At 40.6% G+C, this 122,416-nt stretch overlaps 4 protein-coding genes across 7 annotated transcripts; 1 reads left to right on the forward strand and 3 right to left on the reverse strand.

Moving 5' to 3' along the window:
* Nucleotides 1-666: 666 nt before the first annotated feature.
* tmx2b (thioredoxin-related transmembrane protein 2b) lies at nucleotides 667-15,702 on the reverse strand. Of its 3 annotated transcripts, none has more exons than XM_062995336.1 (9): nucleotides 15,460-15,544; nucleotides 15,232-15,338; nucleotides 8,130-8,190; nucleotides 7,767-7,880; nucleotides 4,606-4,682; nucleotides 4,323-4,429; nucleotides 3,505-3,570; nucleotides 2,526-2,655; nucleotides 667-862 (listed from the first exon to the last, which is right to left on the reverse strand). In XM_062995336.1, the coding sequence occupies exons 3-9, from the start codon at nucleotides 8,170-8,172 to the stop codon at nucleotides 686-688; spliced, it is 714 nt and encodes a 237-aa protein (XP_062851406.1). In that variant the 5' UTR covers nucleotides 8,173-8,190; nucleotides 15,232-15,338; nucleotides 15,460-15,544; the 3' UTR covers nucleotides 667-685. The 3 variants fall into 3 exon arrangements, with proteins under 3 accessions (XP_062851406.1, XP_062851407.1, XP_062851404.1); XM_062995337.1 differs by having other exon boundaries at nucleotides 15,232-15,365; nucleotides 15,460-15,531; XM_062995334.1 differs by lacking the exon at nucleotides 15,232-15,338 and having other exon boundaries at nucleotides 15,460-15,702.
* Nucleotides 15,703-22,354: 6,652 nt separating this feature from the next.
* Nucleotides 22,355-28,198, forward strand: med19b (mediator complex subunit 19b). Of its 2 annotated transcripts, none has more exons than XM_062995339.1 (6): nucleotides 22,355-22,642; nucleotides 25,166-25,288; nucleotides 26,500-26,633; nucleotides 26,753-26,831; nucleotides 26,936-27,030; nucleotides 27,860-28,198. In XM_062995339.1, the coding sequence occupies exons 1-6, from the start codon at nucleotides 22,420-22,422 to the stop codon at nucleotides 27,923-27,925; spliced, it is 720 nt and encodes a 239-aa protein (XP_062851409.1). In that variant the 5' UTR covers nucleotides 22,355-22,419; the 3' UTR covers nucleotides 27,926-28,198. The 2 variants fall into 2 exon arrangements, with proteins under 2 accessions (XP_062851409.1, XP_062851408.1); XM_062995338.1 differs by having other exon boundaries at nucleotides 26,741-26,831; nucleotides 27,860-28,197.
* Nucleotides 28,199-33,586: 5,388 nt separating this feature from the next.
* Nucleotides 33,587-56,217, reverse strand: slc43a1b (solute carrier family 43 member 1b). Its single transcript, XM_062996284.1, has 15 exons — nucleotides 56,091-56,217; nucleotides 52,590-52,746; nucleotides 51,614-51,800; nucleotides 49,760-49,815; nucleotides 48,583-48,659; nucleotides 44,026-44,118; nucleotides 43,689-43,822; nucleotides 41,560-41,708; nucleotides 41,034-41,180; nucleotides 39,559-39,594; nucleotides 38,768-38,894; nucleotides 38,560-38,680; nucleotides 36,590-36,663; nucleotides 35,792-35,915; nucleotides 33,587-34,330 (listed from the first exon to the last, which is right to left on the reverse strand). The coding sequence occupies exons 2-15, from the start codon at nucleotides 52,741-52,743 to the stop codon at nucleotides 34,124-34,126; spliced, it is 1,686 nt and encodes a 561-aa protein (XP_062852354.1). The 5' UTR covers nucleotides 52,744-52,746; nucleotides 56,091-56,217; the 3' UTR covers nucleotides 33,587-34,123.
* A 19,060-nt stretch (nucleotides 56,218-75,277) lies between these two features.
* On the reverse strand, nucleotides 75,278-117,880 carry si:dkey-28b4.8 (sarcoplasmic/endoplasmic reticulum calcium ATPase 2). The gene is made up of 23 exons (XM_062996285.1): nucleotides 117,792-117,880; nucleotides 113,207-113,326; nucleotides 112,045-112,062; nucleotides 110,760-110,842; nucleotides 109,519-109,623; nucleotides 107,869-108,007; nucleotides 103,018-103,184; nucleotides 100,402-100,557; nucleotides 98,503-98,644; nucleotides 95,256-95,422; nucleotides 93,788-93,876; nucleotides 93,529-93,631; nucleotides 92,160-92,291; nucleotides 91,945-92,070; nucleotides 88,978-89,199; nucleotides 88,088-88,199; nucleotides 86,107-86,348; nucleotides 85,791-86,011; nucleotides 85,204-85,406; nucleotides 84,498-84,583; nucleotides 83,386-83,519; nucleotides 80,640-80,757; nucleotides 75,278-75,996 (listed from the first exon to the last, which is right to left on the reverse strand). The coding sequence occupies exons 2-23, from the start codon at nucleotides 113,322-113,324 to the stop codon at nucleotides 75,688-75,690; spliced, it is 3,192 nt and encodes a 1,063-aa protein (XP_062852355.1). The 5' UTR covers nucleotides 113,325-113,326; nucleotides 117,792-117,880; the 3' UTR covers nucleotides 75,278-75,687.
* Nucleotides 117,881-122,416: the final 4,536 nt, after the last annotated feature.

Here is a 122,416-nt window from a genome sequence, read left to right on the forward strand (position 1 = left end):
TAGAAGACGACCGACTCAAACAGCAGCAATAGATGAGCGATCGTCTCTGACTTTACATCTACAAGGTGGACCGACTAGGTAGGAGCGTCTAAAAGAGTGGACGGTGAGTGGACACGGTGTTTAAAAACTCCAGCAGCGCTGCTGTATCTGATCCACTCGTACCAGCACAACACACACTAACACACCACCACCATGTCAGTGTCACTGCAGTGCTGAGAATCATCCACCACCTAAATAATACCTGCTCTGTGGCGGTCCTGACCATTGAAGAACAAAGTGAAACAGATGGACTACAGTCAGTAATTGTAGAACTACAAAGTGCTTCTATATGGTAAGTGGAGCTGATAAAATGGACAGTGAGTGTAGAAACAAGCAGGTGGTTTTAATGTTATGGCTGAAAAAACAAACACTGTCAACAGCAGTCGTGTCAGAACACCTCCATCACTGAGACTCTGAATGATGTGGGCAGCTATCAGCTTTTAAACAGCGGTCATCATTAAACAAGATCGTATACGATATTAAATTAGTAATAGTACCGGGAATAAACAACAATATGACGCATTTAATTCTGTTCTCAGACGACTCTGCTGTGCCCGGTCCATCGCCGAAGTGGTTTATATATAAATATTAATATATATATATATATAAACCCCTCCGATTCCACAGTGATGCTCCAGTCCTCTCTTTATTTGTCCTTCTTGCTCTCCGTGTCCTGCTCCTGCACTTCAGCTTCAGGTTCCTCCTCCTCGGGCACCGGGGGGAACTGAGATTCGGGTTTGTCGCCCCTCTCTCCCTTCGTCTTGTTCAGCTTCTTCGACTTCTGGTACAGCTCGTTCAGGTTAAACTCTCTGATGATGTTCTCCTGAAGATTTGAAGTTACGAACAGGTTATATTTTAATAAACTGGCATCTAGTGTAAACCTAAAGTCCTGCTATAATATTTATTTATTAGGATTTTAACGTCATGTTTTACATTCATGACAGGAACGGTGCTTAGTCATCACACAAGATTCATCAGCTCACAAGTTTAATATCGAACACAGTCATGGACAATTCAGTGTCTCCAGTTCACCTCACTTGCACGTCTTTGGACCGTTGGAGGAAACCCACGCAGACACGGGGAGAACATGCAAACTCCTCACAGAAAGGACCCTTACCACTCCACCTGGGAATCGTCCACCCAGGACCTTCTTGCTGTTTGGTGACTGTTCTACCCACTTAGCCATCAAGCCACCCCAAATTCTTCAATAAAGCTTCCCGATAGACTTTAGTATGAAGCTCCGCCGCCACTTGTGGCTATAACAGGATCCACTCTTCAAGTAAAGCACTGATGCTGGGTGAGAAGACCTGGATTAAACCTGAGGTTCCTCTGACCCTACTGTATATTTAAGGTCTGACCAGTTTGTCCGTAAAGAGTTAAAAGCACATGATTTAATTTAAAAACTGGTTTTATTTAACTTTTAGCAGAACTAAGTAATTAGGAGGGATGTAAACATCTTTATTCTAGTCACACTAGTTCTAGGTACATTTATTACCAAACATGACGTCCCATTTGCGACAAATACACATTATAGAACAGTTCCCACCAGAAAAATGATCTTAAATGGCATTAAAAGCATTAAGTTTTAGTTTTTTTATACAGTACACCTCAGTACAGTGTACCTATGGTACTGTGCATGCTCTTTTATATACCTCGAACCAATATTTATCCTCAATGCAGGAGTTTAAAGGGACAGATAAGTAAAATGTCCCAAGTATCTCTGCTTCAACTCTTAATCATGTTGCTTTGCGCCAAAAAGCAAAAACAAACATGCAGGGAGAGCCAGAAAATGTATAAATAAAAACGTTATGTCATTATTGAACCCAATTATAAAGCCTCAAGGATGCCAGAACAGCCCCAGTCTCCATCAAATCAGCTTATTATTTATACTTCACATTACTGTAACGAGCGGTAAAATATGCCAGGCCACTACCACTGATATCGAGGGGTTCGAATCCGAGTGGTTCTATCGGCCAGTCGGGTCCGAACATATCGTAGCCCAGCACATGCACCGTGGCCTCCGAGCAAGAAGGTCCTGGGGGGGGTTCGACTCTCCGGCCTAGTGGCCAGTGTTCCAGGTGCTCCGGTTTCCTCCCACAGCCCAAAGACGTGCAATCAGGCCAACTGGAGGCACTAAAGTGTGTGTGTGTGTGTGTGTGTGTGTGTGTGTGTGTCTGGGGTGTTTCCTGCCTTACACCCAATGAAACAGACCCACTTTGACCCTGACCAGGATAAATCAGTGGTAAAAACAGACAATAAAAGCATTTCACATTGCTGATCTTCTTAGAAGGACTTCAAATGGGTCAAAATGAATTATAAAAGTACAGAGGAACCTTGATTTAACGGATTTCAGATTTAACAGACAACATCTGGAAAACCGAACGACGCCTGCTTACATAATGAAACTCTGCTGGTTGTAATTTGTGGGGTTTCTTTTCGAGCATCATATTATAATAAAATAAAAGAGCTGTGTGTGGAATCCTCACCTCAGTGAAGCTCCAGGAGACTGCTCTTCCTTTCTTGTCCACTTGAGGGCGCCTCATGACCTCTTCGCCTCCCTGAAAGAGAACCAGCGTGGGCAGCTGCTTGGACAGAGGAGACGTGCTCACCTTGTACCTGAGAACACGAATGGATTAACGCCTTTAGTGTCATTGGCACTGTCGCCTCACAGCACGAAGGTCCTGGGTCCCACAGTCTAAAAACATGCGGCCGGGTTAACTGGAGACACTGGATCGACCTGTAGGTACCCGGCCGCTAGGATGCGCCGTAGTGCCGGTCCCAAGCCCGGATAAACAGGGAGGGTCGTGTCAGGAAGGGCGTCCGGGGTAACGTAAAAACTGCCAAATCGAGTATCTCTAATTAGTCCGATTGTTTGTCTTTTTTTGAGTTGTGGGAGGAAACCCACATGGACACAGGGAGAACATGCAAATTCCACACAGAAAACACCTGGACTGCTCCACCTGAGGGGCAAAAGTTTTGTCTTCACATACAGCAAGAAAATATGATTTGCTTGTTAGGATTTTAACGTCATGTTTTACTTTGGTTACATTCATGGCTTCTTCTGTACTGTGGGAGGAAACCGGAGCGCCCGGAGGAAACCCCCCCCCCAAGCAATTGAGATTTAAGGGCCGATGTCAGGGGCCCAACAAGGGCAACCCCTTAACCGCTGAGCTACCCACTGCCCCAATATACACATTTGTACCAAACTGTGAATAAAACATTCAGTCTGTTTTACCAGCGCATTAACCTGGTCAGGGTCACAGTGGGTCTAATTCACTGGACACACACACACACACACACACACACACACGGCAACTTTAGTATCTCCAATTGTTTGTATTCATTGCCAGATTGTTTGTCTTTGTACCGTCAGAGGAGATCCACACAGACACGGGGAGAACATGCAAACTCCACACAGAAAAGGACCCCCCCCCATCCCATAAGAGCATAAATACAGACACTTACCTCTTGGACACCTCGCTGTAGCGCCCGACGTCCACTTTTCCGAACTTGAGTCCGGCACAGTTGTACCTTTGTGGTAAGTGGACAGTAATGAGGACACAAAACTGTGAGATGCATTATACAGTATTAGTGCGTTATATACACCGATCAGCCATAACATTAGAACCACCTCCTTGTTCCTACACTCGCTGTCCCGTTTTATCAGCTCCACTTACCATATAGGAGCACTTTGTAGTTCTACAATCACTGACTGTAGTCCGTCTGTTTCTCTGCATGCTTTTTAACCCTCTTTCATGCTGTTCTTCAATGGTCAGGACCCCCACAGAGCAGGTATTATTTAGGTGGTGGATCATTCTCAGCGCTGCAGTGACACTGACATGGTGGTGGTGTGTTAGTGTGTGTTGTGCTGGTATGAGTGGATCAGACACAGCAGCGCTGCTGGACTGAGAATCGTCCACCAACCAAACTCAAACAGCGGCGATAGATGAGCGATCGTCTCCGACTTCACATCTACGAGGTGGACCGACTAGGTAGGAGCGTCTGATAGAGTGGACAGTGAGTGGACACGGTGTTTAAAAACTCGTACCAGCACAACACACACTAACACACCACCACCATGTCAGTGTCACTGCAGTGCTGAGAATCATCCACCACCTAAATAATACCTGCTCTGTGGTGGTCCCGAAAGCAGGTTAAAAAAAGCATGTAGAGAAACAGATGGACTACAGTCAGTAATTGTAGAACTACAAAGGTGTTTCTATATGGTGAGTGGGTAAGTGGAGTGTAGAAACAAGGAGGTGGTTGTAATGGCTGGTTCTTACTTCAGGGACAGATCAGCGTAGACGGATGCAAACGACTGGCACTCGGTAGACCAGTTAGCGAAGAACTCGACGATCCAGGTCACCCGACCGTCTCTCTCCAGCTCTTCCTACAACAAAATGTAAGTATGACGCATCAACTGGGTGTATTATTAAGCACTGTACATGATCCTACACTCCCGAGAAGAGGGCGTGTCTAAAATCGTTCTTATCAGAATCCTCTCTGCTGAGGCAGTAGGCAGCTCACTGGGTTTCCAGACAGGTAGGTGATAAGATAAGTGCTTACGTCTATGGTCTTGTCACTGAAGTACTTGATGTACTCTGGGCCCATGTAGAGCGGAGGCTTGCAGGTCATGAGCAACACTAGAGTACAAGAATAAGGACTTAGTATACAGTACTGTTAGTGCGTCAAGTATTGAGCATTCATCACAATTGCATTTAGATGTAAGCAAATAAGTAAACGTGTGGTTCCTTAACAGTAACTAATCCACCTATATGTATATCAACATGAAGAACATACTAGGGATGATCAAGACTAGAGATGGGACGATCGATCGGCTACGAATCGGTATCGGACGATTTTTAATCGAAATATGCTATCGGCGATCGGCCGATATTTCCTAAGAGTAGCCGATCCGATCGTGTGATATATAAAAGATCGTGTTAAGTTAACAGCTCAGTGGATCGATCCAGACGCCAACCATCACATCACCATTCATCAACCATCGTACAGAAACCACAGTGAAAGCTCTTCACGACCTAAAATAACATCATTAACTTTGTGCATCGTACATACGATGTAATTTTGCTGATTGTAATATTTACTTTAAAAAGATAATTCAACCCGGTCACATCTGAGTGGATTCTATCAGCACGTTATATAAACTCCTGGTTCACTTTGGTAAATCGTAAGCGGTTCTTACTTGTGATGTAGATGAGAACAGAAAACGTTACAGAGCCAATCGGAGGCAAAAGTTTATTCATTAGCAAATTCGTTAGTTCAGGATCATCTGCTGAACTTTTAGCTCCAGAGACGGAACGAGTCTGACGGTCGGTTACAGATCTGTGGTAATAACAGTGTAATGAAGCTTTTTAATGTAAGAGAGTCACACAGAATGTTCTGTAGTAGCTGGTGTTTATTTAAAACCACGACATTTAATTAATAACAGTAAACACGGAGAGATAACCGAGAAGAGAAACTTACGCTTCACATAAAACGAATCAACTCATGAATCAATGACTCACTTATAGCGATACTGTGAACAAAGCGTATCTTCTAAAGACACAAACACACACACACACGCTGCTCCGGTTTATCTTCACTGTGAGGCTCTTTTTAAGTTTATTTATTTTATTTACTGCTAAACCTCCCACCCCGACCCCGATCGGAATCGGCTATCGGCCGATGTCCCTGAAAGGAGATCGGAGATCGGTGCCAAAAACCCCGATCGGTACATCTCTAATCAAGACACTTTTTAACTGATCGGTATGGGCTTGACTGAGCCCGATCCTAAGACCGATCCTTCGTTTTACGTCAGCGGTCAAGCAGGTGTCGTGAACGGAGAGTCCAACAGCGAAGTGTGACGTCTTCACGAGGCGGTGGGAGCAGAGCTGCGTTCATTACTGTAGAATTTTACTGTCTATACGGTGTGTGAGTCCAGGATCACTCCGGCTTACAAAACAATCACTTTTAATCCCAGTATGAAAACTTCAGGGAGCATAACATACAGCACGAGTTACAAGACTGAACGACCTCTCAGTATCGAGCACTCCGATTGGCTTAGTTACAACATGCCTACAAGTACGGTGGCTCATAAACAAACCAGATATCATTTAACCAAACGATCTACCAATCTGATACGGCACCTAAAAAATAAACACTCGGCCGAATACAGCGAGTTTATTATTATAGGATGAGAAGAGGAACCGGCTGTTCACTAACACGGCAGAGATGCTGATTTTCCTCAGAAAGAACCTTCACTTCATTTTGAGTGTTCTAGTGTTACTGCTACAATGCTGCACTACGTTTGTTTACTTTTATTTTGTAATAATAAAAGAACATTAAGCAATAGTTTGGATGCAGCATTTTTCCCTACAGCACTGCAGAGCTATTCAGGTGTTAAACATGTACACTGGATTAATGTGAATAACTGTAATGTAGTTGAAGTGTGCACTGTGTGAACAGTATTATCCAGTTCTTATCTAGACAATATCTAGAAAATACAAGTATCGGTTTGAGACTCGGTATCGGATCGGGATCAAAATTAATGATCGGGATCGGGATCAAAATTAATGATCGGGATTGGGAACAAAAAAACGTGATCGGGACATCACTAGAACATACCAAACTCCTTACAGGTGTGACCTTTGAAAACAGGCTCTCTCTTTTTCACTGAATTAAGACCCACCCTCGGTGCGCATGTGCTACTTTTAGGTACAAACGTACTAAAGATGCTTCAAAGCTTTTTTTTTTTTATAATGAACGATGGAACTTCTACACAATAAAAACACAAACTGAAGCTGTTTAGTATCAAACTCGGCTTGAGCAGAGCGCTAAACGTCATCGGAGTGTGAATCTGAGCCGAATCTGCATCTGTGTGGAATAAGCGTCAGATCCAGGGTTACAGCTCCACGTGTATCTGTGTTTATCTGGATTCTCCTCCCTGTTTCACTTTTAAACTCGTGTTACAGCTCCAGCTTCTGAGAAATTGTGAGACTAAAACACTTATCGATAAAAATAAAGCTTAACGTGGTTTAATGTAGTAAAAGAAGGAGACAGGAGCACTAAACTTCTCTTCATTATTACTGCTCATAAGTTCCTCCACTAATCACATTCCTCACTCGCTGTTTTACTACAATAAGTCACGCTAAGTCTTGTTCGTACGACCCGAGTCGCTTTTACAGCCTCATATCAAACAGTTCGTCTCATTGGAGGAGCTTTGAAAAGACCAGAATGAGGTAAGACTCCACTCCTCATGTGCACTGGTTACTCTTCCTTGGACTAATCCTTGCATCCACTTGACCCTTTTTGGAGATGCTCCTTAGAGCCCTTATGCTAGACCATCACATTAACTACAAGAACTGACTTTTCAAATGACATTTAAACAAGATAATCATCATTATTCAGAGGTTTTAATGTATTATTATAAGTAACCGCGCCCTCAATTGAGTAAGAGTGCATCAAACAAGTGTGGCCAATGCCCACCACTGGTCCAGTAAAATACTTACAATATTAGTGATGATTACCAGATTAAAGAGGGAGCTGAGAGGTAAAGAGCTTCACTACAGGTTTTCACACTAAGAAATCAGATCAGGGGTTTAAGTGCATGTAAACACACTCCATAAATCCAGCCACGCACTGTGATCAATCCCATGTTGTCTCCTAAAAGAAAGAAAACTGTGAGATTATGGACATGCTGTGGTTTAAACCCGTATGTGTTTACTGACCGATGCACAGAGTCAGGTAGAGCAGTCCCATCCGAATATCCAGTCTGAAGAACAGGATCACGTTGGCCACCTTAGAGAAGAGGATGATGTTCCCCACGTGCTGTTCGACCGTTACTGAGCGGGAATAAAACAAAGAGGTGAAGGGGGTTAGGTGGGTACGATAAACACTACAACCAGCCCAACAAGCTCAAGGGTCCTTAAAGCACAACTGCTCGTGGGGACTCCAGTGTTTACAGTAAACAGGTCTGTTATTTGGGGCCACAAAGCAAAAACTGATACTGGACTAAAAGCTGATGAATTCTGTGTTGTCATTATAATAAACCATGTTTATATGTAAATAAATAAGGTTAAATAGAGACTTACTCGCTCTCCTGTTCTTCATCATGACTATAGCGCTTAGAAACATCAATATCTCCACCTCTCTCTGTAACACAAAATACAAACATGAAACCCAAATAAACTGTGTTTAAAGGTAGCACATTCAAGTAATATAGATCACATTAATACTAATACAGACCATATTAATACTAATATAGACCATATTAAACTAATATAGATCATATTAATACTAATACAGCCCATGTTAGTACAATATAGACCATATTAAACTAATATAGACCATATTAATACTAATACAGACCATATTAATACTAATATAGACCATATTAAACTAATATAGATCATATTAATACTAATACAGCCCATGTTAGTACAATATAGACCATATTAAACTAATATAGACCATATTAAACTAATATAGACCATATTAAACTAATATAGACCATATTAATACTAATACAGACCATATTAAACTAATATAGACCATATTAATACTAATATAGACCATATTAAACTAATATAGACCATATTAAACTAATATAGACCATATTAAACTAATATAGACCATATTAAACTAATATAGACCATATTAATACTAATACAGACCATATTAAACTAATATAGACCATATTAAACTAATATAGACCATATTAAACTAATATAGACCATATTAAACTAATAAAGACCATATTAAACTAATATAGACCATATTAATACTAATACAGCCCATGTTTGTACTAATAAAGACCATATTAAACTAATAAAGACCATATTAAACTAATATAGACCATATTAAACTAATATAGACCATATTAATACTAATATAGACCATATTAATACTAATATAGACCATATTAAACTAATAAAGACCATATTAAACTAATAAAGACCATATTAAACTAATATAGACCATATTAATACTAATATAGACCATATTAATACTAATATAGACCATATTAAACTAATAAAGACCATATTAAACTAATATAGATCATATTAATACTAATAAAGACCATATTAAACTAATAAAGACCATATTAAACTAATATAGACCATATTAAACTAATAAAGACCATATTAAACTAATATAGACCATATTAATACTAATATAGACCATATTAATACTAATATAGACCATATTAAACTAATAAAGACCATATTAAACTAATATAGACCATATTAAACTAATATAGACCATATTAATACTAATAAAGACCATATTAAACTAATAAAGACCATATTAAACTAATATAGACCATATTAATACTAATATAGACCATATTAAACTAATATAGACCATATTAATACTAATATAGACCATATTAAACTAATAAAGACCATATTAAACTAATATAGATCATATTAATACTAATAAAGACCATATTAAACTAATAAAGACCATATTAAACTAATATAGACCATATTAAACTAATAAAGACCATATTAAACTAATATAGACCATATTAATACTAATATAGACCATATTAATACTAATATAGACCATATTAAACTAATAAAGACCATATTAAACTAATATAGACCATATTAAACTAATATAGACCATATTAATACTAATAAAGACCATATTAAACTAATAAAGACCATATTAAACTAATATAGACCATATTAAACTAATAAAGACCATATTAAACTAATATAGACCATATTAATACTAATATAGACCATATTAATACTAATATAGACCATATTAAACTAATAAAGACCATATTAAACTAATATAGATCATATTAATACTAATAAAGACCATATTAAACTAATAAAGACCATATTAAACTAATATAGACCATATTAAACTAATAAAGACCATATTAAACTAATATAGACCATATTAATACTAATATAGACCATATTAATACTAATATAGACCATATTAAACTAATAAAGACCATATTAAACTAATAAAGACCATATTAAACTAATATAGACCATATTAATACTAATATAGACCATATTAATACTAATATAGACCATATTAAACTAATAAAGACCATATTAAACTAATATAGATCATATTAATACTAATAAAGACCATATTAAACTAATATAGACCATATTAAACTAATATAGACCATATTAAACTAATATAGACCATATTAAACTAATAAAGACCATATTAAACTAATAAAGACCATATTAAACTAATATAGACCATATTAATACTAATACAGCCCATGTTTGTACTAATAAAGACCATATTAAACTAATAAAGACCATATTAAACTAATATAGACCATATTAATACTAATACAGCCCATGTTTGTACTAATAAAGACCATATTAAACTAATAAAGACCATATTAAACTAATATAGACCATATTAATACTAATACAGCCCATGTTTGTACTAATAAAGACCATATTAAACTAATAAAGACCATATTAAACTAATAAAGACCATATTAAACTAATATAGACCATATTAATACTAATATAGACCATATTAATACTAATACAGCACGTTAGTACAAATATAGCCCATGTTAGTACTAATATAGACCATATTAATATCAATAGACTATATTAGTATTAATATGATCTATATTAGTATTAATATAGTCTATTGATATTAATATGGTCTATATTAGTACTAACATGGGCTATATTTGTACTGTACAGCCCATGTTTGTACTAATAAAGACCATATTAAACTAATAAAGACCATATTAAACTAATAAAGACCATATTAATACTAATACAGCCCATGTTTGTACTAATAAAGACCATATTAAACTAATATAGACCATATTAAACTAATATAGACCATATTAAACTAATAAAGCCCATGTTTGTACTAATAAAGACCATATTAATACTAATACAGCCCATGTTTGTACAATATAGACCATATTAAACTAATAAAGACCATATTAAACTAATAATATTAAACTAATATAGACCATATTAAACTAATAAAGACCATATTAAACTAATAAAGACCATATTAAACTAATAAAGACCATATTAAACTAATAAAGACCATATTAAACTAATAAAGACCATATTAAACTAATAAAGACCATATTAAACTAATATAGACCATATTAAACTAATAAAGCCCATGTTTGTACTAATAAAGACCATATTAAACTAATATAGACCATATTAAACTAATAAAGACCATATTAATACTAATACAGCCCATGTTTGTACTAATAAAGACCATATTAAACTAATATAGACCATATTAAACTAATAAAGCCCATGTTTGTACTAATAAAGACCATATTAATACTAATACAGCCCATGTTTGTACAATATAGACCATATTAAACTAATAAAGACCATATTAAACTAATAAAGACCCTATTAAACTAATAAAGACCATATTAAACTAATAATATTAAACTAATATAGACCATATTAAACTAATAAAGACCATATTAAACTAATAAAGACCATATTAAACTAATAAAGACCATATTAAACTAATAAAGACCATATTAAACTAATATAGACCATATTAAACTAATAAAGACCATATTAAACTAATAAAGACCATATTAAACTAATAAAGACCATATTAAACTAATACAGACCATATTAAACTAATAAAGACCATATTAAACTAATAAAGACCATATTAAACTAATATAGACCATATTAAACTAATAAAGACCATATTAAACTAATAAAGACCATATTAAACTAATACAGACCATATTAAACTAATAAAGACCATATTAAACTAATAAAGACCATATTAAACTAATAAAGACCATATTAAACTAATAAAGACCATATTAAACTAATATAGACCATATTAATACTAATACAGCCCATGTTAGTACAATATAGACCATATTAAACTAATAAAGACCATATTAAACTAATAAAGACCATATTAAACTAATAAAGACCCTATTAAACTAATAAAGACCATATTAAACTAATAAAGACCATATTAAACTAATATAGACCATATTAAACTAATATAGACCATATTAATACTAATAAAGACCATATTAAACTAATAAAGACCATATTAAACTAATATAGACCATATTAAACTAATAAAGACCATATTAAACTAATAAAGACCATATTAAACTAATAAAGACCATATTAAACTAATAAAGACCCTATTAAACTAATAAAGACCATATTAAACTAATAAAGACCATATTAAACTAATATAGACCATATTAAACTAATATAGACCATATTAAACTAATATAGACCATATTAATACTAATACAGCACGTTAGTACAAATATAGCCCATGTTAGTACTAATATATCATATTTCTATATAAAGAATGTTTAAAGTGAACCCTAAAATATAACTACAGCTAGAGCAATTGTAACATATAGTACTTAAGAAACCTTCTTTGTTCAGTGTCTTTTCTGTGTTTAGTTCTAGATGTGCATTATCAGTCTCCGAGTCTCTGTTTTGGTTTTGTTTTTGTCATTCTATGTTATATTTTGTTCACTTCGTCAATAAATGTTCAACGGTTATTTGTGTATTACAGTGGTCACATATCGGTGGGGGGGGCGGCACGGTGGCTCACAGCACGAAGGTCCTGCTTCTTCAAAACAACCAAGCCATAAATTATTATTCTGCTACTGAAAAGGAAGTCATTGTATAGTGGATAATAATTATTATTATTATTATAATTGCAGACTCACTGGTGTAAACGTGTATTATAATACAGCTGAGCATCAGAACTACAGAAGAAATTACTTCAAGAAACCATGAATGCGCTCTACTGACTTTTTCATCATGTTAAAGATTATTTTTAATAGTAATTTCATCTTTAGACTCAAAGTGATCTCCATGATCCCTGTCTGAACCTGAAAAGTAGAACCTGGTTGTAGGCCTGAAACGATTCCTCGAGAAACTCGAGTTATTCGATTACTAAAAATCATCTATTCAAATCGTTTCATCCACACGACCATATACAGCTCACGGTGTTTCGCACGGACGACTCTCACTTTTGCACAGGTGGACAGGTGACGTGAAGAAGCCGAGGGCTGCGTCCCAAATCTCACACTTAAACTGTACCTAACGGGACTTAAACCGGGTACTTCTCGCGTACAGTTTAACGAATACTACGTATCTGTACACGCTCGCCGCTCCTGCGTACTGTTCAGTATGAAAGTGGCGATTTGAAACACAGCCGAGATTTGATAACGCGGACTGTGTACATTTCAAAAGTGATATGATTTATTTTTGTCTTTGCATTTTAGTAATGTTCTCTTTAAACTGTCCTGTATGCGAGGAATAAAAATCTGCAGTTTAAGAGACGTCTTATTTAACCTTATATGTATTTATTTTAAGCAAAAGTATTTCTTATCCGATTAATCGACTAACAGAGGTGCAACCAGGTAGGACTGCAGCTATCGATTATTTTGTAATCAAGTATTCTATCTATTATTCCAGCAATTAATCGGGTGTTCTATCGATTATTTCAGCGATTAATCGAGTATTCTATCGTTTGTTCCGGTGATTAATCGGGTATTCTATCAATTATTCCAGCGATTAATCGAGTATTCTGGAATAGAAATGTAGTTTAAGAGACGTCTTATTTAACCTTATATGTATTTATTTTAAGCAAAAGTATTTCTTATCCGATTAATCGACTAACAGAGGTGCAACCAGGTAGGACTGCAGCTATCGATTATTTTGTAATCAAGTATTCTATCTATTATTCCAGCAATTAATCGGGTGTTCTATCGATTATTTCAGCGATTAATCGAGTATTCTATCGTTTGTTCCGGTGATTAATCGGGTATTCTATCAATTATTCCAGCGATTAATCGAGTATTCTGGAATAGAAATGTAGTTTAAGAGACGTCTTATTTAACCTTATATGTATTTATTTTAAGCAAAAGTATTTCTTATCCGATTAATCGACTAACAGAGGTGCAAACCAGGTAGGACTGCAGCTATCGATTATTTTGTAATCAAGTATTCTATCGATTATTCCAGCGATTAATCGGGTGTTATATCGTTTATTCCAGAGATTAATAGAGTATTCTGGAATAGAAATGTAGTTTAAGAGACGTCTTATTTAACCTTATATGTATTTATTTTAAGCAAAAGTATTTCATATCCGATTAATCGACTAACAGAGGTGCAAACCAGGTAGGACTGCAGCTATCGATTATTTTGTAATCAAGTATTCTATCGATTATTCCAGCGATTAATCGAGTATTCTGGAATAGAACTGTAGTTTAAGAGACGTCTTATTTAACCTAATATGTATTTATTTTGAGCAAAAGTATGTATTATCCGATTAATCGACCAACAGAGGTGCAACCGGGTAGGACTGCAGCTATCGATTATTTTGTAATCAAGTATTCTATCGATTATTCCAGCGATTAATTGGGTATTCTATCGATTATTTCAGCGATTAATCGAGTATTCTATCGTTTGTTCCGGTGATTAATCGAGTATTCTGGAATAGAAATGTAGTTTAAGAGACGTCTTATTTAACCTAATATGTATTTATTTTAAGCAAACGTATGTCTTATCCGATTAATCGACCAACAGAGGTGCAACCGGGTAGGACTGCAGCTATCGATTATTTTGTAATCAAGTATTCTATCGATTATTCCAGCTATTAATCGGGTATTCTATCGATTATTCCAGCAAGTAATTGGGTATTCTGGAATAGAAATGTAGTTTAAGAGACGTCTTATTTAACCTTATATGTATTTATTTTAAGCAAAGGTAAGCAAAAGATTAATCGACTAACAGAGGTGCAACCGGGTAGGGCTGCAGCTATCGAATATTTTTGTAATCGAGTATTCTATCGATTATTCCAGCGATTAATCGAGTATTCTGGAATAGAAATGTAGTTTAAGAGACGTCTTATTTAACCTTATATGTATTTATTTTAAGCAAAAGTATTTCTTCTCCAATTAATCGATTAATCGACTAACAGAGGTGCAAACAGGTAGGGCTGCAGCTATCGAATATTTTTGTAATCGAGTATTCTATCGATTATTCCAGCGATTCATCGTTTATTCCTTTATTCTGTTAGATATAAACATTAAGCTTTTGCAGATTAATCATTCCCTAAACACTCAAACTGGGACCTGAGCTGGAATAAAACACATTTTATGCACTAAAACTGTCATTTATGGCCTGATCCATTCCACACCCAGGGTCATCTTCATCCTCAATCTATCCTCATCTTCATCCTCAATCTATCCTCATCCTCATGGCAGCATTGATGCATTGATGATCAGATTCTATGGTGCATCACAGCTAAAGAAACACACAGGTCGTGTACAGCTAAATGTAAACAATGTAAAATTCATTATTTAATTCACTTATTTACTCGTTTTATTCATGCATATGTACAAAAGAGTAGAAAGGTGTTCCAGACCCAGTCGAAGTCGCAGGGGTTTCCGTCCTCCCTCTGCGTCGAGAGATGTTCACAGATCCCCGGAGTTTTCCGCACCATCAAGAACGCCAGAGACATGAACAAAGACGCGACATAATAAGGCTTCAGCAGCCATTTATAAACCTGCGGTAGATGATAAAGGAAAGCGAACAGAGGCGTTAACAGCGCCATGTTTTCCACAGACTGGGTGAAGGAGCCGCTGTGCTGCTCGGTGACTGAATATATCAATCCACGTAATGTAACGGCAGTTAAAGGGACAGCGCGCGCAGAGGTCACTGCGGACGAGCACGAGCCTCCCGCCCCTTCCTCTGCTCACCACCAACCGCCACCTGAAGCCCCACTGCTCTTTCAAAATAAAAGCCCTGAACAACACTGTCCATTTTATTTTAGAAGCACTTTGTAGTTCTACAATCACTGACTGTAGTCCGGGTGTTTCTCTACGTGCTTTATTAGCCCCCTTTCATGCTGTTCTTCAATGCTCAGGACCACCACAGAGCAGGTATTATTTAGGTGGTGGATCATTCTCAGCACTGCAGTGTCACTGACATGGTGGACACAGCAGCGCTGTCACTGCTGGACTGAGAATCGTCCACCAACCAAAATATATCCAGCCAACAGCGCCCCGTGGGCAGCGTCCTGTGACCACTGATGAAGGTCTAGAAGATGAGCGACTCAAACGGCAGCAATAGATGAGCGCTCGTCTCTGACTTTACATCTACAAGGTGGACCGACTAGATAGGAGTGTCTAATAGAGTGGACAGTGAGTGGACACGGTGTTTAAATTCACTCATACCAGCACAACACACACTAACACACCACCACCATGTCAGTGTCACTGCAGTGCTGAGAATCATCCACCACCCAAATAATACCTGCTCTGTGGTGGTCCTGTGGCGGTCCTGACTTTTGAAGAACAGGGTGAAAGCAGGTTTAAAAAGCATGTAGAGAAACAGATGGACTACAGTCAGTAATTGTAGGACGACAAAGTGCTTCTATATGGTAAGTGGAGCTGATAAAATGGACAGTGAGTGTAGAAACAAGGAGGTGGTTTTAATGTTATGGCTGATCGGTGTCAATACAAGAAAACAAAATCACAAAACATAAATTACAAGATACAACAACTAGAGTAGTACGAGAGAACCAAAACAAAATGAGACAGGAAAGGAAAGAGATATGTTCATTAGCAGCATTTATAATGTTTTCAGAAAGATGAAAAATCTTGGCTGTCTTTTTATTACATTTACATTTTCTGCATTTAGCAGACGCTCTTATCCAGAGTGACGTACAGAAGAGCTTCCATAGTGATCATTTCATTACTCTAGTTTAATCAAACAACAGTCCAAGAACACAAATCTGCTAAGTGATTCAAAGTGTTTTGGTTTTGTTTGTTTTTTGCAAGAAATGAATTAGTATTAGTGAGTGTTAGTAAGTAAGTCAGCTTAAGTGTTTAGTAAAGTTTTTTAATCGTTTATTAAAGAGAGCAAGAGACTCAGATGTTCGGACGGACAGAGGAAGTTCATTCCACCACTTGGGTGCTAGAACAGAGAAGAGCCTTGATGCCCGTCTTCCTTTAGTGCTGGGTGGAGGATCAAGTCGAGCGAGACTAGTGGCTCGGAGGTTGCGTGGTACAGAGCGGGGTTTGATTAGATCTCGAAGGTAGCTTGGGGTCCATTTTTGGCTTTGTAGGCGAGCATCAGTGTTTTAAACTGAATGTGTGCAGCTACAGGAAGCCAGTGAGGAGAACGAAGCATTGGGGTGATGATGTGGCAGCAGTGGGGTGATGTGGCAGCGTTTAGGTTGGTTAAAAACCAGACGGGCAGCTGCATCTTGAATGAGCTGCAAGGGTTTAGTAGTGGACATAGGAGCTCCTGCCAGGAGGGAGTTGCAGTAGTCCAACCGTGAGATTACAGGTGATTGGACCAGAATCTGAGTGGCTCCCATGGAGAGAAACGGTCGAATCTTCCCGATGTTGTAAAGGAACATCAGACCATCTTGTCATGTTGGCTACATGAGGAGAGAAGGTCAGCTGGTTATCCAGGACGACACCAAGGCTTCTTACATTATCAGATGGTCTGATCCAGAGAGATGACCAGGTCCTGGGTTGGAGATTGATCTCCAGGAATGAGTAACAGCTCCGTCTTGCTGGGATTGAGTTTTAGATGATGAGCCGACATCCACTGTGAGATATCTCACAGACATGCTGAGATGCGAGCTGCGACTTTGTGTGTCTGAAGGAAGAAATGACAGAATGAGCTGAGTATCACCTGCATAGGAGTGGTAAATGAAGCCATTATTATATCGAATTATATCGAATATTAAGCAGGGAATCACTTCGCAACTTTAAGTCAATGATAAATAGTCAAAAGTTATGTTTATTTAAGGTTAATTTGGCTTTGTGTGAATGGAATTTTCCTAGCAGGCTTATAAGCTTTAAGGTATAAACAGTAGAAGAAAGACTATTCTGTATCAACCAAAATTAATAACACCAAAAATTTCAACAATAACACCTCATTCCAAAAGTTTGCTGAATAAGCCCAAGAATAAAACAAATGTGTAATCGTGTCCAGTTCAGAGTCACAGCACTATAGTTTGTTTATTAGGATTTTAACGTCAAGTTTTACACTTTGGTTCCATCCATGACAGAACAGGTTACTGGTTACACAAGATTCATCAGTTTATGTTCGGTGTCAGACGCCGTCGATTTTGTATCTCCAATTCACCTCACTTACACCTCTTTGTACTGTGGGAGGGCGACACATTAGCTCGGTGGGTAGCACTGTCGCCTCACAGCAAGAAGGTCCTGGGTTCGATCCCCAGATGGAGCCGTCCGGGTCCTTTCTGTGTGGAGTTTGCATGTTCTCCCCGTGTCTGTGTGGATTTCCTCCGGGAGCTCCGGTTTCCTCCCACAGTCCAAAGCCGTGCAAGTGAGGTGAACTGGAGACACAAAATTGTCCACGACTGTGTTTGATATTAAACTTGAACTGATGAATCTTGTGTAACCAGTAACTACCTGTTCTGTGATGAATGGAACCAAAGTGTGTAAAACATGACGTTTAAATCCTATAAATAAATAAATAAATATGTTTGGACTGTTGTCTACTTGAACTAAAGTAGGCAAATGTTTACAGTGAAAGCTCTTCTATAAATCGCACTGGGAATCAAACCCAGGACCTTCTCACTGGGAGGTGATACTTAGCCACGGTGCCACCATAGCATGGAGGCATTACAAGAGCTGGACTGAGTGGTTAATATTAGTGTTCAGTCATTTTTATATTATTTTCGATGCTTAGTGACAGAAGGGAACAGCACAGTCAGTCCATGGGTGTTACAGGTTTATCGACAAATTCATGCGACACAGGTACATTAAAACCAGAATCACAGTTGTCATCTTAATAATAAGACTCTGGAAATGCTGACTGTCACCCCAAACTAAATGACCAAATGTTCTAGATGTTCTGTGTTTCAGGCATGTTACAATTACAAAATAAAATAAAGTTGTTGATTAAAACAAGAGTTAACAAATCAGATTCTATTTTTAATGAATTCCAGAAATGCGGTGTATTGTGCATATTGTGTACAGTATTACTTTTTTATGTATTCATGAGCATAAAAATCATTTAAACAAAATGAAATTACGAAACCAAGTGCAAGTAAGATTAGATTAGATTCAACTTTATTGTGATTGTGCAGAGTAAACAAGTACAGAGACAATAAAATGCAGCAGCATCTAACCAGAAGTGCAAGATAGAGATTATTTACATATAATACATTTAAAGTGCAACAGTGACCAGTTAAGTGACATTAAGGAGACATATGTACTGTACATATATACAGTGCAGTATATATTTACAGAGTAAGTGATGAAAAGTAAGTAAGTAAACCTTTATTTATATAGCACTTTTCTTAGACAAGCTACAAAGTGCTTTACAATCAATAAGATATGATATAAACAAATAAAATACATATAAAACCAGAAAAACAACCCAGCTACATCCATGGGTTGAATAAAAACAGACATAAACCATCCAAACAGTGCAGTATATATTTACAGAGTAAGTAATGAAAAGTAAGTAAGTAAGTAAACCTTTATTTATATAGCACTTTTCTTAGACAAGTGCTTCACAATCAATAAGATACGATATAAACAAATAAAATACATATAAAACCAGAAAAACAACCCAGCTACATCCATGGGTGGAATACAAACAGACATAAACCACCCAAACAGTGCAGCTTCATCTAATAAACAATAAAACAGGAAACATCATCTAGAGTCCATTCTCAAAGGCTAAGGTATAAAAATATGTCTTAAGCTTTTTTAAAAAAATCTCACAGTCTCCCTTCCGTTTCCGCTTTGTCCTAGGGACAACTAAAAGCCCCTGACTGGAGGACCTCAGAGCCCTGGCACCGGAATACGGAACTAAGAGGTCAGAAATATATACTGGTCCATCACCATGCACCGCCTGGAATGTTAAAACCAAGATTTTGAACTGAACCCTAAAAGCAACAGGCAACCGGTGCAACGATGCCAGTATAGGGGTGATATGCTTCCGTCTTTTAGTCCTAGTGAGTACTCGGGCGGCTGCATTTTGGACAAAAGCAATAATAATCCTCTAAATCCTAAAAAAGTGACTAAAGTGACTAAGTATGAATATACATTATCGTTTGTGCTGGTGAAAAGTTGCATAAGATCATTTTATGTTCAGTCACACTGAGGGTCAGGGACATTCTGGACCATCAGCACATTTAGGACAGGTACTCATGTACAGTAATAATACTAGTTCTGGGATCACATATGTAAAAACATACCATTTCATAGGGTATCATGTAGTGGAAAAGCACCAATAGATGCACTACTGTATATGGTTATTTATTTCCATTGCCCAGTGACCCTTACTGTACACTCAGCGTTGCCACATGAGATCTTGCCACAAAAATCCCAAGACTGAACTAAACATCCCAAGTAACTGAAAACCACAAAACTGAAGGTCCCAAGTCGATCCCCCAGATCCCAAGGAGTGGCAACACTGTACACCAAGCAGGCTGTGTGGGTCAAGTGAGAAACAAGACAGACCTTGTGACTACTTAAACAAAATCGTCAAAGTAGTGAGACAACACAAGCGCCATATTTAAAACAAAATTGCAACAGAATTTTATTAAAACAGTGTCAAGATTAACAGAAAATTAAGCACCACAACAACTGCTACTGCTGTACAGTTACGTGGTGTATTTGCTCTCATCTCCTACTTTAACAAGTATTTTTGTGCAAATGGAAATGGATGGTAGGACAATTGGTACGGTACAGTACAGAGAATTCTGAATTTAGACTCCATAATTCCATAATCTATGGTAGGTAAAGCGCAAAGGAAAGGTAGTTTGATGCACTGTCAACAGACCTGTTCTATATTCAGTTGTAGAATCTACCACAATACTAAATATTCCACAGTCGACTGTCAGTGGTATTATAACAAAGTGAAAGTGATTGGGAACGACAGCAACCCAGCACCAAGTGTTACCACGTAAAATGACAGAGCGGTCAGCGGATACTGAGGAACATAGTGCGCAGAGGTCACCAACTTTCTGCAGAGTCGATCGCTACAGACCTCCAAACTTCATGTGGCCTTCAGATCAGCTCAAGAACAGTGTGTAGAGCTTCATGGAATGGGTCTCCATGGCCGAGCAGCTGCATCCAAGCCTTACATCACCAAGCGCAATGCAAAGCGCCGGATGCAGTGGTGTAAAGCACGCCGCCACTGGACTCTAGAGCAGTGGAGACGTGTTCTCTGGGGTGACGAATCACGCTTCTCCGTCTGGCGATCCGATGGACGAGTCTGGGTTTGGCGGTTGCCAGGAGAACGGTACCTGTCTGACTGCATTGTGCCGAGTGTAAAGTGTGGTGGAGGGGGGATTATGGTGCGGGGGTGTTTTTCAGGAGTCGGGCTCGGCCCCTTAGTTCCAGTGAAAAGAACTCTTAATGAGATTTTGGACAATTTCATGCTCCCAACTTTGTGGGAACAGTTTGGGGATGGACCCTTCCTGTTCCAACATGACCGCGCACCAGTGCACAAAGCACAAGCTCCATAAAGACGTGGATGAGCGAGTTTGGTGTGGAAGAACTCGACTGGCCTGCACAGAGTCCTGACCTCAACCCGATAGATAGAACACCTTTGGGATGAATTAGAGCGGAGACTGTGAGCCAGGCCTACTCGTCCAACATCAGTGTCTGACCTCACAAATGCGCTTCTGGAGGAATGGTCACAAATTCCCATAAACACACTCCTAAACCTTGTGGAAAGCCTTCCCAGAAGAGTTGAACATCATATTAAACCCTATGGATTACGAATGGGAGTCACTCAAGTTCATATGTGTGTGAAGGCAGACGAGCGAATACTTTTGGCAGTATAGTGTATAAAACCCAAAAATAGAAACAAAGCCAGATAAAGTGTAATATAAAGCACTAAAGAAACCTTAAGCTAAACAGCATAACATAAACAATGACACTTATGACACTTATTATTCTGTATTCGTGTGCAAATGTAAATAAACAGTAGTACAGAGTATAGTACGGTACGGTATTCTGCGTTTGGATGCGTACCGTAATATACTGTATGTAAAGCGCAAAGGAAAAGTAGTTGGACGCACAGTCGACGGATCTGTTCAATATTCAACCGTAGAATGTACTAGAAGTGCAAATTATCTACAACGCAGGAGTGTGAGGAGTACTTTCGTAGTTTAACATTAACTATTATGATGTTTAGGTTGTATTTCTGATATTTTACTACTTCAAGCCAAAGTGATGTTTTGTACACGGTGTTGATCAAGCGCTAATATTAGGTGAGTTACGGTAAGAGGCTGAACTACACTGCATACCACCGGAAATCTGTTAAAATCAAGAAGGATAAAAATATCCCAATAATAAAACAGATTTGATTTCTGTAGAATATGACGGAAATCTTTTCATCTTTGTACTCTCAGACTGAACCTCAGGGACCTGCTGGACCCTCTGCGATGGGGTTTGGCCCCGGAAAACCACTTGCACCTCCAGTACCCCAAAATCCAGTCCACATGGCGGTTCCCATGTCTCACCAGTTAGTGGATGAAGGACCTCCACTCCGAAAATCCACATCCATGAATGAGCCGTTTTACCTTGTGAGAGAACTGCCCAGTGAGTACCTGCCTGAAACTGGCATCACTGATGCTTTCTAACTTTTTTGAGAGCACAGATCCTAAAATTCTCCTTACTGTGGTCCCCCTTTTGCCTGGACTTTTCTAGAAAGGCTTTTGTAACATGACTGCTGGGATTCACTTCTGTTTCCATTTCATCCATACTTATCCATCTTAACACCGTAACCTTACTCTAGTTTAAGTCCAACAGTCCAAGAACACAATCTGCTGAAACCCTGTTAGAACCAAACGTTTTTTATTAATGCAAGAAATAAATAAGAGCGTCAGTAGGTACATGTCAGCTTAAGTGTTTAGAAAAGAGGTGATTAAGGTTTTTAATCATCTTTTGAAGACGACGAGAGACTCAGACGTTCGGACAGACAGATGCTTGTCTGATGCTTGATGCTTGTCTTCCTTGAGTTTTGGAGAATCTGGAGGATCAAGTTGAGTAAGACTAGTGGCTCGGAGGTTGCGTGGTACAGAGAGCGGGGTTTTATTAGACCTGAAAAGTAGTTTTGAGCTGGTCCATTTTTGGCTTTGTAGGCCAGCATCAGTGTTTTAAACTGAATACAAGCAGCTACAGGAAACCGAGCAGCTGCATTTTGAGTTGCAAGGGTTTAATAGTGGACATGAGAGCAACTGCCAGGAGGGAGTTGCAGTCGTCCAACTGTGAGATTACAAGTGAGTGGACAAGAATCTGAGTGGCTTCCATGGAAAGAAATGGCTGAAACATCTTGATGTTGTAGAAGAGGAACCGACACGATCTTGTCATGTTGGCTACATGACAGAGATGTTCACAAGATACGAGTCAGAGTTAAGTCACGAGTCTTTAGGCTAGAGTCCGAGTCGAGTCACGAGTCAATATGATCTACACAAAACATATATTGCAAATGTAGAGTAGAAATAAACAAATAATCTGTAAGTGCAGATAAAAAACAACAACAGATTAGCGAGTGTATTTAGCCGTTTTACTTCGTGCTTTTACTTTCCCAGGTTAAGCTTAAACTGACGTTTTGTTTTTATTGCAAATTACGGCACAGCGGCCAAAATCCCAAACACAGCAAAAACCATCATAACCGCTGCTTACCTTAGCTTCTGTTCTTCCAGATGCTATTACATTTATAAGCGTGCGTCCCATTAGGAACAGAATCCGTTATTTTGTAAATGTGCTTATAATTATAAACCTCCAAACTTTTCCCGGTCGTGAAGTAAAACAGGAAGTCGTTAGAAAGCCGATCGAGCGTTTCATTACCACGTCATCTGTGTGACGCAAACTGAATACATGCAAATAACAGCATTTCTTACTAACAATTACAATCAGAAGCTCTGATTGGTTCAGAAAGCGGTTCTTACAATCATTAGCGCCGATTCTGTAGGAGCGTTCCATTCACCCCAGTTGTTCCTGTGAAGTGCACTACGTAGGGTATTCCACCATTTTAAGTAGGGAGCGACGCTTCATCACTACGCCGGGAGCTGGCTGGAACATTTACACATTGCGTGCGTTGCGGGTTAAGACGGCCGGAGCGTTATTATTATTAGAGAGCGGAAAATGACACGATCAGAATGATGTCAGATCATATATATATATATACAATTGTCACATGTAACTAATGTTGCTGACTTTTGCTGTCCACAAGTTATTTTATGCGAGTCATGAGTCGAGTCAGAGTCATTTGAAACGAGTCTGAGTTGAGTCTGAAGTCGCTGTGTGTGCGACTTACGTACGTGAGGAAAGAAGGTCAGCTGGTTATCCAGGACAACAACAAGGTTTCGTACATTCCATTCATCCGCTTTACTAAGTTTAAGCGGAAATACAGCATGTCCAAGTGAATGGGTCATATTGTTTAGACTTCTGGGAAACATCGTTGTGCATACTAAATGCTCCAGCAGTCGAGGACTGAGCAGTTGTTGCTCTCAGACATTTATTTCACAATAACTGCACTTAATCTATGGCCATGTTACTGTTACTGTATTTAAAAAAAATATATTCAGTACTCATATATGCTACAGTCACCGTCAACCTTCTATTACACCTAAAAGGGTGGTAGTGCTGCAGTAATTGCTGCAATTACGACCTCTGCTGGCTGGTCGATGGCGCCTGCACAATGAAACGGTGAATAATGGAGATCAGTGTGTGACTCTCCATGTGCAATACGGATCTCCATATGAACCCGCCCTGTGCAGGCGATAAAAAGTGGTCGGCTACTGCACACGTGTTGGAGAGGGCGTGTTAGTTAAGGCTCTCCTCTGCCAAAAAGTGCTAATAATATGTACTAATATGTTTGACTACATATTACTGCAATATTATTATTAATAGTTGTTATTTTTAAGACAAGTCTTGGTGACCAGGTTTCCAAACCATGGCTTCACTAGTGTAGAAGTAAATCTGTAAGTAAATCTTCCCATAATAGTCACGTAACCAAACCTGTTAATGCTTTTATTTAAGAGAAAATGGAATTTAAACCCAGTTACAGTCACACAGTTTTACTTAATTCATGTTAAATTTCATCCTTTTTTTTCGAAGTGGAAAATGAGCTGACTGGAAACACCAACCTCATCACACACTACAGCCTGGAACACGCGTACAACAAGTTCTGTGGCAAGAAAGTGAAGGAAAAGCTCAGCAACTTTCTTCCAGAGCTACCAGGTACAATTTTACAAACTAAATTTCATCTAAATTCAGTGTGTAAATCTGGATCTTCATCCACAGCATCTTTACAGTCCGTCCACTGTTCTTTCAACCAAGAGTGTATGTACAGTGAGGGTACATTACTTTTGTTTTTGTTTATTCTAATTCATGTGCACATATTTACTACAAATTTAGACAAATGCTTTGTGATTCGGTCCTTGTTCAGACCGCTTGGTTTTTTTTTGCATTGTGGATTTGATTTTAATCCAGAGCACAACAAATCCAACAATCTGCAATAATTGGATACCACTTAATAATCCATTATGACAAAGTTAAGGCACCTTTTAATTCTTTTTTTTTCTAAAATTACTTTACTGTATTGCTTTATTTAGTACTTATTGGAGGCCATCTGGCAGCAGTAACAGCTGGAAATGTTCGTAGTTATGTCTCTACACTTTGCAGACCTGGATTTGGCCTGTTTATCCCATTTGTCGTGGCAAGCATTTGTTAATTGCCATCTTCAGGTCTTTCTACAGATGTCTAGTGCCATTTCATTCTAGGCAATCAGAAACTTCCCCCTGAAGCCACTACAGTGTTGTTTTGGCTGTATGCTTTGGGCCATTGTCATGTAAAAAGGTCAGTTTACCCCAAAGCATGAGTTTGTGTGCACTTTGGAAGAGGTTTTCTTGAAGGATGCTCCTGTATTTGGCTGCATTTATTAGTTTCTCAGTGTTTTCAAGTCCTTTACATGCCGTGTAGCAAACTGGAAGTGTACTGTGATGCCTTTTACTCATTAGTGGGTTTAGTTTTGCTGCTCTGGCACAAACGCAGAGATGATTGTCTGTCCATCAGATCCTCCCAGCTTTGCATAGAACATTTAGATCTCTTTTAAAGTGACCATTGGGTCATAAGGACCTTCTTGTCTGGATGCGCATTCTGGTCTGGCCAACTCTAGGAAGGTTTATTTTAGAATTATAGAGGCTCTGGGAGGCCTCAAAGTCGTTATAGTAGATATCTAGGCCCTTATAGAACTGGGCGTGTGCTTTTCAAACCTATGTTTATATAGGAACCTATAGGTAGGTAGGAAATATAGGTATCTAAATGTATATGTAAGTATATTAAATAGCAAAACACCCTCAATGTATTCACTGTATGTGTATTGTCTAAGAGGATAAACTGGGCTTACTATAATTATTAGTGTTCAGGAGGACTTTGTCCCTCTTTCGTAGGTATGATCGACATTTCAGGTCATCAGGATGGAAGTTCCTTACATTCCCTTATCGAAAAGCCACCAGTATGCAACAACTCCTTCAGCCCTCTCACTGGTACCATGCTCACGGGGTTCAGACTGCACACGGGCCCCGTAAGTGTCTCTCTGTTCGGTCGGGTTTTGCTTTGTGACATCTGCTGCAGATCATCTGTCTGATTTAATAAGTCGTGTTTTTGTTCTCACCGCTTTTATCCGTCGAGCTTCCTGAGCAGTACAGACTGATGCACATTCAGCCGCCGAAGAAGAAGAGCAAAAACAAACGACACCACAGACCAGACCCCCTACCGCCAGGTACCAACAAACTCCTGATCTTACGCTTTATTTCTAGCTGTAGTATAATGTAAAGTTAACACATCATTTCTTAACGCTTTTTCATTCTTCGGTGCTCGACACAGAAACGCCTTCAGACTCAGATCACAAGAAAAAGAAGAAGAAAAAAGATGACGATCCTGAGCGGAAGAAAAAGAAGAAGGATAAGAAGAAAAAAAAGGTTTGTAGGATTGATTCTCTCCGCCTGGGTTAGAATGCAAATTATTTCGGCAGATTGTTAAAGAATGAAACAATCGACTTTATATTTTTACATGGAGTTTATTTACTGCCGTGTGCTGAAAAGTGTGTAAAAGAAAAAAGAAAGATCAGTGAGGATTAAGTGTTTTCACTTCATCACGGCACCTGTTAGTGGGGGGGATATATTAGGCAGCAAGTGAACATTTTATCCTCAGAGTTGATGTTAGAAGCAGGAAAAATGATCTGAGTGAGTTTGACGCATCTCCAAAACTGCAGCTCTTGTGGGGTGTGTTCCCAGTCTTCAGTGGTCAGTATCTATCAAAAGTGGTCCAAGGAAGGAACGGTGGTAAACCTAAATAACGTGTGCAAACGTGTGAGCTACTGTAGCTCAAACTGCTGAAGAAGTTCATGCTGGTTCTGATAGAAAGGCATCAGAATACACAGCGCAGCACAGTTTGTTGTGTATGGAGCTGCAGACCAGTCAGTTAGGAAGGTGGTCATAACGTTATGTCTGATCGGTGTGTTTAGTCATGCATTTTTTTTTATCTTACTCCACATCAGCATCAAACAAATGCATGTTTCTTAAACAGACAACAAGAGCCTGTCATTGCATTTTTGTTTACTGGCATTTGTTGTGGCATCTGTAAACATTCAATCCCTAACTGACTTTTACATCACTCTGTACATGCTAAAAAGTTAAACAGATAAAGCCTTGTTTTCTTTTTTTTAAGTAACACACAGTTAGTTGCATTTCTAATAAAAAGTGTTTGGGAAATTCTACCTGTTGTGTGAAGTAAATAATTTTTTTATAGAACCGCCACAGCCCTGATCACCCGGGTATGACCAGCTCCCAGCCCAGCGGCAGCAGTCTGAGATAGGAGGACAGAACGGACGCTGATTATTCACCGCACATGGTGTTAAAAACAGATGAGAGATGATATTTTATTGAATAATGTGTGCAAACGTGTGTTTGAAAGAGAGACTGTGAGAGCAGCGACAAGCAAGTCAGTTTTTATTCAAGAGTATCAGCACCAAACCTCTTCTGTTCCATCAGTTCAGATTCCTGTAAATACTCAAGTTTTTTTTATTTATGTTATGATGCATCAATATGATTTATGAATGTATTTTTAAAATCATAAATCATTCCTAATTTGTACCTTGACTCGTTTCTCCTTTGTGTCTTAAAGCACAGAGGCAGCGATACATGAGCGTTACAATACCTGTAATGTTTTATCTTATTCTGAGAAGCTTGTTTTGTTATGAACATTCATATTTATATACACTGTATCGCCAAAAGTATTCACTCACCCATCCAAATGATTGAGTTCAGGTGTTCCAATCACTTCCATGGCCACAGGTGTATAAAACCGAGCACCTCGGCATGCAGACTGCTTCTACACACATTAGTGAAAGAACGGGTCGCTCTCAGGAGCTCAGTGAATTCCAGCGTGGTACCGTGATGCCACCTGTGCAACAAGTCCAGGCGTGAAATTTCCTCACTACTAAATATTCCACAGTCGACTGTCAGTGCTATTATAACAAAGTGAAAGTGATTGGGAACGACAGCAACTCAGCCACCAAGTGTAACCACGTAAAATGACAGAGCGGGTCAGTGGATGCTGAGGAACATAGTGTGCAGAGGTCACCAACTTTCTGCAGAGTCGATCACTACAGACCTCCAAACTTCATGTGGCCTTCAGATCAGCTCAGGAACAGTGTGTAGAGCTTCATGGAATGGGTTTCCATGGCCGAGTAGCTGCATCCAAGCCTTACATCACTAGGCGCAATGCAAAGCGTCGGTTGCAGTGGTGTAAAGCAAGCCGCCACTGGACTCTAGAGCAGTGGAGACGTGTTCTCTGGAGTGACGAATCACGCTTCTCCGTCTGGCGATGCGATGGACGAGTCTGGGTTTGGCGGTTGCCAGGAGAACGGTACCTGTCTGACTGTATTGTGCTGAGTGTAAAGTTTGGTGGAGGGGGGATTATGTTGTGGGGTTGTGGAGTTCTGACCTCAGCCAGATAGACAGAACACCTTTGGGATGAATTAGAGCGGAGACTGTGAGCCAGGCCTTCTCGTCCAACATCAGTGTCTGACCTCACAAATACGCTTCTGGAAGAATGGTCAAAAATTCCCATAAACACACTCCTAAACCTTGTGGAAAGCCTTCCCAGAAGAGTTGAAGCTGTTATAGCTGTAAGGGTGGCGACATCATATTAAACCCTATGGATTAAGAATGGGAGTCACTCAAGTTCATATGTGTGTGAAGGCAGACGAGCGAATACTTTTGGCAATATAGTGTATTTAAACATTTATATTCTTATATTTAACCAACATAATTAACAGGCTCAACACACAGTGCATTTATTTATTTAATTTTATTCACTACAATTCACAAACAGCAGAAAACAATCCAGGCACAGAGCAGAGCAGCTAATGGTTTAAATAATAATAATAATAATAATTATTATAATAATTCCCCCCGACCGCGAGTTGTTCCCACAGCGTTCTCCCAATCACACAACCGCTCCTGACCTAGGAGACACTTTAAACAGGCCGCTGCCTCTCCTTAAACTGCCCTTAACACCATCATCCAATCGTTTTTTACTAACCACTTCATCCTGGTAACGATGGGTAACAGTGGGTACAGCTCCGCTTGTAAACGTCTGCATGGCTGTAATGCACCCCGGACAGGCATCATTTCATCGCAGGGCATCACACCCTGTGGCAAATCAGAGCAGCCAATTCACGGGAGAAAGCCAGGGGGCATGGAGGATACTCATGCAGACATGGGAAGAACCTGCCAAACTCATCACAATGACTTGACTTATGCATACAGCACTGCACTGGTCACAGTGAAAAATAAAAATTAATAATAAACTCATTTTAACAGGTACACGAACACAAAATGAACTTGTACACGAACGCCTCCCCTTTGTGGCGGCTTTATGTTACATCTTGTAAACCACATTGGGACCAGATTGCCACCTCTTTTTTAATGAAGTATATTTAATTGTTTGATTTGTTTTGATGCGTTTGTTTGTGTTTCCTGGGTCGCTTGAAAAAAGTTTTAAAACCCTGGACTAGAGCACTAACAGACCTATATATACATGAGTCCACGTGCCCATAGTTAGTTAGATATAGTGGCTCGATTTAATGGATGAGATAGCTGTGCTTACTGTGCTCTTTTGGACTCCTGGTCATGAATATAGCATCTTATAGAGTTTATCTCTTAGAACCTGATGATACAGCGAGTGACATGAGCTCCAATGTGGGTCTGCTAGTCCAAGGATTAAAACTGGACAACCACAATTCCAGTTCCTTGCATATAACTGCTAAGATGTTGCTACTGTACCTTGCTTTAAAACAGTCTGGCATATATTTTTATTTTCATCTAAATACAAGTAAATATTATAAAATATGTTTGTTTACATTTGTTTAAGAATATGTTCCTGACAGCAGGCTAAAATTCTTTACATTATGTCTTGTAAACTACAGTGGGACCAGATCGCCACCGTTTTTTAAATAAAGTACATTTAGTGTTTCGTTTCGATGTTAGTAGGTGATAAGACGCGGCTAGAGGGAGAGTGTGGTGATTTACAACCCGGGGAAAAGTCCAGTGGGGAAAAAAAACAAAATTCATGATATTTTGTCACTAATATAGTAACAGTAAGCGCCGTGGAAGCACCACATTTCAGTACGAGCTCAAACATGAAAATATAAACTACGCAGCAATAAAACACAGTGCACAAAAAGCTGATTTAACGACTGTAAATTCATTCTAAATGTAAAGTCACCCAGAATTTTCTTTTTAAGGGGAAATTAAAAAAAATTGATTAAGAAAAACAGGTTATATGGTTTCTTATTGCTGATGCAAATGCAACTTCTGTTGTCTGGTCAAAACTCACAGAGCACCGTAACGTCTCTTGTTAAGAAATAATAATAATATTAATATAATAACAATAATAAAGTGTTATTGCGTCATAAAATACATGTTTTTTTTTTTGTTTTTTTCATTGTAAAACGTATTATTTATTCTTCTATATATATAAAACGTATATCCTGGGTGACTTAAATGATTAAACGTCCAGGGTGGACCTGGTACAATCCATAAACTTGTTAAATATTGGCTTGATGATTGTAGTTATTTTAAATCACAATTCTGTCTCTAGCTGCACAAATAAAGTACAAATAAATGCATTCAAGCATAAAAGTGCTTTCACAGTTATTCTAAGGTCTACACGTCTTAAAACAGCACTCATTAAAACACAGCTACAAAATACACTATATGGCCAAAAGTATGTGGACACCTGACCATGAGCTTGTCGGACGTCCCATTTCAATAACAAATGGGATTAAAATAGAGTGACTTATGTGACTCTTCTGAGGAGGCTTCATCAGATTTTGAAGTATGTACGATATGTGGGAATTTGTGCCCACTCGGTCAACAGAAAATTTGTATGGCTGAGCACTGATGTTGGTTAAAAAAGCAGTTGATGTTCTAGTTCATTCCAATTATGTCGAGTGGGGCTGAGGTCAGGAGTTTCTTTGTGCACAGGGGCACAGTCATGCTGGTATAAGAACGGGCCTTCCCTAAATTAAATTTCCTTTATATAATTGATTTATTACATCTGTTAGGAATTGTTATGGCTGAAACACATGAATTCAGTCATTAGAAGGGGCGTCCAGACAGCTTTGTCCATATAGTGTAGCTAAATAATACAAAAATAACTGCAAACACAGTAAAACTAAGCAGCAAATGTACATTCATCCATCCATTTAGGATGAGCAACATTTAATAAATCACTAGACTGGATGGATTCGACACCAACTGACAGACTGAACTGGGTGAAGTGTGTACGTAGTGTGTATGTAGCTCATAATGATGTCAGTCAGTCTATTTGTGTAATATTATTATAACTCCAGGTCTTTCCACACCAAACAGACTGATTTTTGGACTTACGCAGGTATTCTGCACAGAGCACTGCTGTTAAAGTGAAATGTGGAGTAGGTGAGGCATCCACGTCTAAAAAAAAGTCCCTGAAACTATCGAGTGGACGCACAAGACCTAGAAAGAAGATCGCAACACTTTAGAAACCACCTGAAATGGCTGCTCAGGTGGCGCAGCGGTAAAAACGCGCGCTGGAACCAGAGCTGGGATCTCGAATACATCGTGTCGGCTAAGGCCGAGCGGCCACATGAACAACGATTGGCCTATTGTTCAGATATGGGCGGGACTAAGCCGGATGGGGACCTCTGCTGGCTGATTGATGGCGCCTGCACAGAGATGAGAAAAGAATGCTGTCAGGGTGTGTCTCTCCGTACACAATGCTGAGCTGCACTGCACTCGTCAAAGTGTAGGTGATAAGATGCATACACATGCTGCCCACGTGTTGGAGGGGGCGTGGGTTAGCTTCGTTCTCCTAGATCAGAGCGGGGATCGGCATTGGTGGAGAGGAAGCACGACGCAATCGGGCAATTTGATGCAAAAAAAAACACCTGAAACTAAAGCAACTTCTTAGCAACACCCTGCCAACCACCACAAAATTGTTGCAACCACCTAAAATAATAAAAAAGTTGGGCTGGGCTGAGCTAAAACATCTCATAATTATTATTATATTATTAATATTATTATATTAATATTCTTGATCCTGTTTGAAACTAAAGCCAGAACTGAAGCCAAGATAACTTACCCTGGGTTATTCAGGATATTGTGACCTGTTAGGACCCGCCACGTTATAAGATGTGGTAAAAACAAACAGAAATTGTGCCGGCCTTACAAATCTCTCTGAATAAATCTATTTGTATTCACGCCGCTGCATAATAATTTTATCTGCATACAAAATATTCGAACCACGCCCATTATCTACTTACTTAATGATCTTTCACAAACGTTTACGAGCTGCGGTAATGCAACAAGAGAAGAATGATAAAACTGCACCGTGCTGCTCTGTCACTGAAATACAAAACCAGTTCCAGAAAGTTGGGACATTTTATGAAATGCAATAAAAACATTTAACGGACAGAAGTGCGAATTAAAAGCTTCTAATATTTTCACTGACTAAATCAGTGACTTTTTGGGGGTTAAATATGAACAAATGTAGAATTTAATGCAGGCAACACACTCAAGGCGACACGAGTTAGAGGGCACTGGAGAAAGCTCACCTATGTGCAGGCAACCATCACAAAGCATTGACGCCGTATTGACATGACTTGACACACTCTGTCCATACATTTTTAATAGAAAAAAGGGGAAAGGGGTGGTCTTGATGGCAGCTTACGTCTTTCTACAATCCAAATACACTGATCAGCCATAACATTAAAACCACCTCCTTGTTTCTACACTCAGCTCCACTCACCATATAGAAGCACTTTGTAGTTCTACAATTACTGACTGTAGTCCATCTGTTTCTCTACATACCTTTTAGCCTGCTTTCACCCTGTTCTTCAATGGTCATGAAAGGATGAAAGGAGCTAACAAAGCAAGTAGAGAAACAGATGGACTACAGTCAGTAATTGTAGAACTATGAAGTGCTTCTATATGGTAAGTGGAGCTGATAAAATGTACAGTAAGTGTAGAAACAAGGAGGTGGTTTTAATGTTATAAAGCTTTTTTGTTTTTAAATCTCTCAACTTTTCCAGCTAGGAGGTTTTCAGTATGAGCTAATCAACCCCAAAACATCGTTTCCTGTCATTGACATCTAAACCTAAATGTTATTCTTATCTAGAGTAAATGAGCTAAAATGATGAAGCACTGTAACCTATCCTGTCACTAAAGCACCATCAGTCTGTCAGTTTTGGTCCAGCTTAACACTGATTGTGCGTTATTCGTTATTTAAACGCCCGTGCTGTTTATTGTGCAGCTTTTTGCACTCCGACACAGTCGTTATTCACAGGCCGACGTTACTGTCCTACATGGTTAATTTCAGGCCTTTAAAATGCACCAAATTTTAAATACCTCCCATATGGCTTTTCTTTAGGTTTTAAAGCACTATATGCATCTGTTAAATAGTTTCTAAAATGTCCATGTGGTAATGATGCATGTTCATTTAGATTTGCATTTCCTGGGCATTATTTCGTTAAACCTCGTCTGGATCGAACCCGTCGGCGTGGGGTTTCGTCTGGCTGTTCGCTGGACGGTTGAGTGCGACGGCGTCCTGCGGCGACTGGCTCGATGCAGCTCGATCCCGTACCTGTTTCTCTTTAACCAGTTGTCTACGGTGGTAGAACAGGTACCCTGGCAACAGGAAGCCAACCAGCGAGAAGGCCAGCAAGCCCAGGTTGATCTGTTGAGTGGAACAGAAGGAATTCCATGTTAGTTCACATGAGAAGCGACAAAACGGCTTTCCAAAGCTCCTCCAATGAGACGAACTGTTTGATATGACACAGTAAAACCGACTCAGCCATACGAACAACGCTTAACGTGACTTATTGTAGTAAAACAGCGAGTGAGGAATGTGATTAGTGGAGGAACTTATGAGCAGTAATAATGAAGAGAAGTTTAGTGCTCCTGTCTCCTTCTTTTACTACATTAAACCACGTTAAGCTTTATTTTCAACCAGAAGCGTTTTAGACTCTGGGAGAAGCTGATTCTGATTCTCACCGTTTCTCAGAAGCTCGAGCTGTAACACAAGTTTAAAAGTGAAACAGGGAGGAGAATCCAGATAAACACAGATATTACATTGATGAACCAAAACATATTGACCACCAACCTACTCTATTTCCTCGGCTGCTCCCATTAGGGGTCGCCGGCGGATCATTATTGATTTGGCACAGTTTTACACCGGATTGCCTTCCTGGCACGACCCTCCCTATTTATCCGGGCTTGGGACCGGCACTACAATGCACTGGTTTATGCATCCTAGCGGCTGGTACCTACAGGACAATTCAGTGTTTCCAGTTAGCCTGGCTGCATGTTTTTTGGACTGTGGGAGGACACTGGAGCACCCGGAGGAAACCCACGCAGACACGGGGAGAACATGCAAACTCCGCACAGAAAGGACCCGGACCGCCCCACCTGGGGATCGAACCCAGGACCTTCTTGCTGTGAGCCACCGTGCCGCCCCAATAACCACCAACCTAATATGCTGTCAAAAATCTATGACCCTCCAAAGAATGGACTCCACTAGGAGTCTATGAAGGTGTCTTGTTGTGTTTGGTACCAGGATGTCCTTCAGCTCCTGGATCTTGTGAGGTGGATCATCCTCAGTTGACCCAGCAGTCCACCTGCCTTAGAAAAATGGGATCCATTGGACAAAGTGACCTCCAACCATTGCTCCAGTTCTCAATTTAGCCACTTTTAATGGTGGACAGGGTTAGCATGGGCCCACCAATCTCTGACTATAAATCCCCATATGCAGAAAGGTTTGCTGCTCTGAGTGTTGTGAAACCTTCCCCTCATCACCAGAATTAAAATAATCTGCAATTTGCACCACTTCCGTTGGCCTGTATCAGATGAATAGACTTCGCTCCTCTGGCATCAATAGGTCTAGGCAGCCCAACATCCTGGGCAACACCCTGTTTGTGGTTCCGTGGCTCCATGGATTGCCTCCAAATGTTTGCTGTATTTTGGCATTTTGGCCTTTATTAGAGTCACTTAGGCTTTTATTCCTGCCAATATCTGCTGCATTCAACACGTACCAACATTTAATTACAAATAAGACACTGCTGTTCATGTTTTTATAGGGTGGTCATAATATTTTGTCTCACTAGTGTATGACAGCTAATACTGTTTGTGCATGTCTCACCCAGTACGGGTCTCCCCTGAGCGGACCCAACATGTAGACGAAAAGTGGTTGTTGGAGGAGGGCGAACAGGGCACTGATCAAAGACTGCAGACCCGTCAGTGTGCCAAAGTGGTTAGATGGGTACCTGACAATCAGAAACACGCTGGTTACCCACATGATCTCTCCTCTCATGACCAGACTATTGACCAGTGATTCAAACACGTAATACCTTTATGTGACCCTGTTTTATCACGGATAATTAAGTCCCTACCTAATTCTTAGCTGTAAAAAAAAATCACATCACTGACCGGGTTTTTAATTGTGTTTAGCAATTAAAAATCTTTAATACATGCAGCGTTCAAGTGCCTCACCTTTACTGGTTAATTTGCACTATGAGGCGTCCTAGCAATCCTACAGCAATTCAGTTAGCAATCTGTCAGTCAAAATGTCCAAGATGTCGAAGTCAAAAGCAGTTAAAATCATGACTCGGGTAACTGAGTTTGGAAAACTAACAACCAATCCTGTGGACGTGGGGGGTGTATTTTTGTATTTGAGACAGAACATGAAGTCTCGCACCGTCGCTGGATGTTCTAGGTTTACATTCAACTATTTAGGTAGCTGTGCTGTGTATCGTAGCTTCCATTTATTCTATAAAATTGTCTCCTGCAAGGACTTAAACCCTATAATAATAAAAGCATTAACTATGTACTGTAAATACATACATGTGTAACTGTAAACTGTATAATGCAGGAAAAGGAAAGGAAATTGAGCCAGTGATTTTGTAAAGAACATGTTAATGATGAGTGTAAGAACACTTACATAGCAGCGTAGAGTCCTCCACAGCACGAGTGAATAAAACCTCTAACAACAGTGTGAAGAACGAAGGTCACCAACTACAACACAGAGAGAGAGAAGGATGTGTGGAGAAGCACAACTGGACATGTAACACACAACAACATAAAGGCTCAAAAGTATCCAGGGTTCATCTTATTTTACACTGACACATTCTGGGTATTCTAATCATTAGAAAACATTTATTATTATGTTTTTTCCCAATAGCAACTCACTCCTGGTCAGGGATTGGTCGGGTCCAATTTACTGAGCAAGATCACAGGGCATCACTAACAACTAAAAAAGGAACACTATCTAATAAAGCAAAAATGCCAAAGCCTACCCAGCCACCGCTACCTAGTTTTGTTCTCAACTGAGCTCCTTTTGCATTTATTACAGACTAAGGTGGGTAGCACTGTCGCCTCACAGCAAGAAGGTCCTGGGTCCGGGTCCTTTCTGTGTGGAGTTTGCATGTTCTCTCCGTGTCTGCGTGGGTTTCCTCCGAGTGCTTCGGTTTCCACGTGAGGTGAACTGGAGACACTAAATTGTCCATGACTGTGCTTGATATTAAACTTGTGAACTGATGAATCTTGTGTAATGAATAACTACCGTCTCCTGTCATGATTGTAACCAAAGTGTAAAACATGACGTTAAAATCCTAATAAACAAACAAACTAAGGTAGGTGTCAACTAATCTGCGAAACATAATGAAGCAGTTTTGGACCAAAACTGTCTCCTACAGCAGGGTTTTTCAAACGACCCAGGAAACACAACGCATCGTACTCTCTCTGTACAAGATGTAACATAAAGCCTCCACAAGGGGGCGTCCGTGTACAAGTTTATTTTATTATTATTATTTTTCTGTGACCCATTTTTTGGCTCTCTTAGAGGTTTTGCATGTTCATCTCATGTCTGTCTGAGTTGTCTACAGTCTGGTTTCTTCCCACATCCTTAGAAGGTGGATTAGCTGCTTCTAATTGTAATCTAAATATATTAGTAATGTGTGTGTGTGTGTGTGTAAAGTGTGTGAATCATTAGTGTTAGCAGACCCACTGCAAACCAAACCCGAATAAATGCTACACTTTACAGTGTGTAAATAATCGTATAGAAATATGAGAATACAATTGATTTCAATGTAACCAGACTCAAAAGGGACTCCACTTGGGTGGGTCACGAACCTAAAAATATGGGTTGCAGAAAAATAAATAATAAGAAATAAACTAGATTTAACAGGTACATAAAAATTAAATAAGCTTGTACACAATCACCCCTTGTGGAAGCTTTACGTTACATCTCGTAAACCACAGTGGGACCAGATTGCCACTATATGAAGGGCAGTTGTAGCCTAGTGGTTATGGTACTGAACTAGTAAAGGAAAGGTCGCCGATTCGAGCCCTACCACTGCCAGGTCGTCACTGTTGGGCCCTTGAGAAAGGCCCTTAACCCTTAATCGCTTACTGTAAGTCGCTTTAGATAAAGCGCCTGCTGAAAATGTAAATATTTTGATTAATTAAGTAGATTTAGTTTTGTGTGTCGTTTTGATGCGCTGTTTGTGTTGCCTGGGTCGAAGTAAAAATCACGGCTCAGTGGGTAGCACTGTCGCCTCACAGCAAGAAGGTCCTGGGTTTGATCCCCAGGCGGGGTGGTCCGGGTCCTTTCTGTGCCGAGTTTGCATGTTCTCTGGGAGCTCTGGTTTCCTCCCACAGTCCAAAAACATGCAGCCAGGAGACACTGAATTGCCCTATAGGTGTGTGTGTGTGTGTGTGTGTGTGTGTGTGTCTGCCCTGCGATGGACTGGCGCCCCGTCCAGGGTGTTACTGTGTGCCTTCCACCCATCGAAAAGCTGGGATAAGCTCCAACCCCTAGATTTAATTATCCTTCAGTTCAGTGTGTCAGGGAATAAAGTTAAAAATGACATTTACACGTGTGTGTGTGTGTGTGTGTGTGTGTTGAATTACCTGAACAGGCAGATTGTCTATCAAGCACGTGATGCCAAAGATGACCAGTAATATATTGGTGAAGATAAAGGCTTTGATTGCGTTGGTGAGTTTTTGAATCTTTCTGTCTCTCTTGGGAGGCCTGTGCAGAATAAAATGCTAATATTAAGTACTACAATGCTAATGCTATTGCTAAAAGCCACAGTGGATGCTGTCTGTCTGCAGCTACCTTCTCTCTTCGTCCACTACACTCTCCTCACACTCCTTCATCTTCCAGTCCATCACGTAACCAATCAAAGGGGAAGTGAGAAGACACAGGAGCTGCAGAGTTCCGAATACAGACGAGTAGAAGCTCACTGAGGAAACACACACACACACACACACACACAGTTAGTTGCTTGGGACCAACAACTTCTTCTTCTTCCTCGGCCTTTGTCCCGTTTGGTTGTGGGGTCGGCTCTCGGCGGATCGTGATCTGCATTATTGATTTGGCACAGTTTTTACGCCGGATGCCCTTCCTGACACGACCCTCCCTATTTATCCGGGCTTGGGACCGGCTCTACAATGCACTGGTTTGTGCATCTAGCGGCCGGGTACCTATAGGACGATTCAGTGTCTCCAGTTAGCCTGACTGCATGTTCTTGGACTGTGGGAGGAAACTGGAGCACCCGGAGGAAACCCACGCGGACACGGGGAGAACATAGAAAGGACCCGGACCGTCCCACCCATATTTGATCAACCTACTTGTGTGAATCAGCTTTTTCCCACATGAGAGTCTAAATATGGGTCCATTCTTACTGATGAACACTTGGAAGCTGCTTGAGAATCAGCATCAGTAGCTCCTGTCCAGATACATGAACCTGACCGACACCATTCAGTACAAATCATCAGAATAAGGTCAGTGTGATTTTTCACTCACTTGCCCTGTAAAGCTGAATATAGGAACTGAAGCGCATTTAAAAAGCTATGAAGCATTTGTGACATTAAGGGGAATGGAAGGTAAACACTGTGTTTGCTCACCCTGTTCTTCAGCCTCTTGTATTAGCGCTTCAGGAGCTGAAAAGGACACAGAGAGGAAGAATTAATGTTTATATAAACACATCATGGATGGATTACTCACTCGCAGGACAGTTTAGTTCTCTGTAACGTTACCAGCGTCTGTAGGAACACGACAACACCGCATACAGACTGCTACACTCATTTACACCGACTTTCTAAGCTCAGTATACTTTCTCTGCTACTATGGCTCCTGCAGGCGCTCTGTACTCCAACTCATTTACTTTAAGATTTACTCCCTGCTGCTACTCTCTGTATATATACCGATATTTACTCTTAATAATTTCACATTGTAACTACATCTTCTGTTTTTTCACCCCGAGGTGGTTCTGACAGAAACCTGTTTACCCTCCCGAGGTTAATGACTGCAAGTCTAGACTGCAGGGCCAACAACGCTGCTCCTACTAGATGTGAAGGGTCCTGCTGTGCTCCTACTAGATGGGACGGGAACCTGGTGTGCTCCTACTAGATGGGACAGGAACCTGGCATGCTCCTACTAGATGGGATGTGAACCTGGCGTGCTACCACTAGATGGGACAAGAACCTGGCATGCTCCTACTAGATGGGACGGGAACCTGGTGTGCTTCTTCTAGATGGGACAGGAACCTGGCGTGCTCATAGAAGTTGGGACAGGAACCTGTCGTGCTACCACTAGATGGGACGGGAACCTGGCGTGCTACCACTAGATGGGACGGGAACCTGGCGTGCTACCACTAGATGGGACGGAAACCTGGCGTGCTCATACAAGTTGGGACGGGAACTGGTGTGCTCCTACTAGATGGGACAGAAACCTGGCGTGCTCCTACTAGATGGGACAGGAACCTGACGTGCTCATACAAGTTGGGACGGGAACTGGTGTGCTCCTACTAGATGGGACAGAAACCTGGCCTGCTACCACTAGATGGGACAAGAACCTGGCGTGCTCCTACTAGATGGGACGGGAACCTGGCATGCTACCACTAGATGGGACAAGAACCTGGCGTGCTCCTACTAGATGGGATGTGAACCTGGCGTGCTACCACTAGATGGGACAAGAACCTGGCGTGCTCCTACTAGATGGGACGGGAACCTGGCGTGCTACTACTAGATGGGACGTGAACCTGGCGTGCCCCCTACAAGATGGGATGTGAACCTGGCGTGCTCCTACTAGATGGGACGGGAACCTGGAGTGCTACTTCTAGATGGGACATGAACCTGGCGTGCCCCCTACAAGATGGGACGTGAACCTGGCGTGCTCCTACTAGATGGGACGGGAACCTAGAGTGTTACCACTAAATGGGACGAGAATCTGGCGTGCTCCTACTAGTTGGGACAAGAACCTGGCGTGCTACTACTAGATGGGACGGGAACCTGGTCTCATACTAGATTTGCACCAAAATGTCCAGAACTTATAACAGTCTTCTTCACAGACGGGACTGAACGATGATCGATGTTCTCACCGTTCGGGTCACCATGTGTAACCAGGAACTCCAGCATCTTGTTCATGGCTCCCATGTAGAAAATGATGCGGAGCTGCATCATTGCCATGGTGATCAGACTCCAGAGGAAGATGGCTGAACATACCGAGCGGCGGAACGGAGGAGAACCTGAACACACATTTACACACTGCAGTTATTAAAATTCATTAAATGAACAGGTTTAAGTCTGGCCTGGGTAATTAACGATCTGGACTTCTCAGACCCGCCCAAAAAGGACATCAGACCCCAAGAAAAACAGGAAGGCATCAGAGCCCAAAAAAGAAGGACATCAAAAAGAGAAACATCAGACCGCAAAAAGAAGGATGTCAAACCCCTAAACAAAAGAACATCAGACCCCAAACAAAAGGACATCAGACCACAAAAAATAGGACGTCAGACCCCAGTAAGGAGAACATCAGACCCCAAACAGGAGGACATCAGACCCCAGAAACAACCGATCCGCCCACCCTAAAACCGGACATATAAAGATCCTGTTTGTACCCCTCACCCCGAATCTGTCCAGTCTCTCCGTTGTGTTCACACTCATCAAAAATCTGTTTCTTGGACATCTCCTGGTCCTCAGTGGTGACGTGGCTGTGGCAGCGATCTCCTGTTACCTTGTCATCCAAAACTACACCGCTGAGCTTCACCCGCTTACTGTCAGAGAAAACAAAGAGACACAAGAAAGCGGTCACTGTGCTGTACGATCTCAAAAATACTAATAAATAAAGAATAATATTTCATTAAGACGTCCAGAACAGTGCAGAGTTCCTAATGATGGGTCACGGACATGGATCACTGGATGTTTGAATCCAAAAATGGATTTAAAATATGATTAAAATCAGATATAAATTGTGCCGATATTTGTTTTATAGCTTTTTAAAACTGTATAAATACATTTTCAGGCTAATTAATTTCACTTTACGGAAAATGACCACAAATTAATAAAAAATTTATAATATTTTTTACCTATTTACCACTCGGGTGGTTTGGTAGCGCAGCTTTGTGCCCAGTTATTTCTGGGTGGTGCTGGAGCCATCGCAAACCTAATCAGAATAAAGCTGTTATTAAAAATGATTTAAAACTGAATACTGACCACTACTGAACTAGTTAAAATTAATCTCTGTGGCATCTACATTCAGCTGTGGACCCTCAATTCAATACATTATAAAGGTCAGTAAGGGGTTCTTCTTTATTTTAGAATTTCTTGACCACTTTCAAAACCAAAATATAAATAAAGGTTTTGTGGATTGTACCAGGAGAGCCAGCTCACCACACACCACAGGGCATCAGACCCCAAAAAAAGAGGGCATTAAACCCCAAAAAAGACATTAGACCCCCCAAAAAAAGAAAAACAGACCCCATAAAAGAGGACATCAGACCCCAAAAAAAGAGGGCATTAAACCTCAAAAAGGAGGACATCAGACCCCAAAAAGGAGGGCATTAAACCCGACCAAGGAGGGCATTAAACCCCAAAAACGAGTGCATTAAACCCCATAAAGGAGGACATCAGACCCCAAAAAGGAGGGCAATAAACCCCAAAAAGGAGAACATCAGACCCCAAAAAGAAAGACTGACCCTAAAAAGGAGGGCATTAAACCCCAAAAGGAAGAAAAACAGACCCCATAAAGGAGGTAATCAGACCCTAAAAAGGAGGGCATTAGGTCCCAAAAAAAGAGCACATCCGACACAAAAAAGATGGACATCAGACCCCAAAAAGACACGTGGCCGCTTCTTTTCACCTGTCAGTTTTGGGTTCATACTAAGACTAGCATCGCGAATGGAGAGCGATTCCAAGCTCCATGTGACTTCTTCCCCCATTAAATCCCAAAAAGAAGGACATCAGACCCCAAAAAGGAGGACATCAGACCCCAAAAAGAAGGACATCAGACCCCAAAAAGAAGGACATCAGACCCCAAAAAGGAGGACATCAGACCCCAAAAAGGACATCAGACCCCAAAAAGGAGAACATCAGACCCCAAAAAGGACATCAGATCCCAAAAAGGAGAACATCAGACCCCAAAAAGGAGAACATCAGACCCCAAAAAGGAGAACATCAGACCCCAAAAAGAGACGTGGACGCTTCTTTTCACCTGTCAGTTTTGGGTTCCTACAAAGAGCAGTATCGCGTATGGAGAGCGACGCTATATTCCATGTGACTTTCTCCCCCACTTGCAAAGGCAAGGCGAGACCCGCGTATGACCCTCCCTCCCTCAAACTCAGCCAATCGTGTCTGTGTGGTCACCCGGCCAGGTCGATGCGAGTTTAAACGCTCGGCAGTGTTGTGCTAGCGAGTTTCAAATTTTACGATAAGCTTTTTAGTGGTACGTTTACTTTCACTGCTGTATGTTTATGACTAAATTAGCTTATTTGATTCCTTTTAATCATTGACTTTATCTGTATGTACTGTCTAATTATTTGTTGTTTTTACTGTTACGTCTGCTTTTAAATACAAAATAGCTAAAAATTTATTGTCATGTATTAATACTGGTTAATATTGTGTCATGTATTTATACATTTTTAAATAAAAATAATAGAACCGTATACAGAAACGCGCCTCTTGTCATTGACCCATGTACTGCATATCCGTATATATTTACATTACAGATAATTTATCAGATGAAATATAATACTGACGTGTAGCTGATGTCTTCAGGAGCAGGAAACGGCTCCGCAGGCCAGTTAACGAAGCAGTTCAGAAAGACCAGACAGGCTAAACCTGCCCACACCCAAAAGATCCCTTGAAATGGCGCTCCCATATCATAGATTAGCTAAAGATGAAAGAGAACAGAACAAAAGAACGGTTTATAAACAGTCCGAGTGGGTCAGTCATAATTAAATAGATTAAAACAGGTCGTGGTTTTCTTATACACTTCAAAACAATGACTGAATGATTGACTTCAGGAACCTTGATGGCACATCTATATATTTTTACTCAGTGTGTGGTCTGCTGGGTTGTTGCTTTGCGTCCTACCTTGACTCCTGGGAAGGTGACTGCAGAGGAAGCGTAGGATCCGATCATGAGTGCCAGGATGGTGGAACGCACGTTTCCAAACATATTGGGGAGCTGAGGAAACACAATCATTACGATCACGATGATCTGAATCTGCAGCACAATACTCACATCTTTATCAGTACAGGAGGACATTTTTATTCTGAAAGTCTCTAGATAGACAGATAGACATATAGACATATAGATAGATAGATAGATAGATAGATAGATAGATAGATAGATAGATAGATAGACAGACAGACAGACAGACAGACAGACAGACAGACAGACAGACATACAGATAGATAGACAGACATACATACAGATAGATAGATAGATAGATAGATAGATAGATAGATAGATAGATAGACAGACAGACATATAGATAGACAGACATACATATAGATAGATAGATAGACAGATAGATAGATAGATAGATAGATAGATAGATAGATAGATAGATAGATAGATAGATAGATAGATAGATAGATAGATTAATAAGTACTTAATATGTGCTCTTGTACAAACAGAAAGGGAACCTCTTTTGGGAGACTCTAGTACAGCTGTTTTTAGAATCTATGCTGAGCAGTACAGGAGCTGGTAAATGTTAGGAATGTTGATTATTCCTTCAATTTGTGACCCTCATCTGCCCATCTATTCATTCAGCTATTCCTCTAACCTTCCTTCCTTCATTCATTTTTGTCTGTCCTTCAGTGTTTTATTCTTCCTTCTTTCCTTTCCTTTTGCCTCCCTCCTTCCTTCCTTTCATTCTTCCTAACTTCCTTTATTTTTTCTCATTCCTTCCTTCTTTTCTCTCCTTCCGTCCCTTTCTTACTTCTGTCCATCCTCTCTTTTGTTCTTTTTCTTTCTTTTCCTTCTTTCCTTCCGTCCCTCCTTCCTTTATCGTCCCTTTTTCTTATTTCCTTCCTTCCTTCCTAATTTCCCTCACTGCCTGCCCTTCATTCATCTCTGTGCTCCCAGAAATCTCAACATCACTGACCAAGCACTGACAGGTGAAGTGAATAACACTGATTATCTCTTCATCACGGCACCTGTTAGTGGGGGGGGGGTATATTAGGCAGCAAGTGAACATTTTATCCTCAAAGTTGATGTTAGAAGCAGGAAAAATGGGCGAGCGTGAGGATCTGAGTGAGTTTGACGAGGGCCAAATTGTGATGGCAAGACGACTGGGTCAGAGCGTCTCCAAAACTGCAGCTCTTGTGGGGTGTGTCCCGGTCTGCAGTGGTCAGTATCTATCAAAAGTGGTCCAAGGAAGGAACAGTGGTAAACCGGCGTCAGGGTCATGGGCGGCCAAGGCTCAATGATGCACGTGGGGTCCGATCCAACAGACGAGCTACTGTAGCTCAAACTGCTGAAGAAGTTCATGCTGGTTCTGATAGAAAGGTGTCAGAATACACAGTTGCAGGGCGGTTTGGGCAGCAAACGTTTACATACTTGAGAGGTTTGTAATTCTTTGAACTTACACAAGTCTGTTTTTTAAGTTTAGCTTGGAACACAGGGGCAAGCCAGCGTACACAGGTGACGACCGGTAGTATAAGTTACTTTGTCTGCTGTCAGTCTGTGGGATAAGTCTTAGTATTTAGTACTGTAATTTCCCCGTTAATATGTATAATTAATCCCTTATAATAACGTGTATCTCTCTTGTTTTAATTTCATATTCCCTAAATTGTAGGGTATATTTTACTATATTTTCTTTTAGTCTTCATGTTCTTAATTGCTTATCTCTCTTGTTTTAATTTCATATTTCCTAAATTGTAGGGTGTATTTTACTATATTTTCTTTTAATTTTTCATGTTCTTAACTTTTTATCTCTCTTGTTTGAATTTCATGTTGTCTTAATTGTAACTAAATGTTTGCAAGAAGTCTTTCTGAGGTTCTAGATCTCAGGAATGTTTTAATGCTTTTAATTAATTTTTTTTCCTTATGTAAAGCACTTTGAATTGCCACTGTGTATGAAAGGTGCTATACAAATAAACTTGCCTTGCCTTGCCTTACATCCATAACCCCTGTGTCTCAACTTGGACACCTTTCTATTTTTTTCTATTTTAATTTCTACTTAAATATATATATAGATTTTCTTTAGTACTAATGTGACCGGGCAGTTACAGCCCAGGCTGTCTGTCTGTGTCTCTCTCGCTCTCTCTCTCACTGTTCGGTATGTGTTTATACTCATTTTACCCATGACACTGAACAGCACGTGTCTGGAACCCAAAAAAAGGAACAGGGTAATGAATGATATGTCAGAGGAGGAGAGGAAATGTATGTAGCAGTAAAGTTAAACACTGTACTCTGCGTTTATCTTGATCTATTAATACATGAATCTGAATATTTCCAATCTGATCCGCCGGTTAAAGCCGGAGAGATAAAAAGAACGACATGGAAAAGCGTTAAAGCCAGGAATGAACGACGAAATCATGGGGGGGGGGGGGGCACCAAGATCTGGTGTCCTTGTGGTTTAGGGGAGAGTGGGCATGGCCGGACTGAGGGTGTGAGGACAGTCCAGGGCTTTCATTGGCCCAACCATTCGTGCCAAAATTTAGAGCCTCGGAGTGGCACGACGTGCCTGAGCGCAGGGACGAGCCGAAATGTGCTCGCCCCCGTGCACTCGCACGCAAGCGAACGCCCACACAGGGGATCAATTCCCACCAGATAACAGAAGCGTGGGTGTGCTGAAAGTGACTGCTTCTGATAAAACCCATACACGCTTTACTAAATACAGCCCCTCTTTAGCCTTTCACCTTATCTTTAGTAGAAATGCTTAAAACTGACACGTGGAGGGTTTAGACATGACCAAGTGCACCTCAGCCTTACGTAGGAATAAATATATATATAAAACTATACACAGGAATAACAGTTACGTTACTATTCAGCTCTTTGAACGCTTGTGTTCTTTTGACTTTGACTTTACTGCCTTGTAGTTTGAGGTCTCAGAGACCCCCGTGTTGATGAGGAACAATTAATTTTGTGATTTTTACACAGAAACACTTTTATTGACCTTTAATGTAACGTCCATCCGACACGACACACTTCTGACAACATTCATACAGCTTCTGAAAACTGAGTTGCCGTCACACGGGGCTAAATCTCTTTTATATTTTTGTTTATGCATTTTCTCCCGTTTTTCTCCCGTTTAGCGCGTCCAATTGCCAGATTGCGTCATGTTTCCTCTCCACCAATGCCGATCCCTGCTCTGATCGAGGAGAACGAAGCTAACCCACGCCCCCTCCGACACGTGGGCATCAGCCGTATGCATCTTATCATCTACACTTTGACGAGTGCAGTGCAGCTCAGCGTTGTGTACAGAGGGACACACCCTGAGAGCACTCTTTTCTCATCTCTGTGTAGGTGCCATCAAAAAGCCAGCAGAGGTCGCAATTGCACCAGTCATGGAAGAGACCCCATCTGGCTTAGTCCCGCCCCTATCTGAACAACAGGCCAATCGTTGTTCATGTGGCCGCTCAGCCTTAGCCGGCAGCCATACACACACTTTCGGCTCAAATGGCTGCGACACGGGCGCTCAGGTGGCGAAGCGTGATAAGTCTCTATCACACCAGCACCGAGATTCTAAACTCCCGAACTCCCAGATTTGAGTCTCGGCTCTGTTACCGGTCGGCTGGGCGCCGCCTAGCAGGCATATTTGGCTAATGCCTGCAGCAAAATTGGCCTCCAGTCTGCTAGGGAGGGAAATTACTGGAAATTTTACCAGATTCCACAGCAGTGAAGGAGCACAGAGGTCGGGGCGTGGCTCTCCAGTTTAACCGTTTTCGGTACACAGAGCGAGACGTTAGCTGGCGTGCTAGCAGTCCCCCTTTTGCTGCCCCATACACAACAAACAGCAGTTTGAGCTACAGTTGCTCGTCTGTTGGATCGAACCACACGGACCAGCCTTCACTCCCCACGTGCATCATTGAGCCTTGGCTGCCCATGACCCTGTCGCCAGTTTACCACTGTTCCTTCCTTGGAGCACTTTTGATAGATACTGACCACTGCAGACCGGGACACACCCCACAAGAGCTGCAGGTTTGGAGATGCTCTGACCCAGTCGTCTAGCCATCACAATTTGGCCCTCGTCAGACTCGCTCAGATCCTCACGCTCGCCCATTTTTCCTGCTTCTAACATCAACTTTGAGGATAAAATGTTCACTTGCTGCCTAATATATAACATCCCCCCCCCCCACTAACAGGTGCCGTGATGAAGAGATCATCAGTGTTATTCACTTCACCTGTCAGTGCTCAGAATGTTATCTTGTATTCTAGCTGTGGGGTCTCTGAGACATCAAAATATTAGGGGTGTTTGAACACAATATCAAAACAGAAATATTGTTTACTTGCAGTTTCCATAAAATTAAGAACAGTCATTAAGTATAAATCTGATTGAAAAAGGTTCAGGATATTTTGTGAGCTGTTAAAGAAGCTCTGGGGTCTCAGGGACCCCAAACAGAACATAAGGGTTAAAAGCTGCACTGTAAATGTGTGTGTGTGTGTGTGTGTGTGTGTTTGTGTGCATGTTTGTCCTACCGTTAGTGAAGTAAAGGTCAGACATATTCCTCCAAAGCCATTAAAGGAGACAGCAATAAAGATGAGGACTGACAACACTGGAAGGTTAAAACAGTGTTTAGTGTTTAGCACCTTTCATAGAACATTAAAGTAAATATAAACTCATAGAAATGTATAAAAATGTGCTAACATTATAGCTAACACCCACACTGATTTATATCGTATCAATAAAAGTACTGGGAAACATATTTTAATTATTACAAACAGAACTCCTTGTTTCTACACTCACTGTCCATTTTATTAGCTCCACTTACCATATAGAAGCACTTTGTAGTTCTACAATTACTGACTGTAGTCCATCTGTTTCTCCACATGCTTTGTTACCCCCCTTTCACTCTGTTCTTCAATGGTCAGGACCCCCACAGGACCACCACAGAGCAGGTATTATTTAGGTGGTGGATCATTCTCAGCACTGCAGTGACACTGACATGGTGGTGGTGTGTTAGTGTGTGTTGTGCTGGTATGAGTGGATCAGACACAGCAGAGCTGATGGAGTTTTAAAATACCGTGTCCACTCACTGTCCACTCTATTAGACACTCCTACCCAGTCGGTCCACCTTGTAGATGTAAAGTCAGAGACGATCGCTCATCTATTGCTGCTGTTTGAGTCGGTCATCTTCTAGACCTTCATCAGTGGTCACAGGACGCTGCCCACGGGGCGCTGTTGGCTGGATATTTTTGGTTGGTGGACTATTCTCAGTCCAGCAGTGACAGTGAGGTGTGTCTGATCCACTCATACCAGCACAACACACACTAACACACCACCACCATGTCAGTGTCACTGCAGTACTGAGAATGATCCACCACCTAAATAATACCTGCTCTGTGGTGGTCCTGTGGGGGTCCTGACCATTGAAGAACAGCATGACAGGGGGCTAACAAAGTATGTAGAGAAACAGATGGACTACAGTCAGTAATTGTAGAACTACAAAGTGCTTCTATAAGGTAAGTGGAGCTGATAAAATGTACAGTGAGTGTAGAAACAAGGAGGTGGTTTTAATGTTATGGCTGTATATCATTGATTTATTATGCTTGTTAGCAATTGCTGTGGCTGAAACACGTGATTTTAAAATATTAGGAGAGGTGTCCCAATACTTTTGGCCATATAGTGTATCTGTAGATGACTGATAAATGGTACCTGAAGGATCATATGCAGCCACGGCAATCAGAACCATAGAGAAGGCAAAACATGAGCTGAAATAAACCAAAAATATTTCTATTAACATGTTCTCACATTCAAACTGGCAACTACAAAATTAAATTCTTCTATGATATTAATTTTACTTTGTGACAAGTTGCTTTGGGCCAGCAAGGACTAGAGTTTAGATTCTTTGATTCTTTCGAAAGATATTTTGCTTTAACAGCGGTTTATCTGGAAACAAAGAAATAAGAAACAAACTCTCTTATCCAAGGAAAGAAACAATAAGTAGCTCTTCCAGCTCTGGTTGTTCTCCAGCTTGGGGAGGGAGGGTTCTCATTTTCTTTAGCACAGCTACAAACACGAGGAAGCACTTACATGGGGAACAAAACAGCAGTTTAATGTGGTTTAATCTCGAGTTAAAATCTCAACTGTGCTATCCACCTGGCCTGGTGTCCAAACAAACACAACCGGCTGTGCCTGAGGGAGGGTGCTGCAACTGCACAACGGGTGCATGATCACAAAAACGTCAATCTCTCTTACTAAATAGCTAGCATCTTAAGACAGTATGGTTGTAGTGCACTCGGATTGTGCAGCGGTCTAATACGCTTGCTCACCACTGCCATGAACTGGTTTGGGCCTTGATGGGAGACAGACACATCTAGCTCTGAATGAGGAATGGAGGGCCAAACTGGGAGTCACCGTTTCCCCACTGCAACCAAGACTTCTATTAAGAGTGTTAGAGGAATACAGACGACCTGGCAGGATCATGCATAAACGTTAGGGCCACCGTAACAATCCGCCACTGGTCTATGTAAAGAAGGTGTGTGCTAGAGCCATACAGACAGACAGACAGATAGATAAACAGACACATAGACAAATATATATAGATATATAGACAGACTCAAGGACAGACAGATTGATAGACAGATAGATAGATAGACAGACAGACAGACAGACAGACAGACAGATAGATAGATAGACAGACAGATAGATTCGTTATTAATAATAGACAATTATAAAAGTGTCCTGTGCAGTAAATATTCACAGATGTGCAATGTAGGTTTCATAAACAGAGTGACAGAGGGGTTCTGTTCTGTCAGTTCTGTCTGCTAATTATTTTTTTTTTTTTGCATTTTTCCCCAATTTTCCTTCCAATCGAGTCATGCTGACCTCCACTCCTGACCGAGGAGACACATGCACAGTAGCCGACCACATCTTTTCAACTGCACGAGACGAGTGTATATGTGGCTCAGTCTCACGCCTGGAGAGTCACAGAGGTCGTAATTGCAGCAGCGATGAGGAATCACCTCCTGTATCCAACCCTAGGAACTGTGTAGATGCCCAGTCTGCTGGTAGCAGAGCTGAGATTTAAACTCACGAGTTCAGCTCTGGTGTGTTAGTGTGTTTTAGTGCTGTGCCACTTGAGTACCAGTTTTATTTTAATAACAGCCCTGTTGGTGTTGCAATATTGCTGACTCATAATTATTGGCCTTCAGTAACAGCTACAAAATGCTCAGTTCTTACAGTGTGGATTTACAGAACCCACGTAGGCTGCACAGGGTAAAACAAATACTTTGATGCCATTGTCTTGCCCATTTTGATTCCTTCCTCCACCGGCATTACAGAGAGCTATTTTCTGTACAAATTACTGACCCCCAGTCATCTGATTTAGCACACGTGAACCAACATTAGGTTGGAAAATGTATAAAACAAATACGATGCCATTGTCTTGCCAATTTTGATTTTGCCTTTATTTAACAAACAAAACCATCCCAGCCTGGAACTCTTTTTATATAAATATAATAACACATGAGATTTACACAACAACAAACTGTACGTTGTATGTCATACCTGCCCAGCAGCCGGAGAGGGCGTGGTCCATATTTGTCCATCAGTATTCCCAGCGGCAGCGTGGCCGCGCTGATTATGAAGGAGCCGATGGTGAACCCGAGATTCAGGATCTCCTCCTGCTCAACACAAGTCGGCCACACAGTGCTGCCGTCTGAACTCGTGTTCACATGAGACTCGGTTCCATTTTCTATAAAATCACAAATGTGGTTGGACGATTAGAAATGAGAGGTGTAAAATCCACAGCGTCCAAGCTTAAAGTGTCAAACTTTATAGTGTCGGTTATTGAGGGAGCGTCTTTTATTAGACGTTAGACGTCACCAAAGTGTGAATATGAGACGAATCTGCATTAGTGTGAAATAAGCGTCAGATCCAGTGTTACAGCTCCACGTGTATCTGTATCTCACTTTTAAACTTGTGTTACAGCTCGAGCTTCTGAGAATTTGTGAGAATCAGAATCAGCTTCTCCCAGAGTCTAAAACGCTTCTGGTTCAAAATAAAGCTTAACGTGGTTTAATGTATTAAAAGAAGGAGACAGGAGCACTAAACTTCTCTACATCATTACTGCTCATAAGTTCCTCCACTAATCACATTCCTCACTCGCTGTTTTACTCCAATAAGTCACATAAAGTTTTGGAAAATAACGCCACAGCAGTGCAAAAGCGGTTTTGTCACTTCTCATGTGAATGCGCCGGTTCTGAACGGAATACGATATTCCAAGATCAAGCGTCTCCACCATTAAGAAGCATAACAAAACAATAAAGAAGTACATTTAAAGTGCAGGTTTATCAAAAACAACCTCATTATTTTACATGAGCCTAAAATAAATGCAGTTCTACGGGACCATGGACGCATTAACAGGTTTCCCAAACATCCTGACAGGAAAAAATACCTTGAAACTCGACGTCTTTAAAACTCAACACCACTCACAAGGTACAGCTGTATCTCATGTATCTCATAAGTGCTCGTGACTGCCTACCTGTGCATAGATGGGAGTAGAAACCTTCACTCTTCAGCATGATCAGGAGGGATCCCCACCCCAGCAACACAGCAGAGAAGAGCAAGTTCTCTATTACTGCTGTTACAGCCATCCACCATCGCCTCCGAAACGCCTGTGAGAGAGACGGCGCCATTTTCTGCAAAAAAGAAGCCAAAATGTATTCCATAAACAGGCGAATTACTTTTACCCTTGGCTTTGTGTTCTGGCATGGCCAACATTATGATCTCCTGACTATGGGCTTGTTGGGCATCCCGTTCCAAAACCATGATCACTGATATGGAGTTGAAAGCATTTATTGTGGAAAGTTTTCAGATCCCTTAACATTTTGCACCATTTATTAGGTTGTGAATTTGATTTGGAATAGATATACAACAATCAGCCAAAACATTAGGACCACCCCCTAAAAATATACATAGAAATGCCTGTTTTATAACATTACTGCAGGTCACGGTCCGGGATTTACTAAATGTTGTGCTGACTGAAGATTGTTACGGCATGTATCTCCAAAACAGATGTATTCGAAGCACCTCTAACTGGAAAATTGGTTATGAACAATACATGATAAATAATTTACTATAAATTATGCTTTTAGAACAAAACAATGTCAGATAAAACTATATAAATGCTTCTAGAAGTTGGGTTTGCTGAATAAAATGATGTAGCCTAATACATTTCAAGAAGATATCCAAGTTTAGTGATCTAATCATAAAAATCACAAACATTACAGATCTGGAGGAGACTAAAATACCTTCGAGTAAAGCTTATTTCAGGCATAAAAATGGACAAAATGCAGCACAACTACCTAGGTAAGGCCACTGTGCTAAACGTATCCAACAACGATAAATAAAAATAGCTCTGAGCGGCAACTGTGACGCCGACCATCACTCTGACTCTTACTTGGGTTGCTGATGTATATCGAACTAAATTAAAGTAAAGATGTACTGTTAAATGACCAGTTGTATGTGGCACAGTGGGATGTTCTGCTAGCTGGGCGCCATCTAGCGGGCATAATAGCCAGTGCCTGCTGCAGCAGACACTAATTGCCTACCGTGTCTGCTATGGGGCGGGATGACCGGACTATGTGGGTGTGGTCTTTAAACGCTGTACAAAGACCCTGATTAGCAGATAGAGGCGCCTGTGCAGAGTGCATGGCCAAAAAGAAAGGTTTGCTACAAAGCAGGCTTTCTAAGCAGCACGACACAGACCCAAAGCATAGCTCCACGTCAACAAAAGAAAGGCTTTAGCAGAAGGTGATCAAAGTTTTGGAGTGATCCAGCCAGAGCTCAGACCTGAATTCAACTGAACGCCTTTACAATCTGACAGATTTGGAAGCCACACGCATTTGGAATAAATAAAAGACAACAACCAAAAACATCAGGTAAGAATTAAGAATTAAAACAGGTCAGATTGACAACAATAGTTCAGGGTTTTTGCTTAAGGGTCTAATTAGGGAGTTCTGTTAGTAATATGTCTACTATTAAACCCTTACAACTCATCCAAAATGCAGCATCTTGCCTGTTTTTTAACCAACCTAAATGCTGCCACATCACCCCAATGCTGCCACACCATCACCCCAATGCTGCCACACCACCACCCCACTGCTGCGTCTCTTCACTGGCTTCCTGTAGCTGCACAAATTCAGTTTAAAACACTGATGCTCGACTACAAAGCCAAAAATAAACCAGCCCCAAGTTAGTTTAAAGAAGTCATCACTAGTCTCGCTCGACTTAATCCTCCACCCAGAACTCAAGGAAGACAAGCACCAAGGCTCTTCCCTGTACCTGCACCCAAGTGGTGGACCGAACTGACGTGTTTAATGACAAAGCTTCTCCAACTAAGTTTGGGTTACATTTTAAAGGGTCAAAGATCACTTCCTAAAGTAAACGATGACAGTCGACAGCGTTTATGCACACAGCTGCTTCCTTCACACCAACCGCTTCTGCACGGTCAGCACCAGTGCTAGAGAACTGTCGCTTCATTTCCTGCTTCACAGAGAGTGGATCCTGTTTTTTATCAAATCTTTACTCACCAAAATGTGTGTCTGCTCACAATTTATGTTAAAACACTGGATTTTATTAATGTACTAAACAGCACTGACACTTATTTTTACACTGCATTAAAAAGTTTCTATTTTTATTCCTATAACCGTTTTAGTTTTATATTTAATTACCCTGCCAGGCAAAAAACTAAAAATGTAATAAAGCCAAACCTTGGAGATACTAAAATTGCCCTAAGTGTGTTTGTGTGTGTGTGTGTTTTATGGACCAGTGGTCCTCCCTTTTAGTCCGTTAAATCAAGGTTCCACTGTACTTGTATTCCACACAATGTTGTAGAATCAGTGCCACAAGTAACTGACACAGTTTACAAAACGTCTGTTTATGGCGCGTAAAACGAGATACAATTTCACCACACGACTCTTGGGACAGCGAATCAGCATAATTGATTTGGCACATGAATTGTTTGTAGTTATTATTGTTATACATAATCTATAAACATGTTGGCATTATATATTAGGGCAGTTGTTTGGTGGCAGTTGTATAGGGGCAGTTATACGGGGCAGCGGTCATTTATTACTGGGCCGCACAGAAAGAATAAATAATTTAGACTGGACATAAGGAATCCACTTCGGGTGTTATTGTCTCCTATCACCCCTAGGTGGGAGTGTCTCGTTGCAGCTCCTGCCAGTCCGTGGTGCAAAAAAGGTTGGGGGCCACTGATATGAGGGCAGTTGTAGCCTAGTGGTTAAGGTACTGTACTAGCAATCGAAATGTTGCTGGTTCAAGCCTCAACACTGCCAGGTTGCCAATGTTGGGCCCTTAAGCAAGACCCTTAACCCTCAATTGCTTAAACAATGTAAGTCGCTTTGGAAAAAAGCATCTGCTAATGCAGAAAATGTAAATGTAAACCTTTATATACTGTAGATTATTATAATGACAGTTTGACTGTTTGCCAAATGCATACGCACAATTCTCCAACAGTTCTGAAATACCAAACAAACATCATGAAAGAGATCAAGTGTGGCAAGGTTACATGAATGATCCCAACAGTCTGGTGTAAGAGTGCAGTAACACATGCTATTTAGATGTTGCAATAAGCCTGGTACTGCAAGCCAAGTGTCAAGCAGCAATGTCAATGCCACGTTATAGGACTTAATAAATAAATACATTTAAATTTAATTCGAATTGAAACAAGTAGCTGAACAGTAAACCAAACATAGCATACACACCAAAATCAAAGTTAGTATTATGTCACTGTTTTAACTTACCACAGATAGAAATAAGTATGTAATACAGTCCTGAATATCAGTTTAACCAAAGTTATGTGGACTGTATAGCTCGTTTATAAATATAAAACATGATTATAGGAGTTTAGTAATCGTTTCTAGGTTTCTAGTTCCTATAGAACCTAATACAGAACACAAATACAAGTATCCAAAGACGCAATCATGGAATTACAAGCAAAAGTCTTCAATAAACTTACCAAGTGTCAGATTTTGTCTGTCAAATAGAAATAAATATTCAGATTAAAGAGTTTTCCTGATTTTCTTAGAAGCCGCTTCTGTTTCCAACTTCTACTCCATGTGACTGTCCATAAAGCGCATGGTCCTCTTACTCTCCATTTGCGCAGACTATATATGGCGCATAACTGAACCAGCCTCCACACACACACACACACACCACCACACACACACACACACACACCAAAACACACACACGCACACACACACACCACAGACTCTCACACACACATACGCAACCCTTCCAAACTTCGGGCTTCGAGTGTGTTTCAGCTGACGCGCACATTTGCCACGTCGTGTTAATGTAGTTAGAAAGTCGAAATGAAACTGTTCATGTCTTCAATCTGTTTGTTGGTTTTATATTCTGGGTGAATGTTTGCACATTCAGTAATGGTTGTTTCAGTGCTGGTAAAGACTCCTGTGCGCAGGAAGGAAGCAACGGAATTCAGATTCTGCTGACCTAAAGTACAAAACACCGAGTCTCCACAGACATTTGCACGCTTTATACACCGATCAACCATAACATTAAAACCACCTCCTTGTTTCTACACTCACTGTCCATTTTATCAGCTCCACTTACCATATAGAAGCACTTTGTAGTTCTACAATTACTGACTGTAGTCCATCTGTTTCTGTACATGCTTTGTTACCCCCTTTCACCCTGTTCTTCAATGGTCAGGACCCCCACAGGATCATTCTCAGCACTGCAGTGACACTGACATGGTGGTGGTTTGTTAGTGTGTGTTGTGTTGGTATGAGTGGAGTTTTTAAACACCTCACTGTCACTGCTGGACTGAGAATAGTCCACCAACCAAAAACAACCAGCCAACAGCGCCCCATGGGCAGTGTCCTGTGACCACTGATGAAGGTCTAGAAGACGACCGACTCAAACAGCAGCGATAGATGAGCGATCGTCTCTGACTTTACATCTACAAGGTGGACCAACTAGGTAGGAGTGTCTAATAGAGTGGACAGTGAGTGGACACGGTATTTAAAAACTCCAGCAGCGCCAGTGTCACTGCAGTGCTGAGAATCATCCACCACCTAAATAATACCTGCTCTGTGGTGGTCCTGGGAGTACTAACCATTGAAGAACAAGGGACTAACATAAAAGGTGGCTAACAAAGCATGTAGATAAACAGATGGACTACAGTCAGTAATTGAGTGCTTCTATATGGTAAGTGGAGCTAATAAAATGGACAGAGAGTGTAGAAACAAGGAGGTGGTTTTAATGTTATGGCTGATCGGTGTAGATTCATGTGTGTAATGTAATGTTGTAATGCAGCTGTTCTCCTTTTTTTTCTCTTAGACCCTCCTGTGTCTAAAAAAAGAATTCTGGGACCCCCTTGACACGGATTTTTCAAATAGTATTGTGTCCTTGCTTATGTGAAATTCGTTTTCTGATTATGGTGGATGTACTGGGTATACTTCTAGTTAACTGGTGGTAAGAGCTTCTTCACCTGAATCAACAACTGAATCTAAATCCTTTGTAGTCACCATCCACTGACCTTTGCACTTCACAGGTGGGCAAATCAAATTTGTGTCCATTCTCAAAGACCCAACGTAGACTATAAGTGGGTTAAAATAGATCTATATGACATCACAAGATCTCCCATACACCAATAGGATGGGACAGTGGTAACCTAGTGGGTAGAGCTTCAGGGTATCAGCTGAAAGGCTGAGAGTTTAAATCCAAGCTCTGCCATGCAGCCACTGTTGGGCCCTTGAGCAAGGCCCTTAACCCTGTCTGCTCCAGGGGTGCCGTACAATGGCTCACCCTGCACTCTGACCCCAGCTTCCAAACAAGTTGGTATATGCAGAATACAAAAAAATAATTTTGTTGTACTGTACGTCTGTATATGTATATATGACAAATAAAGGCGTTCTATTCTAGTCAAGCTGTTCAATAGACTATTGGCATATGGGAGATCTTGTGAGGTCTTGTTAAGTCATATAGATCCATTTTAAACTGCCTTTAGTCTACGTTTTTGTCCCATCAAGGGTGATTCTTTTTAACTCTTCTCAATTAAATGTAACACGACCCCCCTCTAGGCTCACTGAGGCCCCTGGTTGAGAACCACTGTTGTAATGTATTGTATGATACTATGAAAGACTGAAAGAGCTACAAGATGGGAGAAACTGTTGGATGCACAACAGTCTGCAGCATTACAAAAATCATGGCAGAAATGGGTAAGACGTAAGTTGTGTGAAAATAATAGTGTGGGAAAAAATAGGCACTAAACATCACCTGGCTAATACAGTCAATAATGTGAAGATAGTTGCAGCATGGCTTTGGCGTGTTTCTCTGCACAAGAGACATGGAGACTGGAAAGAACTGAGGAACAGATAAATGCAGCCAAATGCAGTTTATAGTGGGATAAACTGCCCACATCCAGGTGTGCAAAGCATATTAATATACAACTAGTGGTTAAGGCACAGGACTAGTAATCCAAAGGTTGCTGGTTCAAGGCCCACCACTGCTCAATTGCTGCTGTTGGGCCCTTGAGCAAGGCCCTTAACCCTCAGTTGCTCAGACTGTATACTGTAATGTAAGTCGCTTTGGATAAAGGCGTCTGCTAAATGCTGAAAATGTAAAATGTAAATCTAAGAAAACCAAACAGGGCTTTTACAAAGGACTGAATATTGAAGGGTCTGAATGCATTTGTAACATAAGGAATTTCTGTTTTTAAATTTAATAGTTTAACAGCATTATAGGTAAATATGTGTAGATTGATGGGTAACAATTGCAACTGTTTTCATTCAAAATCAAATCCACTAACCATTAAAGTGTACAAAGGTTCTAAATACTTTCTGAATCCATGTGATGCTCCTTATCCATTGCATTTGGTTTTTTTCAGTCGTTCTACTCACTCAAGAAGAGACTGTATGTACTGTACCTCTTGCTATCATGATTGAGGAGCAACCCTAAAGTAGATCCACCGCTTCTCTGGGCCAGAAGAAATAGGTAGGAAGAAATGAATACAAATCTATTTAGATGTCATCACAGATCATTATAATGAAACACTTCCATTGCAATGGGTGAGGAGCGGTCATAAAGTTAGGCACGTGGGTTGCAACTCTCTCTCTCTCAAAGGTTCTAGTGGTTACAAGGTGACATTCATCAGCAGATCATGTTTCCAGCAACCATATACAATGTTAGCTATTGAACAAAGGACAATGTCATGTTTTCATTTGTGAGCAGTAGTAGTGGCGGTTCTAGACGATTTAAAGTCAGGGCCAGGCTGAAACCAGTGGTCGTGTTAGATGGGCCAATTTTTTACCTAAATGTGAACTGTAGAAGAAACAAGTATCACAATTCAAGGCCTTTAGTTTTGCTTAACAATGTGTTTTATTCAGTTTCATATCTATGTTTTTTTTTTCAAGTTTTCTTGCAAACAAATCAACAAACTCATACAAGTTTAATACTTTTGACTCTTTGACTCAATATGTACAACCAAATTGTGCTTTCTCTCCAGCCATGGTGGACCCAAGGAACAACAATGAACATTAACAAAAAAAAAACACACTATACATTAATAAATAATTAATTTAAGTAAATAAATACACAATATGTATAATACACCAAGAAGGTTAAAAATAATGATTAAAAAAAAAATAATAATAAATAAATAAATAAAATGGGATATGCACTGGAACACCTCAACTGTTCTAATTGAGCAACCCTGGTCATCTCAGATAATCTCAGATAGTCAATTTCTGAAACATGGAGCCAGCGAAGATTTCCAGTTTAGAAGAATAATTTTCTTAGCTGCAACAATGCCGGTCATAAGAACCTGCTGTTGTGCTTGTGAAAGAGTGTTCACTGAGTGAAAGTATCCAAAGAGTCCTAGGGCAACATTGGGATCAATGTGAACATTAAATGCATCTGAACAATGAGAAAATATTGGTCCAAAAGCTGTAGAGTACAAGACAAAACCAAAAAAGGTGAGCTAGAGTACCCTCAGTACCCTGCAGTTTTACATTTATCACGCAAGCATATATTTTACTCCATCTGGTTATTGAAAAGTAGAATCTGTGAAGCACTTTGAATTGTATTAATCTATACTTACATTTAAATTTTCGGCATTTAGCAGACGCTTTTATCCAAAGCGACTTGCAGTCCAGTGACAGTATATTGTCTAAGCAATTGAGAATTAAGGGCCTTGCTCAAGGGCCCAACAGTGGCAACCTGGCAGAGATGGGGCTTGAACCAGCGACCTTTGGATTACTAGTCCAGTACCTTAACCACTAGGCTACAACTGCCCACTTCGAGTTAATAGAGCATCGTGGAACTCTAGACAAGCTTTCACTCCAGTCCTGCTCCGTTACTGAACTACCAATATCCCTGGCCCATTCCTCCCTGTACTTATTGGTATCTGGGGATGGAGATGAGTGACACAGTGACACAAACTGAGTAATTAAATGACGCCTAAGGGGACTTACGAGAAAAAAATCAGAAATTGGGTGAGCATCAGGTTTGGAAATGTAATTTGGGATATGATTTTGAACATAACATCTAACCTACAGGTAGTGGAAAAAGTGGACCCAAGCTTTAATGCAGAAAGGCTCACTACTCTGCACAGTTTCATATACAATTTGCATTACATCGGCTGAGTTCTATATTTTTATGTGCTCTTGCACAAATTCATCCTTGACTCGATACTACACTGCAACTGCTCATTCTCTCATCTGCCACAGTGGACCTAGGATAGGTTTTCACAGCTGACAGAAAAAATCTTTATAAGGCTCAATAAACGATGCCAGCTCAAGGGTCTTGGCACATCGTTCTGGACAGCTCATTTTAAATCGTATCCCAGTACTAAAGATATCTGTTCTTTTTCTTGAACATCTTGAACATCTTTGGTCTCATTGTGGTGCTAAAGACCTAATTGTCTTAACACTTCCACAATTTTTGTTCTAACCATGTCTGTCAAACATCTCAGAACTTTAATTACTTGTTTATTAATTGCTTGTTTTGCATTATGAATATTTATTTATTCATTAGGATTTTAACATCAAGTTTTACTCTTTGGTTACTATCATGACAGAAACGGTAGTTACTCATTACACAAGATTCATCAGTTCACAAGTTCAACGTCAAACACAGTGATGGACATCAGAGCTGTGTAAAACCTAATAAGCATAACATTATGACCACCCCCTTGTTTATTAGCTCCACTTACCATATAGAAGCACTTTGTAGTTTTACAATTACTGACTGTAGTCCATCTGTGTCTTTACACACTTTTTTGCCTGCTTTCACCCTGTTCAGCTCCTGTGGGGGCCCCTGACCATTGAGGAACAGGGTTAAAGCAGGCTAAAAAGGTATGTAGAGAAACAGATGGACTACAGTCAGTAATTGTAGAACTACAAAGTGCTTCTATATGGTAAGTGGAGCTGATAAAATGGACAGTGAGCGTAGAAACAAGGAGGTGGTTTTAATGTTATGGCTGATCGGTGTACATGTATTAGACTAGGCAATAGCGCCCTCATCTGTATACAGGTAACACAACAGCTCATTGCTGTACACGTGTGTGTCGGCTGTGCACTCGCTTAGTCTTAACAGATCACAGACCACAGATCTTTTCGAAACTATTAAACTATTAAAGTTTTTTTTAACCCTTTGATGCACAAGCTAAGCAAACCCCTTCTAATGCATAACATGGGTCAAAAATGACCCATATTCATCCATTCAAGAATATTTTCATATGCACATTTGTCAGTTATTCATGTATTTGCTGTCTTAGCTAATAACAGCTATCTATACTAGAATATGTAAACAGCTAGCAAGCAAATAGTATTTGACATATTCAAGATTCAAGAGCCTAATCTTTGGTTGTCTTGCAAAAGATCAGTAAATATGTTTTTGACTACAAACACTTACAAATGTCAGTAGTTTCTGTCAAATTCCATAGTAAATAAAAGAGCTGTTTAAAGAGCCACAGAACTCTTAGCACAACTTCCCCTTAGACCTTATATGACTGATGATGTGCAAGCGATGCGACCTCGGTTACCCCAAAACATAAACATCTGTCTCATAAAACCGAGTCATGATGCAAGCGTTACTGCAGCACACACACACACACACACACACACACACACACACACACATACACACACACACACATACACACACACACACACACACACGCTGATTCACAGTATGCATCCTGTATCATGTTTCGTCATGAAGGAATTACTCAAATTGAAACTATAATAAACGAGATACAGAATTCTAAAAGATGAACGTGTCTGAATGTCTAAAACATAATTATTAAGATAATAGTTCAAAAAATTTAACAACTACAATCATACCACCACTTACACCAATAAAAACGTCTGCACTGTTTATTTGCATGTAAAATGAGGAATTTGCGTATTTTGCAAATAAATCTATAAAATGCATAAGATAAAACATTCAACATTACTTCTTTGAACTGCTTTTTTGTTTTTATTGGAATTGTATCTACTCATAAAGATGATTATTTCGTGTTTGCAGATAAGATCAAACACCATCAAATGTGGAATAAGATTGATCAAGTCAAGTTTATTTACATTTACCTTTACATTTTCAGCATTTAGCAGACGCTCTTATCCAGAGCGACTTACAGAAGTGCTTCTATAGTGAACATTTCATTTCTCAATTTATCCAGCGCTTTTTACAATGGACATTGTTTCAAAGCAACTTAACAGAATCCAGGACCAACAGACCAAAAACCCCTGTTGAGCAAGCCGAGGGCGACAGTGGCAAGGAAAAACTCCCTTAAAAATACAGGAAGAAACCTTGAGAGGAACCAGACTCAGCAGGGACCCCCGTTAGTAAATAGGATTTACACAAATCATCATGCACAGAATTACATTTACATGTACATTTTCAGCATTTAGCAGACGCTTTTATCCAAAGCGACTTACACAATGAGCAACTGAGGGTTAAGGGCCTTGCTCAGGGACCCAACAGTGGCAACTTGGTGGTGGCGGGGCTTGAACCGGCAACCTTCTGTTTACTAGTCCAGTACCTTAACCACTGAGCTATCACTGGCCCACAATTTTAGAATTAAATTAAACTAAAAATTAAACTAGCAAAAATAATAATGTGAATAATTGCATAACTTCATTATTTAGTCCAGTCTGTGATAAAGTCTGTAGTGAGTTCTGGACAGGTTTCCGTCACATCTAGCAGGAGCAGCGTTGTTGGCACAGTAGTCTAGACTCGCAGGCTTCGAGCTAAGGTGGGTAAACAGGTTTCTGTCAGAACATTTAACTACAACAGAAAATGTAGTTAAAATGTAAAATAGTTCAGAGTAAAATATCAGTTCTGCAGAGAGAAGCTTTAGACTCCGGCACCCCGAATTATTGCAGCATAACTAAAAGGGAGAGAGAACAGGTAACAAGGTCATGAAGGTTTTCACAGGACATCACCCTTTTGGACCACAATTATTTGCACATCTTTATGTATTATGCTGCACTTTTGTGCACTTTTTTTACTTTACACCATAAGTTTTGAAGTTCCTATAAGATTTAGGGGGTTTAGAGTTATTTGCGGGGGTCTTGCGTCCGAACTCCCACGAATATCGAGGTATACCTATTATATGTATGCAATAGTAAAAAAAACTGTCAATTTTTGTAGCTTTAGTGTTTATAGGTTCATTTTTGGATTTGGATAATCCCACGCAAATGAAACCATTTAACCCGCACACACACACACACACACACACACACACACACACACACATTTTCACTCAAACACACGTGCTCTCACTGATTCATAATATGTCATCAGAACATCGGTTAAGTCATCAAGGAATTTCTCAAATCAACTTTCTGCAGAATTATGAAAATTAGAGGAAAGGAAAACATCAGTAATGTTAAGATAATATTAACAATAATTATTATTATTACTGTTTATGTAAATATAATGTAAATACATTGGTTGGTGTCATGTGATGTGTTATGTGATGAGATGATGTGCATAAAATACATTTCACTGCATTTAATAGATTCTGATCAGATAATAATAATTAAAAAACCCAGCCCATTATGGTTTTTATACGCGTCAGGAGTAAAAATGATATATAGTACTGTGTTCCACGTCGCGTTACAGCTATAATCACAAAACGACTAAACAAAACATCTCATTTTAACATCTTAAATACCTTTAAACTGCACAAATTAGGGTTCACTTGAGTTTAGTGTGTGCAAGAATTACTGGGTGATGCTACAGATTTTGTGGAAACCGACCTGGGAATCATAACGGGACTGAACACTTTGTCTGTCAGACACTTGACGTTTATAAGTTTAATTTCAGTAGCAAATAAAATGAGCTTAAACGTTTTAAGGACATGGTGATTATATTACAGTACCAGTTAAAAGTTTGGACACACTTTCTCATTCCTGTGTTTTTTCTTGATTTTCTACATTGTAGATTAATACTGAAGACATTCAAACTATGAACACATGGAATTATGTAGTAAACAAAAAGTGTTAAACAAACCAGAATAGGTTTTATATTTTAGATTCTTTAAAGTAGCCATCTTTTGCTCTGATTACAGCTTTGCACACTCTTGGCATTTACTCAATCAGCTTCATGAGGTAGCTACCTGGAATGGTTTTCAATTAACGTGTGTGCCTTGTCAAAAGTTAATTTCTGGAATTTCTTGCTTTTTTATTGTGTTTGAGACGATCAGTAGTGTTGTGCAGAGGTAGGGTTGGTAAAATATTAAACATATTCTGGTTTGTTTATCACTTTTTTGTTCACTACATAATTCCATATGTGTTCCTTCATAGTTTGAATGTCTTCAGTATTAATCTACAATGTAAAAAAAAAAATAATCAAGAAAAACCATTGAAGAGGTGTGTCCAAACTTTTGACTGGTACTGTACATGTTTATAAAGCTAATACAACAACCTTTTATTGTTATCAAAACCAACAAAAAGGGAATCATAACAGGACTGAACACTTTGTTAGACACTTGATGTTAAAATAGGGGATTCTTTTTTCCAGTTTGGGACTTTAAGTTTAATTTCAGTAGCAAATTAAATGGCTTAAACATTTTAAGGACATGGTGCTTATATATACACAATATACAGTGGGGTCAAAAAGTATTTAGTCAGCCACTGATTGTGCAGGTTCTCCTACTTAGAAAGATGAGAGAGGTCTGTAATTTTCATCATAGCTACACTTCAACTATGAGAGACAAAATGAGAAAAAAAAAAATCCAGGAAATCACATTGTAGGATTTTTAAAGAATTTATTTGTAAATTATGGTGGAAAATAAGTATTTGGTCAATAACAAACAAGCAAGATTTCTGGCTCTCACAGAACTGTAACTTCTTCTTTAAGAAGCTCTTCTGTCCTCCACTCGTTACCTGTATTATAGGCACCTGTTTGACCTCGTTATCTGTATAAAAGACACCTGTCCACAGCCTCCAACAGTCAGACTCCAAACTCAACCATGGCCAAGACCAAAGAGCTGTCGAAGGACACCAGGAAGAAAACTGTAGACCTGCACCAGGCTGGGAAGAGTAAATCTACAATAGGCAAGCAGGTTGGTGTGAATAAATCAACTGTGGGAACAATTGTAAGAAAATGGAAGACATACAAGACCATTGATAATCTCCCTTGGGGTCAAGATCTCATCCCGTGGGGTCAAAATTATCATGAGAACGGTGAGCAAAAATCCCAGAACTACACGGAGGGACCTGATGAATGACCTGCAGAGAGCTGGGACCAAAGTAACAAAGGCTACCATCAGTAACACACTACGCCGAGAGGGACTCAAATCCTGCAGTGCCAGGCGTGTCCCCCTGCTTAAGCCAGTACATGTCCAGGCCCGTCTGATATTTGCCAGAGAGCATATGGATGATACAGAAGAGGATTGGGAGAATATCATGTGGTCAGATGAAACCAAAATGGAACTTTTTGGTAAAAACTCAACTCGTCGTGTTTGGAGGAAGAAGAAAAACCCAAGAACACCATACCTACTGTGAAGCATGGGGGTGGAAACATCATGCTTTGGGGCTGTTTTTCTGCAAAGGGGACAGGACGACTGATCCGTGTTAAGGGAAGAATGAACGGGGCCATGTATCGTGAGATTTTAAGCCAAAACCTCCTTCCATCAGTGAGAGCATTGAAGATGGAACGTGGCTGGGTCTTCCAGCATGACAATGATCCCAAACACACCGCTCGGGCAATGAAGGAGTGGCTCCGTAAAAAGCATTTCAAGGTCCTGGAGTGGCCTAGCCAGACCTCAACCCCATAGAAAATTTGTGGAGTCCGTGTTGCCCAGCGACAGCCCCAAAACATCACTGCTCTAGAGGAGATCTGCATGGAGGAATGGGCCAAAATACCAGCTACAGTGTGTGCAAACCTGGTGAAGACTTACAGGAAACGTATGACCTCTGTCATTGCCAACAAAGGTTATGTTACAAAGTATTGAGTTGAACTTTTGTTATTGACCAAATACTTATTTTCCACCATAATTTACAAATAAATTCTTTAAAAATCCTACAATGTGATTTCCTGCATTTTTCTCTCTCATTTTGTCTCTCATAGTTGAAGTGTACCTATGATGAAAATTACAGACCTCTCTCATCTTTCTAAGTAGGAGAACCTGCACAATCAGTGGCTGACTAAATACTTTTTGGCCCCACTGTATACGTTTATAAAGCTAATACAACAACCCTGTTTTATTTTATTTTAACATCTTACATACCTTTAAACTGGACAAATTAGGGTTGACTTGAGACTGTACATACAATAATTAAGAAGTCATGCCACAGGTTTCGTGGAAACCGACCCTGACTTGTTATCAAAACCAACAAAAAGGGAACCATAACAGGACTGAACACTTTGTCAGACACTTGATGTTAAAATCAGGGGAGTTTTTCAAGCTTGGGACTTTAAGTTAAATTTCAGTAACAAATAAAATAAGCTTAAACATTTTAAGGACATGCTGCTTACATATATAATATATGATAATGAAGCTCCTGCAACAATCCTGTCTTATCGTATTTTAACATCTTGAATACCTTTAACCTGCACAAATTAGGGTTGACTTGAGATTTGTGTATGCAAGAATTAATGGGTGATGCTACAGATTTTGAAACCGACCTTTACTTGTTATCAAAACCAACAAAAAAGGATTTTTTGATTGGGAATCATAACGAGACTGAACACTTTGTCAGACACTTGGTGTTAAAATTAGGGGAGTTTTTTTTCCTCTAGTTTGGGACCCTTTAAGTGTAATTTCAGTAGCAAATAAAATAAGGTTAAACATTTTAAGGACAGGGTTTTTACATATACAGTATACTGTATATGATAATGAAGCTCCTGCAACAACAAGCTCCTGTCTTCTCAAGTACAGCATGCAGAAGTTATAACATCTGAATTTTGAAGGATACCACCCATCAAGTGAGTGAGTGGTTAAATTAACTAATTAATTAATAACCATGTGATGTGAGTTCCTAGCTTAATATTTTTATTGATGCTGGTCGATCAAAATTAGGATGTATCTGAAATAACTGTTTGGACATAGCCCGTACCCATGGATGGATGAATATGATTCATATACACTCACTTGTGCGCTCACTATAGTTTAGTATTTCATAATAAGAGCCAACCAACTTGGGCAACTTGGGCAAGAATTATTTGGCAAGAATGACATCATTTAGTTGAAGGTGGTTCACCTGTATATATATAAGCACACACATCAAGGATCAGGAATCAAGGATAAGGACAGAATCAGCAAGTCTCACTGTCTCAACCAGCACTGAGAAAAAAAGTAAGTTTCTGTTTAATTGTCCTTTATCTGTTTAATGTTGAAATTTTGTGATTTTGAAATGTATAAATAATTATTATATATTTTTCCAGTGAATTTTGCAGTGTCTAGCTTTCTTCTGCTGCTCTTCATGTGGCCAGTCTTGTCCCTGCCAGTCATGTTTTGTCAAAACATGGGAAGGCAGATTGAAAACATTCTAAACTTGCTGCAGGATATAAGAAGCTCAGCTAAAGAAACAGTAAGTCAGCAAGATATATTTTAATCATATTATATTATATTATAAGCTATTATATTTGTATTCATTGTGCATTTATTTACAGCCATTGGGGATGAGAAAAACAGCAGAGAGGAACCATTTAACAATTGATGAAGTGGTAGGCACCCATACACACAATACACACATCAATTGTTGTTTAAATGTGATGCATATAAATAAAAATATAGTTTATTGGTGTTAAATCATGTATTACATTATTTTACAATAAATACTTTTCTTCATATTTACTTAGTTATAGTATCCAACATATTTTAATTAGATTGGTGCAATAACCTATGGACAGTGTTTGCATTCAGGTATATTTGGTAAATAAACACTTCACTTGTGTTGAATGTCTATCTGGAGCTTCATCAACCAATAACACAAGTTTATCTTTATCTTTTTTTTATCCGAGGTAGCTGAAACCTATAATTCTTTGCCTTGTAATAAATATTTAATTTATACTCTCTTTCTGTTATGTATTTTTAAAGTGTGGACTTGCACAGTGGCTGATGAACCACCAGGCATGTGATCTGAACCTGTCTCCAGAAATCAGTAAGAAGATGAACCAAGCGAAATCGGAAACAAGAGGCCTGGTGGATAACATACAGGTAAAGCTATATACATATATATTAAACATGCTTAATGTGAGTTAAAGGAGAATTTTGTAGGACCTACTACAAACTAATGAAAATGATTTTTCGTTTTTTTCTTGCAGATGAGCTCCAACACCATCCGATGTGACCTTTCATCTCCCAAGTGTTCCACTCCAGACCTCTTTCTGTGGAATAAGATTGATGTTCTGTTAGAATCTTGGTACCAGGATGTTGTAGCGTGTTCAGATACTATTAGGAATGTGTGTCCTAACATGTCATTTACATCAGTGTAAAATATTACATGTAAAATATTCAATTCACCAATCACAACAATCATGTCTGTTTTAATAATGATTGTCTATATTTGTTTTATTTTAATTTTTACGTTTGTACATCTAATTATGTGTTGTAATGTATTTATCTTCACAACAATGTAAGGATGAATAAATGCTGGTAGTTCAACTCTTGAAACGAGTGATCTGTTCTCATTAATATAGCATATTTCATTAATTAATTAATATAATGAAGAAAAGTCTTACAACACGTTTTAAAGATTACAGAAGCAACTTTAGAATAACTGGAGATGTAGTTGATAATTCCAAATGTGCAAAACAGTTTTTTAAAATGCGATGATTTAATTTGTTGGTCAGTAAACACTGTGGAAAAAACAAGTTCACACACTACAACACACACTACAACACACACTACAACACACTACAACACACACTACAACACACACTACAACACATTACAACACACACTACAACACACATTACAACACACACTACAACACACACTACAACACATTACAACACACACTACAACACACACTACAACACATTACAACACACACTACAACACACATTACAACACACACTACAACACACACTACTACACTACATCAAACTTTTACACGGTTTAGGGTGACTCTGTATTGAGGTTTATTTTTATCCTCTGATCATAATGCGTCTCTTTTCGTGATCTATGAGATACGTTCAGTGTTTGATCATGTTAAATGCCTGGCACTTTATTGGTTTAGATCCTTTCTGAGTGATCACTACCATGCTGTTATTCACACTTTGCATGCTATAAATATCTGGGAGTGCACATTGATAATAAACTGGAATGGGCTAAGAACACTGATGCCCTCTACAGGAAGGGTCAAAGTCGTCTCTATTTTTTGAGGCGCCTGAGGTCCTTCAACATCTGCCGGACTATGCTCAAGATCTTTTATGAGTCTGTGGTAGCGAGTGCTATCCTCTATGCTGTTGCATGCTGGGGAAGCAGGCTGAGGGTGGCAGATGCCAACAGACTCAACAAATTGATCTGCAAGGCCGGTGATGTTGTGGGTGTGGAGCTGGACTCATGGACTCATAGTTCATGGACTATTATGAACAATGGCTCCCAACCACTTTATGACACAGTGATGGGACATAGGAGCACATTCAGTGCAAGACTCATCCTACCAAAATGCACCACAGAGTGCCACAGGAAGTCTTTTCTACCTGTGGCCATCAAACTCTACAATTCCTCCCTTAATGTGTGACACTATGGTTTTATGTGCAATATTCAGTAATTCTTAGTATTCATATGTGCAATATTCAGTCATTTTTAGTATTCATATGTGCAATATTCAGTATTCATTGTGCAACAATAATAACGTAAGCATTTTTAATTATTTAATTGTGTGTATATAACTTTTTAACTTTAACTTAATTTTTTTTCTTCTTCTTTTTTCTTTGTTTTAAGCTAGTAGAGTGTTTATTCTTTTTACATAAATGGGTGCTGCTGTAAAAAACTGCAATTTCCCTTTGGGATCAATAAAGTATTCTGATTCTGATTCTGATGAAATGTATAGTAAAACGTGCTTTACAATACAGTAAATACCAATTAAGCTACAGCACAAGAACTCCATGATTGTCTTCTACTAGCTCAATAATGTGACTTCAATATTACTGCAAGAAAACATCATTACCAGTAATCTCACCAGTCTATACTTGCATTTTTATAAGGCTTTACGTGGAGAAGCACCTGATTATATTCGTGAATTGCTGGTTCTTCACAAAAAGAGCTTCTGGTTTGGTGCCCCATATATACCAAACGGAGGAGGAAAGGGGACTGTGCCTTTGCTGTCCAGGCTCCTAAATTATGGAATAGTCTCTCTGAGACTATGCATTAAAGAACAGCACATTGCATTTGCTGGGGAGAAGTCTACATTGCTTTACATTAGCAACCAAAAATTACGTTTACAATTCTTTTTTCTTTTTAACTTTATTGCCATTATCACACATTGACAGGCAATTAACATTATTGAACAAAATCACCTTGAGATCGGGCTTCACTTTACGTACATGGTACAGAAATAGAACACATACACATCCATCTATACCTTGTATCTATTCATACATACATAAATACATATGTAAACACAAGTATCCCCAAAAAAATTAATAAATAAATAAAAGATAAAAAGGAAGGAAACAGAGAAAGGGCCATCTAACTGAGGTAAATAATCACAGGTGTTCATCTTCTTATAAAAATCGGTAGTTTTAATTGTAGCTGTGCAGTCATGGGTTCCATCATATAAACACCCTTGACTTTTTGTAACCACTGACCAATGGTGGGGGGATCAGGCTTCATCCAGTTAATAGTAATTATTTATCTTGCAACCATCAACAAAACATGCATTATACAGTATAACACTGATCAGTGGGAAACATACAGTATAATCAGGTAATACTTCCAACAAGAACAGTAGTGGGTCCAGGGGAATCTGGAGTTCCAGGATCTCCTGTTATACATTGTTCCAGAATGTCCGAATTTTTGGACAATCCCAAAGATATGGGTATGGTCTCCGACCATACCACACTTTCTCCAGCATTTATTCGTAGCATTATTTTTAAAAACACAAGTAACCAACGGTGTCCTGAAATATCTCATTTTAACCTTCCAATCAAACTCTTTCCATAGCTGGCTCCCAATCCCCCTGTGACATCTGGAAAGTTTACAATTCTGTTTAGAATGGTCTAAGATAAACAGGTCTGGTGGAATCACTAGGGGCAGGTGCTCAAGCCAAAAAAAGGGCACCCATTGCCAAAATTATTAATAAATTTAAAAAAACAGTAGGATAATTAACTTATATATTTATTTTTGTTAACACAATCAATACATCTAATCAAATAACTTAAATGATCAAATTGCATAGATAAATGAAAAACAGGCAAAAACAAGGCCATATTGTGTGCACTTTTTAATAACCAAACAATATATTAAACAGTCATCAAAAAAGATTAAAACTTATCAAAACTGCTGCTCTGAATATCAAAATATTTATCTGCTCTGAATAAATGAAATAAAAATAAAGCATTCAATATACTCTATATAATACAACTATGTACTAAGAAGGCGAGGCTCTCTACTGAGGTGAAGGGAGCAGGATCGTTCAAGTAGCATGTATATCAAGTAGTAGATGCTTCACAGGAGCATCCTCCTTGGTGTCATCTCTTGAAAGATTTTTATGACCTCACTGTGGTTTATTTGTACAGTATGTCTTGCTCAATGGCAAGCAGGATTAGGTCAGAGAGTCTGTCCTCCCCACAGAGACTCCTGAGCCTGTTCTTTATGATCTTCAGTTTTGAAAATGATCTTTCCACTGAAGCTGTTGATGTTAACAATGGGCCTATTATTATGCCAATAAAATCAAATAAACAGCTAAATAACATTTTCCTATTTGTTCATCATTTTTGTATGCTGTTCTATATCATAGAGCATTATGTTTAGCCTTCTACATATATTAGTTTGTAATGTTAATTACCTAGCAAAATTATTCCTCATTTGTAAACCTCAACTGTTGAGGTATAAATGCTTGCATGAAAATAACTCCTTGACTAAAGGGCAATTTTCCTACACAGCGTTTTGGCCAGGATGCTGTAATTATAAAATATTGTATGTTTGTATCTATTTTCAACACTTTACTGTGAGAGCTACTTGACATTCTCCTGCAAAATGTTTGCGCTCATGCTTTTTTTTCTTTAGGTTTTCACATCAAAATAAGTCAGATTTTAAATGAAACAAAACTAGTGAACTTGTCTAATTTGTAAAACAGTAAAACTGTCTTTAAATTCTCTCTGTCTGTCTGTCTGTCTGTCTGTCTGTCTGTCTGTCTGTCTGTCTGTCTGTCTGTCTGTCTGTCTGTCTGTCTGTCTGTCTGTCTGTCTGTCTGTCTGTCTGTCTGTCTGTCTGTCTGTCTGTCTGTCTGTCTGTCTGTCTGTCTGTCTGTCTGTCTGTCTGTCTGCTGCAGTTTGTCCCCCTCCCCCTTCATTAAACATGACAAACGTCATTAAACAGCTGGACAAGGCTTTAAAATCACGTATTTCATGACTCATGAGTACAGAACGTGTAGGCTATGCGTTATGCATGGATGCTCTTTGTAAACACTGTCGTTACCTGTCTGTCTGATGCTGCGGGTCAGAGGAGAAGTGTGTAGCAGCGGTTTGGCCTGGCGCTCAGCACTGCATAAGTGCTAACCGGAGGAGGAGGAGGGAGGGGCAAAGCGGGAGCTTGTGAGCAGATCGGGGCAGAATTCTCACAAGAACTGAAATAAATGCCCCTCAGATATCAAAACACTTTTGAGGGGAATTAATGACATAGAGGGTAATTTTTATTTTTAAATATTGATGAATGTAGAAAAAAATTGGGCTCCAGCAGAAAGGGCACTTTTCTCACCCAGGGCAAAAGGGCAGGTGCTTGAGCACCACTAGGGGTCTATCTGTGCACGTGCCTGCCATGTAGTGTAAACCAAGTCAAGTCAAGTCAACTTTATTTATATAGCGCTTTTTACAATAGACATTGTCTCAAAGCAACTTTACAAAATCCAGGACCAACAGATACAAAAACCATGCAGCATGTGGATTTTCTCTTAATGGTAGTAAAAACAAACACCAAAAATGTTTATATAAAGTTGCATTTATTAACTATTTGACTTATAATTAAAACTTTTTACAAATACATCTTATACCTTTGATGGGAAAAGATTGTCAGTGGTTTTCCCTTGTATTAGATAAATGGGCCACTTTTCTGAAGTGAATTCTGCAGGTTTCTCAGCTTTTTGGCTGCATCCAACACCTAGTAGCTTGAATTATTTTAGTTAGTACTGAATGTTCCTAGTATTAAATTAACTTTCTCTATGTATTGTGGTGCAATGGGTAGAGTTACAGCTTCCCATTGTTGTACATTAATGATTTAATTAATTAACTAAAAAATAAATAAAAACACACGTGTTCTTCAGTTAAGCTGATTTTTTTTGTGTTCTTTTTTAATTTTATTGACATTGTCCCATGTTATTGGTGTGGTAGCTTAGCAGTTAAGGTACTGGACTAGTAATCATACGGTTGCCAGTTCAAGCCCAACCATCACCAAGTTGGTTCCTTGGTTGGTCCCACGGTTGGGTCATTGAGCAAAGTCCTTAATCCTTAATCCTCAATTGCTCAAATTGTATTCAGTGATTATTGTAAGTCGCTTTGGATAAAAACGTCTGCTAAATGCTGCAAACATAAATGAACATTCTTTATAGAAATGAAGCAGAGATCCATAACAAATACTAAAAGTAAGTCTTTAGGTGGTTTTCTTGGCCAAAAGTGTCCCAAAATACATGTCTTCACCCCATGTATTTAAAGAGGTAACAAAAAGTAGGTGAGGCTCATAAAGGTAATCAAAACGTGTGCATGGCAAAAACAGGTGGGAGAACAAAACAGCTAACAGCATTAATATTTAGAACTAGACTTTTTAAATAAATTCTGTTTTTAATTCTTTAATTCACCAAAAATATCCACTTTAATTCACTTTAATTTCCAAAATGGGAAAAATAATAGATTTGTTATGGCATCAATAAATTCCCTGTTTGGATTCTTACATGGTATTATCTGACATCATCTTCCCAATGCTAAAGAAATGTAGAAACGTTGCCTAAAGGCGAGTTTTTGGTGTTTTTCTTGACTGTGTTGGAGAAAAATGAAACTATTATCTACATGTCTAGACACACCCAATATCAGTACACCTGAGGGGATGTAAATGAATCACACAGACACAGAGACAAATTATAAATCAAATGACTGATGACTGAAAGATAAAAATCAAGACAAATTAGCAGTTTTATATAAAGCAGAAGCGTTTTTATTAAGCTCTGGGAGCTGAAACTGAGGGTGGCTGAGAGAAATATACACCTACCTGACGTACCTAGTATTCCCTGACGGTTTAGTGTTTGGATGCTTCACAGCACAACAGAAAAGTGACCCTGTTTTTCATTTTAGTGTGGGACGTATCCTTAGAGTGATAAAAATGTAAGTAACATTTTAAGCCTCTGTAGGGCAAATGATGATTAAATTCTGTTACCTGGAACATGATGAGCAAAAAAAATAGGTTCTATAACCGGTTATTAAATGAATCAATCTGAATTCTTCTTTTAGCTTTAATTACTGACACGACTTTGGCTGCACAATTAAAAACAACAGCTTAAACAAGAGTTTTAAATGAGCAATTTTATTTAAATAATTTAGTTGATTCATACATTTAGAATGTAGTGATTTCAGCAAATGTCCAACAGCAGAGCAGAAGAATGTTTTTAAAATACAGACATTGTTAAACAAACAAAATAAAACTGTGCTAAACACGAGCATAAGCAAAAATTCACAAAAATCTGACTAAAATGAGACTGGACTGAGTGTTAATTGCCCTTGTTCTCCCCCTGTGTTCTTATTCTTCCCTTATCTCTGATTGTCCATGCGTAACTCGTTCTTTCATGCTTCCCTTTTACTTGGATATTCATTTTTTTTTGCCTTTGTGCTTCCCTTTAATCAAACTTTCCACCTGTACCAACAACAACTTAATTTTTCCTATAGAAATCATACAAACCTCTCACACACACACACACACACTATTCCCAGAAAATGTTGGTAATATCAGAGTCCAGGCTGTAGATCCAAATCAAAAGGGGAGCAGCAATGAACACAAAAGGCCATGAAACCCCCCTCAGACCACGCCGGATCCTCCCAATCAAGCCAGCAAACAACCCGCTGGACATCTGACCATGTCCCTCCTCGTCCTCCTGCTCCAGGTCACTGCCAGGCTCAATATAGTTCCTGGCCAGAAACTTCAGTGCTTCGTCCATCAGGATGACCGGCAGGGACATCTTCAACACGGTCACCCACTGCTGCCAGGACAGGGGCCGGATTTGAAAAATCACCTGCAATAGGAATAAAAATGAATCAACAGCGGCTGTTTCCCAAACGCACACTTAAAGAACAGTCTTAAAAAAGTCTTCAAAGAACAGCTTTTATAAAGTCTTAAAGGGACAGTCTTTATTAAAAGTCTTAAAAGAACAGTCTTTATAAAAGGTCTTACAGGAACAGTCTTTATAAAGTCTTTAAAGAACAGTCTTTATAAAGAGTCTTTAAAGAACAGTCTTTATAAAGAGTCTTTAAAGAACAGTCTTTATAAAGAGTCTTAAAAGAACAGTCTTTATATAAAGAACAGTCTGTACAAAAGAACAATCTTTACAAAAAGAACAGTCTTTATAAAAAGCACAGTCTATATAAAAAGAACAGTATATATAAATTAACAGTCTTTATAAAAAAAAATATAACAATATAACAAAAAAAAAAGTCTTTATAACAAGAACAGTCTATAAAAAAAGAACATTCTTTAAAAAAGGTCTTAAAGGAAAAATTAAATTAATAAAAATTAGTCTTTATTAAAAGTCTTCAAAGAACAGTGTTTATAAAAAGAACAGCCTTTATCAAAGGAACATTTATTAAAGGAACAGTCTTCATAAAAAGTCTTAAAAGAACAGTCTTTATAAAGAGTCTTAAAAGAACAGTCTATAAAAAGTTTTAAAAGAACAGTCTTGATAAAGTTTTAAAAGAACAGTCTTTATAAAAAGTCTTAAAAGAATAGGCTATAAAAAGTTGTAAAAGAAGTCTTTATAAAGAGTCTTAAAAAACAGTCTTTATATAAAGTCTATAAAAAGAGCAGTCTATAAAAATAAGTCTTCATGAAAAGAACAGTCTATATAGTCTTAAAAGAAGTCTTTATAAAAACAGTATTATAAAGTCTTTATAAAAAGAACAGTAATTATAAAAGGAACAGTATTTATAAAATGAACACTAATAAAAAGAACAATCTTGTAAATAGATTTTAAATAAATGAGGTATTTTAAAGTAGGAGAGTTTGATAATACTTTAAGCCTGAAACCCAAAATTTCCTCCAGAGGTTTTAGCAAATTTATCAGGACAACAAACAGAAACTCTGCCGTGTTACTACAGAAGATCTACAGGATGAACGGATACATTTTGGGACAAAAGTGTCAGTGGGAACCACAAGAGGATCACTTAACAACCCAGGATTTCATGGCTGGACTCCAGAAAGCACAGGAAGGGTGTATGGAACATCCCAGACGGAATTTGGATTGGCCTACAAAGCTCTGGGACACAATTATATGAAGTGATAAAGCTTAACTGGAACTGGCCGTAAGGAACAGTGGTTGTTCTGGCACAAGAAAGGAACGTTTTCTGACCAGGAGGACACTATACCCAAGGTCAAGCATGTAGGCGGGGTCGGTGGTGATGTGGGCATGTTATTTCTGCTGCAGGAACTGAAATCTTCAGCATGTGACTGGCGTCATAGATTCTTAGAAATTCAAGCTATTTTTGAGGAATGTTCTGCCTTCTGCGGTAAAATGAAACCTGGGTGACACAATGATCTCAAACACACTTTTTCAAACACACATCCAAGTCCTGGATTATCCTGGAGTGGATCTTCTCAGTAGCCAGATTTAAACCTGATCAAGATTCTTTGGTGGGGTTTAAAGTGAAACTCAAAGAGCTGGAAGCTTTTGCACAAGAAAAAATGGGCCAAAATTCTAGAAAAGGGGCACCAGAAGCTTGTTAGCACTTAATGAAATCACTTACTGGAAATTATCAAGGCAAAATGATGTTTCAAGTATTGAGGGTGTGTGGTGAATAATAGTGCACATGGATATTTATCATTTAAACTTAAATTATGTCAAATAACATTATCAAGACGGCTTGATAGTATTAATAAATATTCTTTCTGTGTTTACTGAGTCATTTGTTGTATATTTCATTCAGTTCTATACACATCACCATAATACAGCACCCTTAAACTCGACGTGTGTGCGACCGCCGCTTTGTTCAGCGCTCGGATTAAGCGGTAAAATGTCATCAAAGTGTGAATATGTGACGAATCTGCATCAGTGTGGAATAAGCGTCAGATCCAGTGTTACAGCTCCACGTGTATCTGTGTTTATCTGGATTCTCCTCCCTGTTTCACTTTTAAACTTGTGTTACAGCTCAAGCTTCTGAGAAATGGTGAGAATCAGAATCAGCTTCTCCCAGAGTCTAAAACGCTTCTGGTTGAAAATAAAGCTTAACGTGGTTTAATGTAGTAAAAGAAGGAGACAGGAGCACTAAACTTCTCTTCATTATTACTGCTCATAAGTTCCTCCACTAATCGTCACGTTAAGTTTTGTGCACCGTTGTCACACTTCACAGGAAATAACGGCACAGCAACACTAAAGCGGTTTTGTCACTTCTCATGTGAATGCGCCGGTGCTGAACGGAATACGGTATTCCGAGATCAAGCATCTCCACCATTAAGAAGCATAATGAAACAATAAAGAAGTAAAGCTAAAGTGCAGCTTTTACTGTATGTCAGTGTTTTTATATTATATTTGTGTTATTTAAGTGTCAAAAACAACCTCATTATTTTACGAGCCTAAAATATCCGAAGCTCCACAGGACCATGGGCGCATTAACAGGTTAAAATAGCTTGAAACTCAACGTCTTTAAAACTCGACGCCACTCCCTGAACCAACTGACGTTGAATTTCAAGGTACCCTTGTATCTTTTAAGGTGAAGGGGATTGAACATTAACATTACACTAAAAATAACACCACACCCTCTTTTTACATATTTACACCGTACAAATGGAGTTGGGAACCTATTTCTGAGTACAGGGGTACCTTTAGCACCCACACTCCACAATCCAGCGTTCATCTGTTTAAATCAAACATTTTTACAGAGTTTCTTTGTGCCACACCGACTTAAAAATCCACTTTCCACAGATGCGAGTGCAGACAGAATGGAGGGTATCGAGTCAGCGCTGGAAAACATGACTTTCATTTTCTCGTGCCTGAGGTGGTTCTTTTTATACACACCTGAGCTTCTGAAATGTGTTACGTCATCATATATGTTTTTTCTGGCAGATCAAGGTTACAGTTAAACACTTTTCCAGGGAAACACACACAGCCGTGAGTCAAACGAAGGATGATGACACACTTCACCACAACCACCTTTTCTTTCCTTATTCACACTTAATAAGCTTGACCTACATGCCATTATAATAGGTGAGTAAAGTTTATTGATGAACTCTTCCCGGACCCGTACGCTTGTATTTACTGATTCTGATTAGTCATGAGTTTATGAATTTGTGGTTTACAAATCGACAACCTGACATTTAACTTTTGTCTGTGACTAATGGAGATCCTGAAAGGATTGCACACTCGTCTTGCATCATAAGTGTGGCACACGCTAACCCGACACCTTAAGGGGGACGACTGGCGATACGCTCGTCTAGACTGACCTGGCCAAAACCACCTCCTTGTTTCTACACTCACTGTCCATTTTATCAGCTCCACTTACCATATAGAAGCACTTTGTAGTTCTACAATTACTGACTGTAGTCCATCTGTTTCTCTACATGCTTTGTTACCCCCCTTTCATGCTGTTCTTCAATGCTCAGGACCACCACAGAGCAGGTATTATTTAGGTGGTGGATGATTCTCAGCACTGCAGTGACACTGACATGGTGGTGGTGTGTTAGTGTGTGTTGTGCTGGTATGAGTGGATCAGACACAGCAGCGCTGCTGGAGTTTTTAAACACCGTGTCCACTCACTGTCCACTCTATTAGACACTCCTACCTAGTCGGCCCACCTTGTAGATGTAAAGTCAGAGACGATCGCTCATCTATTGCTGCTGTTTGAGTCGGTCATCTTCTAAACCTTCATCAGTGGTCACAGGACGCTGCCCACGGGGCGCTGTCGGCTGGATGTTTATGGTTGGTGGACTATTCTCAGTCCAGCAGTGACGGTGAGGTGTTTAAAAACTGCAGCAGCGCTGCTGTGTCTGATCCACTCATACCAGCACAACACACACTAACACACCACCACCATGTCAGTGTCACTGCAGTGCTGAGAATCATCCACCACCTAAATAATACCTGCTCTGTGGTGGTCCTGTGGGGGTCCTGACCATCAAACACTAAACCCTATTAGATTAATTTTGTTTCTAAATGTATTATTATGTTTATTATTATTATGTATTATAAGTTTAAATGAGGACAAAACTGAATTAGTTTTATTAAACCTGATTGTATGAACATGAACAGGGATTCTCTCAGTGCTGACTTTGCTCCGGGTGTAATCTTTACAGGACATTTAACCTGAACGGAATGTACCACACAGGTCTTCTATAATACATGAGTAGCTCTTTGTATTATAATATTTATACTAAACCAGTCATTATTCTACCTGGATTATTTGTAATAGGTTAAGTTACCTTGTTAGGCGCCTGTTTACAGACCTGATATATGCAAATTAGTGTTCCAAAATCCCACAGAAGCAGCTGTTGCATTTAAAAACTGCACAAATCTCAGCAGCTGGATCATCCTGATGTTTAACAATAAAAGAACACCATGCTGGCATGTGCATGTTCAGCTGTGCCAGGTTTCCAGTGGTTAGGAATGTTTGGTTCAGGCATGTTAAGCATTTGGAGAGTCTAATAAAGGCACACACACACACACACACTTACAGGCAGTGGATCCACATAGAGAATTAGGAAATGCAGGGCCATGGAGAGACAGATAGCGCCCACCAGCCAGGGGTTCGACCAGGGAGGCATCTTCAGAAGAGATTGGTTCTCAGACAGGCTAAAAAATAAAGCACACACACACACACACACACACACACACACAACATTTCAAATAAAAAAACTGACCCATACTAGTTTTAATGTATCATCAAAATGTATAAACAAGTACAATTTTCATTAATTCATCATTTTATTCATTTATTTTTACTAAACACTTCAAAATGGGATCAAAGTGGGTATAAAGGCCAAAGGGATCATTTCAGATTCCATCTTACATTTACTTTTCCCTGCCAGAAGGGGGCAGCATGTAAGCGTGGATTCATTCATTTAGAAATTCATGTACAGCAGTACCTTGTAACTCGACGTCCCTGAAACTCGAAATCTTTGAAACTCGACGCCCTCAGTGGAGAAATGTGTACCCTTAAACTTGATGTGTATGCAACTGTTGCTTTGTTTGGCGCTCGGCTTGAGCGCTAAAACGTCATCAAAGTGTGAATCTGAGCTGAATCTGCATCAGTGTGGAATAAGCGTCAGATCCAGGGTTACAGCTCCACATGTATCTGTGTTTATCTGGATTCTCCTCCCTGTTTCACTTTTAAACTTGTGTTACAGCTCCAGCTTCTGAGAAATGGTGAGAATCAGAATCAGCTTCTCCCAGAGTCTAAAACGCTTCTGGTTGAAAATAAAGCTTAACGTGGTTTAATGTAGTAAAAGAAGGAGACAGGAGCACTAAACTCCTCTTCATTATTACTGCTCATAAGTTCCTCCACTAATCACATTCCTCACTCGCCGTTTTACTACAATAAGTCACGGTAAGCTTTAATAGAAAATAACGGCACAGCAGCGCAAAAGCGGTTTTGTCACTTCTCATGTGAATGCGCTGGTACTGAACGGAACACGGTATTCCAAGATCAAGCATCTCCACCATTAAGAAGCATCAGGAAACAATAAAGAAGCAAAGCTAAAGTGCAGGTTTATTGTATTTCAGTGTGTTTATATTATATTTGTGTTATTTTCAGTGTACAAGTGTCAAAAACAACCTCATTATTTTATATGAGCCTAAAATATCTGCAGCTCCACGGGACCATGGACGCATTAACAGGTTTCCTTAAAACTCAACGCCTTTAAACTTGACACCATTCCCAGAACCAACTGATGTTAAGTAACGTGGTACCACTGTACTTATTTTTGGTAGCTGCGGGGTTACAAAGGGTCTGACATGTACCCAGCACACACACACAGAGTACACACACTGATTCATTCGGTCATTCATACATTGATATCTAGTGGCAGTATTCATTTCACCCATTGAAACATGGTAAACTAGCTGTAGTGCATCACCCACAACACAGGGTCTCACAAAGGTATTTTGGGGATGGGGTTAAATCCCCCATTATAACTCAATTACAGGCCAAATACAGAATATCGGATCTCGCTAAGGTATTTCTGTGTATGGGGTTTAATTCCCTATAAAGACACAAATACAGGAAACAGAACACTTGTTCATCGTTTATTTGATTTGGCTCCTTTCTTATCCCTTTATTCCGTTTTTTTTATTGAATCTGTGACATCTTTTGTCCTGTAAGACACTTTGAACTGCTGTTGTGTGAAATGCTTTTTGTATTGTTTCATCTCATTAAGAGTTTAGTCATATTTTTTTATCAGTGGGGGTTCGTTTAAATGGCAGTGCAGTGCACACACGTCATAAACAGTAAAATAAATACTACATTTCTACCAAACTCTATTTTTTTCATTCGCCACAGACATGGTAGTGTTTTTAAGCCGGATACCCTTCCAGGACTGAAATGTCATTGCAATCTTCTGACCCATAGGGGGCGCTCAATACATATTTATCCATGAGCCATTGCTGCTAGTTGTGGGTCAAAAAACATGCAATGACAGGCCAAGGAATGCACTCACTCACTCACTCACTCACTCACTCACTCACTCACTCACTCACTCACTCACTCACTCACTCACTCACTCACTCACTCACTCACTCACTCACTCACTCACTCACTCACTCACTCACTCACTCACTCACTCACTCACTCACTCACTCACTCACTGTCTCAACTGCTTATCCAGTTAGGGAGCCTATCCCAGCTTTTCGATGGGCGCCAGGCACACAGTAACACCCTGGACGGGGCGCCAGTCCATCGCAGGGCACACACACACACACACACACACCCCCATTCACCTATAGGACAATTCAGTGTCTCCAATTAACCTGACTGCATGTTTTTGGACTGGAAGGAAACCCACGCAGACATGGGGAGAACATGCAAACTCCGCACAGAACGGACCCGGACCATCCCGCCTGGGGATCGAACCAATTAATATGCATACTCGATGACTACTAACGACATGTAATTTTGATTTTAATTAGATTATTACACAACTGTATTAAGCAACTGTATCCTGACAAATTAGACATACACACTTCCCACTAAAATCGGAAGTGGCTGTGGAGCAGAAGCGACAGGCAAAACCAAACCGCTGAAAGTACGCCAGCTGTCCTCCCTTTAGCTATTGACAGACTCCCTTTCGATAATTAATTGGGATTTCTGTGGGCAGGTGTAAATATTTCAATTGGATAGTAATTCCTCAGTGTTAGACCGGGTTTACAATGACTTTTTTGGGATGGCAGGATTTATAAAGGATGTGCTGTGATTTGATCACCTACCTGTTGAGGGCGTTGCACATCTCTATAGTCACCAGCACTGACAGGGCCATGGTCATCGGATAGGGCGACTCAAATACAGAGCACTGAACTCCTGCGAAGTCATCACTTCCCTCACTGCACTGCAGAAAATGAGACTAAGAGGAACACAAAACGTAAATATAAAAGCAAATAATAAAAACACAGAGTTTCTTACATTTATTTTGACTTTTATTTGATGTCAGACAGGATGAGCCTGAGATATTTCATCTTTTATCTGCTCAACTTCATTTCATTTATTAAAAAACATCCATTCCTGCATTTCAGGCCTGCAACACATTCCAAAAAAGTTGGGACGGGGGCAAATTAGGGCTAGTAATGAGGTGAAAAAACTAAATAATGATGTGATTATAAACAGGTGATTGTAATCATGGTTTGGTACAAAAGCAGCAACCAGGAAAGGCTGAGAGTCTCTGATGAGTAAAGATGATCAGAGGATCCAGTTTGTCCACAAATGTGTGAGAAAATGATTGAAATGTTTAAAAACAATGAACCTCAAAGAAAGATTGGAAGGGATTTGTATGTTCTCCCTCTACAGTGCAGAATATCATTAAACCATTCAAGGAATCAGGAGGAACTTCAGTGTGTAAAGGTCGAGGGTGCGAGCTTAATCTGAACGCTCGTGATCTTCCATCCCTCAGACGGCGCCGCATCAAGAACCTCCACTCAACACTAGCTGATATAACCACATGGGTGAGGGATTAGTTTATCAAACCTTTATCAAGCTCTACAATACAGAGTTACTGCACAAATCATACTTAACACTTTACTGTGCAAAAAAGAAGCCTTATGTTAACCATGACTTCTCTGGGCTCGGAGGCATCTAGGATGGACCATCACACAGTGGAAACAGTAGGAAATTGGTAAATGCTTATGTTTATTATTAAATGAAATTAAGTTGAGCAGATAAAAGATGAAATATCTCAGGTTCATCCTGTCTGACATCAAATAAAAGTCAAAGTCAATGTAAGAAACTCTGCAGATTTTTAAATGAGCAGTTGGGGTTGTGCTATTAATGGTTTATTCAGTAATGAAGTGGTTGAGTAAGTGTCAGATGTAACATTTATTTGTCTAACCAGTTGATAATAGGAGAGTTTCGGTCCATCATGTGCTGCCATGAACCACCAGGCAGCGGCCCCCACCGTAGCCACGCCCACATAACCTGCAGAAAGAGAAATCAAGACTAAATAATTGTTTTACTATTTTAATAATTTTCTCCCAATTTTATCATAACCAATTGCTTTTCCACTGCCGGGGCATCTGAGGAGGGTATATTTGCCTGACACATGCTCCTTTGGGGTGTGTAAAGTCCACAGACCCCTTCATATTCACCTCTACGTTGGTGGTCAGTCTCCACGTTCCTTCATTGTTTGGTGCCTCAGGCTACTAACCAGGTTCCTCACACAGTGTCGAAGACCCCACACTCTTTTAAGTCCTGTCTTTTACCACACAGCAGACTTTAGTGGCCAATTGTGCCTGCTAGGGGGCGCCCAGCCGACCGGTAGCAGAGCTGAGATCCGAACTCGGAGAGCCCAGAATCCCTGTGCTGGTGCGCTAGCAGATTATCCCGCTACACCAAAGACTAAATCAATTAAACTGATCAGCAGAATTTACGTTACATGGCCAAACGTTTGACCATTCGATAAAATCAAGTACTTAAGCTCAGCCATTTTTTTGAAATGTAGAAATGCAGCTTATTAACATGGATGTAATGTTTGGGTTTCCACATACAAAAAAAAAAATCATACTTCAGTTAAATATTGTGTACCGTCGTTTACTCACAGCCGATGATGAGGTATCTGCAGAACAGCCAGCCGGAGATGAGGGGCTCTTTGGGAGATCGTGGGGGCCGTGACATAATGTCCAAGTCCGGGGGGTTGAAGCCCAGCGCAGTGGCTGGGAACCCGTCCGTCACCAGATTGACCCACAGCAGCTGGACGGGGATGAGAGCCTCGGGCATGCCCAGAGCAGCGGTCAGGAAAATACTACAGGAGCAACAGCAAGATAAATGATTCGTGGAGGATTATATTTTTGTACAAAGATATAAACGTTTTAATCAAACTTCAGGAGAAGTTTATTACACTTGTGTTACAGCTCGAGCTTCTGAAAAATGGTGAGAATCAGAATCAGCTTCTCCCGGAGTCCCAAATAAAGCTTAACGTGGTTTAATGTAGTAAAAGAAGGAGACAGAAGCACTAAACTTCTCTTCATTATTACTGCTCATAAGTTCCTCCACTAATCACATTCCTCACTCGCTGTTTTACTACAATAAGTCACGTTAAGTTTTGTTCATACGGCCTGAGACGCATCATATCAAACAGTTTGTCTCATTGGAGGAGTTTTGAAGGTCCTCCTCTGTTAGTACTCACCACACAACCTCTCCGATGTTGGAGGAAATGAGGTAGCGGATGAACTGCTTCATGTTGTTGTAGATGGCGCGTCCCTCCTCCACCGCGGCCACTATGGTGGAGAAGTTATCATCGGCCAGGATCATCTCGGAGGCGGATTTAGCCACGGCTGTCCCTGAACCCATGGCTATACCGATCTCGGCCTTCTTCAGAGCGGGCGCGTCATTAACTCCATCACCGGTCTGAGAGACGAGAGGGATTGGAGAGAAATAGTGTCAGGATATTAAAACAAGGTCAGGTGTTTCATCTGAACCACCCACTTACTCCAGACACCCACCATGGCTGTGATATCGCTGAGGCTTTGAAGATACTCCACGATGCGGCTCTTGTGAGTGGGTTCGACGCGGGCAAAGCAACGGGCGGTGCGGCAGGCTTGGCGCTGAAGGTGGGGCGGGAGCTCATCAAACTCTCGGCCGGTCAGGCCTCCGTTGAAAGATCCCCCCTCTGCCTCTTCTTCCTCTTGCTCGGTGATGATGCCGACCCGCCGGCAGATGGACAACGCTGTGCCCTTATTGTCTCCTGAACAAACACAGGGGTTTAAAAATACATACAGGGATTCAGGGAGTCCAGATCCTACCCAGAAACACGGGGAACAAAGCCATCTATGTACTGTATTATAATGATGCAAGATTCAAAACACGCTTTTCCCAGTCAGTGTGTTATAATACCACATAATTAAACCAAAAACAGGGTCCTGCTGTATCTAAAAAGAGAACCCTGGGAGCTCCACAGTATGACAAATGAATGCCCTTGTGTCTGGTCCCTTGACAAACAGGTTGCACCCTTTACAAAGGTGAAATGGGGCTCCTCACCACCTTAGGTTGAACCACTATGCTTTCTGTCATAAGTTATGTATGTGTACATAACCCAGCTATTCTATTTATCTATAAATTATAACAGGTATGTAACATATTACGTAATGTGAATGTTACAGGGTCACGTGGGGTCCGAATTACTGGGCAAAAGGTAAAAAACAACCCAAACAGGTTGCCAGTCCATCACAGCTCAGATTAACCTGACAGCACGTTGGAGGAAACCCACACAGACACGGGGAGAACATGCAAACTCTAGACAGAAAGGACCCAGACCGCTCCACCTGGGAATCAAACCCAGGACCTTCTTGCTGTCAGGCGACAGTGCTACCCACCGAGTCACAGTGCCGCCCAACTACAAAATAAATGGATCCAGGTAATAGTTCAGTGTTCAATGGTTATGGCACACCCATTGCTTACAAGTCTACACAATCAATGATATAAAATCAATTATATGCATTTAATTTTGTCAAAGCATTGTGGGGAAAGTTCTGCTCTGGCAGGAGCTCAAACCGACCAAAGCGAGGTCAATAAAAACAAGCTCTGACAAGTTCGGTGTGAGGGAACTCCAAAGGCGAATCCATATTAATGCCCATGGTTTTGGAATAGGACATCCAACAAGCTAATGCTCAGGTGTTCACATGCTTTTGGCTTTATCCTGTATATAAGATGGCATATTTTGCAAACTACCTGTGAATTTTACAGGGGAGCCCAATATGTTGATCACGATCTACCAGTCGATCATGATCGACATGAAATGTGGCCACTGTTTCTTTAATTTGCGGTTTGTTCCCAGAGCTACACCTCAGCCCACCTAAGGCACCGCTAATCTAGAACGTTTTCATACATCAGTAGCCAGTTTGCGCCATTTTTGCATTTTTTATTTTGTAACCTGCACTGTTTGTAAAGATGAGGGCGAAACCAACAACTCTTCGATTCGCGGGAGAACGCTGCAGAGATGCTGTTTCGTTCATATGTGGAAGAAGCTGGTAGAGAAATTTTAACCGGACAATCTGACATATGAAGTTTAAGGCCTCTGCTGGATAATTTTGGAACTTGCTGGCTGAGGAAAAATATCCAAACATGAGAAAATGTGCCACATATTTGACTGCCAGCATTTTTTGGATCAACCTACTTGTGTGAATCAGCTTTTTCCCCCACATGAGAGTCTGAATATGGGTCCATTCTTACTGATGAACACATGAAAGCTGCTTGAGAATCAGCATCAGCAGCTCCTGTCCAGATACATAAACCTGACCGACACCATTCAGTACAAATCATCAGAATAAGGTCAGTGTGATTTTTCACTCACTTGCCCTGTAAAGCTGAATATAGGAACTGAAGCGCATTAAAAAAAGACGAAGCCAACCTGATCACCTGGCGACTATAATAGTAGATCTTAAGCCATGATGTATGTTCTACATTATAATAATATAAAATTATTACCTGTAATCATGATCACGCGTATTCCAGCCTGCCTGCACATGCGCACCGCGCTCAGCACCTCTTTCCTGGGAGGGTCCAACATCCCCACACACCCCACAAATGTCAGCTCGGACTACAAAGAGAAGAAGACGACTGTTTATATTCCCGTCCTCTACTAGGACCGACGTATATACGCTATAAATGTTAAACTGAGGTATAAAAGAGCAAAACTGGCCCTGCTGTCGCTTCTCTCTCTCTACTTCAGGTAGGGGAAAACCAGCAAATGTGGATCAGTAAAGCTGCATTAGTTCATTAGCTATATGACAAGTTAAATAAAGTCAAATAAATAATAATAAATAATATTAAAACTAGCACCAGGTACTTTTACTTTACTTTATATCCCTAGCATCCTAGCACAGGCAAATGTACCTGCAGTGCTGCCTCTGAATCACACAGACACACACACACACACACACACATTAAGAAGTGGACGGGATATTCCGGCAGCTCACCAGCACTAGAATTCTGGACTCTCCGAGTTTGAATCTCAGCTACCGGTCAGCTGGGCGCCCCCTAGTGGGCACAATTGGCCACTAAAGTCTGCTGGGTGGGAATAGACGGGACTAAAAAGCGGGCGGGGTCTTCGAGGCTGTGTAAGGACCCTGGTTAGTAGCCCGCGGAGCCGACCTCACGCACCAATCCACCGTAGTACGGGCAAATAAGAAGGTCGGTGGAGCATGCACATGTTGAAGGGAGGGCGTGTCAGGCAAATCTACCCTCCTCACATAAATAAAATAGTATCCAGTGCACCTGTTTTTAAGTTAATTGGCACCAAACAGGTGGAACTGGTTCACAATCACTTACGCTTCCCAACTGGACAGGTTAAATCGAGCAGTGAATATTCTACTCACCTCGTATTCCGAGAAGCATGAGGAATTCTCCAGGTTGAGGGTCTTGATATCAGGAGGTGAATCTCTGGTGGCCATGGCCAGGCAGCGCAGGGTGTCACGCCCAGATCCCCACTCTCTTACTGTGCCCAAGAGCTGCTCCTTAAAGTCAGGGGTCAGGGGCACCCGTGCTCCACCCCCGACCCTGATCCAGCTGCAGCGCTCCAGCACGGTCTCTGGAGCCCCCTGTGCAAAAGAAGTAAATGTTAAAAAAGTTTTCCTATAAAAGTACAGAGGAACCTCCATTTAACTGACCTCCATTCAACGGATTTTGAATTTAACGGACAAAATCTGGAGAACCGAAAGTCCGGTCCATTTTTTTAGGCACATTTGTGTACCGCTCAAGTAATGTTCAAGGTGCAGGTATTTCATTTTTTCATCCATTAATGATCTCAGTTTGAGTGCATTTAATTACACTTGCTAATATAGAGGAAACTCGATTTCTTCTGTTTTATGCTTCATTTTTGCAAGTTCTAGAGCTCAGAGATGGGGACGAGTTGCACATAAGTCGCACACACAGCGACTTCAGACTCGACTCGTGACTCGCAAGAAATGACTTGTAGACAACAAAAATCAGCAGCCTGTGTTCACATTAGTTACGTGTGACAATTATATATATATATACAGTATATGATCCAACATCATTCTGATCGTGTCATTTTCTGCTCTCTAATAATAATAACGCTCCGGCCGTCTTAACCTGCAACGCACGCAATGTGTAAATGTTCCAGCCAGCTTCCGGCGTAGTGATGAAGCGTCGCTCCCTACTTAAAATGGTGGAATACCCTACGTAGTGCACTTCACAGGAACAGATAATGTGAATGGAACGCTCCTACAGAATCGGCGCTAATGATTGTAAGAACCGCTTTCTGAACCAATCAGAGCTTCTGATTGTAATTGTTAGTAAGAAATGCTGTTATTTGCATTTATTCAGTTTGCGTCACACAGATGACGTGGTAATGAAACGCTCGATCGGCTTTCTAACGACTTCCTGTTTTACTTCACGACCGGGAAAAGTTTGGAGGTTTTTAATTATAAGCACATTTACAAAATAACGGATTCTATTCCTAATGGGACGCACAGTTATAAATGTAATAGCGTCTGGAAGAACAGAAGCTAAGGTAAGCAGCGGTTATGATTGTTTTTGCTGTGTTTTGGGTTTTGGCTGCTGTGCCGTGATTTATCGAGCGCTTTTGTTTTGCAATAAAAACAAAACGTATCAGTTTAAGCTTTTAACCGGTACCTAGAAAAGTAAAGGCACAAAGTAAAAGGGCTAAATACAGTCGCTAATCTTCTTTCTCATCTCTGTGTAGGCGCCTCTAATCAGCCAGCAGGGGTCGTAACTGCACCATACTGACAGAGAGAGATCCACTTCCGACCTTAGTCCCGCCCATCTGAACAACAGGCCAATCGTTGTTCATATAGTCGCCCAACCTCGTTTGGTAAGGCAGAACTGAGGTTCGATACGATGTATTCGAGATCCAGCTGCGGTTGCAGCGTGTTTTTACCGCTGCGCCACCTGAGCGGCTCTGTTGTTGTTTTTCATCTGAACTTTTAATTATTTGTTTATTTCTACGCTACATTTCCGATATATGTTTTGTGTAGATTATACTGACTCGTGACTTGACTCGGACTCTAGCCTAAAGACTCGTGACTCGACTCGGACTCGTATTTTGTGACTTGTGAACATCTCTGCTAGAGCTTAGTTATGCACCAGCGGAGCTTCAGACTCGGAATAATAGACACTGAGTCCTCACTATACGATCACGGCAAAATAAAAACATCTCCATCACACAAAGTAAAAGAAATCTCTCCCCAGTAGTACAGTCACCAATTTTAATCTTTATTTACAGATTTTACATGACTTATTTACGTTGTTCATTTTACTGGTGATCATATGTGCATGTTTAGCACTTTTGTGGACCTTAGTGCTGCGTTTTTGTATATGTTCACACCCCCTGGAAAAAAACTAAACTCGCTGTTTCGGACAATCGCATTTTACGGACCAGTGTTCCCCTCTTTTAGTCCGTTAAATCGAGGTTCTGCTGTACATTGGCATTTTTTGATGTTTTATATAGTTGAAGGATGACTTTTAAACTGTTAAATGGTCAGATTTTGAGGGCGTCTCCTTTTCCCAGCCCATATCATGTCACCCCACAGATTTTCATTTGGATTACGGTCCTTTCTTCTTCTTGTAAAGCCTTTCTCTTGTTGATGCGGAGGTATGATTTGGGCAGCTGTTTCCTTTTCCCACCACTGTGACTAAAGCCCCAGATCCAGCTGAAGAAAAACAGCCACAAAGCATAATGCTGCCACCACCATGCTTCTTTTCCTATATTTTATGCATTTTTCTCCCATTTTCTCCCAATTCATCGTAGTCAATTTGTCTTCCGCTTTTATGGGATCCCTGATATTTTGCAGTCCGACCGGCATGCAACCCTTAACGGAACCCCTTTTCCACCCATGGACTCTGCACAGGCACCTATATCCATATTCCTTGAAGACCCCGCCCACATGATCCGATCATCCCTCCCCACTGCCAATTATGCCCGCTGGATGGCGCCCAGGCAATCGGTGGCAACGCCGAGTTTCAATCCGAGAAGTTCAGAATCTCGGCGCTGGTGTGCTAGTGGAATATCCATTCAACTTTGGACTCATCAGACATTTTCTCACATGATTTTGGACCCTAAAGTTTGTCGCTACACTATAGCGCCACCATCATGGCAATCGGGCTGAGCTTGAGTACCTGAGTAGCTACCAGTTGACCAAGTCTCATATCCGTATAACTTACGATTTGGTCTATGCATTTTGTTTAAATAATAATAATAATAATAAAATAATCCTAACAAAACAATAGGGTTCCAGAACCCCTAATAATAATAATAACATTTTAAGAGAATAGACAGACATGAACTGAGAGGGAAAACAGACCTTAACAAACATCCTGGCTCCTGAAGCTGAACGGCTCAGTTTGTTAGGAGAGCAGACCACAGACATGGACTTCCTGTCTCGAGAGAACTCCAGCGTCAGCTCCTTCTTCATCAACTGCTTTATCACCTAAAATTTAAGAGAGACAGACAGACTTAAAGCAGGACAGATCTGTAACACGGATGACTCTGACCGCACACACACTCGCCCCGTCTCACCGAACAGCAGGCGGTGGCTCTCTCCACAGGGGCGAGACTCCTCACATCTGTATCGAACACGTTCATCTTCTCCACTAAACAGCACAGAGCCGTTTCTGTCGCCTCTCCAACCTTCTCATACACACATTTACTCTGCGTCCACAAAACAGAGAGGATTTATTCATCAATCATCAGGATATAAGTGATTATTTACTTTCATTCATTCCTTAATCAATTCTTCCTTCATTAATAACTGCGCTGTAGAGACTGTGTGTGTACAACTCGTCTCCTTACACGTACAGGTTCCTTCTAATCTTCTTGTTGTTTGTGCTGTAATTTGAATGTGTGCTATTATATTATAGTGTTTACCTTCAGTGTTGTATTATGTTACTGAGGGTTTAACTTTTTTGAATCAATATAGTATCTATCTATCTGTCTGTTTATCTGTCTGTCTATCTATCTATCTTTCTATCTATTGATTTATCTATGTATCTGTCTATATATCTGTCTGTCTGTCTATCTATCTGTCTGTCTGTCTGTCTGTCTGTCTGTCTGTCTATCCGTCTGTCTGTCTATCTATCTATCTGTCTATCTATTGATTTATCTATGTATCTGTCTATATATCTGTCTGTCTGTCTATCTATCTGTCTGTCTGTCTGTCTGTCTGTCTGTCTATCTATCTATCTGTCTATCTATCTACCTATCTGTCTGTCTGTCTATCTATCTATCTATCTATCTAACTGTCTGTCTGTCTGTCTATCATCTATCTGTCTATCTAATCTATCTATCTATCTATCTATCTATCTATCTATCTATCTGTCTGTCTGTCTGTCTGTCTGTCTGTCTGTCTGTCTGTCTGTCTGTCTGTCTGTCTGTCTGTCTGTCTATCATCTATCTATCTGTCTGTCTGTATGTCTGTCTCTCTCTCTCTCTCTCTCTCTCTCTCTCTCTCTCTCTCTCTCTATCTATCTATCTATCTATTTTTCTATATATCTGTCTAGGGCAGTTGTAGCCTAAGGTACTGGACTAGTAAGCAGAAGGTTGCTGGTTCAAACCCCACCACTGACATTCCACTGTTGGGCCCTTGAGCAAGGCCCTTAACGCTTAATTGCTTAGACTGTATAATGTAAGTCGCTTTGGATAAATCTGTCTGTCTATCAATCTATCTCTATAGATGGTGAACTATATAAACACAATATAACAAATATTTTTGTTATAAAAGACTACAACATTTTCTAGAAAAACATGTTAGTTTATAAAGTTTTTCCCAATTAACTTCCAATTTAGTCATATCCAGTTCTTTTCAAATGTAGATAAATTCTCAAGGTATGCAGCAGTAAGGCAGATTGAGAATGAGTGACGTGTTGGTTGTGTGTTATTACATACACACCTCATTGTAGTCCAGAGAGGAATCATTACACAGGGCGCTGATGGTAGCCAGTTCTACCAAGGCTTCATACTGACTACAGCGCACTACTGATCCATCCCTGTACCTGTGAGGAAAACACTCTGTATTACAGTAAATGTAGGAACTGCATAAACACTGATAATATTCCTGACACAGAGCAGTTCTGCAGGTACAGGAGTAACAACAGTTAAACTGGTGTTAGTCTGATTCTATCTGTGTATTAGAAGTTAAAAACACTCACACTTCTCCTTCAGGTGCATAAGTGGATCCAGTCACTGTGAACTCGTTAAGAACACACCTCTCGTTTGCAATATTCTCCACAATAAACATCTACATACGTACACACACACACACACACACGGTGAATGATCAGTTGTTTTAGTCATTCTGTTATACATACATATGCATTCAGCCCAGGTTTCCTCCCCATTTAGTCATATCCAATTACCCGATTTGCATTTTTGCACGGGGTGGGTTCATACAGAAATGAGTATCACATACTAAGTCGTACAAACGCTATCGATCAGCCAGCAGAGGTTGTAATAGCAGCAGTGATGAGGAATCCCTAAGACCCACCCCATCCTCGGACAAGCCAAACGTTGAGCCGTAAGCAGAGCTTAGCCCACCTCAACCACCTCAACCCCAGTTAAATTCACATTTTCAGCATTTGTGGACACTTTTATCCACAGTAACTTTCATTATGCAGTCTCAGTAATTGATGGTTAAGGGCCTCGCTCAAGTGCCCAATAGTGGTAGCCTGGTAATGGTGGGGTTTGAACCAGCAACCTTCTGCTTACTACATTATTAGTACATTATCTATCTATCTATCTATCTATCTATCTATCTATCTATCTATCTATCTATCTATCTATCTATCTATCTATCTATCTATCTATCTATCTATCTATCTATCTATCTATCTATCTATCTATCTATCTATCTATCTATCTATCTATCTATTAATTAAATGTCCAAGCTATCCAGACCCACAAGCGTCCATTAGTAAGGAACTATATAATAAATATAGCAAATGAAGCCAGTTGTAGCCTAGTGGTTAATGTACTGGACTAGTAATCAGAAGGTCACTGGTTCAAACCCCAAACCTACCAGGTTGCTGCTGTTGGGCCCTTGAGCAAGGCGCTTAACCCTCAATTGCTCAGACTGTGTACTGTTATGCTTGTCATTTCATTTTTACCAACAGGGTGTCACGGTGGCTTGGTGGGTAGCACTGTCGCCTCACAGCAAGAAAAGCCTGTGTTCGATCTCCAGGTGGCACGATCTGGGTCCTTTCTGTATGAAGTTTGCATGTTCTCCCTTCGTGTGAGCGGGTTTCCTCCGGGTGCTCCGGTTTCCTTCCACAAGTCCGAAGACGTGCAGTCTAAAATTGTCCTGTGTGTGTGGTCTTGTCCAGGGTGTTTCCTACCTTCCCCACAATTAATGTCACCCACAGTTTAGACACAGGGTTTTTTTTTTTAATGGGTCGCAGAGAAAAATATTATTAATTAAATAAACTTGTACGCTACCGCCCCCTTGCGGAGGGTTTATGTTACATCTTGTAAACCACAGTGGGACCAGATTGTACAGATAGAGAAAGAAAGATGCATTGTTTGTGTTCCCTGGGTCGCATAAAAACCTGATATTTTTTATCAAGCACCCTGGACATTAATTTAATCTGATAATCTTCATATTCATTTAAGCTCGAGTCTCACCCTGCAGACGGACATCTGATTGGTGGTGAGCGTGCCCGTTTTGTCCGAGCAGATGACGGACGTGCAGCCCAGCGTCTCCACGGAGGGCAGCGAGCGCACGATGGCGTTCTTCCTCGCCATCCGCCGGGTGCCCAGCGCCAGGCATGTCGTGATGACGGCAGGAAGACCTACAGGACAGTCAGAAAGGACGTTAAAAGAATATTTTACAGATACAATGAAGTTCTGATTAGAAACACTTGGGAACGCTGGGCACAAATCGGGTCCCTTGACGCTCTTGACAGGGCACCAGTCCATCACAGGTGATTACACACTTACTTATTTACTCACTCCCTGTTCAGACCACTGCAGTTCCTCCACACCTTGTCTTTAGTAATGCTGTAATAATTAGGAGTGCCGGAGTCTCATCTCTGTAAAACTGATATTTTACTCTTAATGATTTCACATTGTAACTAGGGCTGTCGCGGTGAAAGAATTTCCCCTTGCGATATTCAACCTGTCTCAATATTGCGGTGATATCACCATTTTTTTTTTTTTTTTTTTTGAAAATTACTTAATTAATCTGGATTTTAGAGCTATATAAACAAGCTTTATTGTTAGGCTATGATTCGGTATATTATTGCTTTATAATGACAAAGATGAGACGGCTTTAAGACCAATGAAATGCGTGTTTAATGTTAAATACAGAACAGAGCAGGGATGCGCGTCTTTTCTCTATTTAAAAAGGTTTAAATTTAGCTTCTAGCCTAGGCTAGATATACACTGTGAAACGAAAAAAAAAGAGTTTAGGCTAAATATTTTAAACGCACATCTAATCAAAATATGGTAAAAAAAAAAATAGAATAAAGAATAAAGTCTGTAAGAGTTTAAACCTGCGTTATCATGCGCGCTAGAAGAACCAACACGTTTATCTGATGTGGTTTAGAGAGGATCTGAGTGGGGTAGTGATGTTCCCGACGTTACCGATGTTACACTAATACACGTGTACTGATCCTGCATGCGACTTTACACATCAAAGCAAATCTAGCCCGGTTATTGCGCCACTATTAATTATCTATTTAGTAGGTATAATTAACATAACAATATATACTACATTTTAAGTTATTATACGTTTCAATACATTTTTATTCAACGAAAAAATACATTTAAATCATTCCAGCAAGCCAGCAAGAGAATATTTGCAGGCTGCAATGCCATATTAACCGTCATTAAGTGTTTTAGTATGCCAAGCATGTTTGAATATAGTCTAAATTACAAGTATTTTATTGAGTGTGAACTCAATTTAATCATTAATAAACTTGCCTATAATTCCTGTTGCCATTGTTTACATTTTAAAACACAAAGCCCGACACTCAGCAGCAACGCATGAGAACAGGTTGCGGGAAAATGTCGCTCCTAGCTCATTTTCATTATGAATTTATTTAACATTTATTACGCCCGATTGTAAGCGTATAAAACAAGATGGACCCTGCAAAAAAAAAAAAAAAAGAGAAGAAAGAAAGAAAAAACGTGAACACCGCGGTGTTGCGGTTGCTTGGCATGCCCTGCGGTTGGCTGGTCTATACCGCGATATTTCAAAATTGCGGTTAGCGCGACAGCCCTAATTGTAACTACATTTTTTGTGGTTTGACCCCGAGATGGTTCTGATGGAAACCTGTTTACCCACCCGAGGTTGACTCCTGCAAGTCGAGACTGCTGTGCCAACAATGCTGCTCCTGCTAGATGTGACGGAAACCTGGCGTGTTTGCACCAAAAACGTCAAGAACTCAATTCAAGACTGGACTGAATAATTGCTTACATTATTGTTATTATTATGTTATATTGCTAGTTATAACTTTTAGTTTAATTCAATTCTGTGTTTGTATGATTTGTGTAAATCCTATTTATTTAAAGTATCCTCCAGACCACCCAGGGAGGACGGGGGTCCCTGCTGAGTCTGGTTCCTCTCAAGGTTCCTTCCTGTATTTTATGGGAGTTTTTCTTGCCACTGTCACCCTCAGCTTGCTCAATAGGGTTTTTGGTCTGTCGGTCCTAGATTCTGTAAAGTTGCTTTGAGACAATGTCTATTGTAAAAAGTGCTATACAAATAAATCTGACTTGACTGTTATACACTGGTTAGGCATAACATTATGACCACCTTCCTAATAGTGTGCCCCATGCACAACAAACTGTGCTGCTCTGTGTATTCTGACACCTTTCTATCAGAACCAGCATGAACTTCTTCAGCAGTTTGAGCTACAGTAGCTCGTCTGTTGGATCGGATCACACGTGCATCGATGAGCCTTGGCCGCCCATGACCCTGTCGCCGGTTTACCACTGTTCCTTTCTTGGACTACTTTTGATAGATACTGACCACAGCAGACCGGGACACACCCCACAAGAGCTGCAGTTTTGGAGATGCTCTGACCCAGTCGTCTAGCCATCACAATCTGGTCCTCGTCAAACTCGCTCAGATCCTCACGCTCGCCCATTTTTCCTGCTTCTAACATCAACTTTGAGGATAAAATGTTCACTTGCTGCCTAATATATCCCCCCCACTAACAGGTGCCGTGATGAAGAGATAATCAGTGTTATTCACTTCACCTGTCAGTGCTCAGAATGTTATGCCTGGTCGGTGTAGGTATAGGTATGACTGAAACACCAAATCTTAATCATTAGGTGATGTTGTATCCCTGTAATGCTTTGCTTAACCATTTGAGTCTAAATACTTGGGTAAAAATAAGCTGTATGTAAATAATCTTGTTTGGGTTGTATCTACTGCTCAGCTGACTTGTGTTAAAGTTAAAAATATTAGTAGATGGTTTTAAGAAAATAGCCTTTCTAACCTTCATGTCAACTTGGGGCAAGCCATAGCCTAGTGGTTAAGGTACTGGACTAGTAACCAGAAGGTTGCTGGTTCAAGCCCCACCACTGCCAGGTTGCTGCTGTTGGGCCCTTGAGCAAGGCCCTTAACCCTCAATTGCTCAGACAGTATACTGTAACTGAGCTGTATGGATAAAGGCGTCTGCTAAATGTTGAAAATGTAAATGTAAAATGAATCTAGAACCTCACAACAAGAGGATCCCAGGGTCCTTTCTGTGTGGAGTTTGTATGTTCTCCCCGTGTCTGTGTTTCCTCCCAAGTCCACAGTCATGCAGTCAGGTTAACTGGAGCTACTAGAAACTGCCCTGTGATGGACTGGCGTTCAAAATGAATGAGCGCTGGTAAAACAGAGAATGAATGAATGAATAAATGAAGGTGCATGTCATACCCTCTGGGATGGCAGCTACAGCCAAAGCCACAGCGATCTTAAAATAATACACGGCCCCTCTCAGCCAGCTGCCCCCGTGTACGGGATCACTGAAGTGACCGATGTTGATGCCCCAGACTGCCACACAGATCACTGTGATCACCTGGAGACAGAGATGTTCACAAGTCACAAAATACAAGTCCAAGTCAAGTCACGAGTCTTTAGGCAAGAGTCCGAGTCAAGCCACCAGTCTTTAGGCTAGAGTCTGACCAAGTCACGAGTCTTTAGACTAGAGTCTGAGTCAAGTCACGAGTCTTTAGGCAAGAGTCCGAGTCAAGTCACGAGTCTTTAGGCTAGAGTCTCACCAAGTCACGAGTCTTTAGGCAAGAGTCCGAGTCAAGCCACCAGTCTTTAGGCTAGAGTCTGACCAAGTCACGAGTCTTTAGACTAGAGTCCGAGTCAAGTCACGAGTCTTTAGGCAAGAGTCCGAGTCAAGTCACGAGTCTTTAGGCTAGAGTCTCACCAAGTCACGAGTCTTTAGACTAGAGTCTGAGTCAAGTCACGAGTCTTTAGACTAGAGTCTGAGTCAAGTCACGAGTCTTTAGGCAAGAGTCCGAGTCAAGTCACGAGTCTTTAGGCAAGAGTCCGAGTCAAGTCACGAGTCTTTAGGCTAGAGTCTCACCAAGTCACGAGTCTTTAGACTAGAGTCTGAGTCAAGTCACGAGTCTTTAGGCAAGAGTCCGAGTCAAGTCACGAGTCTTTAGGCAAGAGTCCGAGTCAAGTCACGAGTCTTTAAGCTAGAGTCCGAGTCAAGCCACCAGTCTTTAGGCTAGAGTCTCACCAAGTCACGAGTCTTTAGGCTAGAGTCCAAGTCAAGTCACGAGTCTTTAGGCTAGAGTCCAAGTCAAGTCACGAGTCAATATAATCTACACAAAACATATATTGTAAATGTAGCGTAGAAATAAACAAATAATCTGTAAGTTCAGATAAAAACAACAACAGATTAGCGAGTGTATTTAGCCATTTTACTTCGTGTCTTTACTTTCCTCCTCATTGTGTAAATGAATGTAATTTCTGTAACAAGAAGGTTCAAGTTAAAAGCTTCAACTGATACGTTTTGTTTTCATTACAGAACAAAAGCGCTCGATAAATCACGGCACAGCGGCCACAATCCCAAACACAGCAAAAACAATCATATCCGCTGCTTACCTTAGCTTCTGTTCTTCCAGATGCTATTACATTTATAAGCGTGTGTCCCATTAGGAACAGAATCCGTTATTTTGTAAATGTGCTTATAATTAAAAACCTCCAAACTTTTCCCGGTGGTGAAGTAAAACAGGAAGTCGTTAGAAAGCCGATCGAGCGTTTCATTACCACGTCATCTGTGTGACGCAAACTGAATAAATGCAAATAACAGCATTTCTTACTAACAATTACAATCAGAAGCTCTGATTGGTTCAGAAAGCGTCTTACAATCATCAGCACCGATTCTGTGCACTACGTAGGGTGTTTCACCATTTTAAGTGAGATTCTGATCCAAAGGTAACGAAAATGTTCAAATGAAGTGAACTTCAAACTGTGTAGGGGGTAGGGAGCGACGCTTCATCACTACACCGGAAGCTGGCTGGAACATTTACACATTGTGTGTGTTGTGGGTTAAGATGGCCAAAACGGGTTAATTGTCACACGTAACTAATGTTTACACATGCTGACGCTAGAGACTCTTGTTGTTTACGAGTCATTTTTTGCGAGTCATGAGTCGAGTCTGAGTCATTTGAAACAAGTCCGAGTCCCCATCTCTGCCTGGAGACAGTCAGACAGCAGAGATCAACACAGTTAAAACACTAACGAGAAAGTTCAATAGACAGAGAAATTGAACCAGAACATAAAACAATACAGGGAATATTCGGAACACGGCACCTTTGAGAGCTGCTCCCCGAACTGATCCAGTTTCTGCTGTAATGGGGTCCTTTCTGGCTCGGTGGCGGCCATCTCGTCCCTGATTTTGCCAATTTCAGTTTGAACACCAGTGGCAATCACAACTCCGATCGCTCTGCCCGCCGCGATGTTTGTGCCCTACAAATAAACACACACGGCACGTCACCATATCACACTGATCACAAACTGATCACAAACGTGTAACAATAAAACCTACTAACACAGCCAGTCATCTGGACTTCAACATGCACTGGATTCTGAACATTTATGTGTTTTTTTAATAAACATCCATTCCTGCATTTCAGGCCTGCAGCACATTCCAAAAACAGTTGGGACGGTAAAGCATTTACCACTTTGTAATGTCGTCGTTCCTTTTCACCACTTAAAAGAGGTTTTGGCACCGAGGAGACCGAGTGATTTAGTGTTTCAGCTTTTATTTTGTCTCATTCTTCCTGCAAACACGTCTTAAGATGTGCAGCAGTACGGGGGGTCGTCGTCGTTTCAAAATCCTCCACACGTTCTGTATTGGGGACAGGTCAGGACTGCAGGCAGTTCGGTCCAGTACCCGTACCCTCTTCTTCCGCAGCCACGCCTTTGTAATGTGTGCAGCAGGTGGTTTTGCATCGTCTTGTTGAAAAATGCTGGACGTCCCTGGAAAACACGACGTCTTGAAGGCAGCACGTGTTGCTCTAAGATCTCAACGTACTTTTCTGTATTAATGCTGCATCACAGAGTGTAAATGACCTTTACCAAGGGCACTGACACGCCCCCATACCATGACAGACCCTGGTACTGACACACCCCCATACCATGACAGACCCTGGTACTGACACACCCCCATACCATGACAGACCCTGGTACTGACACAACCCATACCATGACAGACCCTGGTACTGACACGCCCCCATACCATGACAGACCCTGGTACTGACACACCCCCATACCATGACAGACCCTGGTACTGACACACCCCCATACCATGACAGACCCTGGTACTGACACAACCCATACCATGACAGACCCTGGTACTGACACGCCCCCATACCATGACAGACCCTGGTACTGACACACCCCATACCATGACACACCCTGGTACTGACACACCCCATACCATGACACACCCTGGTACTGACACACCCCCATACCATGACAGACCCTGGTACTGACACGCCCCCATACCATGACACACCCTGGTACTGACACACCCCCATACCATGACAGACCCTGGTACTGACACACCCCATACCATGACACACCCTGGTACTGACACACCCCATACCATGACACACCCTGGTACTGACACGCCCCCATACCATGACAGACCCTGGTACTGACACACCCCATACCATGACACACCCTGGTACTGACACACCCCATACCATGACACACCCTGGTACTGACACACCCCATACCATGACACACCCTGGTACTGACACGCCCCCATACCATGACAGACCCTGGTACTGACACACCCCATACCATGACACACCCTGGTACTGACACACCCCCATACCATGACAGACCCTGGTACTGACACGCCCCCATACTATGACAGACCCTGGTACTGACACGCCCCATACCATGACAGACCCTGGTACTGACACACCCCATACCATGACACACCCTGGTACTGACACACCCCATACCATGACACACCCTGGTACTGACACACCCCCATACCATGACAGACCCTGGTACTGACACGCCCCCATACCATTACAGACCCTGGTACTGACACACCCCCATACCATGACAGACCCTGGTACTGACACCCCCCCCATACCATGACAGACCCTGGTACTGACACGCCCCATACCATGACACACCCTGGATTTTGGACTTGTTGCTGATAACAGTCTGGATGGTTCTTTTCGTCTTTGGTCCAGAGCACACAGCGTCCATTTTTCGAATGCTGATTCATCTGACCACAATACATGTTTCCACTGTGTGATGGTCCATCCTAGATGCCTCAGAGCCCAGAGAAGTCAACGCCACTTCTGGACATGGTTAACATAAGGCTTCTTTTTTTGCACAGTAAAGTTTTAAGTATCATTTGTGCAGTAACTCTGTATTGTAGAGCTTGATAAAGGTTTGCCAAAATAATCCTTTTTGTACCAAACCATGATTACAATCACCTGTTTGGAATCACATCATTATTTAGTTTTTTCTCCTCATTACTAGCCCTAAATTGCCCCCGTCCCAACTTTTTTTGGAATGTGTTGCAGGCCTGAAATGCAGGAATGGATGTTTATTAATAAATGAAATGAAGTTGTTCAGATAAAACATGAAATATCTCAGGTTCATCCTGTCTGACATCAAATAAAAGTCAAAGTAAATGTAAGAAACTCTGTGTTTTTATTTTATTTGCATTTTACATCCTTTTCTGATGTGTGCAAGTGAATGCTTAAAGCACTAGTGTTATCATTCTACAGTCTGTGTAAGGTCCAACACACAGGTAGGTCCAACACCAACTCATAAACAATCATAAACCCGGTAATCACGTTAACACTAACAATCCATATATAGCCTTCAGCTCTGGATAAACACACTCAGACTCCAGGAGCAGCGTTTAAACAGCTGATACTCTGAGATACTCACAGAAAACAGCATGTTTTTCTTGTCCTGGTTGACAGCCCGTGGATCAGGGACTGGATCTGTGTGTTTGAGCACTGAGACGGACTCTCCGGTCAGAATGGACTGGTCCACTCTCAGTGTGGTGGAACGGATGGAGGTCAGCCTGATGTCTGCTGGAACCTTATCGCCCACTGCAAAAGAAAATGTGTGCAAAATTTAGAACGTGGTACATTTTTACTTTGTCGCTTAAACCAGGGGTTCCTGTCCAGGGGGGCAGTTTCAGACGAGGACTCCACTAGCAAAGCCAAACATTCCCATACCACTGACGCCGATAAGCTTTTACATCTTTTGACTGTCAGTCTAAGCAGAGTATGCTGAACTGGTGAACTTAATAAGTGATGTACTTTTGTCTCTACTTCTGCTCTCGTCTACTTTAAAAGCAAGTACCGCTTACAATCTACGACTGTAACTGATATCGAAACATGAATTTCTATGATGTGCTCCCAGAAAAAGGCTCAGATGTTGCATAGAATAAGTTCGGGCTGTCTTATCTTTTTGAAGAAAATATTTAAATCAGCAAAATTGCATCGTATGCATGACGTGCACAATTATATTATATTATATTATAACTATAATTATATTATTTTAGCTTGTCAAGAGCTTTCGCAATGGTTTCTGGGCGAGTGTTGATGGGAGGTGGGGGGACAAGTTCCAGTTCGGCACATTGTTTGTTTATTAGGATTTTAACGTCATATTTTACACTTTTGGTTACATTCATGACAGGACACGGTAGTTACTCATTACACAAGGTTCATCAGTTCACAAGGTTATATCAAACACAATCATGGACAATTTAGTGTCTCCAACTCACCTCACTTGCATGTCTTTGGACTGTGGGAGGAAACCGGAGCACCCGGGGAAAACATGACAAACTCCACACAGAAAGGACCCGGACCGCCCCACCTGGGGATCAAACCCAGGACCTTCGTGCTGTGAGACTACCCACTTAGCCACCGTGCCGCTCCGGGCTGTCTTATGCATCGTATGCGTGACATGCACAATTATATTATATTATATTATATTAATTATATTATATTATATTATATTATATTATATTATATTATATTATATTATATTATAACTATAATTATATTATTTTAGCTTGTCAAGAGCTTTTGCAATGGTTGATGGGAAGTGAGGAGACAAGTTCAAGTTCGGCACACGGAACAGGGCGCATGTCCAAAAAGGTTGACAACCCCTGACTTAAGGTAAGGTAAAAGAATTGTTGTTTATAAATGAAGGATGGGGTGTGCACAATCATGGAGCTTAATCACAATATAGGGGACACCCAAATTTCCACAAGTGCTCAGAATGCCCCATTTACATTCTCAGTATTTAGCAGACGTTTTTATCCAAAGCGACTTACAATTGAGACTGTATACAGTACATTGCAAGCTAATTGAGGGTTAAGGGCCTTGCTCAAGGATTAACAGTGGCTACCTGGGAATGGGGCTTAAACCAGTGACCTTCCAGTCACTAGTCCTGTACTTTAACCGCTGAACTACTACTCTATGTATTCTAATGTAATGATGGAATGTTAGGATACATCAGTGATCTCATCAGCTCTTGACACGGTCCCCCCTATAGATCTGATCCCCCAAAGTTCAATCCATGGATACTTTATACAAAGCGACTTACAGTACTGTGACAGTATATTGTCTAAGCAATCGAGGGTTAAGAGCCTTGCTCAAGGGCCCAACAGTGGCAACCTAGCAGTGATGGGGCTTGAACCAATTACCTTTCGATTACTAGTCCAGTACCTTAACCGCTAGGCTACAACTGCCACGTTATAATGATGTTTAAAGGCGACTTATTTATATTCATCCCTCATGTCTGTATAAATTAAGTATTACAACTATAACATTTCAGCCCTACTGTATATTTATATGTATATACAGGCCGTCCTAAGTGTGTCGGTTTTTTTTCCATGCTGTAAAATGGAGTATTTTAAAACCAGTGAACCCATCACGGCAGAGCAAACTGTACGCGACCACAGGAAGAATGTCTGATTTATTTTTATTCACGACCTCTGGGATTCTTAGAATAGATCTTCACATTGTGCGCCGGGAGATTTACATGATTCGGCTTTAACCCTGTCAGCCCAACATACAAATAACCAACAGAACAATATACATATACACCGATCAGCCATAACATTAAAACCACCTCCTTGTTTCTACACTCAGTCCATTTTATCAGCTCCACTTACCATATAGAAGCACTTTGTAGTTCTACAATTACTGACTGTAGTCCATCTGTTTCTCAACATGCTTTGTTACCCCCTTTCATGTTGTTCTTCAATGGTCAGGACCCCCACAGGACCCCCACAGAGCAGGTATTATTTAGGTGGTGGATCATTCTCAGCACTGCAGTGACACTGACATGGTGGTGGTGTGTTAGTGTGTGTTGTGCTGGTATGAGTGGATCAGACACAGCAGCGCTGATGGAGGTTTTAAACACAGTGTCCACTCACTGTCCACTCTATTAGACACTCCTACCTAGTCGGTCCACCTTGTAGATGTAAAGTCAGAGACGATCGCTCATCTATTGCTGCTGTTTGAGTCGGTCATCTTCTAGACGTTCATCAGTGGTCACAGGACGCTGCCCACGGGGCGCTGTTGGCTGGATATTTTTGGGCGGTGGACTATTCTCAGTCCAGCAGTGACAGTGAGGTGTGTCTGATCCACTCATACCAGCACAACACACACTAACACACCACCACCATGTCAGTGTCACTGCAGTGCTGAGAATCATCCACGACCTAAATAATACCTGCTCTGTGGTGGTCCTGTGGGGGTCCTGACCATTGAAGAACAGGGTGAAAGGGGGCTAACAAAGCATGTAGAGAAACAGATGGACTACAGTCAGTAATTGTAGAACTACAAAGTGCTTCTATGTGGTAAGTGGAGCTGATAAAATGGACAGTGAGTGTAGAAACAAGGAGGTGGTTTTAATGTTATGGCTGATCAGTGTATATATATATTTTTCCCAAATTTTTCACCCAATCAAGTTGTATTTGTTTAGTCTATAATATTTATCTGATTAGTCAGTTAGACTGTGGGAATCTGTGCTTTCTTGAGAAAACCTATTATGTTGTGTAGAAGTGTATTTTTGGATCTTTTACATGCACATTTGTGATTATAAGCAGGAAAGGTTGATAGGTCTCACTAAACAAACAACAGGCCACTTCAGATCACAGTGGAAAAGCTTCCCAGCTGAGTCTGACGTTCACTGTGAGAGGATTTAACTCGGCTTCATTCACTGAGTTTATAACACAAAATTGAAATGATAAAAAATACAAACTGCTAATATTATCATGAAAGATGAATGTATTATGTGTATAACCTACATTAGAGTCAATAAAACAGTTGAGACGAATAAAACATAAGCAACTAAAAAGCACTTTAATGGGATTCATCGTGCCATAGCCTTTTCATTACTATTTAATGTCTATTATTGACAATAGCTGATGACTTCTCAGTGAACATATGAATAAGGATAGTTTGCCTGTCCCTATTAAATAAAAAACAGATGAGGCACTCAGGTGGCACGGTCATAAAACATGCTAGCACACCAGCGCTGACATCTTGGGCGGTATATCGCAAACATCGATATATTCTGTAGTACATGATATTGTATAAAATGACCATATCCATTATATCAAGTATGCCTCGGATAGCTCAACCTTTTCACTGTGTTACCGCTATATTTCCCTAAAATTGTAGGGTATATTTTACAATATTTTCTTTAAATTTTTCATGTTCTTAATGTTTTATCTCTTGTTTGAATTTCATGTTGTCTTAATTGTAACTAAATGTTTGCAAGAAGTCTTTCTGAGGTTCTAGATCTCAGGAATGTTTTAATGCTTTTAATTAATTTTGTTTTTTCCTTACGTAAAGCACTTTGAATTGCCACTGTGTATGAAAGGTGCTATACAAATAAACTTGCCTTGCCTTGCCTAAAGAACCGACTGCAACGTTCAGAAATGAATAACTAATAATTCAAGAATGTATGAAGACGTAACGAGAAGCAAAAATCTAATTAAAAAAATAACCACGCGTGAGTCGGCTGTGTGGAAATGGTTTGGTTTCCGCAGGAATGACGCACAACAGTGAAGTTTAGTGCAAAGTTTGTGGTGAAACGTTTGCTAAGTGAAATACCGCGAAGAGGAACAGACGGGTAAAAGCTCTCCCTCTGTCCCAGAGATGTTCACAAGTCATATCTGCTACAAATAATTTAAACTCACGAGTTTAAATCTGCTACCTGTAGGCCGAGCGCCTATACGGCTAACCAAGGCACGAGTGCTGTGAGGTTCCTCATAACTGCTGCAGTTACGACCTCTGCTGGCTGATCGATGGTACTGCACAGACACACGGGATAATGTGGATACGTGACTCCCCGTACGCTGATACTGGGTGTCAGTTTAACCCGCCTTGTGCAGGAGAAAAGAAGCAATCAGCTACCGCACACTTGTCAGCATTTGTATGGCTGGGTGCTGATGTTGGTCAAAAAAGCCTCAGTTGGTGTTCCGGTTCATTCCAGAGCTGTTGAGGGGAGCTGAGGTCAGGGCTCTGTGCTGGACACAGTCATGCTGGAATGGGAAAGTGCCTTCCCTAAACTGTTGTATTGGAATAAAAATTGGAAGCATATAATTTCCTTTATATGATTGATTCATTACACCTGTTAGTAACTGTTGCGGCTGTTGTTAAATTGTGTATTTTGTTAAACGCCGTTACGTAAACCTCTAATTTATTTATTTATTCTATGCTAAGCACAGAAATCTAAGATGACATGAAGTGTAGATTTTCCGCTTACCTGCCACCTCCACTATGTCTCCAGGAACGATATCACGGGCTCGGACTCTCTGGACGCACTTCCTGTCCTGTCTGTACACCTTTCCCATCTCCGGTTCATATTCCTTCAGTGCCTCGATGGCATTTTCTGCATTTCGCTCCTGGATACACAAATAAACCAACAAATGTGACTGAAGACGTATTTCAATGTTCACTACATGACCGAAACATGTTAGAGTTAGTTTGGCTGTCTTAGCTACAGCACGTGTAAAGAATCGAGTGAACAGTGAGGCAATTTTCATACACAAACACCAGCTGGTAAAAAAGATCAGCAAAAAGATCAGCGAATGTTGTCATGTTATGTTTCTTTATTAGGATTTTTTTATTATTTTTATGCATTTTCTCCCCATTTTTCCTCCCAATTTAGCACATCCAATTTGTCTTCCGCTGCTGACAGACTCCAGATTTGCATCCGAGGAGAGCACGCCGGTGCCCACGCCTTCTTTACACGTGTACAGCCCTCCTCTTCTCGTCCGTGCTTCCTGCCAATCAGGGTCCTTACACAGAGCATGAAGACCCACCCACACACACATATAGTCCCGGTCCCCACCCTGCAGATACGTTGGTTAATTAGTATCTGCTGCACGCACTGCCAATTATGCCCGCCAGATGGTGCCCAGCCGACCGGTGGCAACACCGAGCCTCGAACCGGGGAGTTCAGAAACTCGGTGCTGGTGCGTCAGCGGAATATCCCGCCGCGCCACCTGGGCGCCGTTTATTAGGATTTTAACATCATGTTACATGGTTACATTCATGACAGGAACTGATAAGATTCATCAGTTCACAAGTTAATATCAAACACAGTCATGGACAATTTAGTGTCTCCAGTTCACCTCACTTGCACGTCTTTGGACTGTGGGAGGAACCCGGAGCACCTGGAAGAAACCTACGCAGACACGGGGAGAACATGCAAACTCCACACAGAAAGGACCCGGACCGCCCCTTTTTGCTGAGCGGACACCCAAAATAAAATAATATTAATAAATTAATAAAATCATATTAACTAACCTTTTTAGTTTTTGTTCTGTTAGATGTTTTATATTCTTATTTTAAAAAATATTATTTCAATTTTTTTTTATAGATATATATATATTAGATTTTATCTTACTTGTATTACACTCCTGTCTTAATTTTTATTCTTTCCTACCTCATTATAATGTCGTTGTGTGATGTTTGTAATAATTGTAATTGCTGCTGCTACACCACAATTTCTCTTCGGGGATCAATAAAGTAATCAATCAATCAATCAATCAATCATGTTTGTCCACTGATCTGTGCTATGAATATAAATTCAGGGGTATAAATACATTTTTATAATAAAAAATCACTGAATGTCCATATTTCTTGTTCAAATACAGGACGAGATGCGACCTGGGGCAGCGTGCCTGTCGCATCTGTCTGTACGTCACTAATATAATATTTATAGATGCTTTTATTACACATCCTTGGTGCCACCCTCTGATGCTCACAGTTTATGATCAATGAACTCAATACCGCTCACTTATACAGCTGTTATTTTTTCACCATGATCCGGTCACTTCAAAGTCAAGCTCCGTTCCTTGTGTGACATTTCATTTACGTCAAGTGTTTGTTTATGTAATCACACACTCACCTGCCATACACCCACAATAGCGTTGGCAATGAGGATAAGAAGGATGACAAAAGGCTCAACGAAGGCTGTAATGGTGCCCGTACCCTCCTCAAACCAGGCCAGAGTCTGCAAACAAAGACACAAAAAGGTTTTTCCTTCCTTTTACAACTGCAGCTGGATCAGAGCATTTTAATCAATCAGATTGAATATAAACTTATGTTATTAATTGAGGTTATTGAGGTTAGAAATCCCTGATTGCATTCGAGGAGGGTATATTGCTGCTCACGCCTCCTCAGACCCGTGCGCACTGGCGCCTCTCTATCTGCTAACCTGGGTCCTTACACAGCGTCTGTAGACCCCACCCACATATTCCGGTCATCCCACCCAGCAGACACACTGGCCAGTTATTGTCTGCTGCAGGCACTGCCAATTGTGCCCGCTAGATGGCACCCAACCGACCGGAAGCAGAGCAGCGATTCGCCCCGAGGTGTTCAGAATCTCGGCGCTGGTGTGCTAGAGGAATGTCCCACTGTGTCAACTGGGCGCCCCCTCAGATCTATTTTTGCACTAGATAGATGTGTGTACCACCATTAGGCTTTATGTCACAAAGCCCCCCCCCACCCAAACCCCAAAGCATGGGGCGTCAGTTTCACCACTTCATCTTTTAACGATGTTCTGAAACGACCTGTCACCTGAATGTGGATTCTTTAAATTCATGCTTGATAAAATGCTTCACACATTTTCATTGGGAGACAGGTCTGGACTACTGGCAGGCCAGTCAAGCACCTGCACTCTCTTACTAAGAAGTCACACTATTATTGAATAGAATGCAGACCGCTCCACCTTGGAATCGAAACCCAGGACCCTTTTACTGTGAGGAGACGGTGCTACCCACCGAGCCAACGCGTCGCCCCGTGCACTAATCAGACGTACTATTGAATTCAGTCTATTTAAGTCACAGCTTTTAAAAAGCATAAATCCTCTGTAAAATGTAAACAGGCTTTGATCCTGCACTCGTACGACTTCCCATCCACACCCACCCAAAATCCATTCCTCCAGACTCGTTTAAGTCTCACGTCAGTCCGGCTCCACCTAAAACCTGCACTTATAGGCCTTCGTTAGAACAGTACTTACATGATTAATAATAATACAATACAGCACAAGTGCATCATGGTCGTAACGTTTTATTAAAATAATAATGTTTAGTGGTCTGAGAAGTGCTCAGGCGTGGACGCATTAGACCGACTCGCATTAATGCTTACAAAGGAAATGCAGGCCGCAAGAAGCAGAATCCGCACCAGCAGATCCTCGAACTGCTCCAGCACCAATTCCCACAGAGACTTCCCTGTAAATCAAGAGACGGAAGCCGATTCGGATAGAAAAACATCCACAAAGCCCACGAAGGATGATGAGATGCAAACTACATGCACAACATGTATATATAATATTTATATAAATATACACAAGTGAAACAGCAACTAAAATAGCTAATAATAAACTTTATTAATTAGAGAAGTTGTATATCGCTTGTTTAGTCTGTTCTGTAAAATAACCGTCTGTATTTTTTATATTTAATGGTTAAAACAGTTGAAAGTAGGAACAGAATGACAGACCTTTATAAAAAATATGAAGATAAATGAACATTTATTAAGGTAAATTAGAAACACCCACCTTCACATAATTGGTTGCATCCCAAAACATACAGTTATACACAGATAAGGCATAACATTATGACCACCTTCCTAATATTGTGTTGGTCCCCCTTTTGCTGCCAAGACAGTCCTGCAACTGTGCTGCTCTGTGTATTCTGACACCTTTCAATCAGAACCAGCATGAACTTCTTCAGCAGTTTGAGCTACAGTAGCTCGTCTGTTGGATCGGACCACACGGACCAGCCTTCACCCCCCACGTGCATCAGTGAGACTTGGCCGCTTACCCACTGTTCCTTCCTTGGACCACTTTTGATAGATACTGACCACTGCAGACCGGGACACACACCACAAAAGCTGCAGTTTTGGAGATGCTCTGACCCAATCGTCTAGCCATCACAATCTGGCCCTCGTCAGACTCGTCCCATTCCGCCTGTCCAGACCCGAGCGTCGACCTAAAGGCGATGTCCATCCCAGCAGAGGGATGTTGGTCAAGTTCTTCTGTGCTTTCTGCTATCGGACACTGACATGTTTGCCCGGTACAGAGTTTATTTCTGTGGTTCCTCAGGTACAGGCGTACATCATGACACCTTGCTTGTTCATTTAGCAGACGCTATTATCCAAAGCGACTTACAGTACTGTGAGAAGATATTGTCTAAGCAATTGAGGGTTAAGGGCCTTGCTCAAGGGCCCAACAGTGACAACCTGGCAGTGATAAAGCTTGAACCAGCGACCTTTCGATTACTAGTCCAGTACCTAACTACTAGGCTACAACTGCCCCTATATGCCTTAGAACCTTCTCAGTCCAAGTTCACCGTCCTGTTTTACATTCACATTTACTTTAACTACAAACAGTAAAACATGATTTAATAAAGTCTATAAGGTGTGTGATGCTTACCTTCCTCTGCTGGTAGTTCTGCAGCACATGTTGCAACAAAAAAAGTTAAAAACAGGTCAATAACTTGTGTGCTACTGATTTTATAACACTCTTTTGTAAAAAACTTCTTGTTGGCTGGAAAATTGTTATCGACTCTTAGAATCTAAAGTTTAATACCAGTTCTAAATCAATGCATCTGCTAAAATGTAGCCATGAAAGCAAACTTTAATCATGTTTAATGCTCATATTTATACGAGAGATCTTCAGAAAGTTTCCTCACTTTTATATTGTGGATATAAGCGGTGAGGGTGCAGTAGGAGGAGGAGTAATCAGTCGTGTCTGAGAGACTGAGAGACGCTTATAGTCCGGATTTAGCTCCATCTGATTTCCACCTTTTTGGACTCTCAAAAAAGCTTTAAGGTAGACATGTCCAAACGACCTAAGCATTTGAGTGGTGGAGAGAACTTAGGCCCAGTAATAATTTAGAGAATTTAGAGTTCCTGCATCGTTCTTTTAGTACATAAAGCCACATTAAGCTTTATTTTTGTGAATGCACCCCGTCTTTTATTTTACAGTTTTAAAAGTTAGAAATTCAAATGGCTTGTTCTGTGTGTTCTGATTGGTTCATCTGAATGCTCACATTTGGTTGTTGTTTGCTGTGTAAAAATAAAATTATTAAATAACAGCGTATTTATATGCTTATTTTATTGTTTAAAACAATGTCATAAGGGGCTGTTGGTCCTCGGGCACTTTCACATCATCAAATGTGGCCCTCCTTGAAAAAGGTTTGGACAACACTGCCCTACGTGGACTGAAATCTCTCTAAATTCCCTGAATCTTTTCACAATATTATGGACAGTAGGTAGAGAACTACTAAATTATTTGCAATCTTGTATTGACAAAGGTTCTTTTTGAACTGACTGGCAGGAATTCTCTCCTGAGGTTTGGACAAAGTGATGAGCCATGAGCCATCATTGCTTGTAAAGACTGAGCCTTTGGTGGATGCTTTTTTATACCCAATCACGATTCCCTCACATGTCACCAAATTTACCTGCTCATTGTGGAAAGCTGTAACTTGAATACTCTATAAACTTTTCACTCTTATTTTGTCTCATTTTTTAGAGTGTCTGTTTGTTTTACTAACGTTATATATAAAATAAATATATATAAAATAATGCAGTACCGTTGGGACCCCATTTGTCACGGTTCTTCCTCAGTTGTTCGCTGCTTAAACCTGTGGACTCGTTCACTCCGAAGTACCCCAGCACCTCCTCGACCGTCTTAGTATGGGCATTGTCCATCCCTGTGGTACAGGTATAACCCTTTACTGTACAAACAATATGTAGTAACCTTTGCTTTATACTGAGTATGGGAGTCAGAGAGGTGAACCATAGTGTTACATTATTTAATCCATTTAACATATTTCATGCAGCTCAGCAGTAGCCTGTCTGCTCTTTCTGCTAATAAAACCGTCACGTTTGTGTCCTTGCAGCCCAAAAGTGTAATGTTTGCTATTCTCAGAATTCCCTTATGGCACTTTTAATTTTCTAAATCCCTAAATCATTATTGAATTCCGATGTGCTGGCGGTGCATGTCAGGCTGTGAGTGCCTATCTGCAGCCAGAACCTTCTCAGAGTAGCTTTAAGTAGTTTTAATTTAATATATTTGCTTCAAACTGCGCCATATTTAAAACAATATGTTGTGTAAACATTAAAATATGATCAAAAAGCCTGTATTACTTAATATTATCTATAAAAATGAACAAAAATAAACATGTAACTTAATGGGACGGGCGTTGTGGACAACCTTTCCTTTATCATATTTGGTGCTGAGGAGTACTGACAACCACAAACAGTCAAAAGTTTTTGAACACCCTGATATTTACAAAGATTAAAATTAAAACACAAAGCCGCTCAAATGGTGCAGCGGTAAAGTACGCTAGCGCACCAGAGTTGGGGTTTCGAATACATCGTATCGAATCTCAGCTCTGCCTTTCAGACTGGGCTGGGCGGCTGCATGAACAACGATCGGCTGTTGTTCAGGGTTAGAGGGTAAAAAGTCGGATCATAGGTCCTCATAACTGGTGCGACTGCGGCCCCTGCTGGCTGACTGATGGCACCTGCACAGGGCTGAGGAATAATGCTGATGGGGGTGTGGCCCTCCGTACACAGTGCCCGTCAAGTGTACGAACTCGACTCGTGCAGAGTGAAAAATGCAGTCTGCACTGAGAGGCGTCCTCAGTCAGCGGTGAAGGGTCGAATCAGTAATTGGACACGACTAGATTAGGGGAGAAATTTGGGTGGGAAAAGTGGGAAAAATAGAAAAAAATAATAAATCAAGATAAATCAACTGTTGGAAATGAAAAAGAATCTTGGAATCGTTTTATAAAACAAAACAATCTAAATATAAAGGTTTTTACCTTTACATGATGCCACGTTCTAAAGAGAATGAAATACAGAGAGCCAAACAAAGTCTGGATTGGGTCGCTGATGCCTAGTTCACACTACACGATTTTTGCCCTGATTTTCGCTCTGCGACTGGTTGGCGCTAGATTTGCCGGCTCGGGAGCAACTCGGCGTTCGCTCGGCGATGGAAACTCGGCTCTCAATCGCTATGTGTGAACTATCAACAACTGAAGAAAGATATCTAGCATGTCAAATATCTGGATATGAGTCGGCCGACTGGCAATGAGTGCTATGTCGAACAGCCAACGAGAACGTAAGATACGGTGTGAGAGGAAACGCAGGGGAGGAGTGTAAAAAGGTGGTACAGGGGCGTAATATAGTTTATATAAGAATACATCAGCACACACACAAGCTTTACAGTATTTCTGACCTTATCGTTCTCTACAAAACATAATACCAACGCTGCATTGCAAAAATATTTATTAACCTCCAACTCACTACAAAACAATCCATGCTGGTCGTGTTGCCAAATCCACTCGGATTCATTTATTTTTCCTCCTTGATTTTACGCTGCACATCAGCGCACAAACTTTGATCGCTCGCTACTTGTTGACGTGCATTTTTGGACGTGGTATCATTAAACCCCTCGTCACTTCTCATGTTTGTTTTCGTGACAGAACGTAGTTTGGGAGAGCAGAGAAGCTCGCCTGCAATTGCAGTTGGTGATAGATGGTGTAGCGTGTGACCCCCTATCGCCGATCAGTCGTGTAGTGTGAAATACACACCGACTAGAAAGACTCCCGATTACAAGAGATCCAGTCGTGTAGTGTGAACTGTACAGAGATCTGACGACTTGAAAAGTCATGTAGTGTGAACTTGGCACAAGTCATTGCTAAAGCTCTGGGACTCCAGCAAACCACAGTGAGAGTCATTATCTACACATGTAGAAAAGACTGCATTGGCAACTCATCCAGGTCACACAAGAACCCTGGTGAACATCTAAAGAACTGCAGTCCTCGTTCACCTCGGGTAAGGTCAATGTACACGATTCCACAGTAAGAAAGACATCCATGGGAGAGCTGCATTTACATCACTTACAACTGTGATGAATACTTGGCAGATGTGGGGCTTGAACCAGCAACCATCTTACTGCTGAGCTACCACTAACCAAAATCATGAGGGAAAGAACACAAAGGCGGGCGCTCGGGTGGTGCGGCGGTAAAACACACCAGGGCTGACATCTCAAATGCATGAGTTTAAATCTCAGGAATACCCTGGACAGAGCGCTGATCCACCCTCAGACACAGCTAATCACGTCTTTATAGATGCCCAGATGGCCGATAGCACCACTGATACTCAAACCCAGATTTCAGACGTGGTGGTCTAGCATAATTGAATGCTATGCCACCTGAGTCTGCCCTCATTAGAATCTCACATATTTAAATGCCATCTGTAATAACTACCATAATGAAGAAGTATTTCAGGGTACATTTACATTTTCGGCATTTAGCGGACGCTTTTATCCAAAGTGACTTACAGTAATGTGACAGTATACAGTCTAAGCAATTGAGGGTTAAGGGCCTTGCTCAAGGGCCCAACAGTAGCAACCTGGCAGTGGTGGGGCTTGTACCAGCGACCTTTTTGATTACTAGTCCAGTACCTTAACCACTAGGCTACAACTGCCTAGTATCTTACCAAGGAAGTCCACCATGAGACCAGTAAACATTGGGGTTGAGTGTTGGACTTTAGTGGTGGTCCTATAACATGACTGGGATCAGCAATGACTACAAGTCAGCCCAGTGACTCCCATTCTTAATCAATAGGGTTTAATATGATGTCGGCCCACCCTTGCAGCTATAACAGCTTCAACTCTTCTGGGAAGGCTTTCCACAAGGTTTAGGAGTGTGTTTATGGGAATCTTTGACCATTCTTCCAGAAGCGCATTTGTGAGGTCAGACACTGATGTTGGACGAGAAGGCCTGGCTCACAGTCTCCGCTCTAATTCATCCCAAAGGTGTTTTATCAGGTTGAGGTCAGGACTCTGTGCAGGCCAGTCAAGTTCTTCCACACCAGACTCGATCATCCACGTCTTTATGGAGCTTGTGCTTTGTGCACTGGTGCGCGGTAATGTTGGAACAGGAAGGGGCCATCCCCAAACTGTTCCCACAAAGTTGGGAGCGTGAAATTGTCCAAAATCTCATAAAGAGTTCCTTTTACTGGAACTAAGGGGCCGAGCCCAACTCCTGAAAAACACCCCCACACCATAATCCCCCCTCCACCACACTTTACACTTGACCTAGAGTCCAGTGGCGGCGTGCTTTACACCACTGCGCTTGGTGATGTAAGGCTTGGATGCAGCTGCTCGGCCATGGAAACCCATTCCATGAAGCTCTACACACTGTTCCTGAGCTCATCTGAAGGCCACATGAAGTTTGGAGGTCTGTAGTGATTGACTTGCAGAAAGTTGGTGACCTCTGCGCACTATGTTCCTCATCATCCGCTGACCCGCTCTGTTATTTTACGTGGTTACACTTGGTGGCTGAGTTGCTGTCATTCCCAATCACTTCCACTTTGTTATAATAGCACTGACAGTCGACTGTGGAATATTTAGTAGTGAGGAAATTTCACGACTGGACTTGTTGCACAAGTGGCATCACTGAGCTCCTGAGAGTGACCCATTCTTTCACTAATGTGTGTAGAAGCAGTCTGCATGCCGAGGTGCTTGGTTTTATACACCTGTGGCCATTATTGGGATGGGCAAGTGAATACTTTTGGCAATATAGTGTATATAGGTGAGCAGGTGAGTGTTGAGTGTGTGTTGCCCTGCAATGGCTTGGCGCCCACTGTTTCTGGTTGGTGCCAGACCCACCACATTAGGACAAATTCTTCTCACCTTATTTACAGAAAGTAAGAAGAATTCTGACCAGCATCTTTAACTATTGAACAGGTAAGTCACTGAAGTGTCCTTTTCTGGTCTCTACACCTTACACCAATTTAACATTGCTTGCTTAAACAGTCTTAATATACTGTACATGTATAGTCTGTAAGCATAGCTGTCTGAGTATCTTAATGTACAAGAATATTTAACAATACAGAATGATTAAATCAAGATGCTATGTACAGTACAGACCTGAGAATTATGACGTCAGAGTGTTGCACGACTGAAAACGTAAATGTTACTGACGTGTTATATAAAAGCTGTGATTTGTTTATTATGGAGTCGAGTTTGCCAAGCATTCACAACAGCAACCGAACCCTGAACAATAAAGCCTGTAGGAAAATGATGCTGTTTTATTTATGCACTGCGTTTTTCTTTTAATCATGCATCATCATTATATATGGTGCATGTACAAGTGTACTCACCACTTCAGTTTCCAGCAAACCTGGGTGCCTTTAGGGTTCAAATAAAGCAAATTAAATAGCATAAAATAAAAGCAGATATATATTCAGCTGATCAGCTTTACAGTAATGCAGCGATAGTCCAGGAAGGTCCAGAAAGCTTTATAATTTGCTGGTGTTGTTGTTTTTCATCATTCTGCATGTGATAAGGAAGATAAGCAGGTATCCAGTGAAAAATTTACATCGCCAGGCTTAGTCGATATGATAGTTTTATCCTTATTTGTTTAGGTAACCTGCAGCAACAGTGCAGCGCCTTAATCCTCAGCGACTGTCCTCCATCTACCTAAATAGTGTAAGCATCGATTCATCTCATACCAGGCCACAGAACTAGTGATGAGTCGTTTGCTGAATCATCCTCTACTCGGCTCTCTGATTCGACTCTTTTGGATTGACGTGGGAGCCGAGTCTTAGCCGTGCTAAGTGCTACGCAGTAACACAATACCACAGTGTTTCACTTATTTAAAATATAAACACTGTATATATAAATATTCAGCCCATGTTACATGTAAAAAGACCGTATTCTAACACCTCATCTTTTGGGGAATAATATTTGAATAGTGTTTAAATCACACACCTATGTGTTCAAAACGTCAGAAGCACTAGCATAGTTTGGCTTTGCTGCATAATGTAAACAGAAAGGCAAAATGAACTATTTTAGGGTTGTAACAACGTTGTTTTGCGTTGTTTCTATAGGAATCTGGAAATAACTAGCATTTAAGAAAGATTTTTATCCCTTTATTTACATTACAGCATTTAGCAGACGCTTTCATCCAAATTGACCTACAATACTGTGATACAGTTTAATCCAGGGGCGTCAAACTCATTTTCACCGAGGGCCACATCTGCATCATGGTGGCCCTCAAAGGGCCGATTGTAACGTATCCTGCTGTGATTGCAGTCGTCTTTTAAGTCTTGGACAATTTGTTGTTTTTCTTGGAGGCTAAATTCTGTGTTTGGTGTCAAAATGCCAAATTTATACTTCTTGAAGCACAAACTTGTTTTCACTTGTTAGGACGAATCTTTTGTCGAGAGGTCCTGAAGGAAGCAGTCAGAGAATCCAGAAAGTACTCTTCAAAAACACTTTATTAAGTGTAAAAACGATCTGTGAATATATGTCAGAGCTAAGCCGATCGGCGCTCTTTTCTCCTGCAATCTAGAAAAACAACAGCCAAGAAAGAAAGCCGGCGTCTGAGCGCGCCCTTCTTTTAAACTAGTCTAGGCTCCTCCTCCGCCGCTGCTGTTGGAGCCAATGAAATGTGCTAAAAAGCCCAGGGCTCCGCCTCCCCCCCCCTCGGTAGGAGTCAGGGAGGGAGCCTGGCCGGCGCCATTTTGAACAAAGGGAGCACGTGGGTGAATGCCGGAACACTTCCCATATTAAATGTTCGTTTTTATGTTTCCGAAAATCCTAACACACTTTCACATCTTTCATAAAATTTCCTCCTTCTGCTTCAATTTTCTCTTCTTGTACATTTTGGGATTATTTGTAAATATTTCTCAACATCATCTAGTGGTCGGATACGATCACTTTGCAGGTCACAAAACCGGCATGCACTGTGAGAGATGCAGTTTAAATGTATGATTTTACAGTGTTACATCTAGTACAGTATGAAATTTAACCAAACGTAAAATAGCGCCGAGTTAGCATTTTGTGTAAAAATACTAATTGCTATGGTAACAGTAATAACTATTTAATTATGGAATTACTGTAAATTCATAACTGAAACGCTGTAACATACTCGCTAAACATTTACAAACAACTGAGAATATAAATGTCTACTACTAACAGACGATGATTCTGTATTGGATTGAAAGAGAATTTAACGTCTATTTATTATTGTTTACGCTGCTGGCGTTACCCAGCGTTCTTTTGCTGCTAAAACGTAAAAGTGACACGGCTTCTTAGCGAAGGTCAAAGTTAGTTGCCATGGCAATCGAACGTCTTTTAAGCTCTTGTGAGCCACATAAAATGACGTGGCGGGCCGGATTTGGCCCACGGGCCTTGAGTTTGACACCCCTGGTCTAATCAATTCAGAGTCAAGGGCAACCTGGCAGTGGTGGGGTTTGAACCAGTGACCTTTTGATTACTAGTCCTGTACCTTAACCACTAGGCTACAACTGCACAACCATACACTCACCCATTCACCTATAGGGCAATTCACTGACTGCATGTTTTTGGACTGTGGGAGGAAACCGGAGCTCCAGGAGGAAACCCACGCAGACACGGGGAGAACATGCAAACTTCACACAGAAAGGACCCGGACCGCCCCACCTGGGGATCGAACCCAGGACCTTCTTGCTGTGAGGCGACAGTGTTACCTTATTATATATTCTCATTTGACAACTATATGATAATAATTCATATACAGTAGGTATTAATACATTATTTCATGAATTAATCAGTCAGTTCACACATTCACACATTTGAAAGGGATATTGACAGAAAAAACAGTCCTGCTTTTCTTATATGAAAAGGAACTTCATCTTTTATACTGTTATTATTTAAATTCCACATTATTGTTGTTGTAATTATTATTATTATTATTAAAGGTATTTTAGTGCATTGCTGTTTAAGTGTGCTTAAAATGCATTTAAAACAACATTGTATTTGTTAATTCGAGGTTAACGATTACAGATAAGACAAGTTTTAAGTTTAAACTTTTAAATTCGAAAAAATGAATAAATCCAATAAAAGTGGACTGTTTGAGAGAGAGAGTCGAATGAAAGAATCGATTCTTAATGGTGAACTAACCAATTAATATGACTCACTAAAAAGAACCTAAATGCCCATCACTAACTAGAATGACAGTTCCAACACCGGCCTCGGTCGATTGACCAATCAGAAAACAGTAAATAAGGCCACAGGAATAAACAGACCAATTAAATTCTTTGCTTTGCTATAGTCCCGCCTTCTATTCGGCTGATGAAAGAAGAGACCCGAATGAATCAGAACCACATTGTTATTAACCACAGTTTATTTGTAGTTTTAGACATTTAAATGAATTATCAACGACATATGACTATTTCTATAAAATTATTTATGTACTTTTATTCTATTCTGTGTATTTTATTAGTAATATTTCAGTTTATTTCATTAAAACTGATTCAAGCCTATTTTTTACTAGTGTGTATTCTTATTTCATGTGTTTCTTACATTGCCTAGTTAAGCATTGGTTAAAATAACAAAAACTAATTAAAAATAAAATAAAAACAACACAAAACAGTATCGTCAGCAGGTCGGCATGTAGTGATGAATAGCAAACAAAGCCTGCAGGCCAACCTGACCCAGTTAAGCCACCATAATTATCTGTCCTTATAGATGTTGCTAATTACCATCATATTCTCTAAAGAATTTATTTTTGTATAGATATCAGCCTATATTTATCTTAACATGACCCTCCATCACATTTGCTTTCTTTCATTTTGATAGACTGTTAAAAAGTGGTATAAATTTCTCCTTATTTCTATCCACTGCACATTCACATAAACAGCACTGAGCAGACAAGTCGCTCTATCATAGTTCGTATCACGTTAGTAGTACAATTTAATTAGCATTTTGGAGTGGCTAATCAACCCAGTGGCATTTTACTCTAGATCAGGCATGTCCAAAGTCCGGCCCGCGGGCAACACTGTGTAGTAAAGCATTCACATGTACAGTGTATCACAAAAGTGAGTACACCCCTCACATTTCTGCAGATATTTAAGTATATCTTTTCATGGGACAACACTGACAAAATGACACTTTGACACAATGAAAAGTAGTCTGTGTGCAGCTTATATAACAGTGTAAATTTATTCTTCCCTCAAAATAACTCAATATACAGCCATTAATGTCTAAACCACCGGCAACAAAAGTGAGTACACCCCTTAGTGAAAGTTCCTGAAGTGTCAATATTTTGTGTGACCACCATTATTTCCCAGAACTGCCTTAACTCTCCTGGGCATGGAGTTTACCAGAGCTTCACAGGTTGCCACTGGAATGCTTTTCCACTCCTCCATGACGACATCACGGAGCTGGCGGATATTCGAGACTTTGCGCTCCTCCACCTTCCGCTTGAGGATGCCCCAAAGATGTTCTATTGGGTTTAGGTCTGGAGACATGCTTGGCCAGTCCATCACCTTTACCCTCAGCCTCTTCAATAAAGCAGTGGTCGTCTTAGAGGTGTGTTTGGGGTCATTATCATGCTGGAACACTGCCCTGCGACCCAGTTTCCGGAGGGAGGGGATCATGCTCTGCTTCAGTATTTCACAGTACATATTGGAGTTCATGTGTCCCTCAATGAAATGTAACTCCCCAACACCTGCTGCACTCATGCAGCCCCAGACCATGGCATTCCCACCACCATGCTTGACTGTAGGCATGACACACTTATCTTTGTACTCCTCACCTGATTGCCGCCACACATGCTTGAGACCATCTGAACCAAACAAATTAATCTTGGTCTCATCAGACCATAGGACATGGTTCCAGTAATCCATGTCCTTTGTTGACATGTCTTCAGCAAACTGTTTGCGGGCTTTCTTGTGTAGAGACTTCAGAAGAGGCTTCCTTCTGGGGTGACAGCCATGCAGACCAATTTGATGTAGTGTGC

The sequence above is a fragment of the Trichomycterus rosablanca genome, chromosome 5, assembly GCF_030014385.1.
Source record: "Trichomycterus rosablanca isolate fTriRos1 chromosome 5, fTriRos1.hap1, whole genome shotgun sequence".
In the NCBI taxonomy this organism is placed as follows: Eukaryota; Metazoa; Chordata; class Actinopteri; order Siluriformes; family Trichomycteridae; genus Trichomycterus; species Trichomycterus rosablanca.

Coding starts and splice junctions, on each gene's coding strand:
- si:dkey-28b4.8 (XM_062996285.1), bottom strand. CDS start 113,324: ATGGACAATGCCCATACTAAGACGGTCGAGGAGGTGCTGGGGTACTTC. Junction 86,349..88,087: donor ACGCGTGATCATGATTACAG/GTAATAATTTTA, acceptor GTGTTTGTTCAG/GAGACAATAAGGGCACAGCG. Junction 80,758..83,385: donor ATGTGCAACGCCCTCAACAG/GTAGGTGATCAA, acceptor TTTATTTTTTAG/CCTGTCTGAGAACCAATCTC.
- med19b (XM_062995338.1), top strand. CDS start 22,420: ATGACGGAAATCTTTTCATCTTTGTACTCTCAGACTGAACCTCAGGGA. Junction 25,289..26,499: donor CTTTCTTCCAGAGCTACCAG/GTACAATTTTAC, acceptor CCTCTTTCGTAG/GTATGATCGACATTTCAGGT. Junction 26,832..26,935: donor ACCAGACCCCCTACCGCCAG/GTACCAACAAAC, acceptor TGCTCGACACAG/AAACGCCTTCAGACTCAGAT.
- tmx2b (XM_062995334.1), bottom strand. CDS start 15,648: ATGGCGCTGTTAACGCCTCTGTTCGCTTTCCTTTATCATCTACCGCAG. Junction 3,571..4,322: donor TACGCTGATCTGTCCCTGAA/GTAAGAACCAGC, acceptor CTTACCACAAAG/GTACAACTGTGCCGGACTCA. Junction 863..2,525: donor TCTCCTGGAGCTTCACTGAG/GTGAGGATTCCA, acceptor TCAAATCTTCAG/GAGAACATCATCAGAGAGTT.
- slc43a1b (XM_062996284.1), bottom strand. CDS start 52,743: ATGGCGCCGTCTCTCTCACAGGCGTTTCGGAGGCGATGGTGGATGGCT. Junction 39,595..41,033: donor TACACATGGTGACCCGAACG/GTGAGAACATCG, acceptor TGTCCTTTTCAG/CTCCTGAAGCGCTAATACAA. Junction 36,664..38,559: donor TAGACAATCTGCCTGTTCAG/GTAATTCAACAC, acceptor TCTGTGTTGTAG/TTGGTGACCTTCGTTCTTCA.